At 41.0% G+C, this 144179-nt stretch overlaps 4 protein-coding genes, 1 non-coding gene and 1 pseudogene across 5 annotated transcripts; 2 read left to right on the top strand and 4 right to left on the bottom strand.

The window, feature by feature from the left end:
* Positions 1 to 7194: 7194 nt before the first annotated feature.
* Positions 7195 to 72659, bottom strand: Sec23a (SEC23 homolog A, COPII coat complex component). The gene is made up of 20 exons (XM_051146544.1): positions 72482 to 72659; positions 68598 to 68843; positions 66299 to 66356; positions 65690 to 65776; positions 62165 to 62401; positions 57990 to 58069; positions 56914 to 57058; positions 49909 to 50067; positions 48851 to 48966; positions 47038 to 47161; positions 37466 to 37546; positions 36504 to 36593; positions 34070 to 34176; positions 27827 to 27980; positions 24112 to 24189; positions 22360 to 22521; positions 19517 to 19603; positions 18060 to 18215; positions 17203 to 17268; positions 7195 to 7380 (listed from the first exon to the last, which is right to left on the bottom strand). Exons 2-20 carry the CDS (start codon positions 68816 to 68818, stop codon positions 7291 to 7293), a joined length of 2298 nt encoding a protein of 765 aa, XP_051002501.1. The 5' UTR covers positions 68819 to 68843; positions 72482 to 72659; the 3' UTR covers positions 7195 to 7290.
* A 1456-nt stretch (positions 72660 to 74115) lies between these two features.
* On the top strand, positions 74116 to 90373 carry Gemin2 (gem nuclear organelle associated protein 2). Its single transcript, XM_051146678.1, has 10 exons — positions 74116 to 74340; positions 74697 to 74781; positions 77189 to 77278; positions 77472 to 77531; positions 81118 to 81231; positions 82877 to 82921; positions 84264 to 84332; positions 86700 to 86810; positions 88644 to 88702; positions 89907 to 90373. Exons 1-10 carry the CDS (start codon positions 74204 to 74206, stop codon positions 89944 to 89946), a joined length of 810 nt encoding a protein of 269 aa, XP_051002635.1. The 5' UTR covers positions 74116 to 74203; the 3' UTR covers positions 89947 to 90373.
* LOC127197878 (U6 spliceosomal RNA) lies at positions 75959 to 76065 on the bottom strand. Its single transcript, XR_007831804.1, has one exon. It is a non-coding gene; the product is annotated as a U6 spliceosomal RNA (small nuclear RNA).
* A 10375-nt stretch (positions 90374 to 100748) lies between the features above and the next one.
* Positions 100749 to 101075, bottom strand: LOC127189623 (U6 snRNA-associated Sm-like protein LSm7; annotated as a pseudogene).
* Positions 101076 to 104217: 3142 nt separating this feature from the next.
* Trappc6b (trafficking protein particle complex subunit 6B) lies at positions 104218 to 120178 on the bottom strand. The gene is made up of 6 exons (XM_051146590.1): positions 119968 to 120178; positions 112419 to 112486; positions 110959 to 111076; positions 109259 to 109342; positions 105112 to 105205; positions 104218 to 104468 (listed from the first exon to the last, which is right to left on the bottom strand). Exons 1-6 carry the CDS (start codon positions 120046 to 120048, stop codon positions 104437 to 104439), a joined length of 477 nt encoding a protein of 158 aa, XP_051002547.1. The 5' UTR covers positions 120049 to 120178; the 3' UTR covers positions 104218 to 104436.
* Positions 120179 to 128059: 7881 nt separating this feature from the next.
* On the top strand, positions 128060 to 137197 carry Pnn (pinin, desmosome associated protein). The gene is made up of 9 exons (XM_051146556.1): positions 128060 to 128239; positions 128879 to 128950; positions 129525 to 129593; positions 129925 to 129997; positions 130099 to 130193; positions 130325 to 130400; positions 133516 to 133671; positions 133748 to 133886; positions 134767 to 137197. Exons 1-9 carry the CDS (start codon positions 128127 to 128129, stop codon positions 136155 to 136157), a joined length of 2184 nt encoding a protein of 727 aa, XP_051002513.1. The 5' UTR covers positions 128060 to 128126; the 3' UTR covers positions 136158 to 137197.
* The last annotated feature ends 6982 nt before the right edge of the window (positions 137198 to 144179 follow it).

Below are 144179 nucleotides of genomic sequence, written 5' to 3' on the forward strand. Positions count from 1 at the left end.
TGAAGCTATCAGTTCCATGTGTGTGGTCCCCAAATCTGAGTCTAAGGATTCCAAAATGCATTTTACCCCACTGTCTGTCTTCCCGTAACAGTCCTGACGCAGCCACACCACATTAGACTCCCTCAGGGTGGTCACTGATACCTCCTTGGTGCTGCTAAAACTGCAAACGCTCCACCAGCACAAATGACATTATTTTATCAGCACAAGCGAGCACGTGAGAGCACACCACACACACACACACACACACACACACACACACACACACACACACACACACACACACACACACACACACACACACACACACACACAGAGTTCCTGTGCACGTTCAATCAGAAGCAGCAGTGAGTTGGGTGTTGTTTCTGTTGAATTTTTACCTCTTCACAAATGTTTCCAAACATTTAACCTATCAGTATTTCATGAAGATTAATTTATAAATCTCTGGAGATTAAGCTAGTTTTAAATTGCCTTGAAGAAAGGGCTCTAAGCCAAGTGAAATGTGACTCCCTCCCTTTTGGAGGTTCTTAGTAGATGTGTCATTTTTGAGTGACATTTTTACTCATAAGTAATTTTTATTCATAATTAATCTCCAGATTTGTTATTCTTTTTAAAGATTTATTTCATGCATACGAGTGCTCTGTTTTCATGCACACCATAAGAGAAACTCGGATTCCATTACAGATGGTTATGAGCCACCATGTGGTTGCTGGGAACCGAACTCAGGATCTCTGGAAGAGCAGCCAGTGTTCTTAACCACTGACCCATCTCTCCAGCCCCAAATTTGGTTCTAATCCCTATGACAATTTATCTTACAATGTGTGTTTCCCAAAACAAGTTCAACGTAAGAACAGTGTATGGATATGTCCCCAAAGGGCAGCTGAATACAGATCAGAGAACAATTGTGGGTCTAGGGAGATGGCTCAGCAGGTAGGAATATTCACTGCTCTTGCAGAGGACGTAAGTTCAGTTCCCAGCACACACAGACCATCAGGCCCAGCTCTCATGCTTCCTTTTTACATTATGACTTACTATGCTTTCTTTGATTTTCCTACTTTCCCCTAACATCATACATTAACAGTTGGATAGTGATTGCTTCATCCTATATAATGCTTTATGTCACTTTGTATCACCAGTACAACCATAACAGCTTGCTTTCAGTTGACCAGATGTCGCCTTTTATTTGTTTACTTCCAAACATCTCATATTATTCTGCCTTGGTCATGACACTTTCAGAGAGAGCAAATAACAGATTAAAAACAGGCCATACTGACCATCTTGACAAGAGCAGTTTTTGTTACCTTTTGTTCCTGTTTTAACCATCTAATTTTTAAAATTCAACTCATTCTTCCTTTCTCTTTAAATTTTTATTTCTCTATCATCTCCTTCAACAACTAGCAATAGTTTGAGTATTGTGTTGGTTAGGAGAGGGTTGGCCAGTCCTGTGAGCAGTGGGTCTCTGACAGACTGATTCAAAACAGTTTTTCAAACTAGCCAACAGCTCAACTGGCTGCCCTACGTTCCTTAGTAGACAATATTAGAAAGTGCCAGGTGGCTTCATAGGACAGTCATCGCCCTTAGGAATGTGTTGGTTTTGTTAAAGAGATCTAAAGACTGTAAAATCCTGACCAGTGCTCACTTGAATATGCAATACTGGAATCCTACTCATAAGCTGCCCAACAGCTCTCAGCAACATGGTGTCTTGCTTAATTTGTATTAAACTGGAGGAGTTAAAAACCTTTGAAATTGACAAAGGTGTTCTTCAACAGTGAACAAGGTTAGAGTAAAATCTGTAGAAGATAGCCATGTTGCCATCAATTTTTTTTAATTTTTTTTTTATTAATTTATTCTTGTTACATCTCAATGGTTATCCCATCCCTTGTCTCCTCCCATTCTTCCCTCCCCCCCCCCTTTCCCATTATTCCCCTCCCCTATGACTGTTCCTGAGGGGATTACCTCCCCCTGTATATGCTCATAGGGTATCAAGTCTCTTCTTGGTAACCTGCTGTCCTTCCTCTGAGTGCCACCAGGTCTCCCCCTCCAGGGGACATGGTCAAATGTGAGGCACCAGAGTATGTGAGAAAGTCATATCCCACTCTCCACTCAACTGTGGAGAATGTTCTGATCGTTGGCTAGATCTGGGTAGGGGCTTAAAGTTTACCGCCTGTATTGTCCTTGGCTGGTGCCTTAGTTTGAGCGGGACCCCTGGGCCCAAATCTGCCTATCATAATGTTCTACTTGTAGGTTTCTAGGACCCTCTGGATCCTTCTACTTTGCTATTCTCCCATGCTTCTCTCATCTAGAGTCCCAATAGGATGTCTTCATGATATTGGCACGAAACTAAGCAAAGAGCAGCTATAATGCTATACTCACCACTGTGGCAGACCTAAAGTTACCTTTTGCATTTTCAAAAAAACACACTAAAGCCTGCTTTGGTTTTTTGTTTGTTTGTTTGTTTGTTTGTTTGTTTGCCACACTTTTCCTTTGCTATTCTTTCTTCATTTTGATTTTTTTCTTAAATCACATTAATCCCTATTTTCCTCTTCTGGTTTGGAAGGCGTATGTCCAGGTTTGGGTTTACCTTTGTTATCCTTCCCTTTTTGTATATATTTACATTAGCTTCTTTTCTCATTGCTGTGCCAGGACACAGTGGCTCACAACTGTAATCCTAGCACTTGGGAGGCAGAGTCAGAGGCAGGTAGGTCTCTGAGTTCAAGGCAAGCCTGCTCTACAAAGTGAGTCCAGGACAGCCAAGGCTACACAGAAAGGCCCTGTCTGAAAAAACAACAACAACAAACAAGCCAGGTGGTGGTGGTGCACACCTTTAATCCCAGCACTTGGGAGGCAGAAGCAGGCAATCAAAGTGAGTTTGAGGCCAGCCTGGTCTACAGAAAGAGTCCAGGACAGTCAAGGCTACAGAGAAACCTTGTCTCAAAAAATCAAAAAACAAACAACCCACATACACACATATGCACATATGGAGTTCTGTTGAACCATAGAAGTTTGAAATCTTGATATTTGTGGGGGAAAAAAAGTGTAGAACTGGAGATCATTATGTTAAACAAACCAAATAGAAAAAAATACATGCTCTCTTTCATATGTGAAAACTTAAGAGTTAGGTGTGGTAGAACATGCCTTTAACCCCAGCATTCAGGGAGCAGAGTATCACAAATCTCTGAGTTAAAGGCTAGCCTGGTCTACAGAGCAAGTTTCAGGACAGCCAGGGCTACATAGAAAACCCCTGTCTCAAAAAACAAGCAAACAAAAAAATGTAGAGTTAATCTAAAATGGAAGAAAACAATGATTATGGGAGGTTACTTGTTGCCAACACCAAAATATGGATGAAAGTTCTAGATTCTAGGCAACTACGGTTTAAAATAACCATCTATGAATTATTTTGTAATAACTAAATGATGGCAGCTCAAAAGTTAATAAGATGAGAAATGCTGATAACCCTGACAATTGCATGTTACATGCACATACTAAATCACACTGTGTACCTATGTATAACTATCTCTATTAAAAGGGTGTGTGTGTGTATGTATGTATGTATATACATACATATGTGACACTCAACTCCACACTAGTTTTTCAACTGTGTCTTTTGCACCATTTCCAAGGATAAGGGCTGGGGTATAATGTACATTATATAAGGTGACTAAGCTGAAATGTTTAGACCTTGTAGGTGCAAAGGGAAATTGCATAGTCCAACTTGTGTTTCAGAAACAGCATTGTTGGCCATCAAGATGTCTCAGTGAATAAAAGCACTTGATGCAAAGGCCAACAAGTTGCATTCAATCTCCACAACCAAAGTAAAAAGCTGGACGCAGTAGCACATATCTGCAACCACAGCGTCCCTACCAAGATGCTAAGTGGAGACAGGAAAATCACCTGGAGGCTCAAAGGCCAACTGTAGTGGAAGTTTGGGTTTCTTTAAAAACTCAGTTATGTAAGGAGGTGGTGGCTGCTCCAGGAACCCCAGGGCAAGTGATGCCTTGAAGGTCCATGTAGGTTTCTTTAAAATCTCGCTAATTTCTAGACTCAAGTCTTAGATCTACAGAGCCCACCAGAAACTGTCCACTGTTTGGAGGCACCTTCTCGGCCATCCTCCCCCCTTGGCCATTGATGTGACCTCTGACCAGCCCTGACATCCAAGTAGTTTTCTGGCATCGCATGACTGACCAGTCTGATCGTGGAACTTGGAGAGCTTGGGGCCAAAGGCAAGGCGAAGCAGGTGCATGGTAACATTTCCAGGAGGTTGGAGGGGTGCGGGGGCTCTGGCCATGCAGTTGTTATCTGTGCAGCCTGTTTGGAGAACTTATCCCTAATGGGGTGCTGTCAAAATGCTGGTTCCTTTCAGGCAAGCAGCAGGTAGCAAAGGATGTCACACCAGCTGCCCAGGTACCAAGCATCTCTTGTTCATCTACAATCAGCCCTTAACCTTCAAACAGCAGGTCTCCCGGCCCTGAAAATCTGTCATGGACACCTTTGACACTTGGGTAACTTTCAACAACTGATGACTAGTTTTACTCACCATTACCCCCAACATCTTTGGTCTCCAGTAAGGATGGTTGAAACACAACATACTGCTGCTGAGGACTCAAGGACCCAGTTCTGACTTGTGGGGGAGGGCACCTCCTCTGCAGAAATAAACTTGCTGCATAAACAATTTTTTAAAACCTCAGTTATGTAAACAAGTTTTTGTTTTAATCCCAAATGCGGAATAGGGAGATGCTTTTTTAAATGAATATTTTATTATAATTTATTTATATTACATCCCGATTGTTATCCCTTCCCTCTTATCTTTCCATTCCCACCCTCCTCTCCTCTCTTCTGCCTATTCCCCTTGGAGATGTTTTCAGTTTGCCTACAGCTGATAACTGCTTCATGCACCTCAAAGAGGGGTGTGATCTTTGCCAGCTGCAGTTAGTGGAATTCTGAGGACTCAGAGAGGGTATAAAATACCAGAGCCCAGAGAAAGAAGGATGCTTCCAGGGACACTCAGAGAGAGAGACAGAGACAGAGACAAAGAAACAGAACAAGAGATAGAGACACAGAAACATAGAGACAGAGAAAGAGAGACTTGGAGGAGAAGGTTGGAGAAGAAAGAAGGCTGCTGAATATTCTGATGACTGAGATTGGTACTGCCCCAAAGAACCTGACAATGCTACCTAGCCCGAAATAAGTTCTAACGAGACCTACATGCCCTGTCCCTTCTAACTTTTCTCTCCTACCTGGGGGTGGGGGGAGGAAGGGAGGTAGAGGCATTAAGAAACCCAAATGAAATAGATTTTAAAAGGGTGCTACAGCCAACTACCTGGAGTAGACGCATGGCAGAAACTAGAGAGACTGCCTGAAAGTACAAGGTGAAAATTGACTTTCAAGTCATCCTCAGACTCCTATAGGTACACCATGGCACTCATGCACCAGAATTCACATATATGTATCACACGTGTGTCACACACACACACACACACACACACACACACACACACACCACTTGCTTTCATATTAAAATAGCATAGTAGTCATTGAAGATCAGGAAGAAAGGATAGAGAGGAAGGTCATACAACAGGTACCAAAATATAACTGAACAAAGTTCCAGTGTTCTTTACCACTGCTGAGTGATGACAGTTTACAACAATTTATTGCATATTTTCATAAGGAATTTAAAAAGTCTGAAAGCTTCAAAAACAAAGAAATGCTGTTTAGAAGAAATGAAAATACTAATTAAGATAATCTGATCATTACTATACATTACCACATTGTACTCATAAATTTGTACAATTGTGTATCAATCAATCAAAATATTTAGACCCAGCATAGTGGTACACGTCTTTAATCCCAGCATTAGGGATACAGAGGCAGGCGGATCTCTGGGTTTGAGGCCAGCTTGGTCCACATAGTGAGTTCCAGGACAGCCAGAGTTAAATAGTAAGGCCTTGACTCAAAAATAAATAAATGAATAAAAATAAAGAGCTATAATTTTGTTTTAAGCTACCCAGGCTAGTAGATTTTAAAATAACTAAGAAAACAGAGAAAAGTATATTTTATTGGCATTTTGGCCCAGCACAGTTCAATTCAAATAAAACAAACAAAGCAATTTATTTAAACGGTTGAGTATAACAATTACAATTGTCTGTTTTGCCATCGTCTGATTGTGTTCATGCAAGTATACAGTCACCACTGTCCTGACTAGAAACTATCAGAGCACCACCTTGCATCTGCAACACTTGATACATAAATTTCATTGTCAAACTTATCTGCTTTAACAATGTAAACTTTTCTACAAGTAAACTTTAAAAGGTAAAGTGAATGATACTAATCACTAAATCAAATAGAACTATTTCCATATGACATAATTAAACATTGCATAATACTGTCTCAGTAAGAACCACAAAATAATAAATTTCACAAGGAAACAGAAACAAAAAGTGAAGTGGAAACTCCTAAAGTAGTGTTAAAATACTAAAGAATGCAATGGAAATTTTATCTAAGGGCAACAATAAAATGATCTAACAAAAACAAAATATGATTAATAGTTTTAACAGTCTTTTTACTGCAAATAATTCCTTTAATCACCGTGAATGTTTTACTTTTCCAGCTTCCTTTAAAAAATTACTCTAATTAGTGACATGAGTTGGGTACTGTGTGGGAATTTCACATTTAATGTCAGCTGTAGGGTTGTTACCGCACTCAAAACTTTTAGCGCTAAATAATTTTTGCAAATAACCAAAAACATTAAATTACCTTCATAAAAATTACTACTATAAAGTCAAATAATTCCTAAATAAATCACAAAAACAAATCCACTTTAACAAAGCATAGTATAGGGTATACATGTATGCTAAAAAACACTGAAAAATTACTTAACTAAAAAAGCAAACTATTCATATATATCAGCAAGACTGATTTGTTCTTTCTGGCTCCTATTAAATACTCCCTAAAAGGTCAGTGAGGATTCCCAGTGCCACTTTGGATCTGTCTGCAGTATACAAGTGGGATCTGCAATACAAAGCAAACCATTCTAACTCTTTAATCATAATTAAATCATACAGACTGAATTTATAAAACCAATTATAATACTGTACCAAACAAAACGAACTTGTTCTTGTTGCTCTCATTATATTTCAGCTTTATCTACAATCATCAACATTTTTCCATATGTCACCTCAAACCATACTGACACAAAATAGGTTTGGAGAAAGATCTCTGTTGTTTCTACAGATAAATGAAAAAAGCAAAAGAAACTGAAGTAGTAATCTTCCTTGAGTGTCTGATACATCTGGCATGTCAAGCAGCACTTGACACAGCAAGCTTCTTCAAATGATCCATAAACACTTGTAAACTGACATCGTCTGTGAGAATAGGTGCTCCGGACTCCTGGAGGAAGAGAAGGAGTCGTGATTAGAACACAGGTGGTAGTGAAAATGTGCATGCAGGTCTCTAAAACAGACAAGGAAACCATGTTAAGCAGAGTGATGGCTACTATACGGACCCTGCTTGCTGAGAGGAAAGCTCATGCAAATCCCTAGGATTAACAGGACTGTCTGTGGTACAGGGGCTGCTCCCAAAACATTAAACTTCTGCTGGAAAATAAACGAACTATCCCAGGATGAGGCAAGTACCCACAAAGACTAAGAGTGGCCTGACCTGGTGAGGACACAGGCAAGGAGGTGGCATCACTGCTGGTGGAAACTTGTGTAGCCACCATGGAAATCACTATAGATGCTCTTCAAAACCACTGCTTAATATTTTCGCTTATGTGTGCAACAATGAAAATATCAGAAGGTCATACAAACAAAGTAAAACCACAGCTGCCATGACCCAGCTGTCCCACTTCCGAGCACTTACCTAAGGGTCTAAGTCCTGCCACAGGGATGCGAGCACACTCACATTCATTGCTAACTATTCCCAATAGCTAGACTACAAACTAGCCAAGATTTCTATGAGCATATGAACAGATACAGAAAATGTGGAACACATGCACCGTGGAACACTTCAGATACAAAGAAATCATGGCACTTGCAGGAAAATGGATGGAACTTGGAATCACTAAGAAAAGTAGTAAGCCAGACTCAAAAAAAAAAAGAACACATTTTCTCTTATAGGCTGAACCTAGACTTGAGAGAGAGAGAGAGAGAGAGAGAGAGAGAGAGAGAGAGAGAGAGTGTGTATTTCCATTTTCAAAGAAGATGTATGTACGTCTTCACTGGTTCACACATACATAAAAATGTGTGAGGCAAGTCTAGGAAGGAGACTATGAGAGAGGAAGAAGTAATTTCAATGAGTGAGAGTACTGCAATGGGATACATCTGACATTAAAGCAGAAGGGGGCACTGCAGGGCTTGATCTGGGGCCTCTACATATTCAAATGTTAATTGCTTGTTCCCCAAGTTCCTTCCAAGCACATCCTCATGTATAAATAATGGTGTGGTGTAAAGTTTGCATCCCAAATTGTCCCTGACTGGCAAATAAAGAGCCCACACCTGGGCTTGGCAACAGAGAGGTAGTGGAGCTAGGATGTGGGCTTTTGAGGGTGTCGCAGAAGGACCAGGAGGAGAGGGAGGAGGAAGGAAGAAGGAGGAGCGGGTCACCATGGGTTAGCGTGAACTAGAAGCATATGGCCAGGAAGAGCATGCTCTGAGGTCTGCCACGATGGAGAAAAGCAGCCCAAACAGAAACATGTGCAGGTATTTGTGGGGATTTTGGATGGGATGTGTGGCTGGAAGATAACAAAGTAGCTTAGGGGGTTAAGATCTGCCCAGTGAAAATGTCCTTGTTTCCACCATGACAGAATTATGCCTAAAAATACGATGCAGGCAGATTCGACGGCCAAATTCTGTCAAGACAGGGTAAGCAAGTCCTCAATACTTTCTGCCTCACAAATATGTCTGTAAGTTATACTGGGCCAGAAGGCTGAAGAAGATGCTCCAATGTTATAGAGAGTGTTGGGTGACTGTTCAGGCAGCAAACTGACTGTTATTTTTTTCACTTTAGAAGCTGCTAACTTGTACTTTCTGTTTACTTAGTTTAGTTTCACAATTAAGCTTAGTTGTTTAGGGGTTAAGATGTTTTTAGGTCTAGATAGATGTTTTAAATTGACAGAAATGAGATATGATAGATATTGATTGACATTCTGACATTAGACTCACCAAGATAGGAAAATGTTTTCTTCAAGGTTGCCAAATACAAATAGCCAAAATACTATGAATGTAATATTAATATAATTCTTGATTGTTTCATAGTTCTTGCTGTATGTAGTTTATTTTATCTTATGTGTAATAATATAAATAACATGTAAAAAATATTATTAAAAAATAAAAAAGAAATATAAAAAAAAGATCTATCTGCCCAGTCATAGTGCTTTAGGGTTATTAAAAATCTGACAGGTGCCTGAGTCTTTTATTTTTATAATAGCATGTTAAATAATAACTGCTATATTAGTAATCATATTAGTCAATATAATTATTAATATTGTTTTTCTACAGGGTACTTAGGGCAATAAAAGGGAATGAGACATGAGAGACTGAAAAAGGCAGAAGAACAGGGAGACAAATTAGAATAAAGTATAATGAAGGCTGGAGGGATGGCACCAACTGTTCAGGCAGCTTACAACTTTTGCAGAGGACGTGAGTTAGATACCAAGGAAGGACCCTTACCAGGTAGCACACAATTGCCTGTAACTTCACCCCAGTGAATCTGTTGCCACCTTCTGGCCTTCACAAGCACTGCACAGATACATACAAACAAACACCTACATAGGTAATTAAAACTCAAATCCTGCCAGGTGTAGTGGCACATATCTTTATTTCCAGTACTCAAGAGGCAAAGGTAGGTCAATCTCTGTGAGTTCAAGGACAGTGTGGTCTATATAGAAAATTCTAAGACAGCCAGAGTTACACAGAGACTCTGTCTCCAAAAAAGGATATAAGTAAGATTAAATAAAAAAAATAAAAATTAAGTGGCAAATAAGAAGACACCATAAAGAAACCTATCACCGTGTATGCTAACTTAAACAACTAATAATAATTAAAAAGAAAAAATAGCAGCCGGGCGTAGTAGAGCATGTCTGTAATCCCAGCACTCAAGGAAGTAGAAGCAGCTGGATCTCTGAGTTCAAGGCTAATCTGGTCTACAACTGCATCCAGGACTGCCAAGGCTACACAGAAACCCTATCTTGAAAAAAATCTAAAAAAAAAAAAAGAAAAGAAGAAAGAAAGAGAGAAGAAAAGAAAACAGCTGGGCTTGCACAGGCGGGTCAGCAGTCAAGGGCACTTGCTGCTGTAGCAGAAGATCAGGTTGGGTTTCAGCACCCACATGGCAGGGGACAATCACACAAGTCCAGTACCAATTCCAGGGGATCCAACACCCTCTTCTTCTCTCATTGTCCTCCTGTTGTATATAAACTCATACACACACACACACACACACACACACACACACACACACACAATCATCATTATCATCATCTTTTTTTGTTACAAAAGCTTATTCTCTAGACTCTCTTTGCTCTGGCATTTTTAACAGAAATGCTGGCTAGAAGGAAGCAAACTCCTATCTTTTCTTCCTTCCTTTCCTTCTTTTTCCTTTCCTTTTCACTTCCTTTCATCTTTCCTTCTTTTCCCTCCCTCCCTCCCTCTCTGTCTGGCTCTACCCCTCCCCACCTCTCTCCATATAGATCAGGCTGGTCTCCAACTCACAGAGATTTTCCTACTTCTGCCTCTTAAGTGCTGGAATTAAAGGTGTACATACAGTGGCCAGCTTATGCTATTTTAAAATAGCATATGCTTATCAAATTTTCTAGTCATTTTAATTGATTTTGTAGGTTTTAAGTAATTAACAGGAGTGAAGGAAAATCTCTAATATCAATTTTAATAAAAGCTACATTCAGAAAACTCTTTGATAAGCCAATCAATTGGCAATAAAATTTTACTGTGTCCCTCGGAGACCACCAAATCTGTGTCTGTTTCTGCACCCACACAGTAACAAGACCTCCGTCTGCCCACCAGTGCTGCAAGCATAAATCGGATGGAGTATTAAGCACGCTTAGGAAGCACATTTCACTATTACATGTTTGGGATATCATTATTGTGAACACTCAAACATTTTTTCTCATTCTACACTCATCATTTTCTCAGTCGAGCACAGATAACACCACCAACAACCTAGTATCTCTTGCTTATAGTCTTTCCTGTAACTAGACTTTTTTTTTCCATTTTACTTAGTTTCCTTTCCACCTCAACACATCCAATCCCAGACCTGTATCTCCTATGTATGAAAGAGAAAGGGCTTTTTCCTTCTGGGATGTTGGCTGAGTAGGAAAGTCAGCTGGGTGCTTTCTCTGCTTCTCTGAGCAAGCAGGTTTTCACCCCAGCGTCAGGCTGCTGAGTCTTTATTGGCAAAACTGAATGTTTGGGATTTTGTTTAAAAACAACAGAAGCCTGTTTGTTTTCTTCTAATGAGAGACAGAAAAGGAATGGCCCTAGATGGGAAGGAACTGGGAGGAGCAGAGGGAGAGAAAACCACAGACAGGATATATTGTGTGAGAAAAAAAAATCTACTTTCAATAAAAGAAACAAAAATAAAATATATCCAGGAGCTCAGCAGACAAAGGTGTTTGCCATGCAAGCCTGGAGACCTGAGTTCAGTCCCTTGCATACACATAAAGATGAAACTAGAGAGCTAACTTCAATGTTGTCCTCTGACCTCTACATGTGTACTGTGGCACGTGTGCACATACGCATACATACAGTGCATACATTCTAATAATCATAAATAAAATTTTAAAACTAAAACAAAATACACCCAGAATGAGACAGCTAGGCTCAAGCTTTACAACACTTAGGATATAAAGCACTGCATAAAAGTGCTGCAGTGATGCCCTCTTCAGGCCATTCCATGGATAATACTTATCACGGGAATTGTGTTTCTGTGAGTACTTGTGTGAGTATGTTTGTGTGTGTTTGTATGTGGGTGCATGCATGTGTACATGTGTGTATTCCTTTTTTTCATTATTACAAGCCATCAATATAAGTTATTTTTCTTCCCACAAGTTTGCCTTACAAGCCAGAATCTTGTTTCTATACTTTGATTATTCATCAGTCTTTCCCTTTTTTCAGAAGTATAGACACCATCTAAAACATTTCGCATATCCTTACTTCTAACTTGCTATTGGCTAAATCAAAGCAGCTGAATTTGAAACAAATGCACCTCATTCCCATCAAGAATTAGTCCATCTTTCTGTAACTGAGATACTAGACAAATAACACATGTCCTCCTATGAACTGTGAATACATTATTACCTATGACATTTCTAATTTCAGTAAGAGTCCCATTCTCCTGGGTACTGACGCTGATGAAAACGTGAGCACATGAAGAGCTCATCCTGTGCTGGAATGCACCCCTTCACAGTGATGTTGATGTTTACCGGAATGCTGATATCTAAATGCTGAGAGTGGCCTTCATCCTCACACCACATGAGGCACAAAAGATTTTTCCCTTTTTCCTCCTTTGTGTGTGTGTGTGTGTTGTTGTTGTTGTTGTTATTGTTGTTGTTGTTTGAGGCAGGAACATGTACCCCAGGCTATCCACCAACATTAAGGCTGACCTTGAATTCCTTACATTCCTGCCTCAACCTTCTAATGGCTGGGGTTACAGGGCTGTGCTATTATACACAGCTATCACTGGGTTCTTCATTTCTAGCAAAAGAAAAAATCTAAGAGATCAGATTCCATTCATTTTTAGCAAAATATTCAGTTAGTTAATTCCCAAATTAGAATCATTACATTAACCCAAGTTCTGAATCTAGAGTTAGACTGGCCTGCGTTAAACACAGGGCCCTGGGCCAGCAAGAAGACTCACTGAACAAAAGTGCCTACATCAAGCTTTATGCTCTGAGTTCAGTCCCTAGGACCCACATGGTGGAAGGCGAGAACAGACTCCCAAGTTGTTCTCTGACCTCCACACACACTCATGCCTGCCCACAAAATAAATAAGTAAAATGTAGTTTTATGTTTCGTAGGCTAACCTATCTAGCCTCAATTTTCTCTTCTAAAAAGGATGGTTAATAATATAGACCTCATGTGAATATTAACAATTAAGTGAAAGTGCATAAAAATAGTATCACTGTAAGAAGGGCAGGCAAAAAAGCTCAGTGGGTGTCTTCGTTATGATTTTATTGCGATGAAGAGACAGTATGATCAAGGCAAGTCTTATAAAGGAAAATATTTAACTGGGACTGGCATATAGTTTCAGAGATTTGGTCCATTATCACTATGGCGGGAAGCATGGCAGCATGCAGGCAGACATGGTGCTAGAGGAGCTGAGAGTTTTACATCTTGGTCTGCAAGCAGGAGACTGTATCACACAAGTCTGACTTGAGCATATATGAGACCTCAAAGCCACCGTCACAGTAACACATTTCCTCCAACAAGTCCACACCTACTCCAACAAGGCCACAGCTCCTAATAGTGTCATTCCTTATGAGTCAAACATTCAAACACATGAGTCTATGGGGCCATTCCTCTTCAAACCACCACAGTGGGTAAAGGTATTTTCCCCAAGGCTGACTTCCATTCCTGGGACCCATAGCTGGAAGGAGAGAACCAACTCTGGCAAGCTGTCCTCTGACTTCACATTCACTTTGCACAGTGGCGCAAACCCACATTAAATAAATGCCTTTTTAAAAAATTCACATGTCAAGAAAGACCATAGGGGCATATGTGGTGGCACACAACTGTAGTCCCAGCACCAGGGAGGCAGAGTGGATCTCCGTGAGTTCAAGGCTAGCCTGGTCTACAAGAGTCCAGGACAGCCAGGGCTAGACAGAGAAACCCTATCTCGAAAAAACAAAACAAAAACAAGAAGAAGCAGAGGGAGGAAAGTTGGGGCTGGGGAGTGTGTGACACAGGTGGGAGTGAGGGCCACAGAGCACAACTCTTGTGAGTTGGCTCTCTACTACCATTTGGCAGAATCTGGAGATTGAACTCAGGTTGTCAGACTGTTCCAAGAGGCCCTTAGGGGCTCTTGATATTCAATCCATCACAAATACTATTTCTATAAGCATATTTTTATTTTATGTGTATGACTGTGTGCGCATGTATATATGTGCACTACATGCATGAAGTGACCACAGAGTCTAGAAGAGGGGGCATTAAATCCCTTGGAACTGGAGGTGCAAATGATTGTGAAGCCATGTAGGTTGCTGGGAATCACACCCTAGTCCTCTACAAGAGGACTAAGCTTAGTCATTCTTACTGGCTTAGCCATTTCTCCAGCCCCAAGGTACTATTATTTTAAAGTCTCTTTTCACCTCCCTTTCTCCATGCTAGTTATTACTTACTTCTTTGAACTAGTTATTGATGTTATTTTCCTAAGCTCTTAGTTTTGTTTTCTTGTTGTTGTTGGGTTGTTTGTTTGTTTTGCTTAACTATATCTAAGTTCCCCTTCCTTTGGAATCCAACACTAAAACGAAAATTCAGTTCTCAAAACTAAGTATGGTAGAATGGCTGGTTGGTGATATATTCTACATCTACAGCTACATTTCTTAGCATTACATTTGGCTTCTTGTTCCCCAGAAAAATGGACAAGGGTGAAGGATGACACTGATGGTGTATTGCATGCTTAGTCATGAGTTCTGTCATATACAGCCATGTCTCTTCCACATTCCTAAGATTAAGCTCCTTTCCTTACTATAAATATCTCCCTACCTTTCATGACTTTTCAACCTTGGATTTGATATGTCTATATCAGAAAGCCTAAAACAACAACAAAAACCTCCCTAATTGCACACCACCTCCATAGATATACCATACTCAAGGATAATACAACAATCCTGTCACACAGCCATTTCACGGATTCAGTGAAATGGCAGCAGCTTTGTGGGGTGATAAGGGCGTTCCCAAAGTGAATGAAACAAAACTACAGAGGGAAACATGCTCAGTGTGGTCAAAGCAGAATGAGAAACCTAATTTAGCTAAATGGTCCAAATGCTAGCTAACCACAAAGGAGATATCTGAATAGAGCAGTAAGAACTCTCAGTAACAATATGGAGAATAATTGATACTATATGTAATTTAACCAAGAGTGTTGATTTTGGAGCTGACATTCAGGCCACTAAGTTAGAAGACTAATCTGAGTCTGAAAATTGAGATAGCTGAAGTCTTAAGATCAGTTAGCAAGGAATTCCACCAGTATGTGACAGTAGCAAGAGGGCCTGGCTTTGGTCAATGGCATGGATGAGGGGGAATGGTAAAAGAAATAGACAAAACAGATGTGAGTAATCAGAGATGGGAAGGAGAAATTGTAAATGACTAGCTTTGAGCCTTGGAATGAAGAGACTAGTTCTGTCTGTGAAATGTCTATAGGAAGTTCAATTCTATAGCTCACTTTGAAGCCAAAACAAAGGTGACATCTGAAGCCATAGAATAGATGCAGTCACCCAAAGAAGCCATGGGCAAGTTTTAGCATGGTTCTATAAAGATGTGCTAAAGATCAAAGACGAAAGAGATGTGCTCGTGTGATTTTTAAAGTTTTGGAAGGAAGGGAGACGGTGTTTGGTAGGGCTTACAGGAGAGGGCTCACTAGAGCAGTTGCTGCAGGGAGAGGCTCTGAGCACCAGGCACTGGCACCTAGGCTATGGCCCGGAGTTCTTCTCTGAACAGTTATTGGTTATTGATCTTCCCATCCCATGCCCAAAGCTAAGCAATGGGCACCACTCTACAACATCAATATCAAAAGTAGTACTTTCCTTCCATTTTTCCGCTTACTGGCAAAAGTTCTCTCGGCGATGTTGGCTTGGCTCAAGCCCCCAACTTATCTTGCTCCTCAATCAATAATTTTTAAAATAGTTGGGAAGGAAATACAATAAGCAGCCACACATGGCACACTTAAATTCACTGGCTAACACTGAGCCATGCTAGCTTTATGTTTCTTGTTTTTCCTTTTTCTTCTTTCTGCTGAATCATTTCTGCAAGTGTGAAGATGCCAAGACATTTTGCCAGTATGTGTATCCAGGTGTATCTTCTAAAATTAATGGCAAACTCCACATAACCCCAACACTAAACTCCCACTCAAGGTACTGTACTAGCTATCTAACTGTCTATGCTCAAATTTCACAAGACACCCCACTCATGTTTGTTATAGCTATGCCATCTAATCCAGGATGCAGTCAGGATTCATCTGTGCCTGCTGCTGGCCTGGCCTGGCGTAAAGTCATTTCCTGCAACTTCCACTGAAGTCCATAAAATCTACTTTTGAAGTACCTCCTGACTCTCTTCTCTATGTCATCTTGCCTTCACGCCCTTCATTTGCCTTACCTCAGTTAACAGAGCTTGAACCTGCACATGTCTAAGATTCAAATTTGCTCCTCTGTCCAACAGCATTCAGCAAGCCCCAAGTAAAGACAACTGCTCAGTCTTCACCCAGGCATTCCAGTTTTCAGTCCTACAGCTCATCTCTATGTACACATCCTGTCATCTCAGCCTGTACTTTCGACCTGGAATTCCCTGCTCATGCCATCTCCACCTAGAGAAATAAAAGCTTTCCTTTAGCTGAGCAGTCCTTTCACTGAGCTTCTTTCTCCTCATACACTCTCTCCTGTCCCACCATGCACTACTTCCTTTTCCACCCCTCCAATCCTTTACAGATCTCTGCAGTCACCCTCAGCATATTCTGTCTTGTACATCACTGATGTAGCTTATCTCTAGTATTAGACCACAAGTTCTCCAAAGGTGTGGGAGACTGACATCACACCCTGAAGTGCCAGCACAGAGGCCATGCAGACTGAATATTCCATAAATGTTGACAACTTACAACCATCAAGAGGTAGGACTTAAACCAATTTGAATATACTGATAGTGATTTCCAGCTTCTTGCCTCTCCTTAACTACAATTCCTGGGCTCTCCTGGACTCCTGTGACCTTTTATAGCTTACAGCCTGACATTACACTTGAATCATCACATGCCTAGCTCATACACTTTATTGCTCCTTGCCTCAAGTGTATTAGTGCTAAACTGGGAATCTGAAGAGATTCTATGTGACTGTTTTTATTTTCCAAGGTAGTACCAATTACTAATTATATTTTCTACTCTTCCCTTATACTTTCCCACAGAAATCATCATTAAATATACAGGAAAAATGTAGCTTTTACTAAACTAAGAACAAAAAAAGAAATGATTTCCAATACTGCTATTCACACTTACCTGCCCCCAGGCATACATGTTATTATGAGTCTGTGAAGGGTTGACTTTCGAAAGGAGGAAACGTGCCTTAAAAGCAAAAACAAATAAATAAATAAATGTATAGACAAATAATTGTACTGACCAAAAAAAGACTTAGCAAGATAGGCTACATACAATATACCATCTAATACCAACTTAAGTGACTATATTGGTAAACTAGTGAAAATGTAACACTTACAAAGATTACATTTTAAAATGTCATAGTATAAGCAATGTACTCTTTCAACATTACATATTTGTAACATTCATAGAAAACCACTGAATCCCAAACTCAGCATATAAAAGTTGTGTGTATAGGACTAGACAGATGGCTCCAGCTGCTTTTGCAGAGTATCTGGGTTGGATCCCAGCACACATGGTGGCTCACACTCCCTCTCCTGACTTTTTTTAGCACAGCATGAATGTGGTATACAGACATAAATGCAGGCAAAACACTCAAACGCGTGAAATAAAAATGTTTACAAATTTTTAAAATTATAAACACAAAACTTACTTTAAAATGAGTGTGAAAATAGTTTTTACCAACTAGTCTGAAACAGCAGAAGTCTTTGCTAACCTAGAGCTGGCACACTGTCTGGCGGCATCCTGGAGGTTACAAGAGCTATGATGGAAGCAGAACTAGAAAAGACTGGTTGTTTAGGCAACTAGGCAATAGCGTATGCTTTGTTCTCAAAGCACTGCAAAAAGCAAGTACCATTGCCTTCCCCTCCTGCCTCCTTCCCTTGCCCTTGGCTTTGGTGGCAAACTGCCCATGTTATAATCAGACACAAGCAGGGGTCTCACTGTAGCCCCACACACAGCACAGGGAAGCTCCTCACCTGGCTGCCACCGTGCTCAGTGTCAATATATCTCGGCATTGGAAATCTGGAATGAAGAATCTCTTGCGCATCATCTACTGGGGCTTGCAGAAGGTGCCGGAAATTTTCATATTCTGGCATGTCTTGGTATCCGGACTTCCGCCACTGTGCTATAGTCTAATTTTAAAAAGAATTCAAGGAATTTATGTTAAACTTCTTTGTGATCTAAAATTCTTGAGTAGACTTTTCTTCAAAAGACGTTATCTCAAAAAAAATAAAAAATAAAAAATAAAAACAAAACAAACAAACAAACAAAAAAAAGACGTTATCTCCAGAAAAGAAGACAAAATAAGAAAATACTCCCACTTACTCAACTTTTAAAATAACAAGTATTTATTTCCATAGAGAAAATATAAGTAAAAAATATATATTATTAAATACAAAATAAGCATATTTCTTCTCCAGTAAAAACAAGCCAGGCATGGTGGCGCACGCCTTTAATCCCAGCACTCGGGAGGCAGAGGCAGGCGGATCGCTGTGAGTTCAAGGCCAGTCTGGTCTACAAAGTGAGTCCAGGACAGCCAAGGCTACACAGAGAAACCCTATCTCAAAAAAACAAAATAAATAAATAAATAAAAACAAAACTAGGTACATTAAATACGTCTGTAGTCTCAGCTGCTCAGAAAGCTGAGGTGGGGGTGACTTAAAAGCCAATGTATACTACAAGTAAGCCCCAATTGATTAAAAAATGAATGAGGGAAGGAAGGAAGGAGGAGGGAAGAAGAAGTCCAATATAAAAACAAGTTTAAAGAAAGTAAAGCCAGGCCGAGTGTGACGGTCATGCCTGTGATCACAGCACTGAAGAAGCTGAGGCAAGAGGATCACACAAGCCTGAGGCCAGCCTGGCCAACCTGCCAAGCCCCAGACCAAGCAGGGCTACAAAGAAAGACCCTGCTTCAAAAACTAAAACAAAAGAACATGGCTCAGAGGTTAAACACATTGGCTGCACTTCCAAAGGTCCTGAGTTCAATTCCCAGCAACCACATGGTGGCTCACAACCATCTATAAAGAGATCTGGTGGCCTCTTCTGGCATGCGAGTGTACATATAATGTAGGCAAAACACTGCATACCTAAATAAATAAATCTTTAAAAAATAAATAAATAAACAAACAAACAAAAGCAATTTTACTCAAAAACTTAAGTAATAACTTTGAACATGAAAAATAGGATTTTCTATTTGTAATATTTTAGTACTCAAAAATGTTTGGATTTTGAAGTAAGTTGAATTTTTAGTTTTTAGACTAGACAACCAAGTATTTTATAAAATATATTTTATAAAAATTGTACTAAAACTACATTTTATAAAAATATAAATCAAAACTTTTCATAGACTAAATATGAGCCACCTATTAGACAGGGAAAACTTTACCCAGAATGAAAATATTTCACATACATAGATTTAAATCTATCATCTTACCTCACCGTGATATATCAAAATCTGGAAAAATGTGTCCATGAGAAGAATACGGTCTGCAAGAATGCTGCTGCTGTCTAGAAGAACTGGCTGAAATGAAGCAATAACAGGATATGGTTGTCACCTGCACTTTCTAAACTTTTGTTTTAAATTTGCTAGGAGGTATTATATATCATAGCACTACCTAACAAAGCATGCTTTTGTAGCTCCTACTCCACTTCATCTTATTTCTTAAAATTTTAAATTTACAAAATATTTCCTGACATTGCAAACTCTCAATGTATTTTAATTTTCTAAGGACTCTGTAACAATGACATAATTTTAAAAAGTCAATGTACCAGGCATGACAGTACACAACTGTAATCCCAGCACTGGGGAGGCAGACGCAGGTGAGTCTGTGAGTTCCAGGCCAGCCTGGGCTACACAGCACGTTCCAGGACAGCCAAGGCTATCTACAGAGACTATCTCAAAAAAAAAGTTTTAAAGATTTAAGGAGAAATCAAAGATGGCTCCTAAGCCTGATGACAGTCATACTGAGGGAGAGATAAATAAAAGGCCTGGGATATAAGAAATTTGAGGTATTTGAGAAAACAGCTCTGAATATGAAATGAAGCGCCTTGAACTGATTATCAGTTTGAGTAACACATGCATGAAGATGACAACCAAAGCTATGGGGTTAGCCCCATCATTTAGAAAAACTGAAGAGAAGGAAAGCCAAGCCTGAGCACTTGCCAATGGAGAGGCTTATGCCTGTAATCTCAGCTTGGAAGGCCGAGGCAGGAAATTCATTGAGTTTCAGACTAGCCGGGGCTACAGAGTAAGATCCTGTCTCAAACAAACAAATGAGAGTTCAAGACCAGCCTGGTCTACAAAGTAAGTCCAGGACAGTCAAGGCTATCATAGAGAAACCCTGTGTCAAAAAACCAAAACAAACAAACAAACAAACAAAAGACTAACCTGTTAATTTTTGTTTAAGGACCTAAGACTTAGAAGTCTAAAAGAGGAAACCAGGAAAATGACACTAAAAAGTTCTTTGTGGGCAGAAAGAAAACTGGGAAGGAATAATAGGTACCAGAAACCCAGAGCAAAAGGTTTTGAAGGAAAAATCCCTCTCCAGAGAAATGCTGTTGAGAGTTTGCTGAAGGATGCTGTCCAACATGGGTGATGTTGAAAGTATATTGTAACATAATGTCAAGGAAAAAAACTGCCTCATATAAGTTGAAAAGAGACTGTGAGGTCAAACGTATAGAGAGAGAAAGAGGTAACATGGTGGTTAACAGTACTCGCTGTTCCTCCAGAGGCCGAGTTCAGTTGCCAGAATTCACACCAAGCAGCTCACAACTCCAGGTAATTCTGGCTGCAGGGGACAAAACAGCCTCCCCATCCTCCATGACCAGCCACGCACATATGCATATACTGACACACATACATACACAATATATAAAAATAAAAATATTTTTTTAAGTATGGGGCTGAAGAAATGGCACAGCAGCTACATGGTGACTGTGTCTAACTCTAGCTCCAGGGGATCTAGAACCCTCTTCTAGCCTCTCAGACACCAGACACCAAGCATGCACATGGTGCACAGAAATAAATGTAGGCACACAAAAACTTCAAACTTTTTAAAAACTTAGGTATGGATAACAAATAAGTTTGAGTTCAATTGTGTCAGGAAACAGAGAAATTAAGTGATAATCAGAGAAAATAAAGGAAACAGTATTCTTAATGATTTTCTTTTAAAGATGAGCACTATTAAAAGTTACTATGTTGATGAGAATGGCACAAATAGGAGGGAAAAACTGGAGAGAATGAGAACTAACTCTAAAAGCAAAGCCTTCGGCAAATGCAGTTACAGAGTGGCTGGGACTGGACAAAGACAGGGGCTCAAAATGAAGGACTCCCGTTCTTTCTACGCTATTCTACAACTCTCAGGTGTCTACAACTTATATGTGCTACTCAGAAGTCACAAAGCTATTATAAAATTTACTTTCCAGATCGAAGGAACTAAACGTCCAACAAATTACTTCTTGAAAAGAATACAGTAGCAGGCCAGGCATGGTGGCAAATGCTTTCAATCCCAGTACTCAGGAGGCAGGAACAGGAGGGTCTCTGGGAGTCTGAGGCCAGCCTGATCGACACAGTGAGTTCCAAGACAGCCAGGGCTACACAGAGAAATCTCATCTCAAAAAGACAACAACCAAAAGTATCAAACGGCAGCATCATTTCATCTACTATTTTAAAAGACCTGAGGTAAAACCGATCAATAGCTCTCTCTCTCTCTCATAAACATCCAGTTAAACAGACCTTTTCTAAAGTACTATTTCCAAATACAGCCATTATATAGTTTTAAATAGTAAAATGGACAACTTTATTTGATAACAGGTCAAAGTGTGTTAAACAGTTTTCCAAAATAGCCCAGAGGGTGGCTTTATCAATTGTATCTCTGTTTTCAAAGAACCAAAGGAAAATGAGATATGTAAAATCAAGAGACTTAATTTTGACAGACTGTCCTGTCAGACCCTGAGCTATAAAGTTAGCCATCTCCCCCAGAACCATGATCATTTCCAAGCCCTGCTAAAGACAAAGGCAAAACATAAACCTTGGTAGCTTTATCAAGCAAACACTAAACACAATCACCCAAGAGTATCTTCTATGAATTTCTGTATCATTCTAATGGTTTTGTATTATTTAATGATATAACCTACCACACCACCTACTTCGTAGGGAAGTATTTGAGAGAGTAACTTAACAAATTCCAACTGTTTCAAAACAACAGTTGCTTTCCCTTTCTCAGTGCCACATATCACAGTAACCAGGCAATCCGCCCTTGTTCCTTGCCCGCTTACCTCCGGGGGCCCACTGAAAGAATAGGCATACAGAATGGGCTGAATCATGATGAGAGACTGAGTCAGATCCTGGCGCATGAAATGGTGACGGTAATATGAACTCTCATCAGGACTGTTGTTAAAAACTTGCAAGAAGGGAGATCTTCTTAAATGAAACATAAACTACAAGATAAAACAGGTGAGATAGCTTTTACTGATTTTAATATGGCAAGAGCAGTTCTCTAACAACAAAACATGTGCTGACATTATTCTGTCATGCTAGCAACATGAAAACATAGGTTCTGTTGAAAGTACACTAAAGTAGGACTACAGAGATGACTCAGCAGTTAAGTGAATTTACTTATGGACCCAGAGTTAAGGGGTTTTCAGTTACCAGAACCCGCCTTGGGGTTCACAATTCCCTGTAACTTAATTTCAGGATATCAGAAGCCCTGGCCTCTGTAGGCACTTGTACACACATGGTTAACATAAACTTATACAGGTATACACACAGACATAGAAAATAAAAAAAATAAATAGGTAGTCATTCTTTAAGAGAATATTCTAAAGTATTTTTATATCGCAAGAAAGTCTATCATGCTTTCATGAGCTCCGTCTGGGCTGGTGAGGCTGCTCTGCAGTTACGCGAGCTTGCCAGGCAAGCGTGAGGCCTGGCTGCTCCAATAACAAGCTGCACAGGGAGGCCAAGGCAGGCCTCGGCTGCAGACCACGGCTCAAAAGAAAACAAAAATGGGCCAACGGGCCAGGCAGTGATGCCGCACACCTTTAACCCAGCTCTCAGGAGGCAGAGGCAGGGGGATCTCTGGGAGTTTTAGGCCAGCATTGTCAACAGAGTGAGTTTCAGGACAGCCAGGGCTCTGTTTCACAGAGAAACCCTATATTTTAAAAAAAATTAAAATAGAAAAAAATTAAAAAGAAGAAAGAAATTAAAGTTTCAGGACAAAGTTTTTAGAGGCAAAAACGAATTTCACTGAAGTACTAAAGGTACAAGTGAATAATCCCCGCACTTGGGAAGACTAAGGCAAGAGAGTGACAAGTTCAAAACTAACCCTGACTACATAACAAGACCCTGTCTCAAAGACTGGAGAAAAACAAAACAAAACAAACAAAAAAGAAAAACATCAGACTGACAGACAGACAAACACAGAGATGGTAAAGGTGCTGTGAGGCAAGTTAAGCTCACATATCTTACCTAGTAGAGGATAAAATTGTCCGTAGGTGATAATAATATATCATTATCTCATCGGGAAAAATGCTTCACGCAGTTTATTATCATTGTAATTAGAGTCTCTTACCTCAGATGGCAAGCTATTGGGGGTAGCCTTGCTTGCACCCACAGTTAAGTCTTCAAGCACCATAAATAATAACTATTTGTAAGGCCCATACAGGGATAATATATTTTTTCATTGACCACAAGCATAAAATTCACTTCTGAGTTATCCCAAAATTTACCTAACTAAGAGAATAATCCAATAAAATATGTTCATATGTGATTATTAAAAGACAAACAACAACCCAGGCATCGTGGTGCATACCTTTAATCCCTCCTAGCACTCAGGAGGCAGAGGCAGGCAGATCACTGTGAGTTTGAGGCCAGCCTGGTCTACAAAGCAGTCCAGGACAGCCAAGGCTATATAGAGATACCCTACCTTTAAAAACCAAAGAAAAGAAAAACCAAGACAAACAACAAAAAAGATCAAACTCAGTGCTGTTGGTAAAAAGAGAAAAGAACATGTTCTTTGACCTACTTACCTGTGGATAAAGGGAAAATGTTTCTGAAAATCGGAAGGAATTCGGATCATCTTTGTGATACTCTCCAAATTTCTGACACTAAATAAAATAAAACATTATCAATTTGTTTCTGTTATAATAATTCTGCCCATAAATAATTTATTAATAAAAAGTTGCTACTTTTTAGGAGACAAATTTTCAACCTAAGGTAAAGTTGAAATACTGTGAATTGACTTAGCAATAGTGATTACAATTTTAAAAAAAATTTAAGTATTTGAAAAGATACTGTAGTATCTAGCCAAGGACAGAAAGATGCACCATCAACACACCATAGCAGCTATAAAAATAAGCTGCTGGCACAAAGTTTGCTATACTGAAAATACCAAAAAAAAAACAAAAAACAAAACAAAACAAAAACAAAATGTCTAGCAAAGAAAAAGATTTACAGAAGCAGAAACTAGAATAAGATGCAGTTATGTGCACAGACAACAGAGAAGCAAGCCATGTTTGAGAACACGGCAAGAACCATCCAGCTGCCTCGCACAATACAAGCTCTTACTACAACGGTCCAGAACCTTAGCCACCATCCTCACTTTGTTAAGCAAAAAGTCTCTGCCCCACAGACCCATGTGCTGGAGGCTTGGTCATCAGCTCAAATCACCAATGGTATTTTGATCCCTGGGGCATGCCTTGAAAAAAAAAAACTGTAGAATCAGCCTCTCTTTCTCACTGCAGCATTACCTCAGGCCTAAAGCAACAAGCCAAGGATCATAAACCAAAAACTCTAATAAAACAATGATCCAAAATAAACCCCATGTTGTAATGAAGGAAATGTGACTAATATTTACATAATGCTATTCTCAGTTTTACACATCATACTAAGGCCCAAAAAACAGCCAACAGATGTTTCACAAAAAGTAGAATAGTGTTTTGATTCTATCAGCTTTTCTCCCAAATTGCCTCCATTAGTCGCCTCTTAATGTGACTCCACCAATAACCTGTCCTCTGGCTCAGCTGCTGTGTGCATGCTGTGAGCTGTTCGGTGTGTGGCTAACAGATGGCTATCCATGGTGAGGAAACTGTAATGTTCTGCCTACTGCAATTGTCTCATTTCATTATTCACCAGGCCCTTATGAATTTTATTAGCGTTTCTCTTTTTAAAATATATCAGACAGCTAGAGCAGTTTGTGAAGTTGATATGTGAGACAGAAGAGAAGGCTAACCTTGCTAAGAACGCTAAAAAACTACAATCATGAATCTTTTGTGCAGCAAAGGACAAAGAAAAACATCTTTCTTTTTTCAATAGAACGTGCTCAGGGTGTTTTATACATGTTGATAGACTAAGCATACTATAAAATTTTAGTGTCATACATGACAGGCTATGACTGCAAAGGCTCCAGCAAGATGGAACAAGCACTTTACCTCAACTCACAGTCACTGCACACTTGAGCGTTAGAACCTCTAAACAATAGAGCACTATTAAGACTGTCATTTTTTATGAAAGGATCAGGAAGCAAGCTATTCCATAGCACAACTTATTATCCACAAAAGGAAAGCTCACATGGTTGATAATATCCCAGAATTTTACACCAACATGTAAAATTACAGTTAGTAAAATCTAGGTCAAAAATGCAACCTAGGAAACAGAAATATTCCTATTTTAGAGCACAGTGCTAGAGTCAGCATGTTACCTGAATAAGACCTTCAGTATGATCACCAACACAAGAAAGATTTTCAGAAAGTCCCATTTAAAATAGAGCACTGAAATGCTGGTGGCACACGCCTGTAATCCCAGCACTTCAGGGAGGCAGAGGCAGGCAGATCTCTGTGAGCTCAAGGCCAGCCTGGTCTATAAAGTAAGTCCAGAACAGCCAAGGCTACACAGAGAAACCCTGTCTCAAAAAACCAAAAAACAAAATAAAATAAAATAGAGCATTGAGTCAAAGCATTGACCACATGCCACAGGATACTAAGAGGTCTGTCTAATAAACTGAAAATAATTTATCTGGGTCAGAAGTTCAGGATTGTATATCAGTCTTCTATTGATAGCAATAGTCAAGAAAACTTTTTGGCTACAAAAAGATTATTCTGTTGTTTTAAGGTAGCTCAGGTAAGATACTCAAATATTTATCCCACTCTAGAATCAAATCTAGGAGCTATGCCAGCATTTGTATTGACAGTGTCCATCAGTGGTGGCCTATAATGAGGTTAAAGCTCATTTTAAAAGACCGATTTAGCCAGGCGTGGTGGCGCACGCATTTAATCCCAGCACTCTAGAGGCAGAGGCATGCGGATCGCTGTGAGTTCGCAGCCAGCATAGTCTACAAAGCGAGTCCAAAACAGCCAAGATAACAGAGAAACCCTGTCTCAGGGAGAAAAAAATAGAAAGATTTAACATCACAACTCTGCTTTCTTCACAAAGAGGTGTTGGGAGAAAGGGGGTGCTCTAAAAAGGGAGAAATCTAGACAGTACTACAAAAGTAGCTAACTCTAAATAAACAAGTTAGTTTACTGATGACCCCTGACAGATAAGTTAGAGACACCTCTCTAGCATTTGGTAGCTTAACAGAGAATTCTCAACAAGGTATTTAAGTTGAAGAGTGAATGAAAAAGTACAAGACAGAGTTTACAAAGTAAAAATAAAATGTTACAAACTATTTAAGAGTAGGGGCTGGAGAGATGGTTCAGTGGTTAAGAGCACTGGCTGCTGTTCCATAGGACCCAGAGTCCAATTCCTGGCACCTACATGGTGGCTGGCAACAATCTGTAACTCCATTTACAGGGCATCTGATGTTCTCTTGATGTGATAGCAATTGTCTCTCATCAAAGAAAGATGATAGAAAATGTTGAAATGAATGATGAATCATTGGTAACTTACTCTCTAACACTGAAATTAAAAGAAAAACAAAGCCCTTTCCACAGGAGTGTTTATGCAGTGAAATCAATCAAAAGAAAATTTTTAGGGCTGGAGAGACAGCTCAAAGGTTAAGAGCACTGACTGCTCCCTCGAGAGGTCCTGGATTCAATTCCCAGCAACCACTTGGTGGCTCACAACCATCTATAATGTGATCTGATGCCCTCTTCTGGCCTGCAGGTGTACATGCAGCCAGAGTACCATATACATGATAAAAATAAACATTTTTTTAAAACAGAAAATTTTTTAAAAACTAAATATCAAAAAGGAAGAAAACCATTCCATCATGGTGTAGGTGAAAAAATAAATACAAAGGAAAACCAAAATAAATAAGCAAGTGTCTATAAATAAAAAGAATTTAAAAAAAAACTGTTTAAGACTGATTATAATCCTAGCATTCGAGAATACATATAAGGCCAGTTTGGGCTACATCTTACATTCCACTGAAATTAAAACAGAAAATAAGTGCCAGAGTGAAAACTAAACACACAGACACACAAAGCAGTAATATCAAGTTCCAGACCAGCCAATGCTATCTAGAGACCCTGTCTCAAAACAAAAGCAAAACTCCTAGAATTATAATATAAAATTAATTTCCACACTAAACTTCATACTAGCCAAAATATTAGGTTGCATATTTGCCATTCACTTTCAAGAAAGGGGGCATCTAATTTACTAGAAGGGAGTGGAATGCTGCTATTTATTGCTAGCTTGGAACTCGGAATGAGTTCTTCATAGAGCTCTCCCCACCTACTGTAAGTTCTTTAAAGGATATTTACTACAAGCCAACAGCTAACAAGGCACACAACGTCTGCTTCTTACCAGTCGAATGAGTTGTCTGTCCAACCATCTAAGCACATCTGGCCCTTCCTCTGTTTCTGCTCTGTAGATTGCCAGCCGGGCCATGAGAATGGCAGCTGCCTCCTGGTCAAATGATGCAGCAATGTTTTGGATTTGAGTTTGGGCATCTGCCCAGCTAAAGAAATAAGAAAGCACAGAAATACAGCTGAATTATATAATACCACAGTTGGCTACCACACAGAGCTATACTTAGAGAATATAGAACACATCTCGGTATTTCAAAAGTCTAATACTACACAGACTAATCAGCATTAGTAAAATATCACAAAATAGCTGCTGATTACATTGATTTGCCTAAAATCAAAACCAAACCAAATATTTTCTAAAATAACTCTAAAGGAAAATCTCCAAACATTCTTTAAGAAAACAAGATCTTTATGAGTAAAAATAATAGTATATAGGTCGACAGGATGGCTCAGCAGGTAGACACACTAACACAATGACCTATAACATGGGTTCAAGTACCAGATCCCACAATGTGGCAGAAGAAAACAGACTCCTAAGGGTTGTCCTCAGCCCTCCATGTACATGCAGTGACCACCACATGTGCACACAGAGATAAACAAATCAAGGTCTTTTTAATAAAACAGAAAGTGTAAATGATATAGAAATAAAATGTGAATGTGTGTATGATAGAGAAATCTTTTTTTTTTTTTTTTTTGGTTTTTCGAGACAGGGTTTCTCTGTGTAGCCTTGGCCATCCTGGACTCACTTTGTAGACCAGGCTGGCCTCGAACTCACAGCGATCCGCCTGCCTCTGCCTCCTGTAGAGAAATCTTTATGGTGACATCATTCCCAAGAACTCAGGAGTTCACACATACACACACACTACAGATAAATAAAAAATACCATACTCATGAGTAGTAACATAGATATACTAATTTCTATCAGCCTTTATCTTACTGTATAATTCTATGCTGAATTTTAATGAGTTCAAATTTTTTAAAACAAAAAACAAAAATACAAAAATAAAGGTTTTTATTCTCCACCATAGTATCATCTATTATACTGAAACACAAAACATCAACACTTTATTCTGTTAATCTTTAGATCAATCATCAATGATAAAAACTATATAAATAAAGCTTTGTATTTTTCTCCCTGTTAATACACTGACCTAGACAGATCAACAGTTAAGTGAGAGACTTCAGCATAGGCTCATAAGCCTGTAATCTCAATACTTGGGAGTTGGAGACAGAAAGATCAGGAATTCAAAGCTAGACTCAGATCTACAGAAAATTTAAGGCCAGCCTAGACTACATGAGGTCCTTTCTCTAAGAAACAAGAAGTCAAGCAGAATCATGGAAAGCAGTAGGTTTAAGGTTCTAAGTTCCTCAAAAAAAACTAAACTAGAACTTCTGGGGCTGGAGAGATGGTTCCACAGTTAAGAGCACTGGCTGCTCTTCTGAAGGACCTGTGCTCAGTCCCCAGTACTGACATGGAGAGGCTCACAGTTGCCTATAATTCCAGCTCCTCTGTGATGCCCTCTTCCTACCTCCACAAGTACCTGTACTCACAGGCACACATCCCCACAGACACACAAGCACACATAATTCAGAAATAAAAGTATATTTAAAAACCTTTCATATGATCTACCTATACCACTCTCAAAGAGTCAAAGCCAGCTTCCAAGGAGAGATACCTACACATCTATGGTTATTATGTGTTCTCAATACCCAAGTTACATAATCAACTTAGGCATCCATTAATGAATGGATGGACAAAGAAAATGCCATGCTGAGTATGGTGGTGAAGGTCTACAAGCCCAGGACAAAGCCAGCTTATTGATACATGCCTTTTTTTTTTTTTTTTTTTTTTGGCTTTTCGAGACAGGGTTTCTCTGTGCTGTCCTCGACTCACTTTGTAGACCAGGCTGGCCTCGAACTTAGCGATATGCCTGTCTCTGCTTCCCAAGTGCTGGGATTAAATGCGTGTGCCACCACACCCAGCTCATGTCATTAATCTTTAACTTATCTTACATAGTGAATCCCAGTAAAGTCAGAGCCACATAAAGAAAAAAAAAAAAAAAAAAAAAAAAAAAAAACCTCAGAGGGAGAATCATGCAAATTCCAGACTAGTCTGAGCTACATAGGAAATGGGAAAAAAGGAGGGAGAGAATCTTAGATCTTAGATATATCAGGAAATAGACTGAACTGGAGAGCCATCATGATAACCAAAATAAGTCAATCTCATAAAGACAAGCATCATATTTCCTTCCACACATGGAATTTAGAGGGGTGAGAAATGACACAGTGAAAGCAGGGCTATCACAGATGTAAATGGGGTAGGAAAAGGGAGGACAAGAAAGGAAACAGGAAGAAGGACATGGCCAAAGTCCATTTTAGGTCATAGTTCTGGAAACAAAGAGCATATGCTAATGAACTGGCTAAAGCTTAGTGGATAAAGTGTTTCTATGTAACCATAAGAATCTGAGTCCCACCAGGCCCAGGCAGTGGTGGTACAGGCCTTTAATCCCAGCACTCAGAAAACAGAAGCAGACAGATCTGCATTCAAGGCCAGCCTGGTCTACACAGAGAAACCCTTCTTGAAAAACAAGAAAGAAAGAGAAGAGAGAGAGAGAGAGAGAGAGAGAGAGAGAGAGAGAGAGAGAGAGAGAGAGAGAGAAAGAAAGAAAGAAAGAAAGAAAGAAAAAGAAGGAGCTGAGTCCCAGTGCCCAGCACCCATGTAAAAAGCAATGTTGCAGTGGCGTGCCGGTAACCTACAGCTGGGAACGCAGACAAGCAGACAGATGACAGGAGCCTGATGGCCACCAGCCTTAGAGCGAACAGTGAGCTCCAGCTTCAGTAAGAGACTTTCTGTCTTAAGCACTATGATGGTGAGAGAAAATGAAACTTGATGCTGACCCCAAGCTTCCACATGACTACACATGGATGAGTGTACCCATGACACACACATATGTACATACAGGAAAAAAAGTTTTAAAAAAGAGTTAAAATGAGAATTTCAGTCTGGGGAGAGTGATTATTATTATGAATAATACAGAACTGTGTAGACCTAGCTGACCTGGAACTCAAAGAAAACAGATCCACCTGTCTCTGCTTCCCAAGTAAGGTCACATGTTTTATAAACTTAATCCAGTAAAACTTTTTCTGGGTACAATCAGTATAAGTTTTTATTTGCAATGTTTCAAAGATATAATTTTTGGGTTTTTTTTTTTAATACTTCTGCTGATCCTACTTGCAAATACTCTCACCCTAAGCAAGATGTGTACTTCTTGTGTATGAGTTATATGCCTGTGCATGATCATGTGGATGGAGTACATGCCCATGGAGGCCAGAAGACAGCCCCAGATGCCATCCTCAAGAACCCATGCATCTCCTTTGAGCCAGTATCTGTTTGTTCACAAACTAGGCTAGACTGTCTAGCTAGCAAGCCATAGGGATACACCTGTCTGTGCTTCCCCCATCCTAGGATTACAAATACAGGACCACTGCTAGCATTGTTACATGGGTTCTGGTGATCCAACTCATACACGGGCAAGGATTGTATCCACTGACCTATCCCCTAGTCTATACATTACATGTTACTTTACATGTAATTTATTTTATAGTGATATATTTAATTTTCCACATTTTTAAATTTTATTTTATTTGTGTATATCTGCATGAGTGCAAGTTTGTATGTATGTATATATGTATTATGTATGTATACATGAGTACAGAGGTCTGCAGTGGCCAGAACTGGGTGTTAGGTCCCCTGGAGCTGGAGTTCTATGTGGCTGTGAGCCATCCAACCCGAGTACTAGTAACCAAACACTAGCCCTCTGCAAAAGCAGCAGGAACTCTTAAATGCTGAGTCATGACTCCAGCCTTGTGGTGGTATGAATAAGTAGGACCCCCATAGGCTCATACATTTGAGTGCTTGGTCATCAGGGAGGTTCACTACTAGAGAGGTATTAGGAAGTGTGGCCTTGGTGAAAGAGATGGGACTTTGTTGGGAAAAGTATGTCACTGGAGGTGGACTCTGGGATTTCAAATGCCCAAGAGAACCCCAGTGACTTTCACTTCCTGTTGACTGTGGGTCTGGATGTAGAACGCTCAGCTACTTTTCCAGGAGCACGGCTGCCTACTTGCTGCCATGTTCCCAGCATGTCTGCCTATGCCCTGCCATGCTGACAGTAGACTAAGATTCTGAAACTCTAAGTCAGTTCCAATTAAATGTCTTCCTTTACAAGAGATGCCACTGTCATGGTGTTTTGTCACAGCAATAGAACACTGACTAAGACAATCCCCTTCCTCTACTTTTAATTTTCTTTCATTCAATAATTTAAAACTGTTTCTCAGATAGTAAATGAGAATAAATTATCTCAGTCTACTGAAATATTAGTTAAGAAACAGAAAAAAAAATGGTAAATGAGGGCATTACTGTAGAAGCTATTTTAATTTTAACATTTAGTATTTATAATAGTGTTTATAGCTTAATATTTAAATTTTAATTTCTAAAATAAACTCCAAGAATAATAAAGCTGTTTAAATCATGACTTTCCACCTTAGAGAGGTATGCGAGTTAGCTGCTTTAAGCTGAACTACAAAAGTACCATTCTCCTGAAAATAAAATAGTTCAATAATGGAACAATGTTAACAAGTAACCTCATGTGTATTTCTGTGTATGCTGGATGTTTTATGTCGACAAACATAATAAAAAATAATAAGATAAGATAAAAGTAATAAATAATAAGAACTTGTGGCTGGAGAAATGGCTCAATCGTTAAGAGTACGGACTGTTCTTCGAGAGGACCAAGGTCCAATTCCCAGTGCCCACATGGCAGCTCACAGCTGTATGTAACTCCTGTTCCTGAGGATCCAACACTCTAACACAGACATACATGCAGTCAAAATACCAATGTACAAAAAGTAAAAATAAATTATTTTTAAAAATAAGAACTTGTGCTTTAAGTGGCCTTTTAAAATTTTTGTTTTCATAGCAACTCAGCATTCACTCCAAAGGATTGGAAGAAAAACCACAACTGACCCTTCAACACAGTTTGCAGAATAGTCTACAGCACACCATCACAGTGGACCAAGCCCCTAACAGCACCCAGTCCACAAAGCAGAAGCTGCATGATGATATGATAAATGAATTAAAGCATTAATAACACATGGAAAATTATAGTTATGGACTGAAAAGAAATGTCATTAATCATAGCAATGTCATTAAGTATATATCACATATTTAATATAAGTGTATACATGTGTAAAAGTATGTGTACATACATACGTGTATATACTAGTGACTACTAAATATGATGTTTGAGTCCTCCAATGGGGATAAGGTAAATAAAATTTGTTTATTTATTTTTGTTGTTGCTATTAATTTTTATTTAGCAGTGCATATCTGTGAACATGTCTGTGTAGTATACGTGTGGGTGGGTGCCTGCAGAGGTCAGAAAAGGGCAATAGATTCCCTGAGGCCAGAGCTATAGACAATTGTTAGCTACATGGGTGCTGGAAGCTGAAGTCAGGTCTTCTGTAACAGCAAGTGCTCTTACCTACTGATCCATCCCTCCAGCCTTTTGTTTGTTTTCTTGAGACAGTTTCATGTATGCCAGGCTGACCTCAAACTCCCTGAGAATGATCTAGATAGTATGATCTTCCTAACCCACCTCCCAAGTGCTGGGACTACAAGTATATGCCCTCTTACCTGGTCATAATAAATACATTTTTAAGTGTGTGACTCAGGAGTACTTTTATGCGCATTCATCGTTACACATTTGCACATATGAATATGGAGGCCAGAAACAACCTCAGGTGTCTTCTTCAGATGCCACGCACCATGGTTTTTGTGACAGGATTTCTCACTGGTCTGGAGCTCACCAAATAGCCTAGGCTAACTAGAGAGTGAATGCAGGATTCTTCTGTCTCCATCCCCCAGAGCTGGGATTACACATGGGTTCCACCACATCCAGCTTTCTGCACCCATGAGTTCTGGGGATCAATCTCAGCCCCATGCTTGCAAGGCAAGCATTTTGCCAACTGGTAACCCTTAGGAGTACTTTTTTAAAACAGCTACTATACTCATTACTGACTATCATATAAAATAAGCTAAGTTTAAAAGAAATGCCCTTAATTACAAATGTTTATTTTCTAGTCATGTTACTCAAAACAGAAACCGAGCTTGAAAGTATGACCTAAAATAGATTTGATATATAAACTACATCTCTAATAAAAACAAAAAAAAACTTACTTCCTAGCAATTGTGGTCACTCGGATGCGTCTCTGCCCACTTGAGTGCTGATACTGGGTCACAAACTGGACTGCACCTCGTCCTCCTTGAGGAATTGGAGCATTATGCTGCATAAAACAAAGAAGTAAGAACTAAGCAAAATCTACTATGGTAATGTCACAGTATCAAAAATTACATATTCTCTAGCACTAAGAAAATCATTCTAGAGCAAGGAAAAATCTCAGGGGATAGAGAGATGGCTCAGCAGTTAAGAGCACTGGCTGCTCTTCCAGAGGACTCAGGTTCAGTTTCCAGTACCCACACGGTAGCTCACAACCTTCAACCATCTAATGCTCTCTTCTGACCTCTGCAGGCACGAGGAACACGTGTGGTGCATATGCACACATGCAAGCAAAACATTCATACACATAAAACAAATATGAAAATAAAATAAAGAAAAGCCCAGTGTCAGATGCCTTCACTACAGAGCCCAGTAAATATTTAAAGAACCATCAGAACCAGTCCATGAACGAGGCTGTGTCAGGAAATTTCTGAAACCTTATGAGAAAACTCCAAGTAAACAAGAGTGTTGTAATCTGTTCCTATACCATATGAATTATTCTTAAAATGTGTGTTCGTGCCCCTCCCAGGTAAGCAGATAGGAGTGAATTCACTTTAGATTATTCATTACAGCTGGCTAGTATTTATATGCCTCTATGGAGAAACATGTTTTGCTATAAGCAGCTTGTCCTTGTGACTGACACTTTACTTGGGTGACTCTTCTTAACCTCAGACTATAAATTATCTGATGTTCTGAATAAAGTTGGTTATTGCCTCCATTTTAGGCCCCTGCCCTCTCAGGTTCACACTGCCAAGTAGAGTGACAACAAAGAACTAATACTAATCTTTTCATTTTGGGATTCTTCCTATGGGTTGACTCAACATATGCAAATGAATAAATGATAAGATAATACCATAACACTAAAATGAAAACAAAAGGCATATGATGTCACCTAAATACAGAAAAGGCATTTGATAAATTCAGCACTCCTTAATGATAAGAATGCTGAACGCATTAGGAATAGAAGGAATCTACCTCAATCTAACAAAGGCATGCATCACACCAAGTGGGAAAAACTGAAAGCTTTTAACATCTAGAACCAAATAAGAATTCCCATTTCAACCATTTTCACCAAATATTGCACTACCAAAAGTCCTAGCCACAAATTCAGGCAAGAGAAAAAGAAGCAGACCAGGCATGGTAAATTAAAGGCATGGTAGCCTTTAATCCCGGCATTCAGGAGACAGAGGCAGGTGGGTCTCTGTAAATTCAAGGCCAGCCTGGTCTACAAAGAGAATTCCAGGACAGCCAGGGCTACACAGAGAAACCCTGAATTAAAGAAAAAGGAGAGAGTAAAAGAAGCATCAAAATTGAAACAGAGAAAGTCAAACTGTTACTCCAAACAGCAATGCCTGTCTCTCATATAGAAATCTCTACACATTCAACCACTAACCTTATTTTTAAAGTCAGGGAGGGAGGAGCTGGACAGAAGATGACAATTAAAACTGAACACTGCTCTTTCAGAGGACTCAGGGTTGACTCCCAGAACCCACACTAGATGGCTCACAACCACCTGTAACTTTAGCTCCAAACTACACATAATTTTAAAATAATTATTTAAAAAACAAAAAACAAAAAACAGGCATGATGGCACACACCTGTAACCTAGCATTTAAGAGATTCAGAGCCAACACCACCTGCATAGGCCTAGCTACCGTATGACTCTGTCTAGTTAAAAAAGAAAAAGAAAAACAATAACACTGGTAACACCTATACCAAATTCTCTGAAATGGAAATCAAGGGCTAGGCATGTAGAGCTCAGTGGTGCAACATCTGCCTAGCAAGAGTAAAGACTTGGGTTCAAAAACTGCTGACAAAGAAAAGGAGTGGGAGACAATCTGGTTCACAATAGCAAGAAAACAAAGCAAAGCAAAGCAAAACAAAAAAACAAAAAAAAAACTATAAAAATTCCAAATAAAGATGAAAGAAATTAAACAAAGATATAAACAAATGGAAAGATATCTTTGTTCATGGAGAGGGGAAAAAATCAGTTAAAATGTCCACAGTATCCAATGCAATCTATAGATTCACTGCCAATCTATCAAAATAACCAATGGACATGGCTCACAAAACGAGAAAATACATCCTGCAATTCATCCCAGAGATTCAATGTCTAAGTTAAGTATTTGTATACCTTCCAGTATTAAAATGCAAATAGTCAGCCAGGCATGGTGGTGTATACCTTTAATCCTAGGAGGCAGGGACATGCAGATCTCTGTGAGTTCAAGGCCAACCTCATCTACATAGTGAGTTCCAGACAGCCAGAGCTACATACCCTGTTTCAAAATACAGAAACAAAAACAAAAACATCTTGTTTTAAATGTACAGTCATACCTGATTAACAACTTCAAAATATATGGCTAAGGTTGTAGTGGGGCTGAGTCCGCATATCTTCCACTGACAAGTGCCACCAGTTCCAATCTCCTGAAGAAATAAAAAAACAGGGTGCTTAAAAACTAAAGAACATTATTTATTAATGTATAAGAAGAAAACCAGAGATAAGCCTCCAGTAAGAAAAAATACACAGCTTTCAGATGTATTCAATAAATGTTAAATAGCTTAAATTTTTTAACACCATATCACAAACACATAATTAAATAAAATTAAGCAATTTTACATGGTGAGACATTAAGATTATCAAAGGGTTTGCTAAGTCAACTGAAAGGATACAAGGTCCTTTGAAGCATTATTTATGAAGGATCAACCAGCAACATTACCCTTCCTATCTGTGTAAGGGATCCTATGTACATGCATATATGAACAGGCCCTCCACATCAGAACTACATGCCTTCCAAATGTGAGAGCATTTAGACACAGGTCTTTACTACATAAATTGCATATAAATTGATTCCGTAGCTTTGTCATTTTTGGAAGCTGATTATCTATTTTGTGCTGTCTTATCATACTTTCTGTAACTATATGACTGTAATTTTGGAACACATAGTCTCTCACAGGCAGAGAAAAAAAAGGAGTTGAAACTTAAATCTCTTAGGCTTGGTTGTTCTGTTGCTAATTCTGGTGACAAAAACCACTTGGAATTAATTTTGACTTTCAGAAACCTAAATATTTCCAAATCATGATAATTTATGATTTTAAAAGCACAGTAAGACAAAGAATAGCTTATCCATATAAAATAGAGCATTGGTGACAATGTATGTGAAAAGAACAAGTACATATGGAAGTGACCAGTGGAAAGTCAACTACAATTTAAAAGAAAACTTAGAGGCTTCTGTGACGGGCCTGTCTTTGTGCTAACCTATAAATTAACTGTATATTTTAAAATAAACATTACTTACATTTTCCGACACGCAGGGTCCTTTAGAGTTAAGAGACACACAGGGTCCAATAGCTCCTGAAATCTTTATTTCCCTTGAGGTCTGCAAATAAGAACATGATACATTTGGTTCCCTCAAAGATAAAATCAGAGCTGGCAAGATGGCTGTGAGGACAGAGGTATTTGCCACCAAGCTTGACCACCTGAGTTTGAGTCCCAGGAACTATATGGGAGGAGGAAAGAACTTACTCTTCTGAGTTGTCCTCAGACCTCCATATGAGCATTATAGTACCTACATATGGGCACACACACACAAATATAACAAAAATTTTAGCTAAATTCGGTGTTTAAAGTGTTAAATTAGTTAAATGTTTTAAAATATAAGACATGAGGAGATCCAAGATGGCAGCGAGCAGGGTGGACCGTGTTTAGAAGCTCCAGTAAACAATTCAGGGAATTGCACAGATTTCTGAACCAGGAACACCGAAGTCCCCACACCACGGCAGCAGGAGTGCTCCACGGTTCGAAGGGACCAGGGAGCAGAGGACCTACGTGCTCCTGCACACTGGAGGAGCGCGGATTTTATCGGATTGGAGTGGCAGAGGCGGCAGCAGCAGCAACAGCGTCAGCAGCAGCAGCGGCTGAGGTTTGCAGCTCGGAGCCCTCCAGCAGAGGCAATTGGTGTGGTGGCCAGTGGAAGTTGCTGCGGGAGAGGGGACTCTGGGCAGGATTTGGGTTCGCGTGGTGCCTTGAGACCCAAACTGGACTTGGCGGACAGTTCAGCCCCTGAGTCCCAAGTTCAGCTCAGTGCGCAGTGCCATGGAGATGTTAGCTCAGCTCAGCGAGCAGTTTTGCCTGAGACATTAGCTCAGCTCAGTGTACAGTTCTGCTGCTCTGACTCAGGCTGAAGTCAGCACGCAGATTCGGCCCAGAGTCCCTAGCTGGACTTGCCGGGCAGATTGGGCCCAGAGACTCTAGCTGAGCTTTGCGCACAGGCTTGGCGGCCCTGAGACTCTGACTGGATTCTCCACACAATTTAGGCCCGGAGTCCTGGGCTGAATTCAGCGTACAGTGTAGGTCCAGAGTCCCTGGTTGATCTCGGTGCACAATTCCGCCCTGGAGACTCGGGCGGAGCTCGGCATGCAGTTTGGGGCCAGAGTCACAAACTGGGGTTGGTGGACAGGTTGGGACCAGAGACTCTAATTGAGCTTTTGGCACAGTCCCGGCTCTAAGACTCTGGTTGGACACAGTGCGCAGTTTGAATCCAGAATTCCTGGCTGAGCTTGGGGGACAGTTCGGACCCTGAGTCTCTAGCTGACCATAGCACGCACTTTGGGCCAGAAGCCCCTAGCTGAGCTTGGTGCACAGTCCCAGGCCAAAAATTCTGGCTGGACTCTGCGTGCATTTTGGTGCCAGAGTCCCTAGGGGAGCTCAGTGCACGAATTGGGCCCAGAGTCCCTAGCTGAGCTCAGCAGACATTTCGGGCCCTGAGAATCTAGCTGAGCTCAGCGCATGGTTTGGGCCCAGTGTCCCTGCGTGGACTTGGCAGGGGACCCAGAAGGCTGTGGATACTTTGGCCTGACCCAACGCTCATTCAGAGACTAAGAACGATTGCAGGACCCACAGTACAGGGGAGCTGAGGATCACTGGCTGTGAGAGACCAAGACGACAAGGCTAGCCTTCCAGCCATCCACACCAGTGAAGCATCAGAGCTTCCAGCCTACAGAAATCGTGAGAAAACAAGTGAATCTATCATCAGACTCCCTCCACCCAACTCGGGAAGCTACCCAACAAAAAGAGAGATGGCAAGATGTCTAAAGGACAGCATAAAAGCATACACAAAAAAACCCAAAACAACATGGCATCCCTAGTTTCAAGCTATTCCAAAGAAAACAACCCAGAGAACTCAAACACAACGGAAATGACCTCAAATCCTTAGTAATGAGGATGATAATGGAGGAAACAAATAAAATTCGTAATCAAATGCAGGAAGATGCAGACAAACAGGTGAGAGACATAAAAGAAGCACATAGAGGGGAACTGGAAAAATTGCAGGAAAATGCAAACAACCAGATGAAAGAAATAAATAAAACGGTTCAAGCTCTGAAGATCTATAAAGAGGCAATGGAAGAGACTCAGGAATATACAAACAATCAGATGAAAGAAATCAAACAATCAGTTCAAGATCTGAAGATGAAAATGGATTCAATGATAAACACACAGACAGAAGAAAAACAAGAACGTGAGACCTCAGAGAAGAAGGCGAGCAACACAGAGGTGAGCTTTTCTAACAGAATCCAAAAGATGGAAGAATGAATCTCAGGTCTAGAAGATACAATCACAGATCTAGAAGCAACCATTAAAGAAAATGCCAAATCTGGAAAACTCCTGACACAAAACATCCAAGAAATCAAGGATACCATGAAAAAAAGAAATCTGAGGATAATAGGCATTGAAGAAAGAGAAGATATCAGACTCCAAGGCTCAGAAACTATTCTCAACAAATTCATAGAAGAAAATTTCCCCAATCTAAAGAAAAAGATGCCTATAAGAACACCAAATAGAATTGACCAGAAAAGAAAAACTGCCTGTCATATAATAATCAAAACAAAAACATAGAGAATAAAGAAAAAATATTAAAAGCGGCAAGGGAAAAGGGCCAAATAACATTTAATGGTAAACCTATCAGAATTACACCTGACTTCTCAGCAGAGACCATAAAAGCCAGAAGGGCCTGGACAGAGATCCTGCAAACCCTAAGAGACCACAGATGCCAGGCCAGACTACTTTACCCAGCAAAACTATCAATAACCATTGATGGAGAAAACAAAATATTCCATGACAAAAACAAATTCAAACAGTACCTATCCACAAATCCAGCTTTACAGAAGGTACTAGAAGGAAAACTCCATCCCAAAGTGTCAACCTATATCCAAAACTACTCAGGAAATAGATAACTATACCATGGCAAAAACACAACTACACAAACGCTCGACTGGAACCAACATCAAAATTAAGACTCTTAACAGTCACTGGTCATTAATATCTCTCAACGTCAATGGTCTCAATTCTCCAATAAAAAGACACAGACTAACTGAATGGGTACATAACCAAGATCCAACATTCTTCTGCATTCAAGAAACACATCTCACCCATAACGATAGGCATTACCTCAGGGTAAAACATTGAAAAAAATATTCCAGGCAAATGGTCACAAGAAACAAGCAGGTGTAGCCATTTTAGTATCGAACAAAACAGATTTTCAACCAAAATTAATCAAAAGGGATGAGGAAGGACACTTCATACTCATCAAAGGTAAAGTCAACCAAGATGACATCATAATTCTGAACATCTATGCTCCCGATACAAGGGCACCCACATTTGTAAAAGATCTCCTAAAAAAGCTTAAACCACACATCGATCCCCACACAATAATAGTGGGAGACTTCAACACCCCACTCTCACTGAAAGATAAGTCATTGAAACAGAAACTAAGCCGAGAAATAACATCATTAACCAATGCCATGGGTCAAATGGATCTATCAAGTATCTATAGAACCTTTCACCCAAACAAGAAAGAATATACCTTCTTCTCTGCACCCCATGGAACCTTCTCCAAAATTGATCACATCTAAGGTCACAAAGCAGGCCTCAACAGATACAAGAGGATTGAAATAATACCTTGTATCCTATCAGATCACCATGGTCTTAGGCTGCAATTCAACAACAACAGAAATAACAGAAAGCCTACATGCATGTGGAAACTAAACAACTCTCTGCTAAATGACACCTGGGTCAAGGAAGAAATAAAGAAAGAAATCAAGGAGTTTCTGAAATTCAATGAAAATGAAGGAACAACATACCCAAATTTGTGGGACACATTGAAAGCAGTGCTAAGAGGAAAAATCATAGCACTAAGTGCCTTTAAAAAGAAATTGGAAACATCACACATAAGCATCTTAACAACACAACTGGAAGCCCTAGAAAAAAAGAAGCAGAAACACCCAAAAGGAGTAGACGTCTGGAAATAATCAAACTCAGGGCTGAAATTAACAAATTAGAAACTAAGAAAACAGTCCAAAGAATCAACAAAACCAAGAGCTGGTTCTTTGAGAAAATCAACAAGATAGACAGACCGTTAGCCAAACTAACTAAAAGGCAGAGAGGCAGTATTGAAATCAACAAAATCAGAAATGAAAAGGGAGACATAACAACAGACATTGAAGAAATACAAAGAATCATAAGATCCTACTTTGAAGGCATATATGCCACAAAATTTGAAAATCTAAGGGAAATGGACGATTTTCTTGATCAATTTCACTTGCCAAAGTTGAGTAAAGAACAGATAAGCTACATAGGCCCATTTCCCCTACAGAAATAGAAGCAATCATTGATAGTCTCCCAACCAAAAAAGGCCCAGGGCCAGATGGTTTCAGGTCAGAATTCTACCAGACCTTCAAGAGCGAGCTAATACCGATACTCTTCAAGCTACTCCAAAAGATAGAAATGGATGGAACATTACCAAATTCATTCTATGAGGCCATAGTCACATTGATACCTAAACCTCACAAAGACTCAACAAAGAGAATTTCAGACCAATTTCTCTTATGAACATCGATGCAAAAATACTAAATAAAATACTTGCAAAACGAATACAAGAACACATCAAAGATATCATTCATCATGACCAAGTAGGCTTCATTCCAGGCATGCAGGGATGGTTTAATATATGGAAATCCATCAATGTAATCCACCATATAAACAAAATGAAAATAAAAAACCACATGATCATCTCTTTAGATGCAGAGAAAGCATTTGATAAAATCCAACACCCATTCATGTTTAAAGTTTTAGAGAGATCGGGGATACAAGGCACTTTCCTCAACATAATAAAGGCTATATACAGCAAGCCAATAGCCAAAATCAAAGTAAATGGTGAGATACTCAAGGAAATTCCTCTAAAATCAGGAACAAGGCAAGGCTGCCCACTCTCTCCATACCTCTTCAATATAGTACTCGAAGCTCTAGCCAAAGCAATAAGACAACAAAAGGAGATCAAGGGTATCCAAATGGGAAAGGAGGAAGTCAAATTATCCCTATTTGCAGATGATATGATAGTGTACATAAGTGACCCTCAAAATTCCACCGGAGAACTCCTACAGCTGATAAACACCTTCAGCAAATTGGCTGGATACAAAATTAACACAAAAAAGTCTGTAGCCTTCCTATACACAAATGACAAGCTTGCAGAGGAAGCAATTAGGAAAACCACACCCTTCACATTAGCCACAAGCAATATAAAATAACGAAGCAAGTGAAGGACTTGTTTGAAAAAAATTTCAAAACTCTGAAGAAAGAGATTGAGGATGACATGAGAAGATGGAATGACCTTCCTTGCTCATGGATTGGGAGAATTAACATAGTAAAAATGGCCATCCTACCAAAAGCAATCTACAGATTCAATGCAATCCCTATCAAAATACCTACACAATTTTTTAAAGACATTGAAAGTTCAATTCTCAACTTCGTTTGGAAAAACAGAAAACTCAGAATAGCTAAAACAATCTTGTACAATAAAAGATCCTCCGGAGGAATCTCCATACCTGATCTCAAACTGTACTATAAAGCAATAGTAATTAAAACAGCATGGTACTGACACAGTAACAGGCTGGTTGATCAGTGGAATCGAATCGAAGACCCAGATATGAATCCACACACATATGGTCATTTGATCTTTGACAAAGAAGCTAAATCCATTCAATGGAAAAAGGATAGCATCTTCAACAAATGGTGTTAGTCTAACTGGAGGTCTATGTGTAAAAAATGCAACTGGACCCATATTTGTCACCTTGCACAAAACTCAAATCCAAGTGGATCAAAGACCTCAACATAAAACCAGAGACACTAAATCAGTTAGAAGAAAAAGTGGGGAAGAGCCTGGAACATATTGGCACAGGAGACAACTTCCTGAACAGAACACCAACAGCCCAGGCCTTAATGTCAACAATTAATAAATGGGACCTCATGAGGCTGAGAAGCTTCTGTAAGGCAGGAGACACTGTTAAGAGAACAAAGCGACAGCCTGCAAACTGGGAAAAGATCTTCACCAACCCTACATCTGACAAACGTCTAATATCCAAAATATAAAAAGAACTCAAGAAATTAAACACCACCAAACCAAATAACCCAATTGAGAAATGGGGCTTGGAACTAAACAAAAAATTCTCTACAGAGGAATATCAAATGGCTGAGAAACACTTAAAGAAATGCTCAACCTCCTTAGTCATCAGGGAAATACAAATCAAAACAACTCTGAGATTCCATCTTACACCCATCAGAATGGTTAAGATCAAAAACTCAAGCGACACCACATGCTGGCGAGGATGTGGGGAGAGAGGAACACTCCTTCATTGCTGGTGGGAATGCAAACTAGTACAGCCACTTTGGAAATCTATCCGGTGCTATCTCAGAAAACTGGGAATAGGGCTTCCTCAAGACTCAGCTATTCCACTCCTTGGAATATACCCAGAAGATGCTCCAGCACACAACAAGAACATTTGCTCAACCATGTTCATAGCAGCCTTATTCATAATAGCCAGATCATGGAAACAGCCTAAGTGTCCCTCAGTAGAAGAATGGATAAAGAAACTGTAGCACATATACACTATGGAATACTACTCAGCTATTAAAAACAAGGAATTCCCGAAATTTGTGGATAAATGGATTGAGCTAGAAATGATCATAATGAGTAAGTTAACCCAGAAGCAGAAAGACTCAAATGGTATATACTCACTTATATCTGCATACTAGCCCAAGGGGCATGTCCCACAAAAGCCTTCACTTACCAGGAAACTGGGACAGAGGGGAGAACATCCTATTGGGACTCTAGATGAGAGAAGCATGGGAGAATAGCAAAGTAGAAGGATCCAGAGGGTCCTAGAAACCTACAAGTAGAACATTATGATAGGCAGATTTGGGTCCAGGGGTCCCGCTCAAACTAAGGCACCAGCCAAGGACAATACAGGCGGTAAACTTTAAACCCCTACCCAGATCTAGCCAATGGGCAGAACATTCTCCACAGTTGAGTGAAGAGTGGGGTAGGACTTTCACACGAACTCTGGTGCCTCATATTTGACCATGTCCCCTGGAAGGGGAGGCCTGGTGGCACTCAGAGGAAGGATAGCAGGATACCAAGAAGAGACTTGATACCCTATAAGCATATACAGGGGGAAGAAATCCCCCTGGGGAACAGTCATAGGGGAGGGGAATAAGGGGAAAATGGGAGGGAGGGAAGAATCGGAGGATACAAGGGATGGGATAAACATTGAGATGTAACAAGAATAAATTAATAAAAATTTTTTAAAAATATTAAAAATAAATAAAATAAAATATAAGACGTTCGTCCATATTTAAGATTCAAAAGTACATTAAGGGCCAAGTGTGGTGGGAGACACCTTTAGTTCCAGCATCTTGAGCCAAAAGCAGGCAGATCTATGTCAGGTTGAGGCCAGTCTAGTCTACATAGCAAGTTTCAGGACAGCCAGGGCTACATAGAAAAATCCTATCTCAAAAACAAGGCAATGAAAATATGCTAAGATTGGAGTTGGAGAGATGACTCAGCAGTTAAGAGCACTGTCTGCTCTTCCAGAGATCCTGAGTTCAATTCCCAGCACCCATATGGTGGCTCACAACCATTCATGTGATCTGATGCCCTCTTCTGGTACGCAGGTATACATGCAAATAGAGCACTCAATATACATGAAATAAATAAATAATTCTTTTAAAAAAAGAAAAAATATGCTAACATTAAAAATAATTAACCATTAAGCTCTTACTTAACTCTCATCTCCTATTTCCACCAGGAATAGGAGGTCTCTGTTGGAGAATCTGACCCTGATTTCAAAGTCACGCCATGCCCAAATTCAAAAACTGCATGCATCAAAACCCTAAGCTTAATCTATTGTTTCTCCACAGAATTCTGTCTTCAAGACTGATCTCTCTTTCTTTTAAGTCATTTTTTTTATGTGTGGGAGTGTTTTGTTTGCATAGATAATCTATACACCAAATACGTACCTAGTGCCCATGGAGGTATGAACAGGGCATCAGATGACTGTAAACTAACATTTCAGGCAGTTATGAGCTATTTAAGCTCAAATTTAAGCTATCATATTGTCTTGCAACTAGAAAATTAGAAAAGGGTGGTTGGTAGTTCAGTGACAGAGCACAAACTTAGCACTGAAAAGGCCCTTAGGTTCAGTTCACAGCACTAAAAATAAAAAATAAAAAAGCTACTTTGCTAGACATTGTGGCATATGCTATGAATTTTAATACTAGGAGGCAGAGTCAGGTGCATCTCTATGAATTTGAGGCCAACCTGGCATACATAGCAAGTTCCAAGCCAGCCAGATTACACAGTGAAATGTGGTTCTTCCTTAACCTACAAATGACAAATATATGTATCTCCAATCTATAAGCATCTCACATAATTAATACTATGATTCTTTTATTTCAACACAAGCCATCCACTCTCAGAAGGCATTCTTCTCGAGCATTTCATATCACTGCTCACCTCCCTCCTCACACTGGACTCCAATAAAATTCATTTTCCTTTTATCTTTCTGGGGGGAAAAAAAAAACTATAAGCAGCGCTCCCGTGGGATAAAAGGTGTCCTGGATATACTCACTTTTCTCTCTCTCTTTTATTTTTTTCTTTTTCTTCTTTTTCTTTTTGTTTTGTTTCAAGACAGGATTTCTCTGTGTAGCCCTGGCTATCCTGGAACTCACCTTGTAGACCAAGCAGGCCCAGAACTCAGAAAACCACCCTCCCCTGCCACCCGAGCACTGGGATTAAAAGCATGAGCCACCATGCCAGCTCTCCATTCCCTTCTACAGTTACTACAGCACTGTTTTCTTTTCTTTTTTTGGATTTTTGAGACAGGGTTTCTCTGTGTAACAACCTGGGCTGTCCTGGACTCTCTTTGTAGACCAGGCTGGCCTCGAACTCACAAAGATCTGCCTCCGAGTGCTGGGACTATAGTCGTACGCCATCACTGCCCGGCTTATCTTTGTTTTCTACTGGTACTTCACTCAACCATATACATTAGTTCACTCTCTCTCAAAGCAAAGTTACCCTATAACAAGACCTTAGAAATCTATTCACATCTCTACAATTTCCTACCATCATGCTGGCTACACAGTAAGCATTCAATAAAATGTCAGAAAGAAATATTTAATGAAAATTCACAATCAATGGTTTTGGAATATACATGTAATTCGCACAAAGCCTTCCAAGTATTTTGAGTCAAAATCTGAAATTTATGATGTAATTGTAAAACCAACACTAACCACAAAACTAAAAAATAATTTCCTCTAATTAGATAATTTCCACCATTATATAAATCTAACATATGATGGGCATGCTGGTGCGTGCCTTTAATCTTAGACTCATGTGCATTTAATGACAACACCTCTTTCTAGGAAACAAAAATCTCTAACTCAAGGTTCCAAAATAAGCACAATGTTTAAATCATATCTGAATTTGGCTAAGGTACTCACTTGATAAATATATCATACATGTCACATCTGGATTCTTACCTTTATTTCTAATGTGCCACCAAAGCCCATTTTAAACTGTCCATGTACATCTTTGGTGAAGACTCTTTGAAAAGTTTGCTTGAATAAGGAAGTGTTGAAAGAATCACCCATCACCATGTACCCTCTGCACAGAAAAAGGCAAACACAACATATGCAGCACAATTAACTGGGCTAGTGTGATACTAGAAAAAAATAATTACTTAGACTATGAACAAATAGTAAAGACATTCCACAAATCAAATGTTCTTAATGTTATTTCTGTTAATAACTGTAGTATACATATTCACTTTGTGCGTATGGGTGTGCACACGGCACACTGCTCATGTGAAGGTGTAAGAACAACCTTCAGATATCAGTTATCTCCTTCCACCATGTGGGCCACACATCAACTCGGGGCATGCCATCAGAGCTGTCAGTGACCCACTGAGCTGTCTACCCAGCCCACATTTTCTCCTTTCATACACATCCTCTAAGTTTATTCACACTATAATATACTTGATAATTCTTTACAGACTGCTCCTTTCCAAAGTAAGTACCTGCCACAGTTGTCTATACTACTTCTCAAAGTGTGGTCCTAACAAGAAACCCAAGTTATATGTACAAGTTAAGACCTAAGAAGCTCTTGTCCATATCAGCTGCTTCCAAGTCTCACTTTCTGTTGTCTTTCTAACTCACTCTAGGTGACCTTTCATTGTTTTTAGTAAGGTTTTCAATGACTTTTCCAATGCTGAATTGCTTAATCTCTACCCTGCATTATTTCGTATCTGCAATGTTTGGCACAACTGACCATGGCCTTTACCTGCTATTCTACCTTCCCTACTGAGCCCCTAGTTGTTTACATTGCCATAGTATTTATCTAGTGAATGAAGCTGAACCTCTACTTCACTTTTATTCAGCAATTAAAAGAAATACTCTCACTGTGAGTTCAAGGCCAGCCTGGTCTACAAAGTGAGTACAGGACAGCTAAGGCTCAAAAAAACAAAAAGAGAAAGAAAGACTCATGCAGCATCCTAAATGTACATAAACTTAAAAGCAAGCTGAATAAAAGAAGTCCAGGGGGGCTGGAAAGATGGCTCAATGGTAAGCGCATTTGTTTCTCTTGCAGAGGACCCCAGTTCAGTTCCAAGCACCCACAAAGTGGCTCAAAGACATCTGTATTTCCAGTTCCAAGGGATCCAACTCGCTGCTCTAACCTCCTTGGATACCAGGCATGCGCATAGTGCATGTAAGCACTATATGCATGTAGGCAAATCATTCATACATATAAACACTTTTTAAAAGAAATCAATGACAAAACTATTACTCCACTTATTTGAATCAACCAGAAGTGGCAAGTAGTAATGCTGGGCAGGGGGATGGGGTGTGAAAAGAGAGAGGAATGGAGATTGACAGGAAACAGGCAGAGTCTCTCCACGGTCAGGCAAGCGTTCTAAAGTCAATCACAATAATGGTCACATAACTTGTGAACATACTAAGACCTTATCACATATTTAAATGGATAAATTTCATGGTATGCTATCTTAATACACTACTAAAACAATTAAGTAACTTTTTCTTTTTTTATTTTATTAATTCATTCATATTACATCTCAATAGTTATAAATTAACTTTTTCAAATAAACTTTTTCAAAATAACTTGTGCCTTTATAATCCTGCTTTTCAGAAAAAAAATGTAACAAGCTCTCCAAAGAAGACACAGCAAAGCTGTCAGCAAATGTTGCCATAAAGCTGTAAGACAGAGTTTTACATCTCCTAAGCTGTCGGTGTTGCCTCGTATTTGGAAGCAGTCATTCTTAGACATGCACATACATACCCAGTGAGGTTAGGGCAGCACTTCATCTCCAGCAGACCTGTCTGGTCTAATGCACATGCGTAGATATCAATAACATGCCCAGTCGTAGCAGCTCGATTAGCCAACGCTTCAAAATGCTACAAAAGATTTTAATTAAATCAAATATATAACCTAACCATCCTATAAATCTTTTTAGCATTAACAAATCAAAATAATGTAAAAAAAAATTCATCAAATTTACATATGAGCTAGTCTCATTTAATTTCCGATAGTGTTATAAAACTGAAAAAATGACTTCTAGAAATCTGACTTCCACCAGACATGACCAGCATCTAGAGTCCCAGCAGGAGGACAATGGCTTGCACTATAAAGAAAGATTGTCTATAAACTAAATAGGTAAATAAATAAAGTCTGATACTGTAACATTCTTTGATTTAAAAGCCATTACTTTAAGATGTGTCCCTAAGTGAAGTAAAACTAGTTGTATACAAAACATTCTCTTCAAAATAAACATAAGGGAACAAAACAGAACTCTTTGTCCTAGCTAAATCCACAGTCAAGTAACAAACACATCTGAAAAGAAAAAATAAAATAAAACCAAAGATAAAAATAAAAAATTTTTTCACAGCTTTAAAAATAAAATAAAATTTCCAAGCTCAAAAAGAAACTAATTAGTAGACAAAAAGCACTCAGTGTCAAAAATTATGACATGAATTACTCCTAAAAATATTAACAGCGACTACCAAAAACTATCAAACAGTACAGCAAAATTAAACTGAAATCCTGAGCTAAAAAATACTAATGACAGCAAGGGCATCAACAAGCAAAAACAATACTAAGATTCAAGAATTATCATCAGATACTTTCACAAAACACTCCCCAAAAATGTGACGTTACACAAATAGAAAACAATTCATAGCTGGGCAGTGGTAATGCACACCTTTAATCCCAGTTTAAGGCCAGCCTGGTCTACAACGCTAGTCCAGGACAGCTAGCCAGGGCTACACAGAGAAACCCTGTCTTGAAAAAACAAAAAAACAGAAAACAACTCACAAGAAAACATGAACTTTAAAAATTACCTTAGTCCCCTTTTTAACATATTTGGCATTGTCCTTTTCAATGTCATGCCAGGATCTTATAGGTGTCTTTAACTCATCTCCAACCACCATGCCAGGCCCCTGGGTAGCAGGGCCACCAATGAACATCATGATCCGAGCACCAGTGTTGGGGAAAGTACACTATTGGAGAAAAGGAACTCATTGAAAAGTGTAAAGGATAACAAGAAGCCAGTATGCACATTTCTGATATTGCATTTTAATGTGCTGTTCCTAGAAAGCAACATGTACTTGATAAGAAGGAATTAAATGCTAAAAACAAGACATTTGGGCAGATTCCTTTTTAAATCCTAAACAGTACTGCTTTAAAGCAATCTTTAAACTTACACTCTATAAACAAGGTTACATTTCCTGCTTTATAGTGGAAGAGCAGGTAACAGAAAAGTCTTCTGAGTTTTATCCTAGTTTTCTGTATTTCAAATTTTTAATATGGCAGGGAATTGGGGAGCATCACAGTTGCTAGAATGCTTGTCTCGTATTCACAAAGCCTCGGAACCACATAAAACCAGACCTGTTCTTCATGCCTGTAATCCCAGCACTTGGGAAGTGGCAGAAGTTCAAAGTCAACTTTGGCTTCATGGCAAGTTTGAGCACAGCCTTGGCTATGAGAACCTGTGTTTAAGAATAAAATAAGTAGTACAGCTTGAGATCTGGGATGGAGACTCCTCCAGAAGATCTTTTATTGTTTTAAGATTGTTATAGCTAATCTGGTTTTTTGGTTTCTCCATATGAAGTTGAGAATTGATCTCTCAGGGTTGGTAAAGAATTGTGTAGGTATTTTGATGGGAATTGCATTGAATCTGTAGATTGCTTTTGGTAAGACAGCCATTTTTACTATGTAAACAAATCCTCAACAGTTCCTCCCTCACAAATATGTCTGTCAGATAGATATATTGGGCCAGAAGACTGAAGATGATGCTCCAATGTTATAGAAAGTTTTGGGTGACTGCTCAGTCAGCAAACTGTCTCTGTCATCTTCTCATTTGAGAAACTTCTAACCTGTACTCCCTGTATACTCAGGTAATTAATTTTATTCCTTCTCAAGTCTCTGATGGGGTTGAAGACCAGATAGTTTAGTTTTACAATTAAGCTTAGTTGTTTAGGCGTTAAGGTCTCGATAGATGTTTTAAGTTGATAATGAAAAGATATGATAGATATTGATTTACATTCAGAATTTTAGACAAACCAAGATAAGAAAGATGTTTTCTTCAAGGCTGCCAAATACAAATAGCCAAAACACTATGAATGGAATATTAATATAATTCCCGATTGTTTCTGGTTCTTCTTGCTGTAGGTACTTTATTGTATATATGTGTAATAATATAAATGTATATATAAAAATTTTTTAATATTTTAAAAAATAAAATAAGTATAAAACATAATAAGCATTATTTTTATTTCTAGTTGAAGCTGATGGGTTGAATACTCCAATCTACTTTCCATTCATCACATGATACCTGTGAAATAGGAAAAGGGTAACCCTTTAAAAAGAGGGAAACAAAGCTATAAGCAAAGTTCAAAGGGAAGCACTCTTCCAGCAATCTCAAGGCCCAGAGTGAACTCCAGTACCACACACAACTGAGGACAAGCCAGAGAAACAGGGCCATCTAAAGTAACACTAAAGGGGTCCTTGACCTCCGAGACAGGAAGGGTGCTCTGACATCAAGCAGGAAGAGCACAATGACAAGGGCAGTGTCTTTCCCTCTACATGCCATTCGCAAGGTGCTTCACTCTATACTTAGTATTATGTGAGGACTTAAAAACAGCACTGTCTTAATGCTATGAGAAGTGGCTCATATGTAATTCCAGCACTTTAAAGGCTGAGGCAGGAGGATTGTTAGTTCAAAGCCAACCAGGCCTACATGACTTTAGGCCAACCTGGGCTACAGAGACCCTATCTCAAAAAAAAAAAAAAAAAAAACCAACAAAACAAATTATACTTTCAAATTATAAATAATATAAATTTTGGCAATTAAAAAAATCTATGCCAAGAGTAATGAGATCACACTTGAAATCCCAGCACCTGGGAGATTAAAAAAATAAAAAGCACTGAGAAAAAAAATTCTGCCTTTGTTTTTTATTTGTATGCAACCTTACATTCTGTTTCAAAGTCTTTACAAAGTGTACCTATACCTTTGGAGCTCTACTTAACCCCACTCTTCCCAGCACAGTGAGCAGGCACCTACAGCCAGTGGATCCTTAGGAAAGGAATCAGGAGGCAGGGGTTATGGAGACTGCAGACATGATGAAAACACTCTCAGGTGTGAGTATAAATCGGTAGGGCCAAGGTGCTGGGAATGCCTTATTTGCATGAAGAGGAATTCCAGGTGCCTGCTGGACACGACCTTATAGGATGAAGTTTAACCTGTAACCTGGCCATCAGGCTATATGACCACCTCAAGAGTAACAGAGGGGGTCATAAGGCTACGTAGGCAAGGACAGGAAGGGCCAGGGCAAGGAGGGCTCAGTCTATTCCTGCCAGTCTCAGGACAAGAGTTTTAGGATTTGGACGTGACCAAACCTTACTCTTGCTCCAGGCCAGTTCTCCCATTGCATGGCTCCTTGACTCCAAATAGCTGTAACTTTCTTAAAATTAGTTTAATAAACAAAAATATTCCCAGCACTTTGGAGGCAGAAGCAGCTGGATTTGTATGCGTTCATGAACAACCAGAGCTACATAGAGAGACCCTGTCTTAATTGTTTTTTCCTTCTGCTTATCTAAAGTAATGTCATGTAAAGACAAATTAACAATGAAGAACAAGAACACTTGCATAAGAGTAGAAAATAAGTAACCCATACTTCAAATTTCTTACTGAACAAATTATAAAAGCATTAAACTGCTGTGGTCTGTCTCTTACATTCACTGAAAACCTTCACATAAAGCAGGGACAACTGGGAGGTAAAGTAAGTGGAAAAAAAAAGAAGGAAGCTAGCATACCGGCCCAGAACTACCAAATTCAAATGAAAGCTCACTGAAGGGCAGTAAGAGACTCAAAATGAAATAAAGAAGTTGCAATGGAAAACAAGCAATGAAGATTCAATTTGTATGTAACTGGAGCTCAGAAAACGTACATACAAGTAACATTATATAGACTGAGCAGGATGTATTTAGAAATATAGATATGTGTGTAAAGATACATATATATATATATATAAACAACTAATGAAAAATAAGGCCACGAATTTAAAAGAGAGCAAAGTTTAGAGGAATAGTTTAGAGGAAGGAAAGGTAAGGAGAAAATTATGTGATTAATTAAATTAAAATGAAACTTTAGAAAGGTGAAGGGAAGAGGTGATATAGTGGCATGTGCCTATAATCCCGACCGCTGAGGAAGACGAGGCAAGTACAGTGTATGTCTCCTTGCCTGAGCAACAGAGCAAAATTATTTGAAAAAGGAAAAGCAAAAAGAGGGGCTGGAGAAATGCCTCAGCAGTTAAGAGCACTGGCTGCCTTTGCAGAAGACCTGGATTCAATTCCCAACACCCACGTGGCAGCTCACAACTGCCTACAACTCTAGTTCCAGAGTATCTGCACCCTCTTCTGTCCTCCAAGGGCTGCTGCATGACATGGTACACATGGACTCTCTCCATGCTTCCCTCCCTCTTACTGTCCCCCCTTACACACGCGCATGCGTGCGTGCACACACACACACACACACACACACACACAAAATTAAATAAGAAAAAAAAAAGACATCCTCCTCCAGGATCTAGCCAGGTAAGTGTACTGAGCCTAGCTAGGTAAGTGTGGTTCTCACCCTTCTTCAAGGAAACTTCTCCTTGCAACAGAGACCATTATATAAAACCATAGCCAGGCAAAATGCTGAGTGTTATAGAGTCCAGTCCCAACTGACTTGTCTACAACACAACTCCTGCACCTAAGACTCAGGGTTCACTGTGGAGGAAGGAGCAGAAAGACCTTACAAGCCAAAGGATCTGCTGTGAGATTGTGTCTCCTAGAAATATCAGAGAAGCTACACCATGTCTCATCAACACAGCTGACTAAACACGTCCTGAACAAGCATGACAGCAACAGACATGCTGACAGGGAAAGGGGAAAGCCCATAAGGCCTCAACCACACACAAAGAACTACAGGCAGCTAAGGAATGTTGACAGTGAGAAAAACAGTCTAACCCAGGAAGAGCATGCTAATTGGTTCTCCAATAACCCATGTTCAGCTCTGAAAACATATACATACACACACACACACACACACACACACACAAAGGGTTGACTTTGGAAGAAAACTAGGGGATATATGAGAGGTTTTGGAAGGGGTAGAGGGGAAAATGATGTAATTATACTATAATTTTTTAAATATTTATTTTTATGTATATGAGTGAGTGCTCTATCTGCATATACACCTGCATGCCAGAACAGGGCATCAGATCACTTTATAGATTGTTGTGAGCCACCATGTGGTTTCTGGGAATTGAACTTAGGACCTCTGGAAGAGCAGTCAGTGTCTTAACCACTGAGCCATCACTCAGAAAAATATATTATGCCAGGCGGTGGTGGTGCATGCCTTTAATCCCAGAACTCAGGAGGCAAAGGCAGATGGATCTGAGTTTGAGGACAGCCTGGTCTACATAGTCCAGGATAGCCAGAGCTACACACTGAGAAACCCTGTCTCAAAATACCAAAAAAAAAAAGGAAAATATATTACAATAGATACCAATGTAATTCATGAAGTCTTTAGGACCTCTTAGAAACCTCTATTCTACAAAACTGGGAGATCTAAAAGAAATGGATGAATTTCTAGATGTATATGATGTATTACAATTAAGTCAAGATGAAATACAGTAAACCGTTTGTGATGGTTTCAATTAGAAATGGCCCCACGGGCTCAGGCATTTGAAAACTTGCTCTGCAGCTGGTATGCTGTTTGAGGAAGCTATGTGGAGGTGCAGCCTTGCTGGAAAAATGTATCTTTGGAAGCTCATACTTGGTCCCACTACCAGTTCACTCTCTGCTTGTGACTGAATATATGATCTCTGTTTCCTGCTCTGGCTGCCTGCTGCCATTCCTCCCAGCCTCTATGGACTCTCCCTCTGGAGTAATAGGACAAAATAAACTTTTCTATTTAAAAAAATAAATAAAAGAGCCAGACATGGTAACTGTGCTGGCTAGTTTTATGTCAACTTGACACAAGCTAAAGTTATCAGAGAGAAGGGAGCCTCAACTAAGAATTGCCTCTGTAAGATCTAGCTGTAGGAAAGCTTGTAGGAAAATTTCTTAATTAGTGGTTAATGAGGAAGGGTCTGGTCCATTGTGGCTGGGGCCACCCCTGGGCTGGTGGTCCTGGTTTCTGTAGCAGGCTGAGCAAGCCATGAGAAACAAGCCTCCATGGACTCTGCATCAGCTCCTGCCTCCAGGTTCCTGCCCTGCTTGGGTTCCTGCCCTCACTGCTTTTGATGATGAACTGTTATATGGACTATGAGTGAAATAAACCCTTACTTCCCAAGTTGCATTTAGTCATGGTGTTTCATTAACTAGACCAATTAGTCTGCTCTTCCTGGGGAAAGACTATTTTTTCCCACTCTCAGCATTCCTTAGTTGGGGGGGGGGGGGGGGGGTGGGGGATGGGAAAGAGAGGGAGGGAATAATAAGTATAATTCAAAAAAGCATTATAGGAAAAAAGAAAAAAACAAACAAAAACACATTGACCTACCAGGTTCTAGAATAAATTAGCTACTACAATCGTCCTACTAATAGATTTCAAGAATAAAGAAAGACTACAAGTTGAACACCAACAACCAGTGATTCAATCACCCCTCTATTGTGAAGCTTCCATAAACAATCAGGGGCTGTGGAGGCAATGGAGAAATGACTCAGTGACAACAGCATTTGCTGTTCTTGCAGAAGATCCAAGCTTGGCTCGCAGCATCCACACGGCAAGCAGTTCACGACCATCTGTAACTCTAGCTCCAGAGGAACCAATGCTTTCTTCTGACCCCCATGGGCAACCAGGTATGCATGTGATGCACAGACATGCATGCAGGCAAAACACTCACATGTACAAAATAAAAACAGATAAATCTTTTAAAAAATCAGGAGCTGGAGAGATGGCTTACTAGAAAAATAAAGTTTGATTTCCAGCATATCCATGAGGTGGCTCACAGACACCCCTAACACCAGCTCTGGCCCTGGCCTCTGAGGGCACCTGTACTGGCATGCACACACACAGACATAATTTAAAATAGTAAGAATAAATCCCTTTTTAAAAATCATATTAAGTGGATTTGGGAGTTTCTGGATAGCTGAACCCATGCTGCTTCCTAGAGTGTAGTGTGTAGAGAGGATATGCCCTGTCTCATACCTCAACTATGTACATTGCTTCTATCAGGGTCTGGCTACCGTAACTCTCTTTGTAAGTGATACATAAGTAAAGGCTTTCCCTAAGGTCCCTGAGCCAGCCACTATAGCAAATTAATCAGACCTGAAGAAATACCCAACTCGCAGATGGACATACAGGTGACAGTCTACTACTTGTGCTGTTGTCTGAAGTGAACAGCGGGTCCGTGGAACTCAGCCCTGAACCTGTGAGAACTAATGCTATTTCTAGGAAGTAGTGTCAAAATTGAATTGATAGGCCATACAGCTAGTTTCTGCTACAGAGTCACCTGAAGTGTGGATCTTTAAAAGCAAAAGTACTGTACACTGATTAGATTACTGAGAGAAGACCTACGCATGTTGGTGCACTGCAAGAGCCCTACACGGAGAAGTCTAAAGAGAACTGTAGTCAGTTCAAGCTCAGCACTAACTGAACTAAGCAGGAAAACAGAAGAAAGGGGTGACAACGATGAAGGTGGATCGAGGAAGAAGAAAAAGATAAAAAGAAACAAAGACAGAAAAATAAAAGAACACTCATAGCAACCATCACCAAGGTGATTTGCTCACATCTTTCCTATTCTGCACACAAACACCCAGACTCTTACATTTCAAAATTAAATTGTCATCATTACTACCTCAAGTAGTCCTACAGCTATAGAGAGTGCCACTCCTGAGGAGCGCAAGGGTCTCTTTCCTTGTGGTACAGGCCATGGGTCTCGCTGAAGTTCTCCCAGAAGATCTGTAAGATTCATGTCTATTTTCTGTACTGGCTGTAAAAATCTGCAAAACAACAGTAAGAAAAAAGCCATTTACAACTGTGATATTTTAAAAGTTAAAAAAAAGAAAAAAGAAAAATATCTGATACACAGCAAACCAACAGCTCACAGTTTTCTATGTGCAGCAGAATGCACTGAGTACGTCTTTGAAAACAGATCGCTACTGGTGATGTAGCTCAGTCAGTAGAGGTCTAAGCTAGCAGGTATGAGACCCTAGGCTGGATCCCCAACAACACACACAAATATGCTCTAGGGGGCACAGAGAAGAGAGGAGACAAGAAGAGGAAGGAGACAGGAATGAGTCAGGCATGGTGGTACATGCCTGTAATCCCAGCACTAAAAAGGAGGAGCAAGAGACCCAAGTCATTACCAGCTGTATACTGAGTCTAAGTCCTACCTGGCTACATAAGACTATGTCCCCAGACAAAAAGGGGCTGCTATTATTAGGCCACGTGTTACAATCTGTTTATCACTCTCAATAATATTGCTGCGCTGCTACCAGCTATCAATTTATTTTCAAGTTCTAATATTACCAAAATAATTAGAAGATACATCAATCAACTTAATTTTAGTAATAGCACCTCTGGTTAAAAGGTTAAAGAAAAAGCTACCAGTAAAGACAAAGTTGAAAGCTTTTGAAGCCTGATTTTTGCATAGTTGCCCTCAAACCACATAAAGACTTTATGAACTTAGAAATGAAAACATATCAAAATTAAACTCCTAACATCATAATAAAAGATGAATCATTTCAGAAAAAAAGAAAGCGCCTCAAAAAGCTATAGTTTGTTTTTAATAACTATATACTACTGTGATCTACTTATATCCCTAACAACACTAAATATTACAGTATCGCCTAATGCCTTTGTTCAAGAAGAGGGCATGATCTGTTTCAAGTGCCTGCTTGAATTATAGAATTTGTTTGCTATATTAATTACCTATTGGAAGGAGGTGGCTGCTGTACCTGAGGACCACGTGTGGCTTGAGTAACAGGTACTTTAGCGAGTCCCAGCATTTCCTGTAAAGAGATGATGTCAGTGACATCAGTTTATTTACTTCTACAATATTTATCAACTTCTTAATGTTGCCGGTGCTACAAATTAGAAATACAAAATAAGCATAAGGTCTCTTTCCCCAGAAGGCAAACAATCTAGCTGTGGAGACTGGACTCCCTCAGTAGCAATTCACCAGAAGAGAGCAGAGTACTAGGTACAATGGAGTGAAAAGGATGTTAACTTAGAACTACTTCTTATTGAATGCAGTCAAAACACATTAACGATCAACTGAAATGTCTTTCTTCTTAGCTTAAATGCATTCATCACTTTCAGCAACTGTTATCTTAAATACCTACTTTATAGCAAGAATATAGTGGTTTAAAAAATATTTTCTGCTCTCATGGTAGTTAAAATCCAGAAGAAAGAAATAAAATTATCTAATAAAGTAGTGTAAAACCATAAGAAGAAAGGCATGAAGTTATATAATAAAGCAGCATAAACTTGTAACTGCAGCATAACAAAGAAGCACACACAGGACCAGAGATGGCTCAGCAGTTAAGAGCCTTGCAACTTTTGCAGAAGAACAGGGATTAATCCAGCACCTGTGTTGCCACCCAAGCACTTACAACCCCAGTTCTAGGGAATGCAACACTCTCTTCTGCCTCTGCAAACACCTGTGCTCATATACATACGAACACTCACAGACACACACACTTTTTTAAATAAAAAATATTAAAAAAAAAAAAACAGTACATAGCTGGGTGTAGTGGCCCACGCCTTGAATCCCAGCACTTGGAAGGAAGAGGCAGGCAAATTGCTGTGAGTTTGTGGCCAGCCTGGTCTGCAAAGTGAGTCCAGGACAGCCAAGGCTACACAGTGAAACCCTGTCTCGAAAAACAAAATAATAATAACAAATATAATAATAATAATAACAACAACAAAAAGCAGTGCATAGAATCACATTGGAAATATATATTCATGATTTTCAAGCTAAATGCCTTACCAAACTACCAGTTTTGTTTTTAGTTTCATACATGTGCATAATCCTTCACTAGACATAAAAATGTTACTTTACTCCAATTTTCTTAATCTAGAAACGCTTAGTCACAAAGTATGATAGCAAAAGTATTTAACAACCAGGAAGTCTACATATCTGACTGACCTGGTCCTGCAGCATTCCTGTACTGTCATCAGAGGCAACAACTTCTCACTATGCACCAAATCCTCAGCTAAACTCTTCAGAAACACTATTCCCACAAAACATAATAATGAAAATTACTAGGCACACTGCTGCATGGACTACTCAGAAGGCTGAGACAAGAGAACTAAAGGTTCAAAGCCAACCTGGGATATATAAAAAGACACTATTTCAAAAAGGGGAAAGAGACGCCTGGGCAGGTAAAGGTGCTTGCTGTCAAACATGACAACCTAAGCTCAGTTCCCAGGGATTGGATGCCACATGGAGAAGAGAAGCAAGTCCCACAAGCTGTCCTTTGATCTCAACTTGTGCATAGTAGCATATACACACAGGAGTTGGACAGACAGACAAAAAATTTAAAAATGTAATTTTTTAAAGGTGGGAGAAAAAAACACAAAGACAATAATAAAATTTGTCCGAGGTTACATAACTGGTAAATAACATAGGATTTTAATCCAGACTTTACTATAAAACCTTCTAAGGGTTTATACTATATTGAATATGATCATAAAGAAAAATCCTAAAAAAGAAAAATCCCTGATTAACCAGCTAGAAGACTTTAAAATGGGATCCGCAGACTGTGCAGAAAGGCCAGATTCTTTTTAGCCAGCTGCACACAGAAAGAAGATAAAAATGTTTTATGAAAAGAATACTTTTCTTGTATTGACTATCATTTGCCTGTTCTTGACACCACATTTGCTGGTTTTTTGAGACAGGGTTTCTCTGTGTATCCTTGGCTGTCCTGGACTCACTTTGTAGACCAGCCTGGCCTTGAACTCACAATGATTCACCTGCTTCTGCCTTCCAAGTTCTGGGATTAAAGGCATGCGCCACCACCACCAGGCTGTCACTTCAAATTTTAAAGATACAATTAAAAGTAGATAGTCTTGGGCTGTAGTCAGTAGAGTGTTTGCCTCAAAAGCAAGAAGAACTGGTTCAATCCAGTCTGGGTGTGAATGTACCACAGTTTCTTTATCCATTCTTCTGTTGAGGGATATCTGGGTTATTTCCAGATTCTGGCTATTACGAATAAAGCTGCTATGAACATAGTTGAGCAAAAATGTCCTGGTTGTATGGTAGAGCACCTTTAGGGTATATGCCAAGGAGTGAAATAGCTGGGTCTTGAGTTAGCCCTATTCCCAATTTTCTGAAAAAGCGCCAGATGGATTTCCAAAGTGGTTGCACAAGTTTGCATTCCCACCAGGATTGGAGAACTGTTCCCCTTTCTCCACATCCTCACCAGCATGTACTATCACTTGAGTTTTTTATCTTAGACCCTCTGATGGATGTAAGATGGAATCTAAGAGTCATTTTGATTTGCATTTTCCTGATGACTAAGGATGTTCAGCATTAAGTGTTTCTCAGCCATTCTGTTGAGAATTCTCTGTTTAGATCTGTACCCCATTTTTCAAATGAATTATTTGGTTTGGTGGTGTTTAATTTCTTGAGTTCTTTATATAATTTGGATATTAGCCTTTTGTTGGATGTAGGGAAGTACATTTACACCATGGAATACTACTCAGCTACTGAAAACAAGGAAATATTGAAATTTGCAGGCAAATGGATGGAACTAGAAATGATCATCCTGAGTGAGGTAACCCAGACCCTGAAAGACATGCATGGTATATATAAGTGGATATTAGCCCAACATAGATGTCCTCTGAGAGACTCCACCCAGCAGGGAATCAGGGCAGATATTGGGACTCACTGCTGGAGACTGAGTGGAGCACTGAGTGTGGTATAGAACAATGGGGGGATAGAAGGACCCAGAGAGTTCAGGAGCCCCACAAGGAGACCATCAAGGCTGGTGGATCTGGACCCAGAGGACTCTGCACAAACTGATGCACCAACCAAAGACAATGCGTGCAGTACACCTAGACACCCTGTTCAGATCCAGCCAATGGACAGCACATTCTCCACGGCTGTGGGAGAGCAGAGACCGCCTCTGACATGAACTCTGGGGCCTCGGATTTGACCACTTCCCCTTCATGGGGAGGCCTGGCAGCACACAGAGGAAGAGGAAGCAGGCTATCTGGATGAGACCTGATAGGCTGTGGTTATATGGTGGGGGAGGAGGTCCTCTTCTGTCAGAGGTCTAGCGGAGGGGACTAGGGCAGAAGAGGGAGGGAGGCTGGGAACAGGAAGATACAAGCAAGGGGGATAACATTCAGAATTTAATCTGAATAAATTATAATAAATTAAAATTTTTTTTAAGTCTGGGTGTAGGCTGGGTGTGGTGGCGCATCCCTTTAATCCCAGCACTGGGGAGGCAGAGGCGGGCAGATCTCTGTGAGTTTGAGGCCAGTTTGGTCTACAAAGTGAGTCCAAGACAGCCAGGACTATAAGAGAAACCCTGTCTCAAAAACAAACAAACAAACAAACAAAATCTTGGTGTAGTGGTACAAACCTCTAATCCACTACTCGAGTGGTAGAGGCTGGTGGGTGGATGCCTGAGGCTTGAAGCGGCCAGCCTAGCCTAATCATCAGGCTCCAGGCCAGTAAGAGAATCTGTCTCAAAAAATAAACAAAAGAAAAAACTAGAGGGTACCTAATGAATAACAATGCCTCAGGTTGTCCTAAGGCCTCCACATGCACTTGCACACACAGTCACTATCTAAACAACGTACACAGTGAAACCAAGTAAGTACATAGAATGAAACTCTAATAAAGCCACCACAGAAATGAAACAGGTTATATGTGGGGTCATGGAGAGATATCCAAGGCACACTATAAAAAGTAGAAAGTCTTCAATTTGTACAACAGATAAATTGTACAAGAAACAAAACTGATGACAACACTAAAGTTAGAGCCTTGCCATAATGCAATTATAATAAAATTGATTCATCATATTTTTTTTAAAAATACATGCATCTAGAAAGTACTAATATATATAGTACAGAACACTCCTGTTCTTCCTCACCTGCAGCTGTTTGGCAGACAGATCCTTTGTTCCTCTGAAGACATAGCTTTTTGAAATGCCTTCACATCCAAGCTCATGGACCTGCACCATTCTCCCAAAAGTAATCAGTCCAACCAAAGCTGTAGGTGGCAAAAGACTCAGTGACATCTGCATGGATTCCTTCAGAGCTTGTAAATCTTCATCTTCTATGCAAGTGTCAACCACATAGAGAAAGATCAAAGGCATCTGGGGGCCGCGCTTTAAAAAGAAAATGCAGAAAGGAAAGCATTTAAAAAGGTAATAACATTTTAGCACAATATTCAAGACACTCAATCAGGAACTAATTAAAAATGGAAACTTACTATCAATGTGTATATACAATAAAAATTTAAAGATTTATTATGCATACAATGTGTTGCCTCCATGTGTACCTGCCCACTAGAAGAGGGCACCAGATCTCATTATAGATGGTTGTGAGCCACCATGTGGTTGCTGAGAATTGAACTCAGGACCTCTGGAAGAACAGCACTCCCAGTGTGCTTAACCTCTGAGCCATCTCTCCAGACCATATAATGGAATTCTAATAAAGCCATATAGAAATGAAGCACGTTATATGTGTGATCCTGGAAAGAGATCCAACACACAGCACTGAGTGAAAATTTAAGTTTAAAGAGCTTACGAGGCATCTCAGCAGTAAAAGCACTGTGGCACAAGCCTGCTGACCTGAGCTCATTCCCAAGACCCACACTTCTGAAAATTGCAAACACACACTATGGCATCCAAACACCCACATACACAAACACATACACACACACACACACACACACACACACACACACACACACACACACACAAATAATAACATTTTTTTAAATGTACACCTGCATGCCAGAAGAGGGCACCAGATCATATTGTGGATGGTTGTGAGCCACCATGTGGTTGCTGGGAATTGAACTCATGACCTCTGGAAAAGCAGTCAGTGCCCTTAACCGCTGAGCCATCTCTCCAGCCCACAAATAATAACATTTAAATTTAAAATTTTGTGAAGGACAATGCCTAATGGTAGTGGATAGTCAGTGGCATTGCATAGCACCAGCTCTTGAGGTAGGGAGCAGTCCTTAAAGAAGACCATTGGAGCACACAGAGAGAATGGCACACAGGCATTTGTTTACCATGGCTGTGTTTACAGGTCTGTCCCCCCACCCCCACTGCGCAGACACAGGGCACAGCTGCCACCACATTCCAAAATGGTCCTTTCTTTCCAGCCATTTTAAATGTGCTTTGTGACAGTCTAAATGAGACTTGAGGATTTATAATCATAGATATTATAATGACAGGTAACAAAATTAACCATAGTGAGCATAGATGGAAACTGAAATTTCCTTATAAAATAAAATCATATGTTGCTATTGTCATGTCTCTCACCCGAAAAAAAAAATTTTTGTGAAGGAGAGCCAGGCATGGTGGTGCACGCCTGTATTTCCAGCACTCTGGGAGGCAGAAACAGGTAGATCACTGTGAGTCCAAGGACAGCCTAGTGTACAAAACAAATCCAGGACAGCCAAAGCTTCACAGAGAAACCCTGTCTCGGGGGGAAAAATTGTGAAGGAAAATTAAAATTAGAAACACATATATAGCTGGGTATGGTGATACACACTTTTAATGCCAAAACTCGAAAGGCAATCAGGAAGATCAACATAAATTCCAAGGCCAGCATGGATTCACAGCAAGACCCTGCCTCAAAAACCAAAATATATACCTACATATGTATAAATATATACGTATGCATATATGTGTATATATTTAGCTTGGTATGGTAACACACACCTTAAATCCTAGCACTTGAGAGGTCAGAGTCAGGCAGATCTCTGTGAGTTCCAGGCCAGCCAGGGCTATCCAGCAAGATCCTGTCCCGAAACATACACACACACACACATACACACACGTGCGCACGCACAGAGAGAGAGAATAGACTTTGGTTTTCCATTTAGTTACATGTGGTTTAACTTCTTTATTACTTTTCAAACTGAGTGTGCTAACACACACCTGTGACCCCAGCATTGAGGAGACAGAGGCAGGAAGACCAAGAAGGGTTGAAGGTCATTTTCATCTACATAGGAAACTTGAGGTCAGCCTGACACACATGAGCCTCTAACAACAACAACAATAATAATGTTATTACTATTTTTAAGTATTTTTCAAATAATATTTAGCAATTACAAAGTTTCAGGCCAAGTATGGCCTTTAGTCTTTAGCCTTTAGTCTCAGTTACTCAGGGTGGGATCACTTAGAATGATAATTTCAAGATATAACTGGTTTAATAACAAAGTGGGGTACTAGATAAAAAGTAATCCACATAATATATTATCTTAAAATCATAAACCATGTGCTGAGTTTTCGGTCAAAGCTGTATAAAATAAGTTAATTAGCATTCTATTAACAAGACTGTATTTCTGTAGGTATAGTCATTTTTTTATTATTCTTTGGTTTGTTTGGGTTTTTCACTTTTAACTATGTATGCGTGCGTGTGTGTGTGTGTGTGTGTGTGTGTGTGTGTGTGTAAGCATAAATGCAGATGCCCTCAAGTCCAGAAAGAGCATCCGATGCACTGGAGCTGCAAATACAGACAGTTTTTAACAAGATGACACAAGCGCTGGGAACTGAACTCAAGTCCTCTGCAAAAGCAGCAAGTACTCTTAACCACTGAGCCAGCCTACCAATTATATTTAAATAATTTTTTAACTAAAAAATAATAATGAGATGTTTATAAAATAGTTATCTAAGACTGGGAAGACTGTTCTGAAAATCAAAAACTAGCCAGGTTTGACAAATTAGTGACTAATTCAAGTAAACCATAATTCTGCACCTATACCACATTCAGATATTTTATATTGGCCAGGCATAATGGCACACACCTTTAATCCCAGCACTCACAAAGGCAGTGTGCTCTACACAGAAAACTGCAAGGCTTCAGAGACAGACACTGTCTCAAATATATATTCATATTTTTAAAATTTCTACATTTCTTAAATGTTTGTTGTTTTGAAACAGAGTCTCATAAGGCCCAGGTGAGCCTTGAACTTACAGACCAAGGTGACCTTGCTCTCCTGTTCCTCTGCTCCCACAACCTAACATGCCCATTCTCCACAATTAAATCTAAAAGCACCTATGTAAAGCTGTTCACACAGGGAAGATAAATTATTTTCCCAAAGCAAGGACATGTTCATTCATAAATTCAGGGACACATCAGCAGACTTTAGCACTTTATTGACTAAGTATATGACAAGAGAACTCCCAATTATAAAATAAAGTTTGTACTCTTTTGCTTACTGATCAAGTCGCACCATCCTACCCAGGATCTGATCAGTCATCAAATAATTCCAGTCAGAAATTACTTTCATCAAGTTGACTTAGACAGTTCTTACCTTTGAAATGCTCAGTTCAATTTGCAGTCATGCCCTTAAAGTGATTTAACTTCCATAATTATTGTGACAAGAGCCCTTGTCTACTTATAGCTTTCTTAAATACCTACTCTTCCGCTCTTACCAGAACTACATATTCAATGCTTGAAAACTGGGGTAAAAGCTCGGCCGGCTGGTTCAATTCAGATATCCCAGCATACGTAGGTGGAAACTACAAACAGAAAAATGAAATACATTACCAAATTATTTGCCAGAAACAGAAATACAGTCTTAAACTCAAAATTATTTCCTTATTATTTAAATTTTTTGACTGGCGGGAGGTGGGGTGAGGAAGCTGGTTTGGCTTAGTTTTGGTTTTTGTTTTTTGAGACAGGGTCTTTCTATGCAGCCATGGCTGTCCTGGAGCTCACTATGTAGACCAGTCTAGTCTCATTTCCTTAAGAACGTATCTTCAGGCTGGTGAGATGACTCAGTGGATAAGGGCACTTGCTTCTAACCCTGACTACCTGCAGAGGATCCCTGTGGCCCATAGATTATAAGGAGAGAAGCAAATCTCTCATGTTGTCCCTGACTTCCATATGCTCACCACAGCATATGCACACCCACCAACATGCAACCAACAAATGTAATGAAAAGAAAAATGTTTTGATATAATTATTCTATCCTTTTTTCAATAAGCATTTCTCTGTATGACAAGCACTACTACATTAACGTCTGTAAGAGTTGTTCTTACCTGATTCCTTTGGTAACAAAAGTTGCAAGCCCAGAGTTTTGCTCGATAATCTACTTGACTGTTATAAGAAAAGACAGTTAGTTAGGCAATGTTTCAATTCACTTTTACAAAGTTCTTAATTTAAATAAAATTAATTTCTTTTTTTAAATATTTATTTATTATGTATATAGTGTATACAGTATATAGATGATTGCAAGCCACCATGTGGTTACTGGGAATTGAACTGAGGACCTTTAGAAGAACAGACAGGGCTCTTAACCTCTGAGCCATCTCTACAGCCCAAATAAAACCAATTTCACTCAAAAGCATGGATGGATTAAAATTGATGATCAAAGTGATTTGGGTTTTATTGGGGGCATGAGGGGTTGAACCCAGAACCTCATACATTAGGCAAACATTTACCACTAACTAAATTGTACCCTGAGAATGGGTTGGGTTTTTTGAGGGGTACAAGATCTTATTAAAATGTCTAGGCTCACAGCCACTCACATCCTTAGAATTATAGGTCTTTACTACCACACCCAGCTGCAAATACTATTTAAATGGCAATAATAAAAATTAAAGGCCCAGCAAGATGGCTCACTGGGTCAAAGTGCTTTCCAAGAAAGCCTACCAACCTAGGGTCAATAGGAGACAAGACAGCCTACCAACCTAGGGTCAATAGGAGACAAGAAAGCCTACCAACCTAGGGTCAATAGGAGACAGCCAGCTCCCAAGCTTGTTCTCTGGCCTCTACACACACAGCACCACACATCAACGCACACATACTACTTTTTTTTTTTTAATTAAACAGATAAAGAAAACAAAGAGATATTTCTGGAGAATGTGTTTGGAACAGCTCCTTTAGGGCAGAGCCTTCTTGGCTAGGCACAGTGGTACACATTTGTAATCCCAATACTCCAGAGACCGAAGCAGGGGAACTTGAGCAAGTTTGAGGCTAGTCTGTCCACACAGCACGTTCCAGGCCAGCCAGGGCTACACAGAGAAACTGCTTCAAAAAGCATGAATCTCAACAACAAAGATAATGGCAAATGAAAACAAAGGAGAGCCTGCAAAACTTAAAGAGCAGCCTGAAGGAGAAGCCGCCAGGGACAACTGGAGGCCGAGGGATGCATGGGGAATGAACAATATTAGGAAAGTTCCAGGCTGGAAGTAAAGTTGCTATGCTCCAGGCTCAGAATGAGAAAAGATGGTAGGCGTTACATCTATCAGAAGGACAGACTAAGCTAGGCACTAGCAAGCACCAAGTAAAAGACAAAGAATCCATAATGCTCTGGGAGTAGAACTGACTACATCTGCTAGCAGATTAGACTGGAGAAGAGGTAGAAAAAAGACAAGTTTTAAAAATGTTTTCTGAGATTTTGCCTTAGAAATAATAGCGCCAGCTGGGCATGGTGGCACATACCTTTAATCCCAGCACCCACGGAGGCAGAGGCAAGAGGATTGCTATAAATTCGAGGCCAGCCTAGTCTACAAAGCAAGTCCACGACAGCCAACACTACACAGAGAAACATGTCTCGGGGAGAAAAAAAAGAATTCATAGCACCTTTTGACTGAGTAGTGGTGGCACACACCTTTAATCCCAGCACTCGGAAGGCAAAGGCAGGTGAATCTCTGAGTTTGAGGCCAGCTAGGTCTACAGAGTAAGTTCCATGCTAGCCAAGGGCTACACAGAGAAACCATGTCTTAAAATATATATGTATGTATGTATGTGTGTGTATGTATATGTGTGTATATCTATGTATACATAGATATATATGCACCTTTGAATATTATACCAACTCAATTAGGACTTTTCCAAGTTATAAGGTAGGTTCATACATAGCCAATACCATTGGTCAGGACCTTCAATAGATATACTAGTTTTCACAATGACATTTATATCTGGTCTTTCACATTACCAGTTCACTATAGAGTACTCAAATTTAAGTTCTTTGGATTTCTTTGCCTAAACTCTAAACAGAAAAGAAAAAAAGAAAGAAAGAAAATGGAATTCTTATATAAATAAACAAGAAACAATTGATTTTCCTTTTCTTTTTGTTGAGATGATCTCATGTAGCCCAAGATGACTTTGAACTTGCTATGTCGCTGCAGATAATGGTGAACTTCTGATTCCCCTGCCTCCACTTTCTAAGTGCTGAGATCACAGGTGTGTGCTGGCCTATGGGAAGCTGGGGACTGGACCCAGGGGCCCTGTGTGTGGTGGGTAAGCACTCTATCAATAGGGCTAGACCTCCAGCACACAAATCCCAGTTCTGAACGGTATACCATATAAGTTTTTTCCATGCATTTTAATTACCATAAAGGATTCAAAACTGCGCGGCAAGTCGTCCTACTGCACAGGACAGGCTCATACTGAATGGGCGGTAAGTCAGGTCTCTCCTTCAGAGGCGTAAACAGGGCTGCCACTGGAACAACCATTCTTGTAGCTTCCAGACGACTAGAGGGCCAAACATTCCAACTGAAGCGGACCCCATCTCGTTCTTCATTTTGTTGGATAAATTCCAAATAGGTTGTCATTGTAGCGCTTGATTCTTATTTCTGTCTGAAACATAAATGAAAAGATATTTAAAAATCCAAAAGCCTCAGAAGAAATTCAAAGTAAGTATGTTTTCCCACCTTTGGCTCAGTAGATAGAAGAGCGCTGGCTGTTGGGTTCAGTTTCTAGTGCCTACATGGCAGCTTACAACCACACTGTATCACTCCAGAATCTAGCATGCTCTAACACCTGAGGGCAACAGGCACACAAGTGGTGCACACCTGAGGGTAACAGGCACACAAGTGGTGCATACCTGAGGGTAACAGGCACACATGGGCGCACAGACATCCACTCACCAAACACCCACACACATAACACAAAGTATTTTTCAATTAAGTTTTAAAAAATAGAAAATCGAGCCAGGCAGTGGTAGTGCACACCTTTCCCAGCACTCGGGAGGCAGAGGCAGGAGGATGGCTGTGAGTTTGAGGCCAGCCTGGTCTACAAAGTGAGTCCAGAACAGCCAAGGCTACACAGAGAAACCCTGTCTCGAGGGGGGAAAAAAAGAAAATCAGGGACCTATAAGTTGATATTAAAGTTGCTAAGAAAGATGGTAGGAAAAGAACCTGATTTTAAATGAATGGGATTTGTGGCCTTATTTTAAAAAGACTCCAGAAACCCTGCTGTCCTTTCTGCCATGTGAGAATAAACGACAGAGTGCCACATGTGCACCAGCAAGCAGCCCTTCACCAGGCACCCAATATAGCATCTTGAGCTGGGATTTCTGCCAAAACTGAGAAACGAGTTTCTAGTCAGTAAAGATGCATGTAAGACCAAGTTAGGTAGAGTTGTAGATACTGTCGTATCTAGGATTAACTCAGTGAGCCATCCCACACTGACGGCTTGAATGGCTTTCCATGTGTTGCTGGGCTGTTTGCTAAGCTCTGCCCTTGGGAAGAGAAGTACCAAGCCCATCTGTTATAACGAGCAGAGAAAGGCATGGTGGTAAATGCTTATAAGCCCAGCACTAGGGGAGGCAGAGACAGGAGGATCGCTGTTACCTGGGTTACAGGTTGACAGAAACCCTGTCTCAAAGGAACAAAACTAAAAATAACGTGAGAGGAGAAAGGGAGCAGAGGTCATAAGACAATCATAAAGCATCTTTTGCTTCCCCTCCCCCTACTCTGTTAGAATGCAGACTTCATAAACTATCTTTTTTTTTCTTTTGGGAATATAAAATAAACATGTTTTTCTTTGGATCCTCAATAATGTTTACAAGTGTAAGGAGATCCTGAGAACCGCTGCCTTCATTCTCACTCAATGAGAAAGATTAAAAGACACACATAAGCAAGTCAGGTTTAGGTTGTGGACTAGACTCTTTTTTTTTTAAGCATGTTATATCTAGAACCCCTCTTTAAATGATTTATTTACCTTATTTTGTGTGTATCGGTTGTTTTGCCTGCATGTATGCCTGTGTGAGGGTATCAGATTCCCTGGAACTGGAGTTACAGACAGTTATGAACTGCCACGTGGGTGCACCTGAGTGACATTTGAGGACAATTTCCCTCTTCCTCAGTTTTTTTCTCTCAACCTCTCTGCTCTAAACCATATTCACTCACTGAGATCCACTGTATTTCTTAGCATTCTCACATTGCAGCAATCTTTTGAAGCAAGCTGCACCTGGTCTTACTTTGTCCAGCTACATGGTCATGTACCACACTTCCTTATCTCACTTTCAAAAGCACTAACAGCTCAAATAAAATCACAAATCCCAGCTCAAAAGTCCTTTCACAAGCTTAATGTAATGACATTATTTGGCAAGCACCCTATTACCTAATATTAACATTAGCCTAGAATATAAAACCAGGCAGGCATGTTGGCGCACGCCTTTAATCCTAGTACTCGGAAGCAGAGGCAGGTGGATCTCGTGTCAGTTCCAGGCCAGCCACAGTCACACACACACACACAGACACACACGCACATGCACGCACGCACGTACACACACACGCGCGCGCGCGCGCACACACACACACACACACACACACACATATATATCCTGGAATATTGTTAGAATGCAGATTTAAGAAACCCATCGTATTAAAAAGTGATGTTAAGACACAAAAGGCCATTCTAAAGAAATGTCCATTGTTTTCCATAATTTGTAACTATGGGAACTATTTAAATACTTTCTCCTGATAAAATCAAAGCATCCTGTCACTTTAATGTAGCACAGCAAAAATTTTCCCACACTATCTTGAAAGGCTTTCCCTCGGAAGTGCTTTTCTCTATCCCAATTTTAAACTCCTTATGCATTCCTACTTGAAAAATATACAAACTTTAAATAAATTTAAGTTCCTTACTTATTTGTTACCATTGTACCTCTCTACTCTTCAGTTGTAAATTTTCTTTTATATATATTTTTATTTCATTTTTGTATACAGTTGTTTTGCCTGAATGCATGTCCATACACAATGTGTGTGCAGTGCCTGTGGAAGCCAGAAGAGGGGGGCATGGACCCTCTAGAGATGGAGTTACAGATGATTTTAAGCCAGTAGAGAGCCTGTGTGTGTGTGTGTGTGTGTGTGTGTGTGTGTGTGTGTGATAGATGGTTATAAGCCAGTAGTGAGCCACTATATGTGTGTTAAAAATGGTTGTAAGCCAGTAGTAATCCACTGTGTGTGTGCGCACATGAGTGTGTAAGCCAGTAGTAATCCACTGTGTGTGTGCGCACATGAGTGTGTAAGCCAGTAGTAATCCACTGTGTGTGTGCGCACATGAGTGTGTATGTGCATTCATCTCCAAGAGCAACCAGTGCTCTTAACTTCTGAGCCATCTTCCCAGCCCCAGTTTTAAATGTTTCAATGAAATAGACTGAGAAACAAATGTTATGCTCTTGGGCAATAAACTTCTCTGGCCTTCCATTTTCACATCAGTTACATGAGAAATTTCAGGCAATAATACTATAAGTCTATAAAACAATTGAAAACGATGGAATTTTGGCGATACTAGAAAGAAGGATGATTTAATATTCATTTATATGTAAATTTCTTTAATCGTGGCTTGGGCTGGGATCGTGTTAAAACCTGACCGAAGTTTAGGTGTGAAGATGAATTAAACATCTGCACTCAGTCCACCTATGGATTTCCTACTCTTAGTTACCTTCCTTTCCCACAAACAGTAAATAGAGGTGTAAGACAGAATGAATGCCAGAGTGCATGCTATTGCTCAGTCCTAAAAACTAATCATTAGTAATCGAGGCCGAAGGTATTTTTCATCTTAACCTTTATAAGGCCCAAGGCCAAATTACGGGTGATGCAGTCACCTGGGTTCAAAGTCTAGGGCACTCCTGAGCAGTCAAGAAACCAACCGAAGGGCCCCAGGGCTCCGGGGCCCAGGGCAGGGATGGGAATGCGTGTCATTCGGTAGGTAGGGGTGGGTGCAGGGCCAGAGGCTCAGAGCTCCGTTCTCCACCCCGCTCCCACCCTTCCACCTAATCCAGGAGGGCTGGAGACGAGGGCGCTCCCGCCGACACCGGCGCTGGGCCACAGCCTCCGGCGAGCCACGACGATCAGGCGAGGGCACAGCGAGGACAGAGCCAACACCGTCCTAAGACGCTGGGCCCGCTGCCCGCCTCCCAGCGCCAACTTCACACCCGGGTGGTGGAGTTGAGAAGGCGGCCGCGACACCAGCCCTTACCCCAGTACCTTCCTGGGAGCTCCACGCCGGACGCAGCCTCCGCCTTGCAAAGTCAAGCCCCTTCTGCAGCCCTGGAGCAGCCGTGGCACCGCAATCAGGGGCGGCCCCGCCCCGCCCCCGGCCTCCGGGAGGGCCTCGGCCTGGACAACAAGGCTGGTGCCGCCTCTGCCACGTCAAAGGGGAGGAGGAGAGGAGGTGCGAACACCGGAGGGGCGGGGCGAGCTCGCGTCAGAAGGCGGGGACAGCCCCGGAAGAGGCGGGGCGCGCAGGAGGTAATGGGCGTGGTGAGTGGCGGAAGGAATGAAACAGGAGTAATAAAGAGGGTGGGTCGAGCGAGGGAGAAGTCCCGCCCCAGGCAGAGGTAGAGGGCGGAGGCAACTCCGGAAGGGGCGGGGAGAGCAGGAGGCAATGGGCGGGCTGGTGGCAGAAGGGATTTAACCGGGATAAAAAAAGGTGGAACATGGAGGAAAGGGACTGCTGCGAAGCGACAGGGGTCAGGAGTTAAGGCTTCGTACTAAGGTTAAAATACCCGACCGGGACATTGTTAGCAACCAGAAGAAAAAAAATTTATGTTAACCACCAGATGGAGCTTCTGCGTCTACCGTTTGTTTGAATGATCGTTTTTCTGTTTTCTAGTATATGTAAAAAAACTTTTGAAGGTTTTTTTTTTTTTCTGACAGACTTTATCCGTGTGTTCAAGTGAAGAAAGTCAACAAAGCACTGGCCAACAAAATGTGAAGTATCCACTAGCAATAGATACTTGGATTCTTCTAATTTTGAGTTTTCGTCAGTGTGTCAAGAGCCGAGGAAAAGGCTCAGGCAGTAAACTAGCTTGCGGACGAACTCACAAGGTGACAGGGGAGAACCGACTCCCAGAAGCCGTACTCTGACCTCCTCCGCACCTGCTATGACAAGCACGCAACCAAACACAAGTGAACGCAAAATAGTAATTTTAAATCGTTTAAGTATCTCGCTAAACTGCTGGTGGCAGCTCATGCCTGCAATCCCAATAGTCAACGTTTAAAAAATAAGGCAGCCCAGCTTAAGTTACATTGCAAACCTAGACCCTTATGGGCTACAGAAGAAACCGCTCAAAAACCTAGAAATTATCCAGCTGTGATAATACTCAGAAGCTAAAGTCGGAGGATTTGAGGGCAACTTGAGCAACGAAAAGGGTTCCAGAATAGCCTCAACTACATACTATAATGCTATCCGGAAAGGGTAAAATAATAATTTCTCCATCCATCCACTCTTCCTGTCATTTTTGTTCCGCGCGAAACCAGAAAGAGACCACCCTCTTCAGAGTGTTGTAAGATTTAGATGAATGGAGAGTGTATTTGCCAGTGGTTGAAGACTTTAGAACTCTAAAAACGGTCGTTACAGCAATATTGTTCATTAATTTAAAAAACATTAAAGATTATAAAGTTCACCCTCAGTCCCTGCCCCCTACCAAGCTTTAAAAGATTAAATGGAATTAGGTAATTTAAAAAAAAAAAAAAAAAAAAAAAAAGAGTAGAAACGTTTTAGGAACCACTTCTGCCAGGAATTAAACTCGCGCTCTTCATTCCACCACCGGAGCCATAAGCTTGATGCAACCAGCAGGTTTGCTGCGGTGCGGCTCCGCCCCCTTGAAGCCCGTGGCCAGTCCGCGCCGCCCGAGGTCACTTAGGCGCCTGCGCCGTGCCTTCCGGGGACGCCGGCGCTCGTAGGGATTGGCGGGGTTTTATACCATGGCGTGGGTTCCCGCCGAGTCTGCGGTAGAAGAGTTGATGCCACGGTTGTTACCTGTGGAGCCCTGTGACCTGACGGAAGGGTTCGACCCGTCGGTTCCCCCCAGGACGCCTCAGGAATACCTGAGGAGGGTGCAGTGAGTGGCTTTGGCCTGTGCGAGCGGTGTGCTTGTCTGTGGTGCCCCTGGGTATAGCCCCGATGCCGCGCTTGACCCTCTGTGTGCTAGAGTTTGGGTTCCTATCGGGAGGTCCGGGAAGTTTAAGATCCCTTTATTTCATTACACCGTACCGTTGGCAAGTTTCTTTGAATTGGATTGCACGTCAAGACGTGTGCTCTTAAATTTCTTGTTATTCATCCAGATACCAGGCGTTTAGTTCTTTAATTGGGAGTCTGACTTTTGTTTCCCATTTTATAATGAAGTAAAATGCGTCTACTGTACAAAACGCGGGCAAGCGCAGAAGTAAATTTCATACATGTGTTATTTACTTGTAGGATCGAAGCGGCGCAGTGTCCAGATGTTGTGGTAGCCCAAATTGACCCAAAGAAGTTGAAAAGGAAGCAAAGTGTGAATGTTTCTGTGAGTTTTACCAACCAACCTGGACTGTTCTAAACACACACACACGTAAAGCTTTCCCTCTCATAACAAGAATATCAGTTATGGAGGCTAACTCAGAAGCATTTTGATTTGGAGGCCAGCCTGGAAACAGTGAATGCCAGGCCAACCAGCAACGAGACCCTCTGAAAAATGTGTGTGTGTCATTTAAAAGATCCCTCCCCCCCCCCAAAAAAGTACTTCAATTCCTTACTAATGCTGACCTTTATAAATACCTAAAGAAAATTTTTCTAGCTATACTTTTATAGTTAATATCAAACTGGTACATGGTGCACTTCCTCAATTTGACCTGATGATATCTTCTCAGAATGGAAACACAAATGTCTTAGCACTTCTCCATCCTTTCTGTGCACACTCTGGTCTTCATTCATTTGCTTATCCGGCACACTTTTTATTAAGTATTTAGGTTGTGCTGGACAGGAAAAATAAAACAGAAGGTTCTAGAGAAAAGGTCCCTACAGACCAGACATGTTGGTAAGCGCTCTTGTAATCCTAGTGCTTACAGGTAGAGACAGTGGTCGGGAAACCCAGATCATTTCTCAACTACGAAAAAGGTTCCAGGCTAGCCTGGAATATATAAGACTCAAAAAGAAGAGAGAGAAAGCTCACTATGCTTGTGCAGTATCAGTCTCCTGAAAGACACCAAAGATAAACAAATAATCAGCCAATAAATAAAAACTACAGAGCTGGAGAGATGGCTCGTCACTAGCTGCTCCTCCAGAGTATTTAGGTTCAATGCCCAGCACCCACACAGCAGCTCATAGCCATCTCTAGCTCTAGTTCCAATGGATCTGATGCCCTCTTTTCACTTCCTCAGGTACCAGACATGATACATAGACAGACATGCAGACAAAACACTCACACACATACAATAAACAAAACTTTTCAGTTATCCAGTTGTGGTAGTACATGGCTTTAATATCAACACCAGTGAGGCAGAGGCTGGCAGATTTAAGTTCAAGGCTAGCAAAGTCTACATAGTGATTTATAAGACAGCCAAGGCCACACCAGGAAGCTCTATCTCAGAAAAGAAAAGAGGGCGCGGAAATCTCCTAAGGAAAGTCGTATTTAACCTGAGGTCAAGTTTTTGTTTATTAGTTTAATATTTTTTGAGTGCATTAAGAATATGTATTATTCAAATAGAAATATAGAACACTTCACAAATTTGTGTGTCATCCTTGTGCAGGGGCCATGCTAATCTTCGCTATAAAGTTCCAATTTTAGTATATGTGCTGCCAAACCGAGCCCTTAATAATATTTTTATGTTTGAAGTAATTCCTTTAATGTTTATAATTCAGACACTTTAATTGAGGCACTATACAGTTTTATATGACTTCACAAGTTTTTACTTGGTGGCACATAGTTTCATGTATACTTGTTTTTTGTTTGTTTGTTTTTAAATCTACCCCACTGAGTTTTATTAGAAGGCAGTACTGATCATTTGTTAACTGTGTCTGTTTTGGAAAATAAAAGTAAGGCTAGGCATATAGAGTATTTGACCACATTGTTTGAGAACCCTGGGGTTACAATGCCATCACCATGCCTATCCCCACCCCCAAAAAAGGTAAAATAAAACAAGTAGACCGTTTCAAGTCAAGTGTCTTTAAGTTATTGGGTACGTTTTGACTGTCCTAAAAGTCTCTATTTAGGGTATATCTTTTTTGTTTCTCTTCACTATTATAGAAAATAAAATTGGGCTGGAGAGATGGCTCAGAGGCTAAGAGCACTGGCTGCTCTTGCAGAGGACTGAGTTCAATTCCCAGTAACCACATAATGGCTCACACCATCTATAATGTGATTTGGTGCCCTCTTCTGGCCTTCTGCCTCACATACAGGTTGAATACTCTATAAATAATAAATAAATAAATCTTTTTAAAACAAAAAAAGAAAGGAAAAGAAAATTAAGTTATATCCTTCAGCTGGGTGGTGGCACACACCTTTAATTTCAGCCAGCACTGGGGAAGCAGTGGCAGCTATATCTCTTGAGTTTGATGCCAGCCTGCTTTACTGATTAAATTCCAGACAGCCAAGGCTAAACAGACGCCTTGTCTCAAAGGAAAAAAAAAGTATCCTTCAGGTTCGTAGCATTTAGATTTCATAGAAAGCTTCGCCCATGATTATTAAGTCCATACTTTTCTTAATAAAATGACAAAGGGTTTCTTTTATTAACTATTCCATAGATTGTAAAGAAAACTGCCTGCCTTTCTGCTCTAACAAAGGAGATATATAGATATATGTAGATAGATATAAATTAAAATCTTATTCACTGAAATGTGTTTACTCCTCATCTTCGGTTTACTCTTATTCTGCAGGGACATAAGATTCTAGTCACAACACTAACACTGACTAACATTTGTGGACTGATTTCCAGCTTTCAGGATGCCAGCCTGCCCCTGAAGGTTATTCCCCAACACTTCAGTGGCAGCAGCAACAAGTGGCACGTTTTTCAACTGTTCGACAGGCAAGTGTCCCTTTTAATCAAATTAACCTCCTTCAGATGTATGTTTGTTCTTCGACTGTAATTGGAAAAAATATAAATACACAAGTATTTATGAATCAGTTACTAAATTATTCTACTCATTAGACATATTAGTATGTATTTTCTAAAATTGGGGATGTTTTCATCTGACGACTATTAATTTTTCTTCCTTTAGAGTGTGAACAAGCATAGAAATCACTGGAAATCACAGCAGTTGGATAGTAATGTGACAATGGTATGTAAGTTCCTTGTCCATGTATACGCCTGTGCAAAATAATCCATATTCTAGTCTTTAAAGAATTAATTGCTTAGTTCATATTATTTTTATTTTCCTTCATATACATCCTTCATGTAAGTATATCAGTTTGTTACAAGTAGTAGCCTGAACCAGTTTATGTCCTCTTGGGGTTTTGTTTGGTTTTGTTTTTAAGGTATCGCTATAGTACCCCAGCTGCTATGAAACTCATTATGCAAACCAGGGTAGCCTCAGACACAGAGATCTGCCTGTTTCTACCTCTGGAGTGCTGGGATTAAAGGCATGCACCACCAAGCCTGGCCTGTGACTGTTTTAATTCACTTTTTCTTGAGAGATTTAGGGTATGTGAAAGTTGTCAGGTTCAAAATAGAATATTAATGTTGTATCAATTCTAACAAAATAATTAAGTAAGGCTGAGAAGTTAGGACGTGTTTTGTTTTTTTTTTAATTTATTCATATTACATCTCAGTTGTTAGCCCATCCCTTGCTTCCTCCCATTCCTCCCTTCCTCCCATTTTCACCTTACTCCCATCCCCTATGACTGTGACTGAGGGAGACCTCCTCCCCCTGTATATGCTCATAGGGTATCAAGTCTCTTCTTGGTAGCCTGCTATCCTTCCTCTGAGTGCCACCAGGCCTCCCCATCCAGAGTTCGTGTGAAAGTCAGACCCCACTCTCTACTCACCAGTAGAGAATGTTCTGTCCATTGGCTAGATAGGGTAGGGGTTTGACGTTTACTGCACGTATTGTCCTTGGCTGCTGCCATGGATTATTGCCTTATAATAGCCATAAAAGACTGTTAAACTACAATCTTACCACTACCACCTTACACAGCAGCACTTCTAAGTCAAGAGTAGTGGACTCTCCTCTAATCCTGGCACTCTGGAGGCTGAAGCAGGAGGATCATGAATTTGAGGCCAGCATGAGCCACATGGTAAAGGTCATCCTAGGGGCTAGAGAGATGGCTCAACTGTTAAGAGCACTGACTGTTCTTCTAGTGGTCATGAGTTCAATCCTCAGCAACCACATGGTGACTCACAACCATCTCTAATGTGATCTGATGCTCTCTTCTGGCCTGCAGGTGTGCATGCAGATAGAACGCTGTATACATAATAATAAATAAATCTTTAAAAAAAAAAAGGACAGTCTAGGCTATAGGTTAATCTTGTCTCCAAAAGACAAGCAAAGCCATAGAAGGGGGTGGGGGCTGATAGCTTACTTTTTTTCCTCTGTGTAGTCCTGGCTAATCTGGAACTTGTTCTATAGACCATGCTGGCCTTGAATTCAGAGATTCAGCTGCCTCTGCTTCCCTAGTTCTGGGATTAAACGCAGGTACATAGAGACCCCACCCAACAAAAATACTTCTACAAGGACATCTGCCCAGCTGTTATCTGTTCACCCCAGACTGACCTTTTCAAAATGTTTGGTTTGGTCAGTGTCTTTAAGTACTCTTATAGTTTCCTAGAGTGTATGTATTTTGTGTAATCTCTGTGGGGTGGTTTGGTTTGGTTTGGTTTGGTTGTCCTTGCAGTGCTAGAGATTGGGCTCAGGGCCTCACACATGCTATGTAGTTCTTACCCCTGGTCCTTGAGACTTTTGGTTTAGCTTGGTTTTGGTTTTTTTTGTGTAATAAGCCCTGGCTAGCCTCGAACTCACAAGATATCCACCTGCCTCTGGCTCCCGAGTGCTGGGATTAAAGGATTAAAGGTGTTCTTCACCACACCTGGTGGCCCTTGGTTACTTTTGGTTTTTTGAGACAGGGTTTCCCTGTGTGGCTTTGGTTGTCCTGGACTCACTTTGTAGACCAGGCTGGACAGTGATCCACCTGCCTCTGCCTCCCGAGTGCTGGGATTATAGGCATGCACCACCATGCCCAGCTTGGCCCTTGGTTTCTTAAAACAAGATATACTAGGTAGCTCATCCTAGCCTTAAATTTGAAATTCTCAAGCCTCTACCTCCTGAGTGCTGGTATTGAAAGCTTTGAATGTAGCCATGTGAGCATCTCTCTGTGTTTTTCATTTAGGTTGACAAAAGGCGATTATGTATAAAAGCAACTTTTATTCTCTTGGCTCAGTTTTTGTCTGGGAGGCTTACTGCCTCCTTCTGCTAACCCAGGCCTAGTCCTGGAAGCCTCTAGCCTTCGTACAATCTAACCGAGGCCTAGAATGTTTTCAGCCTCTGAGACTTACTGCTTAATAAAGTCACCCTTACTTGTTCTTTCTGAGCTCTGGGCTGCATGGTCCAACTCAGCTGTTCAGGCTCAAACTCTTCTCCCAGCTGATTTATTTAATCTGGCTTTTCTCTCGGCCTGGAACTGCTCTGCTTGGCCTCAGACTAACTCAGCAGTCTGCTCTAATCTTCTCACTTCCTCTCATTTTCTTGCTCGTTCCAGTCTCACCTGAGTTCTCGCTCTGCAACCCATCTCTCTATTCCTGTCCTGGTATAAACTGCCTCTTAAGTAGCTTCCCTTTCCTCTCTATTTGTGAGAGTTGGGCGTATTGTATTCTGTTATGTCTTCTCTAATTTGTCACCTTTTTCTGACACTCAATTAGACATCACCTTCAAACATGGGTGCTTCCACAAACTAACTTTACCTTTGTTTGGGATTAAAGGCATGTATCATCACGCCTGGACCTATGCTTTTCTTTACTTGATACTTGCTCTATTGCAGGCTGGCCTTGAACTCAGATCTGTTTGCCTCTCTCCTGGGTGATTGTATCCCAGGTGGCTCACACACGCCTAAAAGGACTTTGGATGTGATCTCTTGCCAGAACAGCCTTGTTCTGAGTTAACATTCCTCTATAATTGTGTACCTTCTACAGGCTTTTAAGGATTCTTCTAGATTATTGCTATTTTTAGAATATAAGTACATTTTCAGTATCTAAAAACACTAAAAGGGGGCTTATTGGTATTTCTTGATGAGATTAACCGTGTCATACAGGGAACATACTGCCTGCTTCACAGGTCATTGCCTGCAAGCCTGGTGACCTGAGTTTGACCTTCATGACCCACATAGTGGAAGGAGAGAGCTGACTGCTTCAGCTTGTTCTCTGATGTGTACACACACAGCTGAATAATGGAAATGGTTTCTGATTTTGGAAAAGAGGCCAAGAAGTTGGATTAGGGTCCACTCTTACAGTTTTAGAGGTCATGTCTCCAAAGGCAGTCACAGCCTACAGTTCTGGTAGTTAGGGTCCCTGTATAGGAATTTGGAGTGCATACACAATAATGTTCTTAACTACCATGTCTTTGTGTTGAGGTAGTCAGGATGTAGGGAACCTTCACTTTTTTTAAAGAAAATAATCCAAAGCCGGGTGTGGTGGCAACATGCCTTTAATCTCAGCACTCAGGGAGGCAGAGGCAGGCCGATCTCTGAGTTGAGGCCAGCCTAGTATACAAAGCAAGTCCAGGACTATAGGAGAAACCCTGTCTCAAAAAACAAAAAAGAAAGAAAAGGGGGGCAAAAGCCAAAATTTGTACTTGTTTACTTCTTGGATTTGAAGTACCCTTCAGTGACATCTTTAAACATAAATAAATAGAAATGAGTTCATTTTCTTTCTTTCAGCCAAAATCTGAAGATGAAGAAGGCTGGAAAAAATTTTGTCTGGGTGAAAGGTTGTGTGCTGAAGGGACTATTGGACCATCTGCAAATGAAAGTCCTGGGATTGATTATGTACAAGTAGGTGATGATAGAGACAAACACAGAAGTGTCGCGTTGATTAGTATATTCGGTTTATCCTTCACAGCTTCCGCCACATCCAGACCAAATTCTTCAGACTTGTTTTTTTTACACCTCGTATCTAAGGGTCACTTGCTCTTTTTTCATTGGTTGTTAAAAACAAAGTTGAATCCCAGCTCTTGGGAGGTGGGGGCAGGTGGATCTCTGAGTTTGAAGATAGCCTGGTCTAAGCAGAAAACCCTGTCTCAAAAAAAGAAAAGAAGAAAAGAAAAAGAAAAAACAAACCCTCCAGTATGACCCAAGACAGTATGTGGCTGGCAAAGATTAATACTGTCTGATTGTATGTAGAAAATACTTACTTACCAGCCTCTCTCTTAGTTCGTGGGCTGTTTAAATTTAGAAAGTGTCAGTCCAATTTCTAAAATAATTTACTAGGCTCGTTTCTCTTGTGTATGTTAATTATATAATAATTTTATGAGTTAAAAGATATTCTATTATTGAATTTTTATTTGTTTTATTTTGGGACAGGCTGGCCTTGACATCGCCTTCATCATGCCTGAATCATTTGTGTAGCTAGGACTGCAAGTATATGTTGTCCTGTCTACCTAGGATTCGGGGCTTGCTGTGTTTCGTTTGATTTGATTTGGGTTTTTGTGAAGCAGAGTTGGAAATTAACACAGATAGTTTAATACAAATTCAAAGCACAAAGGCTAGTGGAGAAAGAAGCACTCAGACATACACACTCTAGAGTGTAGGTGTGACCGGCTCAAGAGTTGCTGAGGTTTTGGTGGTTTTGTTTGTTTTTAATGGTTGGGTATAGATTAAATATTAAGTTGAAAATAGTAGGAAACAATAATTAGAAAACTCTTGGTTTTGTTCTGTGTTTTGTTGGCTTATTGTTTCTTTCAGATGGGGGATGGGGGAACTCGCTGTGTATCCCTGGCTGGCCTGGACCCAGGATGTCCTCAAACCCACAGAGATTGTCCTGCCTCTGTCTCCTGAGTGCGGGAGTAAAGGTGTATAGCAGCATACCTGGACCAATTAGGATTTTTTTTTTCTTTTCTATTTATTTATTTTTATGTACCAGCATGCTAGAAGAGGGCATCAAATTCCAGTATAGATGATTGTGAGCCACCATGAGGTGGCTGGAAATTGAACTCAGAACCTCTGGAAGAACAGGCAATGCTCTTTATCTGTTGAGCCATCTCTTCAGCTCCCAGGAATTTTTTTAAAGTTTATTTATTTTATGTATATGAATGCTTTTATCTGCATGTATACATACATGCAGACAAGGCCATCATGTCCCATTATAGATGGTTGTGAGCCACCATGTGGTTGTTGGGAATTGAACTCAGGACCTCTGGAAGAGCAGCCAGTGCTCTTAACCTCTGAGCCATCTCTCCAGTCACTTTTTCTTTTCTTGTGTGTTTGTTTGTTTTTCCTTTCCCCTGCAGTCCTGAGATTTAAGCCCAGTGTCTTTCACACACTCACCAAATGCTCTATCACAGAGTTAGACCCCAGCCCTTGGAATATCCTCTTGTTTAGCAAGAAATGTACCAGTTTGAAGTACCAGAAATAAATGACAACAACAAGCCGTACTTGTGTTATCATTTAGTCAGTCTCAGTCTCTCTTCTTTTCTTTCAGATTGGTTTTCCTCCCTTGCTTAGTATTGTAAGCAGAATGAATCAGGTAAATGTCATCTTATAATACATGCAGTCTTTTGCTTGCAGTGTATATGAAAGGGTGTGAATCTATTTACTCACTGTGTCCAGTGTGCAGGGCCTTGTCCTAGGCCCTGCAGTGAATAGGATTACCTCTCCGTGTGGGAAATTAATGTTAATGACTGTATTTTAAGCTGAAGAATGTCATCAAGGAGAAGGACTCGATGACAGGTGGAGCTTGTGTTCCTGACATGGTGCTAACATACTCATTGCATTCATTTCAGTTATAAGTATTAAGTCTGCGTCCAAAATTTAATACTTAAGGCAAGACACTAATTGTAAAGGGCCCACCTCAGCATAGTCCATGAAGATTGAAATAAATAATTTATTGGACCAAAAGGGAAAAACGAATGGGATTTCATTCTTCAGTCTTTTAGAAATAGAGACTTTTTATTGTCAAGCAAATAAAGCCACTCAGCACATGTCTTTAATTCCAGTGCTCAAGCAGCAGAGGCAGGTGGGTCTGTGCGAGTTTGGAGTCATCCTGCTCTACGTATCAAGCTCCAGGACAGCAGGGATCTGTAGAGAGAGCCTGTCTCAGGAAGGAAAGAAGCTGGTCATTATAGCTAGTCTATTACAGTACTCAGTTAACATTTAAGTAAGAAATATTCTCAAGTATTGATAATTTCATCTGTATAGCTTTAAAACATCCTTTTCTAGCTAAGTTTGTTTCTCTTTAGATTTGGTTTTCAACTTAATTTGAGTTGGTAAGTAAACTGAAGGTTCTTTTTGTGGGAGTATTTGAAATTTTTCTTTAGTTACAAACTAGTTTTTAAGCCTGAGATTTAAAGCCTAAGTTGATACTTGAAAGTATAAAAAATATTTCCCTTAAAAGACTTTCTAGCCAGGCATATGATCTCATGCTTATGAGTGATAGAACTCAGGGCAGAGGCAAGAGGATGGCCACAAGTTCAAGTCCACCCTATTCCACAGTGTGAATCCAGGCTGGCCAGAGCTACAGAGTGAAACCCTGTGTCAAGAAAGGGAGGCAGAGGCAGGCAGATCGTTGTGAGTTGGAGGCCAGCCTGGTCTACAAAGTGAGTCCAGAATAGCCAAGGCTACACAGAGACACCCTGTCTACAAAAACCAAAAAAAGAAAAAAAGAAACAAAACAAAAAGCCAGTTGCTAGGTGTGAGCCATCTAATGAAATTACTCATTAAGCACAGCCATTTTAGCCCTCAGAGCTGCTTCTAACCACAATTAGTAGAACTCATGTTGAACTTGTTAGTCTTTTATCTCTAATGTCATTGTTTCTTCTCTCTCTCTCTCTCTCTCTCTCTCTCTCTCTCTCTCTCTCTCTCTCTTTTAGGCAACAGTTACTAGTGTCTTGGAATATCTGAGTAATTGGTTTGGAGAAAGAGATTTTACTCCAGAATTGGTAGTATTGCATCTTTTTCTTTTCTTTATGCAGGCAAAGCTATGTTTACTTATATGAAGTTGACTGCACTTTTTATGCTTATATATGTGTATGCCTATATCCAAATCTTGTTTATAAATACCTGATACCAGAAGATAAATCACTATATTTTCCTTATTGTGAAGTCATAGAGATTGGGAGCACAGTGGCACTCACTTATAAACTGCAGTACTTGGGAGGCCAGTTTAGGGGTTGAGGAGCAGCATCAGCTCCGCAGGGACATGTAGGTCATCCTAGGCTACAGAGTAAGGCCTTGTCTCAAAAGTACAAAACAAAGTTTGAACAATAGTAGAAAGCACTACATTGCATGCATTATTCTATGGCCATTTTATACAATTCTTCATTAGCTCTTTAAGAGTTTGTGAGCTGCCAGCCCCATTCTGCATGTAATAAAGTTAAAGCACAAGTGGGGTTAGACTTTACAATCACACAGTCCTTTAAAGGTAGAACTCACACGTTAACACTAGATCTGCACTTGAGCCTTTTTCATCTTATAAGCCTTTTTTTTTTTTTTTAATGAAGTAGAGTTGGACTTTAATAAAGATATTTTAATACAAAGTTTAAGCACAAGGATTAAAGCTGGATGTGGTGGCATATGCCTTTAATCCCAGCACTCAGGAGGCAGAGGCAGGCGGATCACTGTGAGTTCGAGGCCAGCCTGGTCTACAGAGTGAGTCCAGGGCAGCCAAGGCAACACAGAGAAACCCTGTCTTGAAAAAAAAAAAAGAAAGAAAGAAAGAAAGAAAAGAAAAGCACAGGGACTAAGAGGGGAAAACTCTAAAGAAAATTAAGGCACACCAGGAACCTGGGTGTGATCTTCTCCGAGTCACTCTTTTAAATCTTCAGTGAGGCATAGTAGCACATACCTATATCTTACTATTTATTGGGTAGGCAGAGGCAGGCAGATCACGTGAGTTCAAGGCCAGCCTGGACTACAGAGAAGGCCCTGTCTCAATAAAAAACAATGTGTAACAATATATTTTTCATGAGATAATATACATTAAAATCACTACTACTGATTTCTAGGGTCAGACCTGTCTTTCACATAGTTTTAATCATTCTATGTATTATAATAGCCTGAATATCAGACATTTCAAAAATCTAAAATTTTATCTGGATGACAAGAGTAAAGATATTTTTTTCTGTTTCCTTAATGTTGTCAATGTTTTTCTATGTAAACTGTTATTACCTTTGGTTATTATCAAAATATCATTTCAAGAATATAGCTACATGAGTCCAAAGCATTGTGGCTTTTTTTTTTTTTTTTTTTTTTTTTTTTTTTTTAAGGAAAGGGGTGTTCATTTGGGCTCACAGCGTTAGGGTCCTGGTTCCCAGGCTGCCTGGCTCTGAGATGGGAGCAGTGAAGCACAATTGCCAATGTCGAGAGCGTTGAGCAGAGAAGGCCTGACTGCTATTTTGTTGTCTATGAAGAGCACCAGTTTTATATACATCTTAAGATTTTGTTTTAAGTAGTCCTGAGGATTGGGCCTCAGCCTTATACATGCTAGCCAAGTGCTTTACAGTGAGCTGTACCCTCAGCCCCCATTGTACTGTTCATTTTGAGACAGTCTCATAACGTTGGTCAGGCTGGCCTTGAACTTAATCCTCCTGTCTCAACCTCCCAAGTTCCTAGCATTGTAGGCCCATCAAACCTAGCAGTTAAGAGTTTTGTTTATGCCCTTGATACACCTTTACTCACAGTACTCACAGAGACAAACATCTCTGAGCTGGAGGCCAGCCAGAGATACATAATTTTGCCTTGCCCCAAAAAACAAAAAGACCTTTGCCTATAATTGAGAACCTTTGGACAAGGCATGCTGTGTACCCCCTTAATCTTGCCATTCATGAGGAAGAAACAAGTAGATTTCTGTGTGTTCCAGGCCAGCAAGGGCTACAATGAGACCTTGTCTCAAAACAGAGGGGTGGGGAGTGGGGCTCAACTGTAGTGCAAATATCAGAAATGAGTTCGCAAGCCAGGGCGTGGTAGCGCACGCCTTTATTCCCAGCACTGGGGGGGCAGAGGCAGGCAGATCACTGTGAGTTCAAGGCCAACTTGGGCTACAAAGCAAGTCCAGGACAGCCAAGGCTACACAGAGAAACCTGTCTCGAAAACCAAAAAAGAAATGAATTCGCAGGGAATCAGGAACTATTTTGAAGTATCTGGTAGCCTAGGTCTGTGGTGAGGAGAGACAACTAGCATTTGCCTCTCCAGCATCCCTTGATTCATTCATAACATGTAAGCAGGTGACAGCCCTGGGCATTTAGAAAAATAAGTTAAATGGGTGTGTCATTATTTGTCTACTTATTACTTCTTAAATCTTTACTTAGGGAAGATGGTTTTATGCTTTGTTGGCTTGTCTTGAAAAGCCTTTATTACCTGAGGCTCACTCACTAATTCGACAGCTTGCCAGAAGATGCTCTGAAGTGAGGCTCCTGGTGGTGAGTTACACTGTACTATTTCAGATTCTAACTCTACTCTATTGATGGTGGAAAGAAGCTTCCAGTGATATGTGAAATTAGAAAAATGTGGAATGTGTTATTAGTTGGGATTAAAGAGGCCACAGAAACAAAAAAGTCTCAAGTATAGTACATTAAATAACATAAAACCAGATATGGTGACACATGACTGTAATCCCAGCTCTTACGAGGTAGAAAAGAGAATATTACAGTTCAAGTCCAGCCTTGGCTGTATAAAAGACCCTCTCGAAAGAAGGTGGAGGGAGGCCAGGCATGGTGGCATGTGCCTTAATTCCAGCAATTTGAAGGCAGAGGCATCTCTGTAAGGCTAGCCACAGCTACATAGTAAGTCCCTATCTCAAAAATAATAATAATAAAATAGGGAGAGGTAGATCAATGAAGTTTTTTTCCCTCTGGTAAAGGAAGCCTGAAGTTCCAGACAAGGTGTAACATGACTAGATCCCAGTCATTGGTTCTGTGGTGCTGCTGTTATGAGCATGAGCGAGTGGGCTGGATCAGGACCTCGGGTTGGCTGGGTAAGCCCTCTGTCCAGCCTGCACAGATACTGATTTTAGTTCAGTTTGGGGAGCACAAAGTCCAAGCTCAAAGGCCCCATTTGTTCTACCTGCCAAGCACAGCATAGAGCAGTAGGAAGGATCACCTAGTGGGGTATGTCAAGAGCAGTCCCTGCCTGGAGTTCAAGAGGGGAGTGTCGCACTCCTTTATGTGGCCTTGTGTTGTAGAACCCATAAAACTAAAACCCTTGTGAACAGCAAAAATTATCAGTCCTTCTGAACAGCATCTTTCTTTAAATAATGATCTTGGGCTGATGACGTGAATTTAATCCCCTGTGAAGTAACACACATACTACTAAATAGAAATGTAACTTATAAATAAGAGCTCGTAACTAGGGCAGAAGCCTGCTGATTACAGTGCTCACCTGGCAGGCACGAATCCCAGGGTTCTAAACACAACATATTTCAAGTGTGGCAGCCCAAGTCTGTCAGCACTGGGGAGGCAGAGGCAGGAGCATCAAGGACAGCCTGGGGACTGCATAGGAATTTTGAGGCCCGGCCGGGCTATGTGAAACCTTGCCTCAGAATAAAACTAGGAGCCTCTTATAAGTAACTAATAAGTGCTGGTAGCAAGAGTCCCCCAAATTGGTTACCCAACACCAAGTGGTCAGCCCTGGAATCATGTGCATACAAGTAACAGTATATGAACTAAGGAGATTATATGTTTGGGGGCAGTGGGAGCAGGGTGTAAAACAACAATTAAAGAAAAAGAGGACATGAATTTGAGAGAGGGCTAGATCGGATTACATGGAAAGGATTGGAGGGAAGACATTCAGAGACATGGAAAATAAAGTATATTTTAATTTTATAAAGAAAAGATGGACTGTGTGTGGTGGCACATGCCTCTCACCCCAGCACTCAGGAGGCCAAGCAGGCAGATCTCTGTTAGATCAGTCCAGTCTACATAGGGAGTTACAGGCCACCAGAGTAAAAAGTGAAACCTTGTCTCCTACTTAAATAAGTAAATGTCCAGTGTTTTCAGGGAATACCTGAGGTTTTGTGTGTGTGTGTGTGTATGTCTGCTCATTTTGGGGATAAGGCTCAAACTTACAGAGATCCACCTGCCTCTGTCTTTCAGTCTCTGGTATCTAAGACATGAGTCAAAACACCAGCATCTTGATGGGCTATTCCGATGTGATGATGACTGTCATCTAATAAAAGTTTCACATTTTTCATCTTAAAAGGAAATTTATTATGAAAACTGTGTAGAGGAAGAGACTGCTCTTTTTCTGTTTTTCAGGGCAGTAAAGACGATGAAAGAGTTCCTGCTTTAAATTTGCTCATCTGCTTAGTTAGCAGGTAAATTAGGAAACCTGACTTCCTGCTTGCTTGTTATCAGTAAAAAGTAGAACATGTTTAATGCTTTGTTTATCCTCAGTAGCTGTATATTTTTATCTAGTGTTTGTACATGCCATGCAATGGGTCTACCAACTGAGCTGTATCACCATTCTTTGTATCAGGATTCCACCTGAGTTTATTTGAAACTATATTCTAAACCTAAACAAAAGGAAGGCTGCTTTTCTTTTAGGTCTCTTCCTGGATGTGGTTTTGTTCATTGATAGTGATTTGTTATTGGTTTGGTTTTGTTTGTTTGCTTGATTGTCTTGTTTTTGCTAGCACCATTCTAAAGCTGCATAATATGCTTAACTAAATACCCTGAAGTCATTCTTCCCTCCCCCAAACAAGATAGCTTTTGAGGGGTCCTGCTCAAACTATGGCACCAGCCAAGGACAATACCTGCAGTAAACTTCGAATCCCTACCCAGATGTACCCAGTGGACAGGACATTCTCCACTGTTGAGTAGAGAGTGGGGACTGACTTTCACACGAATTCTGGTGCCCCAGTTTAACCACGTCCCCTGGATGGGGAGGCCTGGTGGCACTCAGAGGAAGGATAGCAGACTACCAAGAAGAGACTTGATGAGACCCTATGAGCATATACAGGGGGAGGAGGTCCCCCTCAGTCACAGTCATAGGGGAGAGGAGTAAGGGGGAAATGGGAGGGAGGGAGGAATGAGAGGATACAAGGGATGGGATAACAATTGAGATGTAATATGAATAAATTAATAAAATATATTTTTAAAAAGATACCCGAAAAAAAAGAAAATACACACATACTGATCTATAATAACTATACTGTTTATTGTATTTAATTTTACTAGGTACTTTATACTAAGCATTTTTCTTGGTGTGTCACAGTCAGAACTCTTTTATGCCTATACCATCAGCTTTAAAGATGAGGAAACTGTGGTAGAAAGATGTAACTTTCCTACTTTTTGAGCATCAAGAAGTGTATGGTAGAGATGAGGTCCAAACCTAGGCAGCTTTACTGAAGAACTCAGTGCCCCTCCCCCCCCCCTTTTTTTTTAATTGAATGGGTGGTTTCCCATGGGTAGATGTGCTGCACTTTATTGTCTTTATTGAGTTGTGCTCTCTTCCTGCTACAGGCAGTGCTGTACTTGATTTGTATGCGTACACTGAATTCCCAATTCCCTTTTTTCTAGGTATTTTGACCAGCGGGATTTAGCTGATGAGCCATCTTGATGGAGCTTATCTCCTGGGCATGGGAGATAGTTCTGTGAAGGCAGCCTAAGTCTGAGAAAGCATAATGCCAACCTGAGGACAGAGTGCATCTCTTACTTCTTCAGCGTCATCTGAAGAGCTTCATCTTAATCTGCAGCTCATGTTGATATTTAAAATATAGACTTGATTGGTTTGAGTGTCTGAAATATCTGCAGAAAAGCCCAATAGTAGCTGATGAACAGTTGGAATACTTTTCTTCAGTTGTGTGCATTGAAAACAGATCAAGTGTGACTTATTACTTAAGCAGCTTGCATAAAAACTGATAAAGTTTTATATAGGTCCCTGGTGCTGTTTCATTGTTTGTTTACATACATATTTTTGTTGAAATGTATTTGGCTACTCAAATTTCATTTGACTCTTGAACAAAATAAAAAATGTGGATTTCCTTAGATTTCATACAGATGAAATGGCAGATCTGTTCATAGTCAACAAAACTAATCAGATGTTCGTGTTTAAACTCATTAGTTTTAGTTTAATTACTGTCAAAGCTACTTCTAGCAAATAATTTTCAGTGATGCCCTAGCAAGCTGTACATGGTGGCATGCACTTGTCATCCAAGCATTCGCTGGTTCTAGGCCAGTGTGAGATACATAAGAAGACTCTACCTCAAAAAAACAAGGGACTGGAGATGGAGTAGCAGTTAAGAGCACTTCCTGCTGTTGCAGAGGGCTTGGGTTCAGTTCCCAGCACCTGCATAACAACTGACAACCATCTGAGACGTCAGTTCCAGAGCATCTGACACCCTCTGCTGGCCTGCAGGTTGCATACATAAAGGCAAAACACCTCTGTACGTTAAAAATAAGCAAATCTTCAAATTAACGTCTAAAAACAAGAACATGTACCACAAGTGGCCTTAAAGCCTCACATTGTTTTGCTGATTTGTTTGGGAGAGGAGGATGTACTGGGATCTGATGAAGCAATATAGATGAAGTGCCAGTTACTGTGTGCTTTTGTTTCTTTCACTGTCCACAGCTAGTAGCTGAACGTAAAGTCATATATGCTACTCACAGTAAAATCCCTGAGTGGGAAACATTTAAAAAGCAGTTTTGCTTATGCTGTGGATAAGAAGTATAAGAATACTTAATGCAGTTCCATCTCTGCTACCCAAGTAAAGGATTTTTATTGTTGCTCAGATAAGATGTTACTCCCTGGCCTGGCCTGGAACTCCCTCTGTAGCCCAAGCTAGCCTCAAACTCATGTGAATCCATGCCTCAGTTCCCAAATACTGTAATAGTCTGTGAGCTACCATACCTAGGGTAGCCAGATGATTCAGGGTAGGCAGGCCTCATTCACTGAGCTGGACAGGAAGGAGGAAGCTTAGCTGGGGGCAGGTCGAGTGCAGGGCAAGGTGTTGGTCAGCAGTGAGTGCGCAGGTAAAGAACACAGCTTTGGAGAACTAGTTTGATTTATTGTGGGTGGTAGGGGAAAGGTATTAATGCCCCTGGGGAGGTGGCCAGGGTCTTTGGGGCAAGATTTATGTGGCCGTGGTTTGACTTACTGGTGTTGGATGGTGCTTCACCTGCATATTCAAATGCTAGGGAGATGAGGAGGAAACACTTTCTTTGGGTTGGTTTGGTTTTTGGAGACAGGGTTTCTCTGTGTAGCCTTGGCTGTCCTGGACTCACTTTGTAGACCAGAGTGGCCTCGATTTTACAGAGATCCACCTGCCTCTGTCTCCCAGAGTGCTAGGATTACAGGCATGTGCTACAGCGCCTAGCCAGGGAACACCTTATAAAGTCAAACAGTAAAGGCTGATAACTGTAATGGTAATAAATTCTTGATGGAGGAGGAGCCAGCTTTGAGGCACCAGGTTGGGACAGAGGAGGTAGCCAACTCCTGCAGTCTTCATGTTTTGAGGTATGGAGCATGGGGAGGGGGCACTGAAGCTTCCTCAACCTTTCCTCTGTAACCCTGGGCCATTCTGGTCCCACAGATTGTGAACAGAATTGAGAAACCATTTCTATAATGATTTGATTTGCAGCCACCATACCTAGCTAGAGGATTATGAACAGAAGTGAGAGACCATTTATTTATGTTTTAATTTGGTGTAAGGATATTTTAAACACAGTTGGTTTCCTCAGGACTCTAGAACTGTCCCCACCCTTCACCTATCTCCCAGCTTCCCAGCTTGTCGAGGTGATTAGTAACCCACTGTAGTAGTTTGTGGTGAGTGGTGCATGCCTGCAATCCCAGCACTTGGAGAGGTAGAGGCAGGTGTATCTCTGAGTTTGAGGCCAGCCTGGTCTACAAAGCATATCCAGGACAGCCAAGGCTAGACAGGGAAACTCTATGTCAAAAAACCAAAAGAAAAAAAAAAAGGCCATAGGAATGCTTAGGGAGAAGCATCAGGATGTGTTGGAGTGAGTGTGGCCTTGCTGGAGGATGGATGTGTGTCACTAGAGGTGGGCTTTGAGGTTCCTCTCTTCCTGCTGCCTGTGAATTCAGATGTAGAACTCTGAGCTCCCTCACTAGCACCATGTGTACCTGTATGCGCTCATGCTCCTTCCCACCCTGATGAGAATGTACCAAATGTCTTTAGTAAGAAACTGTAAGCCAGCCCCAATTAAATGCTTACCTTTATATGGTGCCGTGATCATAGTGTGTCATCGCAGCAATAGAACACTGACTGAGACACTCAGGAAATATAAAGACTAAGTGTTAAGTGCTTTGGAGAACACTCTACAATTTACTTGTAACTTTCATACCTAGAGCATTGATATATTAAATATCTATATGTATACTTATATACTGCAGTATTCTGTAACACTTGTCCGTGTGTGTGTGTGTGTGTGTGTGTGTGTGTGTGTGTGTGTGTGTGTCTTGTCTGTCTGTACATATGTATGGAGGTCAGAGAACAACTTATAGAAGTTGATTCTCTCTTTCCACCAGGTAAGTCCCAAGGATTAGATCCCAAGGCTTGGTGAAGTGCATTAACCTGTATGGTATGAATAAGAGTAGCCTCCAAGAGCTCCTATGATTGAGTACTTGGTCCCCAGTTGGTGGAACTGTTTGAGAAGGGCTAGGATGTGGCCTTGTTGGGGGAAAGGTGTCACTGCCTGGGGGCAGGCTTTGAGGTTTCAAAGGCATTCTCAGTTTGTTCTCTGCCTCCTGCTTGTAAGATATAAGCATTCAGTGGCTGCTTCAGTCACCTGTTACTATGCCTTCACTCCACCATCACAAACTCTAACTCTCTGAAAGCATAACACCAATAGAATGCTCTCTTTTTTTTCTTTTCTTTCCTTATTTTTTTCTTTTGTTGTTGTTGTTGTTGTTGTTATTGTTGAGACAGGGTTTCTCTGTGTAGCCTTGGCTATCCTAGACTCACTTTGTAGACTAGGCTGGCCTCGAACTCAGAGCAATCTTCCTGCCTCTACCTCCCGAGTGCTGGGATTAAAGGCATTCACCACCACGTCCGGCGAATGCTCTCTTTTATAAATTGCTGTGGTTGTTGTTTTGTCACAATAGGAAAAACTAAGATACACCATAAGCCATCTCTCCAGCCCTGCATTGTTACAATAGCAGTTTACATGTGTCCATTCAATCCATTTCATCTTCTTTTTAAAAATCTGCACAGTTTCTTTGTATAATCATTTAATCGACTGCCACCAAACAAATACTTAAGCAACTAGTGAATACCCGTGTACATACTTTTTATATCCTTACTTTCTTAGCTTAGCTTTGTAAAAAGATAAAATAAAAAAAAAAAAAAAAGAAGAGTGAACTGCTGAGTTCGAGCACAGCATATATGTCCTTATGACTGCAGATATTCACTTATCCCTATGATATGCATCATAAATATGTCCCTTCTTCAAGCATTTTCATGAAACTTTCTATCATCAAACATAATTTTTTCCAGTGTGTGTGTGTGTGTGTGTGGATGTTTTGGCTTTTGAAGAAAGGATTTCCCTCTGTGCCTTTAGCTAGTACAACTAATCTCTTGTCAACTTGACACACAAATGCATCACTGTTAAGCCACAACCTTTCCTTTCTCGTATTCAAAATCAATATCATGGGTTGGAGAGACAGCTCAGTGGTTAAGAGAACTGTCTGCTCTTCCAGAGGTCCTGGGTTCAATTCCCAGCAACCACATGGTAGCTCACAACCACCTATAATGTAACCTAATGCCCTCTTCTGGCATGCAGGTGTACATGCAGATACACAAAATTAATAATTTTTTTTTAAAAAAGCAACAGTATCACCTAGGTGATCTGGGTGATCTTATACTACCAAGTTTGGCTGCCAGTGTGAGGTACAATGTTGGCCACCTCAGGAACATAGCTTCTGTGTGCTCACTGATGAAACACTTTCCAGTTTCACTTCACTAATGCTGGTCTCTTCCTAATCACTGCTAATTTCTCAGCTTTAGCTAACCAGCATCAAGTATTCCAGCAAAGCAAAAGGTTTCACTTTAGAAGTCGGGCGTGGTGGCACAAGCCTTTAATCTCAGCACTCAGGAGGCAGAGGCAAGTGGATCACTCTGAGTTTAAGGCCAGCCTGATCTATAAAGTGAGTCTAGGATAGCCAAGGCTACACGGTTCCTTCTGGAACTTCACAAGCAAGGTCTCCATCATTTAAATTTATCTCAAAATGCTTATCTTCCAAGCACTCACAAAACAGTTCGCCAAGCACTGAGTTTTCAATTCTATCCCCAGAGTTCCTAAGTCCTTCTACAACTGTCACTGAGTGTCTCAGTTGGGTACAGGTCCCTGGGAACGGGAGTTCTCGAAGTGTTGGTGGACAAAGATAGGCAAGTGACAAACAGAGTCAAACACAGGGAGTTTGATCTGAGTGTATTTTGTAGGCAAGCAGGCTAGATTTTTATACATATTTTTTGAAATGAGTGTTTTTGTGGTTACGTTTTTTTCATTCAAGGAAGTCAGTGAAGCAATCAGACATACACAGTTCAAAATACAGGATGCAAAGTAATAATGTTGTTGTTATTCTTGAGTCATCATTCTTAAGTCATTAGCTTGGTATCAGTATGCATGTGCCCTCTTTATTAAAGGTCAATGTTCTCTCATGCCAAACATCTGTGTGTCAAGACAGTTTTTCTTTTTTTTTTTTCTTTTTTTCTTAAATCTGAGCATCACTATCTAGAGCTTTTTTAAACACTTTATTTGTCTGTCATAATATAAGTTATTAACTGATGATTAATTCTTAGCCATGTTTCCTTTAACAAGTGGAGCAGAACTTGGTGGTAAACTCTGGGCCTGAATGGCCCTTGGATGCAGTCCCAAATTAGGGCATTTCATAGCAATATAGTTATGTTTGAAAAGTTCTGATATGAGAGTAGGTTAGGAGAAAAAACAAAGACAGAATATTCCAACACAATGAGTAAAAAAGGCTGCAATCAGTTACTCCTGGCAGGAACATCAGACCCATTCCAGGAGGCTCTCCCTGGGCAGGGGTTGTCGCCTTGGGTTGTACAGTAACATTTCTCACACAGACTCCACTGGAGGGGTCGTGACACACAACCCTCCCAAATATGTCATTGCCAGGACTGTCACCGCAATACCCCACTCCTGGTACCAATTTCTGTCTTAGTTAAGGCTACCATTGCTTTGGTGAAACACCATGACCAAAAGCAACTTGAGGAGGAAAAGATTAATTAACTTATGCTTCCATATGACATCACAGTTCATCATCAAAGGAAATCAGAGGAGGAGCTCAAGTAGAGCAGAAACCTGCAGGCAGAAGCTGATGCAGAGGCCATGGAGGAGTGCTGCTTACTGGCTTGCTCAGAGCCCTTTCTTATTGAACCCAGAGCCACCAGTTCAGGGGTGTCCCACCCATGATCACTAATTAAGCAAATGCGTTACAGGCTTCTCTGTTTACAGCCCATTCTTAGGTAACATTTTCCCACTTGAGGTCTCCTCCTTTCTGGTGCCTATAGTTTGTGTCAGGATGACATAAAACTAGCCAGCAAGATATGTAGCCAATGTTGGCCTCAAACTTTTAGCATCTTCACACTTCTGCATCCTGAATGCTGGGATTAAAGGCATGCGACACCACACCGAGCTTCAAAACCCGCATTTTTTATGTTTTGTTTTTAATCTTTTGAGACAGTATCTCATGTGTATCACAGGCTGGCCTCAAACTTATGCAGCTGAGAATGACTTTCAATTCTTGGTCCTCCTGTGTGCTGGAATCCAGGCCTCCATGCCTGGATTGTCTTAGGGTTTGTTGTTTTTTATTCTAATTATGTATTCCAGGCAGATTAACGATCTTCCTGCCTTGCCTCCACCTCCTGAATGCTAGGATTACAGGTGTGTAACAATAGCTACGTATAAGGTTCCAGGCTGAGGCTAAGCACTGTGTGGCAGGACCATCCTCCAGCACATGAAACTATGAGGACTAAGTTACGGTAGAGACCAAAGGATGCTGGAGATGCCAGGACCATAGGACATCAACTGAGAAAAGCTGCAAGGATGGAGTGGAGCTGGCCCGGGAGAAGTTAGAATATGTTGCAGGTATCAGAGCTGGAGAAGCAAGGCTATCCAAGCTCTTTGGAGCATCCATGGTTCCCCAGGCACTTAACATGGAGGTAGAGGATGTGATGTTTGCCCTGCTGGATTCTGGTCTTCCTTTGTTCTCATTTCTCCTGGTTTTTGTCACTATCCCTCCCTTTTGGAATAGGAATATTTACACTGTGCTATGTTACACATATGTTGTTATGCCTAGTTCACTAGATCCTCAAAGACCATCACGAGTCTGAAGCCGTATGCAAAAGCAAGGGGCCTTTATTTCTGCAAAAGTTCAGCATACTGGGATTAGACAAAATGGCGATCCCAAGGTGAGCTCGCAGGCTCTTTTTTAAAAGCATTCAGGGGATTTCTAAGGGAGGGGTTGGTTACCTTTAATATGATTGGAGCATTCAAACTGAAAAAACATTGGCAGATTGGAAAGATGTGGGCAACTTTAGTCAGTGGTCAGTCATGAGTTATCATAAGATAAGAGTTTTCTAGACCAGCAGTAAACTAACCTTGAGAAGCCTTAACTTCCTCAGGCTAGGTGGCTAGGCTGATTGGCTGCCCATTAGCTATGGTATTCCCAGTAATTTCTGAAGAATGGAGGCTCAGGCCTGCTCCAAGCTAACTAGAAACGGCCTGTCATAAAGTCAGCTAGACTTATTTTAACTAGGCCTCTTTAATGTAACTAGTGTTTTATAGAGGTTCATAAGAGATTGCCTTGAATCTCAGAAGATTAGCTTTGACCTTTGGAACAATTATGAGACCACTAAAATTTTGGGCGTTTTGTAGAAATGGATTAAGTACATTTTGTATTATCAGATGAAAATGAGACTTTAAGGTTATCATCCTAAAACTTGTCAAATTTTATTATTTAAAGTAATGTGTCAGGTTGTCACGTTGACTGGACATTTTGATGATTAACCTTCATTGTCAGCCAGGCAGGGGTGGCGCTCACCTGTAATCCCAGTGCTTGGAGGCAGAGGCAGATGGATCTCCACGACTTCAGCCTGGTCTACAAAGCGAGTTCCAGGACAGCCAGGGCGGCACAGAGAACCCCTGTCTCAAAAACAAAACAAAACAAAAGAAAACAACAACAACAACAAAAAACAAACCAAAAAAACTGCAAAACAGCAACAGCAAAACAAACAAGCAACTTCACTAGCGATGTGGCTGGGATCTTAATAGAAATAGTGACTGGCTTATTTATTTAGCATACATTTGCAAAATTCATCCAAGCTGAAGTTCAACTGTGTGTGTGTGTGTGTGTGTGTGTGTGTGTGTGTGTGTGTGTGTGTACAAACCGAACAAGCTGGTTTCAAATCCCACATCAACTACAGTTAGTCTCTGCTACGTATAGGTGGACAGACTTGAACTCTTGATCCTCCTGTCTCTACCTCCCAAGCTCTGGAATGATATGCACCATCATGTCCAGTTTTGGTGGTTCTGGGGTCAAACCTGACCCTAATGCATACTATGCAAATACTCTACCAACCCTGCTATATCTACATCCCAGGATTTTCTTTCTTAAAAGCTGATTAGTATTTCGTACCTATATGCTGTATTTTCCCTATGCCCTCATTTTTATGGCTCTTGCTATTGTGAGAAATGTAGTGAACATGGCAGTGATCACTTGGGGGGGGGGGCTTCATTTCCATTGTTTTGGATAAATGCCATTTATCCTAGCAGCAGGGGAGTTATTGTAAAAGATTCCCCCAGAGTGTCCAGAGGTGGCTAGCAGGACGTCAATGAAGTCCTGAACCACTGCAAATGCACCTATTAGGTGAACTTGCATACAGAAGGGCTGCATTATACTCAAGGGAAATACGAAGGTGATCCACCTTTTACACCTGCATATGCTCATAGGGTATCAAGTCTCTTCTTGGTAGCCTGCTATCCTTCCTCTGAGTGCCACCAGGCCTCCCCATCCAGGACATGTGGTCAAATATGGGGCACCAGAGTTTGTGTGAAAGTCATACCCCACTCTCCACTCAATTGTGGAGAATGTCCTGTCCATTGGCTTGTTTGAAACAATTTACACGAGACTTTTCTGCTGCACAAGTCTCAGTGACCTTTAGATGTCTACATAACCTAGGCAAAAGAGGAAGCACTTTCCCAGTGGTCTAGCAAAAGACTACTGTCACTGATGCTAAAAATGCAAGGCTTTCATTGGTACAAACACAAACCACCATGGCCATGAATTAGTATGAAAGACACAAGGCAGTAAATGAGCCCAACACAGCTTCCACGGCTATGACTGGTCCAAACACGCCTTTCTCTGGCTAGATAGGTTAGGCTGGCTCACTTACTACATCAATTGGAGACTCCTGCCTGCCTCCTCTAGTACTTGCAATATTGGGATCAAGAAAATGTTTCTCTTGGGTGGTCACTTCTGACCTATTTTCTGTAGTGCAGGCTGAGCAGACCTCCCTAAGAAGGAAAGAAGCAGGGGTTGCGGGTGTAGTTCAGTTGGCAGAATCTTTGGCTAACATGAGCAAAGGGTTTAATCCAGCATCATGTAACTCTGGGCTTGGTGGTCCATGCTTTTAACCCCAGCCCTTGGGGGTAGGATGGTCAGAAATTGAAGGCTCCCCAACTACATCAACTACACAGTAAGTCTGAGGTCAGCTTGGGCTATGTGAGACTCTTTCTCAAAAAGAAAAAGAAAAAAAGAACAGCAGAGTGAGGGAGTCATGGAGAGCGTTGATTACCAATTAAATAAGATCTGGAGTCTTCCCTGAAAAAGGCCTCCCGGCACACTGTGGAAAACTAACCAGATTAAGGTTAGTCTGTGAGAAGGTCTGTGATGGTTTGACTGATGTGGAAAGATTCAACAGTGGACAGGACTCATCCCCGCTTGCGGATTCTAGGCTCTGTGAGATGGAGTGAGTTCAGCTCTCTGCTTCCTGACTGTGGATACAATTCTACCACCTGCTTCAAGCTCCTGCCTCCTTGACTTCCCAGGCCTGAGACCCTGGGTTATAAGCCAAACAAAGCCTCCCTCTCTTAAAGTGCTTTTGTCAAGTGAAGAGGTGAGTCTAAAAAAGGAGTAGAGAGAGCCAGAAGAGAGACACTGCAGGCCTTGATCACCAGAATTGGAGTAACTAAGGTCATGGTGTGAGAACCTGGGCCACACATGCTAACATATTTATAATTCACAGGCTAAGAAGTCTTGACTTCTAGGCTTGCACAAGAGACTTCACACTCGCAGCTCTTAAGGAAGGGCTAGGACTCCTGTTACCTAGGCCTACCTGTAAGCTGTGACGCCAGCAGCAGCCAATGACTGAGGAAGCCCACCTCTCACAACTCCATGGCAGAAAACAGCCGGACTGAAAACAGCTAGGGCTGCATAGACATTAGGAATATAAATGACCAAATAAATAGGAAAACATGCTCACCACTGGAATACTCAACATTACATAGGAAAATGCAAACAAACAAATAAAATGCAAATATTACTTCATAGTACTTAGGATGACCTCTGTGTGTTTGTGTGTGTGTGTGTGTGTGTTTGTGTGTGTGTGTGTGTAAGGTCTTTAACAAAGAGTCAAAGTCTCTGAGGCCTGCACTGCGCTGTTAACACTCTGCAGATAACTGAACCCCACTTTTTGCCACCACCAAAAACTTCTTGTGTGCCAGGTACGGTGGCACACGCCTTTAATCCCAGCATTCAGGAGGCAGAGGCAGCCAAATCTCTGAGTTTGAGGCCAGCCCGGTCTACAAAGTTCCAGGACAGCCTGGGCTACAAAGAGAAACCCTGACTCAAAAAACCAAAACCAAACTCATCTATTCAAAATATGCATCTGAGTACAGCAAAAGGACCTATGCCAGCTGCTTAGTGAAAATGAAAATAATGCTTGTAAAAATAAAAACAATGATGCTTGTAATTTTCCCCTTTTTATTTTCCATAGCAGCTGGTTATACTAAGTTACATGCTAACAGTACACAAGGGATCAAGCAAACTAGTAAGTTTACATTGTCAGCAACATTTGTTTCACACCCACCCACCCACCCACACACACACACACACACACACACAAACACTCACTCACACATGGATCAATTAAACCACATTGCCATCCTAAGCAATGTAAAGTAATATTTTATGGTTTTGTTTGTATTTTCTTTTTTTCTTTTTCTTTTTTTTTTTTTTTTTTTTGGATGCTCAAGCGGGCAATTTTATTTAAAAAAACAAACAGAACAGAACAAAAGAAAACCAAAAAGACCAAAACACCAAACGGAAGTTCACTGCGGGAGGGAGGCCCCTGGTCCCGGCCCCTCCGCCGGCCGCCGCCGCTAAGTATCCTGCTGCTGCACGAAGGGGTTGGGGATGGCCTCCATGCCGTCCTGCGGGCAGATGAGCACCACGGAGGTGCCTCGGCACACCACAAGCCCCAGCTGCCGCGTGTCCTCTGTCAGCTTTTACTGGTCGTCGGGGTCTCGCATGTACTCAATGGTCCGATCCAGCACCAGGTTGAGCAGTGGGTCAAAGCCTTTCAGGATGCCGCTGGCTTCCCGGCCACCCTGGAATTTCACTGGGATGGTCTTATCAATGTACTTAGACAGGTCCAAGATGCTTTCTTTCTTCTTTTTCTCTTTGTCTGCCATCTTGCCGCCGCCGGCCGCTCTCTGTTTGTATTTTCTTATGCAATGTTGAGCATTTGTACTTTTTTTTTTCTTTCTTATTTATTTATTTATTTAGAGACAGGTTTCTCTGTGGTCTCAGCTGTCCTGGATTTGCTCTGTAGACTAGGCTGGCCTCAAACTCACAGAGATCCACCTGCCTCTGCCTCTTGAGTGCTGGAATTAAAGGTGTGCACCACTATGCCCGGCCTGTACTCCTTCTTTGGAGAAATGTTATATAGTCATGGTCATTTTCAATCAGGCTAGTTTCTGCTACTGAGTTGTAGAAGCTTTTCTTTCCAAATTTGTTTTTTTTTTTTTTTTTTAATGTGCATTGGTGTTTTGCTGCACTGGTGTCTGTGTGAGGTCGTCAGATCGCTTGGAACTGGAGTTACAGACAGGTGTGAACTGCCATGGGGGTGCTGAGAATTGAACCCAGGTCCTCTGGAAGAGTAACCAGTGCTCTTAACAACATCTCTCCAGTCCTATAGGAGCTCTTTTTAAGAAAAAGAAATATTTTTGATGAATATATATCATTTATTTTGATCATATTCATCTCACGTTCCTCTCCTCTCCTCCGCTGCTCTCCAGGACCCTTCTCAACACCACCCGTTGACTTATATTGAGTTAGGGCTGTTTCCACACACATGGACACAGAGCAACTTACCAGTGGCCACAGCCTATGAGTAGTAGAAGCTCTTTATGTATCATTAGATATTAGCAATATTTTCCATCCATCTATTCAGCTGCGCACCTACTTATCTCCAAGGCCTTGGCCATGCAGCTTCTCCAGGAGATGTAGCTCTGTTTATCTTTTACTCCTGTGCCTGTGCTTAGAATGTGATAGCCAAGAATTATCGCCATGACCAATTTTATGCTTTTCTTATTCTCTTCTAGGAATCTTCAGGGTAATTTTGTTGTTTTGTTTAAAAAATGTAGCCCAAGCTTAATGGGACCTTTTTCTTCTTCTTTCTTTCCTTTTTCTTTTTTTTTTCTTTTCGAGACACGGTTTCTTTGTGTGGCCCTGGCTGTTCTGCAACCCACTCTGTAGACCAAGCTGGCTTCAAACTCACAGAGATCTGCCTCCAGAGCCCAGAGTTCTGAGATTAAAGGCTAACCAACCACTACCACCACCACCACCATCAGGCTAAGGGAACTCTTTTTTTTTTTTTTTTTAAGATTTATTTATTTATTATGTATACAATATTCTGTCTGCAGGGCAGAAGAGGGCACCAGATCTCATTATAGATGGTTAGGAGCCACCATGTGGTTGCTGGGAATTGAACTCAGGACCTTTGGAAGAGCAGACAGTGCTCTTAACCTCTGAGCCATCTCTCCAGCCCGGGAACTCTTATGTAGCTGGGTATGATCCTGAATTTCTAATTCCCCTGCCTCCATGTCCTGAGTGCTGGGATTGTGTGTACACAGCCACCATGGCATTTATACATTCCTGCTGACAGAATTTAGAGCTTCATGAATACTAGAGACGTGTCCTATCAAGTGAATCCCATTGTAAGACCAGTTTTTCGGTTTTTATGTTTAAGTCTTTGGTGCATCTTAGGTGACTGCTATGTACAGTATTAATGTAACAATCTAATTTCACTCCTTTGCATTTAGATATCATTTTCCTAGCATTTGTAGAAGAGATGTGCTGATTGGGTTTTTTGTCAACTTACCGTAAGCTAGAGTAATGTAAGAAGAGTGAACTTCAGCTGAGAAAATGCCTCTTTAAGATTGGTTTGTAAGGAAGTCTGTGGGGTGTTTTCTTGATTAATGACTAATGTGAGTGGGTCCAACCCACTGTGTGCAACCCTCGGGCAGGGGATTCTGGGATGTGTAAGAAAGCAGGCTAAGCAAGCCATGAGAAGCAAGGCAGTCAACATCACTCCTCTGTGGCTTCTGTTAGCTCCTGCCTTCAGGGTCCTGACTTGACTTCCCTCAGTGGACCATAGCTCGAGATATTTAAGCCAGATAAACCCTTTCCTGCCCAAGCTGTTCTTGCTCTTAATTTTTATCACAGCAATGGAAACCTAACCAATATAGATGTTTAGCTTGTTTGCTACTTTTCTTTACCATTTGTCTACTTCTGTTTTGGAAAAGCCTTTACCTAAAGGTCATAAAAATAACCTTATATTTTCTGTAGTATTTTATTTTTATATGTAAACCTTTTAAGTTTGCCATAAGTTCAAGAAAAAGGATATTCAATTTTCCCTTGACTAACTTAACTTACACATTTCTACTAAAAGAAGAGTTTCCTTTTGGCTACAATTAACAAAACACACAATGAAAAAGAAATGAACGAACAGTTCTCAAAAAAAAAAAAAAAAAAAATGAAGTACAAACCCGGGGTATGGTGGCACACGCCTTTAATCCCAGCACTCAGGAGGTAGAAGCAGGCAGATCCCTGTGAGTTCGAGGCCAGCCTGGTCTACAAAGTGAGTCCAGACAGCCAAGGTTACACAGAGAAACCCTGTCTTGGAAAAAAAAAAAATTACCTCCCAGCCCACCTAATATTCTTCGGTGCTAGAGTTACCAATTCACATTTAACCTAATCTACATTTCACTTTGATTAAATCAACAGAGGTTTCAAGGACTAAAATCTATTAAAATAAAATTAAACTTTCAAGCAATTTAGACAGTAACATATGTATTTATATATACACATATATACAATGTATAAATGAAATCCTTATATAAGCATACAAATTCTCTAGAAAATAAATTATAAGCAATACAATAAAAATTAAGCTTAATTTAGCATAGTGGTTTTTTTTTTTTTAAATAACTAAAACAGATTTATACTTTAACAAATTTTGGGCATTTGAACACAAACTATTCTGACTGATGCACATTTTTTTATACAGCAATTCAACACACCCTGAGTTTCACTTCTCAATCTATGGTTCAATCACACTAAGGAAATAAAGATGTTTAAAATACAGAGCCTTGCCGGGCGTGGTGGCGCATGCCTTTAATCCCAGCACTCGGGAGGCAGAGGCAGGCGGATCGCTGTAGGTTCAAAGCCAGCCTGGACTACAAAGTGAGTCCAGGACAGTCATGGCTACACAGAGAAACCCTGTCTCGAAAAAAAAAAAAAAAAAAAAAAAAAAAAAAAAAAAAAAAAAAAAAAAAAATACAGAGCCTTGCATCTTGGTGTTTGAAATCACATGGTCCACTGAAATCACTTTGAACAGTTCAGTTAGCTTATGTCGTGGTAGAAGGACATTTATCTGCTTTCACTTGGTCTGTGTGACTCTGGTGAGATGCCATCTTTGCTCGGGCACAGACATCCAGCGACGAGGTGAAACCAGGCCTTGCAGAGCTCCGTGCAGGAGCAGTCTCTCCTGGGCTCCACTGCTCTCTACAGCTTCTGTATCATCACCTGAAATTTGCCTGAACAAGACAACAGAACAGTTAGCCTTTGGCTCTCCAGCATCAGGAGAACAGCATTCTCGTCTCCATTCAAGAGCTAGTTTCCCTCAAGGAACTTGCTAGGTCAAAGGTCTTTTCACAGTCCTTCAGATATTCCATAAAGGTTGTTCCACTGCATAATTATCTGGTTGATGAAGAGGTGACTTTCCTATATCCTGGGTCTGTCTCTCTGTCTCTGTCTCCTTTCTCTCTCCCTCTCCCTCTTTTTCACTCTTTCTCTTTCTCTCTGTTATGAGACAAGGTCTCATTATGTAGCCCTGGCTTGAAGCTCACTATGTAGACAGACCAGGCAAGCTTTGAACTCACAGATGGGCTGCCTCTGCTTCCTGAGTGCTGGATTGAAGGAGTGAGCCACCGTGCCTGGTGATTCTGAGTATCTCATTACTAATTTATCAGTGGACAGAAAAGTAATACAGTGAAATTCAACTAAACTTTATTCTTGATTAGGAGCCTGAATGAAAAGATAATACATATTACCAAAATAAATATGAAATAAATGAGTCTGAAGTGAAAGTTTCAGCATTTTTAGTTTCCTCTAAGTTTAAAAGAGAAAAGACCTGGAAAATGACTTAAAATATATGTAAGATAAATAAGTTAAACTTACAGGCAGGCATTGAAGATACTTCAGCTGTTACAATACTTTTTATTCCCAAATTTGACAAGCCACCTCTGATTAAGCCACATGTAAATGCTAGATACTAAAAAGGAAAAAAAAAAAAACAGTAAGGATTTACTAAAACAATAAAATTACTGATAAAAATGGAGTTGATTTGAGCTATGGTTTCAATAAAGCAATGCTGTATTTAAAAGGAAAATTGAAAAAGAAGAAGGCAAGGAGTGAGAGCAGAAAGAAAAGGCAAGGGAAACAAAACAGGAGCTGTGAAGCTTGCCTGTAATCCCAGCACTCGGGAGGCAGGAGGGTCTCTGTGAGTTCAGGGCCAGACTGGTCTCCACAGTGAGTTTTAAGCAGCCAGAGATAGTGAAACCCTGTCTCAAAAAACCAAAAGGGGAGCCGGGTGTGGTGGCGCACACCTTTAATCCCAGGACTCAGGAGGCAGAGGCAGGTGGATCGCTGTGAGTTCAAGACCAACCTGGTCTATAAAGTAAGTCCAGGACAACCAAGGCTTCACATAAAAACCCTGTCTCAAAAAACTGAGAAGGGCCGGAGAGATGGCTCAGAGGTTAAGAGAACTGGCTGTTCTTCCAAAGGTCCTGAGTTCATTTCCCAGCACACACACAACCATCTATAATGAGATCTGGTGCCTTCTGGCAGGCAGGCTCAATACTATATAAATAATAAATAAATAAATCTCTTTTTTATAAAACTGAGGAGAAGAAAAAACAAAAGCAAAAATAAACCAAAAAACAGTAGGGGCACTATGGGAAAAGGTAATGTGGTACACCCCTGTACTATCAATTACTCAGGCTAAAGCAGGAGGATCAGTTCTTGAGGTAAGAACTGGAGACCAACCTAAGCAATATATAAGGAGTCCCCACAGCACAGAACCTCTATTAAAAAGAAAGGAATAGCACAGGTCTTGTGAAAGAACTGTTAGAGTTAAACCTAATTATAAGGAAAGCACATGAACAAATGACTTAAGCCTGACCAGAAGAAGACTCTAAATCTAGTGTAATAAAAAAAAGCAGAGAAATAGGTTAGTTTAGTTCAAGAAACAACAGAGATGGCTTATAACTGTTCTCTACGCTGTGTACAGGGGTATAACCCGACCCTTGGAGTATAACACTTAACTAGTTCTTTTTCTAGTCACTTTGGACTCCTAAATTTCTTGCCTAGTTTTTCAGTCCTCCTATCGATGCTGCTGACTAATCAAAGATCCCTCTGCTTCCTTTTTCACCTTTTGAGACAGGGTCTCCTGTAGGTCAGGCAGGCCTCAAACTTACTACGTCCTCCTGGCACTGGGATTACAAGCATGTGCTGCCATATCCAGCTTCCTACAACCAAACATCTCATCTTGTTTAAGACTTACAGCCTAGCTAAGAAGGTGGTGTTTGCCTGTAATCCTAGCACTTGAGAGACTCAAGCAAGAAAATCACTACAAGTTGGAAACTAGCCTGGACTATATGGTAAATGCTCTTAACTGCTGAGCAATCAATCCAGTCCCCTAGCAAAAAATCTTTTTTTTTTTTTTTTTTTTCCCCAAATGTTTCAGAACAGGGTTTCTCTATGTAGTCTTGGCTGTCCTGGACTAACTTTGTAGGCCAGGCTGGCCTTGAACTCACAGGGATCCACCTGCCTCTACCTCCCTAGTGCTGGGATTAAAGGTGTGAGCCATCATGTCCATGCCCTAGCACAAATCTTTAATTTATTCTTCAAAACTGAAGAAACTAAGATGCCCAAAAGTTAAGTGAGAACTAAAAATAGTAGAATGTGATTAATAAAAAGAAAAATAGCTGGGCGTAGTGACATATGCCTTTAATCCCAGCACTTGGAAGGCAGAGGCAGAGGCAGGTGGATTGCTGTGAGTTCAAGGCCAGCGTGCTCTACAAAGTGAGTCCAGGACAGCTAAGGCTAACACAGAGAGACTATGTCTTGGAGGAAAAAAAGAAAGAAAGAAAGAAAAAGAAAAAGAATGAGCCAGTTTGGTAGTGCATGCCTTTAATCCCAGCGCTCAGGGAAGCAGAGGCAGATGGCTCACTATGAGTTAGAATCCAGCTACACAGAGAAACACTATCTCAAACAAAACAAAATAAAACAAAACCAACAACAATAAAAGCAAACAAACAAACAAAAAAGAAAAATAATGAAATGTATTTTAACCATAAAAACATCCTAACTACATTGTATTTCCAAGAAATGTCAGATATGGTAGGGAAAGAGGGCAATATAATACATATGACATGAAGGCAGAGGGTAGGCTATTAGCCAGGCATGTGGTGGCACACACCTTCAATTCAGGAGCCAGAGGCTGGTGGATTGCTGTGAGTTTGAGGCCAGCCTGGTCTATAAAGCAAGTTCTAGGACTGCTAGGGCAACACAGAGAAACCAACAAGAAACAAACAAACAAAACAAGAAGTAGTAGAAGGTCAGTACATGGGACATAGCAGACAAGTGGGGAAAGGCAGTGGATGAGGAGCACCAATGAGACCAAAGTGTACATGAACAGAGAATCATGAAACCTATTACTTTGTATGGTAATTTCTTAAAAATCAATAAGAAATTGAGGTATGAACAAGTATTTACAGTATTTATAGATGAACAGCAAATTATACTTGTCCAGATATTTTAATGATTTAGAAGGAACACTTATATTAAAATTAGCTATTCTGCCAGGCCTGGTGACACAGGCCTTTAATTCCAGCACTCAGGAGGCAGAGGCAAAAGATCTCTTTAACTTCCAGGCCTGGTGCACACAGCAAATTCAGACTAGCCAGGCTACATAGTAAGACCCTGCCTCCCCTCCAAAGGAAACCCGCCCTTTTTGGGGGGCGGGGTGTTGAGACAAGGTTTCTCTGTGAAGCCTCAGCTGTCCTAGACTTGCTTTGTAGACTAGGCTGGCCTTGAACTCACAGCAATCTGCCTGCCTCTGCCTCCCAAGTCCTGGGAGCCACCATGCCTGGCTCTATTCATTTTCTTTAGTCCATCTGTTTATTCATTGATGCCTTTGTGAGATTAAAGGTAAAACCCATACAAAGCCTAGAAACAAAGATATACTTACTGTAAAACAAACTCTTAAAACAAATGACAATTATATTTTTTAAGCATTTTAGGCTACCAAAGGAGCTGATACATTGTAAGATAACTAATTCTGCACAGCTGTGCCTGTGTGTCTGAGTGTCTTTACTGAGATAAACACATCATATTAAAGAGCCTGTAGTAAGTCTACACTTAATGGCACTTAGAAGTAGTCTTTCTCTAACTGGTCTCTACCACCCTACTCAGGTACACAGAGCTGATAGACAACATGCCTCCTATTGTATAGAAAACAACTTAAACAAAAACTGTAAATGAGATTACTATTTAATGAAACAGTGTAATAAAAGGCATTTTTAATTGGGTTTTTAACATGAGGGTTACTGAAAAAGCAGTGGCCGAAGAGTTGGCTAAATGGTTAAGTGCAGTTGTTATTTTTTTTTTTTTTTTTTTTGAGACACAGTCTCTCTGTGTTAGCCTTGGCTGATCTGCACTCACTTTGTAGACCAGGCTGGCCTCGAATTCACAGAGATCCACCTGCCTCTGCCTCCTGAGTGCTGGGATTAAAGGAGTGTGCCACCATGCCCAGCTGCAGTTGTTATTCTTGCAAAGGACCTGAATTAGATTCTCAGCACCCACATGGAAACACCCTCCCTCACACATCAGGCACACATATGATGCACAACGTGTAAGGAAGCACAATATTTGTATATACAAAATAATAAAACAAAAAGACTAGAAAAAAAAAAAGAAAGAGATCTAAAGAGAAATTTAAAAAGAAAAGAGGATTACTTAAGAACATGGGCATGGCCGGGCATGGTAGCACATGCCTTTAATCCCAGCACTTGAGAGGCAGAGGCAGGTGGATTGCTGTGAGTTCGAGGCCAGCCTGGTCTACAAAGCGAGTCCAGGACAGCAAAGGGTACAAAGAGAAACCCTGTCTCGAAAACCAAAACCAAAACAAAACAAAGAATATGGGTATAGGCTTCTCAATGAGATGCTGAAATTACTATGTTTAATTTGAACCTGTTGTAATTGACTTTAGTTTTCCCTGTAATTCTATTTGTTTTCCAGTACAAAACCAAATTCCATTGAATACCTTTGATGCATGTTCTAAATACTGTTTTCCTGCAGACAGCTGAGTGAGTAGCCGAAATTTGTTGTCCTGAAGTACATATATGCCCTGTTTCAAAAATAGAAAAACAGTGTCAAAGTCAGTGTATTCTGTAGTTCTTAAAATTACCTTACCCTAGGCAGGTGTAGTTTCCCATTTCTATGATTCCATCACAAAGTCAGCAGCCTGGGTTACAGCTCTGTCTGTCTGTCTGTCTGTCTGTCTGTCTGTCTGTCTGTCTTATGAATGGATGGATGAATGGATGAGTGGGCAGATGAATAACCAGAACAGAAACCAACCACTGCACACTCAAGCAAATTCTTTTTTAAGATTCGCTTTTTAAAAATTGTTTGTGTCTGTGGGTCTATATATGGGAATGTGCACATCAGTGTAGCTGCTCACTGAGATGAGAAAAGGTGTCAAATTCCCTGGAGCTGGAATTCTGGGCAACTGTGGTGAGCGCCTGACATATGCTACATTCTAAAGATTTCTCCTTCAGTTCTGAGAGTTTTATTGGGAAATACGGTTTAGAAAAGAAGCCCCATCTTAACTTTTCGGTTCAGTGGAATGAAGCGCTGTGTCCAGGAACCCTTCAGCAGTGCTAAAATGGATCCTGTTTTGTCCCCCTCTATTCATAGGCCCAGTCACGGCACAAACTTGTAGTCAATGAGTTATTCAGGCCTAAACCACAGACTCACCTCTTTCCTAGCAGTTTTCACTGAATCCCTGCCATGAATGACCTTCCTGCCAACTTGAGTGCAGAAAGTCCCTCAAATAGTATCTGGCTATAAGAACACCACTACAAATCACGTGTCTCTTTGTCCAACGCCAGAAGGTTAGTTTATTTTTAATTTTGTGTTTACATGTATGTGTGTGTACATGCACATGGATTCCCTAAGAAGCCAGACACATTGAATCCTGGAGTTGGAATTCCAGGAGGCTGTAAGACACCTGTGGTTGGTGCTGGGATCCAAACTCAGGTCCTCTAGAAGACCAACACATGCACTTCACCACGGAGCCATCTTTCTAGCCCCCATATGCTTCGTTTTAAATTCTAACACAGCTTTGTATAATTAGCAGAGAAACAACTATAGTTACTAATAACTGTTGCTTTCTCCTTATTCGCTTATTCTTTACCATACCAGAGAAAAAGATAGACTTATCAATAACATTTTAAAAAAACATGAAGTTTATAAAAACACAAAAAAGTTCTAGAGGGCTGGAGAGAGAGATGGCTTAGCTAATAAGTCCACTTGCTGCCCTTGCAAAGACCTGGGTTCACTGCCTAGCATGCATACTGAGGCTCACAATCTTTTGTAACTCCAGATGCAAGGATTTGACAGCCTGTTCTGGCCACTGAATGCACAATGTGTTTTTATGTATGTAGGTATACACATAAAAATGAATCCTCAAAATAACTTAATTTAAATAAATCAATGAAGAGCCAACAAGGATAGCTCAGATGTAAAAGCACTGTGCACCAGCCTCACAATCTGAATTGTGGTAGGAGAAGCAACTCCCAAAAGCTGTCCTCTACCATCACTGCACCACGCAAGCCTCTGTATTCACTAATCACACACAGTAATAGGTAAGTGTCACTGGCACAAAGGACATTCACATTAAGTGACTTTTAAAAAAATAGGTCTTAGAAACAACAACAACAACAAAAAAATTTATCTAAATACCTGATGATTTGTCCTTAGATTGTCAATTTGTTTCTTGAATACTGTAGTCCAAAAGTCTTTACATATGAACTTCATGATGTCTAATTCGTCTTTGAATCTTGCAGTATCTTTCGTAAACCTAAGAAGACCAACTAGAAGTAATACAACATATTTGTCCAAAGAAAACAAAGGGGAACTATGTTTCTTACTCTTCCAAGAGGGGCAAATTATTAACTAATTTCTAAATGCTACTAGCCCTAAACATTTATTGATAGTCATACAGTGATAAACGCCAAGCAAAGTAAATCTCAACTGAGTGTATTTACATTCTGTTAAATAATTATGGAGTTCAAGAGCCTATCAGATACTAGCCATCCTTCCAGTTAACAATTGAATAACAACAGCAACAAAAACCCAGCTAAGCATGGTTTGTGCCTATAATCCAAACACTTTGAACACTGAGGCAAGAGGTCCACAGGTTTGAGGCCAACAAAAAAGATACAAAAAAGAAGTAACGCAGCCAGGAGCGGGTGGTGCACATCTTTAATCCCAGCATTCAGCGACAGAGGTAGGCAGATCTCTTGAGTTTGAGGCCAGCCTGGTTTATAGAGTACGTTCCAGGACAGCCAGGGCTATACAGTGAAACCCTGTCTTAAAACGCCAATAAAAAAAAATCGATCTAATAGCCGGGCGTGGTGGTGCACGCCTGTAATCCCAGCACTTGGGAGGCAGAGGCAGGCAGATCGCTGTGAATTCGAGGTCAGCCTGGTCTACAAAGTGAGTCCAGGACAGCCAAGACTACACAGAGAGACCTTGTCTCGAAAAACCAAAACCAAAACCAAACCAAAACAAAACAAAAAAAACGCGATCCATAAATAGACCTTAAGGCATTTCTATGCCAATGCAGTTAAATAAAATTCCATTCAGATTTTTAAAACCTACTAAGCCACAAGCAGAAAATGAAATGAGAATGTAAATTAGGTATCTGAACTTATTAATATTTGCATAAGAAAAAATCATTTATGTAAAATAGGTCTTCCTCACTTATAAAAACACACTTGAAATGGGGCACAGTCAAGAATGGTTATAACCCCCGTACTCAGAGGGCTGACAGGAGGAAGAGTTACATCTGCAGCCAGTCTGGGTTACAGAGCAAGGCCATGTCCATAAACAAAAACAGTAAGACTTAAATAACAGAATTAAACGAGCTTCAGGTCTAATGAGATTTTTTTTTTGTTCTGAGATGGAACCCAGGGCCTCATGAAGCTAAACAATGCTCTATGACATACCAGCAGCCCCTTAAAAGCAATTTTCAATCTATCAACTAGAACAGAAAAGAAATAAAAATTGGAAATTAGGCTGGGCAAAAAAAAAAAAAAAAAAAAAAAAAAGGAAATCAAACTCAAACTCTGTCCGGTTTGGAATGGCCCCTCTGTGGTTAGAACCGACCTGAAGAACATTTTCAAACCCACCCCGCTCACCTTTCTATCAGTCCTTGTCCCACTCGAAACCCCATGGTTTCCAGCTTAGTAATACACCGTCCATTTTCCTATTAAAAAACGTAACAAAAAACAGTTTTGAATACTCTTAGAATTATAAGATGTCTGTACTTTAAAACAGCAGAATATAAATCAGAGGCCAGCAAGATGGCACAGCAGGTAAAGGTACTGGCTACCAAGCCTGATGACGTCATCCACAGGACCCATGCTGGGAGGAGAGAAATAACTCAGGAGGTTGTTCTCCAACCTTACGTGTGCACTATGACATGCACACTCAGGCACACAACTAAATAAATACACTTTAAAACTCAGTACCTTTTCTATATTCCACTTGTAAAAAAAGAAAAAAAAAAAAAGATCGGGGGTGAGGGGACACAAAGAATTCACAATAACTTAAAAGTTAAATAAACTAGCAAAAGGTAGAAAACTCCCACAAGAAAAATGTAACAATTTTTTGCTTTCTTTCTTTCTTTCCTTCTTTCTCTCTTTCTTTCTTTCTTTTTGGTTTTTTGAGACAGGGTTTCTCTGTGTAGCCTTGGCTGTCCTGGACTCACTTTGTAGACCAGGCTGGCCTCAAACTCACAGAGATTTGGCCTGCCTCTGCCACTCCAAGTGCTGGGATTTACAGGCATGCACCACCACCACCCCAGCTAATTTAACAACTTTTTATTTAAAATTTTATTATATGTATTTATCTGTAGGGGTGGGGTGGGCACACCATGGCACACAGGTGGAAATAAGAGGGTATTACTCCAGTTTTTGCATCATATGAGTCCTAGAGATTCAACAATTCCGCTCAGGTCTCAGGCTCTGCAGTAGGTCCCCTTGTAAGTAAGCAACTTAACAGCCCTAAATTTGTCTTAGATGTGCCCGCGCACACACACAATACACATGTGAGAGTCAGGGGACAAATTGTGTGAGTGGATTTGCTCCTTCCACCATGTGAGTCCCAGGAGTCAAACTAAGATTCTGAGACTTAGCAGCAAGCACCTTTATCAGTGGAGTCTTCTTGCTAGTATATATGGTGACAATTTTGAAATGCTAAAAAATAAATTCAAGGTAAGTGGTGGCACATACTTTTAATCCCAGCACTCAGGAGGCAGAGGCAGGTGGATCGATGTGAGTTCAAGGCCAGCCTGGTCTACAAAGCGAGTCTAGAACAGCCAAGGCTACATAGAGAAACCCTGTCTCAAACAAAACAAAACAAAACAAATAAAAGAGAGCTAGAGAGCTGGCTCAGCAGCTAAAGGCGCTGCCTGCTCTTCCAGAGGACCTGGGTTAAACTGTCAGCCCTCCATGATGGCCACAACCACATGTAGCTGCAGTTCTAGGGGATCTGATGGCCTTTTCTGGCCTCCTCAGGACGAGGCATGTGCATGGTGCACATACATGCAGGAAAACAAAAAAACTCATACACAGAAAATAATGAATGAAAATGTTAAGTAGATTGTTGAAGGCTGGTCTGATGTCTTTTGATGCTAATTACTGCTTGCTGTCTCTGCCCCACCTGTACCTTGCCTAAGACCCTAACCTATTTGACCAATAAAAGGCCATCACACCTGGGCAGGGCAAATGGGATGGGCGTGGCTAAGGTTCCTGGGCTGGAGGAAAGTGGGAGAATCTTGGAAGGAGAGAGACTGGAGAGGAAAGGAAAGGAAGAAGGCTGCATCATGGGTTAGCTGGAGGAGAAGCATAAGGCCAGTGTGGATGGAGAATCTGGCCCAGATGAAGAACCTTAGTGAGTATTTGGGATTCCGGGTGGGAAGTGGCTTGACAGAAGTTATTTAGAACCAGATGGCATAGGATTGAGGCAGGTATCCCATACCTGCCCCACTATGGGAAGTAGTTTAGAAGATTGGTATCTGCCCTGCCTCAGGCTAACTAAGACTATTTTAAAACATAACAAATGTCTGTGTCTTGATTGATTGCTAGTGGGTTACAAAATACTGTTGTAATAATTATTATAGGCCTGATAATAAATATTATGAGGCCACACTGGTAATTTAACCCCAACAGCATGTTTTAAAAATGGGGCAGGCACCCGCCGCTGCCTCTATCATGTAGCACTGTGGAGCTTTTTTTTTTTTAAATATATTTTATTAATGTATTCATATTACATTTCAATTGTTATACCATCCCTTGTATCCTCCCATTCCTCCCTCCCTCCCATTTTCCCCTTACTCCCCTCCCCTATGACTGTTCCTGAGGGGGACCTCCTCCCCCTGTATATGCTCAGAGGGTATCAAGTCTCTTCTTGTTAGCCTGCTATCCTTCCTCTGAGTGCCACCAGGCCTCCCTGGGTCTCCTCATCCAGGGGACATGGTCAAATATGAGGCACCAGAGTTTGTGTGAAAGTCAGTCCCCACTCTCCACTCAACAGTGGAGAATGTCCTGTCCATTGGCTAGATCTGGGTAGGGGTTCGAAGTTTACTGCATGTATTGTCCTTGGCTGGTGCCATAGTTTGAGCAGGACCCTTGGGCCCAGATCCGCCCATCATAATGTTCTTCTTGTAGGTTTCTAGGACCCTCTGGATCCTTCTGTTTCCCCATTCTCGCACTGTGGAGCTTATGGCAGATGGCAGGCCCCTATTCTGAGTTACCAGAAGCTTATCTTTTACTTTTATCTATCTATTTCTTAGATACTGGTCAAAAGTAAGCAGGCTTTCCACAGGACTCTGGCCTTTTCACTAGTTTTCTGAAGCCCCCTCTCCTTTTGTTATGTAACCGTCTACTTCCACTACAAACAGCACTGGTTTTTTCCTCTCTTCTACATTTCCCTTTTCCTGGCAGCAGCTAACACTGACAGATGCCTGTTATGGTGCTTTTCTCTTAACAGCTAATAGAGCTACCCCTAAGCTTAAAACACTAGCAGGGAACTATGATAGATTACCTCTGGCTGTTTTTTCCAGAGAACTGGGGTCCAATTCCCAGCACCCACATGGCAGCTCACAACCATCTGTAACTTCAGTTCTACGGGTTCAAATGCCCTCTTCTGGACTCCTCAGGCACCGTAGATATGACATACAAGCGAACATCCATATACATAAACATTATTTAATTAAAAGAAAAGAAAAAAGTCAATAAGATGGCTAACTAGGAAAAGATGCTTGACTAGCCTTGGCTCTTCTGGACTTGCTTTGCAGACCAGGCTGGCCTCAAACTCACAGTGATCAGCCTGCCTCTGCCTCCCGAGTGCTGCGATAAAAGGCATGTGCCACCACGCCTGGACCAAGACTAAAACCTGAGCTGATTCCTGGAGGACATAGTAGAGAACTGACTCTAGCAACTGACTCTCCTCTCACCTCACATGCACACAGTGGCATACCTCATCTTTCTGGCCTGCTCAGGGACCAGAAATAAAATCACTTTACACAGACAATACCCATACATGTGAAATAAAATAAAAATATTTTTAAAGGAAAGGCTTATTGGGGCGTAACATTTTTTTAAATAAGAAAAACAAGCTCACAGATTTACTTTCAACTAATAACGACCACCAAAACAGTACATGGAAGTGTTTTAGACTATGCTCTCAATAGCCTTTAAGAAACACTACCCTGAAGCCGGGAGTGGTGGCGCACGCCTATAATCCCAGAACTCAGGAGGCAGAGGCAGGTGGATCGCTGTGAGTTCGAGGCCAGCCTGGTCTACAAAGTGGGTCCAGGACAGCCAAGGTTACACAGAGAGACCCTGTCTCGAAAAACCAAAAAAAAAAAAAAAAAAAAGACAACAACAACAAAACAAACAAACAAAAACAAAAAACACACTACCCTGTGGGGTTGGAGAGATGGCTCAGTGGTTAAGAGCACCACCTGCTCTTCCAGAGGTCCTGAGTTCAATTCCCAGCAACCACATGGTGGTTCACAACCATCCATAATGTGATCTGATGCCTTCTTCGGCAGATAAAGCACTGATATACAATAAATAAAACAAATAAATCTTAAAACAAACAAACAAACAAAAAACACTACCCTGCAGTGAGAATGCCGAAAATTTGGTTTCTTTAAAAAGCACAGAATTATAAGGATGTGCTTTCATTTTAATCCCACATGTGGGGCTGCGGGGCTGCTTTAGACTGTCTGCAGCAGCTGGCTATGATTTGTCTTGTGTTCTAGCAGAGGCTTGGTTTTCCCAGCTGCATAGTTTCTGAAAGTCTGGGAACTTCTCAGAGGGTACATACATGCTAGGGCCCCAAGAGGCAGGGTTGCTGGGTTTTGGTCTTTCAGGGAAGTTGGTGGCAGCTTGTTAGCAGTCATGCTCAAAGAAGAAATAAGAAAAAAGAAATTAGATTCAGTGATTTCTACCACCGCTACCACCCGTACCCCTCCCAATCCCCTTCTTTCACTCCTATCTAATGAGAGGGCTGTAAGAGGGATGGGGGGCAGGGCGTACAAAGAGTGGGAAAAAGAAGAACCCACAAAGGTCACTTAAAGTATCCCCTTCTCAGGCACTGGACTCCTTGACCATCTCTGTTGAAAACACTTTGTGGCCGAGTGACACTGTCTCCTGTTAATATCCCCAGACCCCGCTGCTTTCCTGACTCTGGAAGTCTCTGCACTCATCAAAGGCGACAGCAGCGCTCCATCTGCACTTCACTCGCTCACATAGCCAAGGCTGAATCTGGGCTCTATTTTGCAGGTAGCTGAAGATGAAAGTGAAGAAGATGGCTGCACCATCACCTGTGGCACCCTCTGGCCCGGGAACATCAAATTTCCAAGTCACAGAGACCACTGGAGTGGAAAAGCCACCTCAGAAAGTAACTTTATTATTATTTTTAATCCGAAATTGCATTGTGGTGCAAGCCTTTAATCCCAGCAGTCCCGAAGCAGGCAGATCTCTGAGAATTCAAGGCCAGCCTGGCCTATATAAGGAGTTCAAGCCAGCCAGGATTACATAGTGACCTCAACTCTATGTTCAGTTTCCTCCCAATTATAAATACACTGTGGCAGGAAAACAATTCAAAACTTTTGGGGATCTTTAAAAATATTTATAAGGCTCTGTTGTGAGTAGATCAGCTATGTTTGTATTATTTTAGGGTAACCCACAGAGAGTGAACAAAACATGAGAAGATTAAGAAAAAGAGTGAGACTTCATGATAAAAGATAAAGTAATGCATTACTAATTGTTTTGAGTTGGGGGAGACTAATGTAAGGCCAGCTTCAGGCAAATAACAAACACTGATGATAATATAGTAAACATTTTTGTAATCCTGATGGGGGGAATTTATTGTAGATGGGTCTAATGAGAAATAGAATTAGAGCAGGCCTCAGAGATGCTAGACAATTACAAGCACTGACTGCTTTTCCAGAGGACCTGAGTCCAACTCCCAGCACCCACATGGCAGCTCCCAAGTGTCTATACCTCCAGTTCCCAGGAATATGAAGCCCTCATCTGGTCTCTGTGAGCATTAGGCATGCATGGGTTGTACAGATATACATGCAGGTAAAACACTCACACACATAAAATAAACTTAAAACTTTTGATGGCCAGGTGTGATGTCACATACTTTTAATCCCAGCCTTTGGGAGGCAGAGTTCGAGGCTACCCTGGTCTACATTGAAGCTGCAGAGCTGCGAGTAAGACCCTGTCTCAAAGGGAGAAAAAGCCTCATTTTCAATCTTCTTCCTAACAGTATTTTGAAATGTGTCATGCCCATCTTTCTTATAGTTTACAATCTGACAGCACCTTTTCTTAAAATTAAACCTGCTTGTATATGATTCAATAGCCTCCATCTCTCTTCTCTTTATCCCTTTTCTCATTAACAGCACCCCCATCCAACCCACATGCTTAATCTACAAGGGACCATTTCAACCTCCCAACAGAGCCTACATCCCTACCTTTTACATCTCTTCTCTGCTCTCACTGTCCCTGTCTTAATTCAGACCTGGCTCATCTCCTGCAATAATACATCTTCTCTCTACAACAATGTCTGTCTAGCCCAGGTACTAAGCTATCTTCATAACAAGAGAATGGACCACACTATTCCCTCATTTTCAGTCTTTGGCTGAGAAAGATGGGAGGCAGAGGCAAATCTCTGTTGTGAGTTTGAACCAGATTAAACCAGATTGGTCTACATAGCAAGTTCCAGGCCAGGCAGAGCTACACAGTAAGACCCTATATCAAAAACAAAGTTAGCATTCTTTCATAATTCCATGACTTTAACTAGGATGCTCTCCTTCCCTAACTTCTAGCCCTCTTTGTTAATAGGATTAGAGAAGAAGCTCCGGCCAGGCACACCTTTACTCTCAGCACTTGGGAGGCAGACCTATTGGATCTCTGTGAGTTCCAGTCTAGCCTGTCAACATGTTGAGTTCCAGGCAAACCATAGCTAAAGATTGAGACCCTGTCTTTAAAATAAAATAAAATTTAAAAAGGGTGGGGGGGGGGTGTGTGGTGTTGCACACCTTTAATCCCAGCATTCGAGTGGCAGAGGCAGGTGGATTGCTGTGAGTTCGAGGCCAACCTGGTCTACAAAGGGAGTCCAGGACAGTCAAAGCTACACAGAGAAACCCTGTCTCAAAACAAAAAGGGGGGGGGGGCCGGTAGGGTGGAATCTGAACTGACCAGGACTTCAGACTGTCTCATTTCTAAATATCAACAAAACATTGATTATATGCCTTATTACCTCCCAACACTTTAGCTATTAAATGCTATTCCTTAAGTGTGTGAGGGAAGGGTTTAATCTTGTTTACCTAGAGGATCCAGCCCCGCTAGGAATGCTTACTAAATGTTTTTTCTAAAAGCATCACAAGGGAGTAAGAACTTCCACATTTGATGTAACCTCCAGAAGGATGGGGCCACTGTGTCAGTCACTATTAACATCAAACTCCTAAAACCAGCTGACACAATGAATACTAAATCCTTTAAATAGTCGAGTGGTGGTGGTAACCGCCTTTAATCCCAGCACTGGGGAGGTAGAGGCAGGCAGATCTCTGTGAGTTCGAGGCCAGCCTGGTCTACAAAGCGAATTCCAGGGCAACCTGGAATACACACAGAGAAACCCTGTCTCGGAAAAAGAATTTTTTTTAAAAATAATCAAGTCGCTTCATAACTATTGCTTTAAAATCTTGCCGTTTTATATGCTTTAACTCCAAGGCTCATCAGGCTTTGGCCCTGGACTTGTATGGAGTGGTATCCTGAATCAAGAGATGAGAAAGGTGGGAGAGGAGTCTCGCTGGGACAGTCTGTCGTGGGCCTCTAGAAGTGCTGGGAACAGCAGGAAAATTAAGCAGGAATGACAAAATCAGCTCTGCAGTTCGTCTCTGGGTTAAATCTTAGTAAGGTCAATTATAAAATTCTGTGGCATGCACTCAAAGGAACATACGGACACGAACACACCGAACAGACCACAAAGCAGAAATGAATGTAAGATTAAATCTCGGAGGAGACAGCTGACACACAGATTATATACTTTGGGGTGACTCGAGGTGGACCAGTTCGCTCTAACCTACTGGGCGTCAATGGCTCTGGGGCCGGAAAGGAACAAGAGCAATTGTCACCGCAGGACCTCAGGGTGCGTGGCCACACTCACCACTTCCCCTTGCTCGGCGGACTTGTATACTCCGGACACCATCTCGTTATGGAGAAGCAAAAACAACGCCTCGTCCGCCATTTCCCGCCGATCCCTCCAGCGCCGAGTCGGCTTCCAATTAGTGCGGGACTCGCGGCTCCCGTTAGCCCGCGCCGGTGGCCCGCGCCGCACCCGGTGCGCAGCGGCCTACCCGGGTGCTAAGGCCGCGGAAGGCCGCTGTGGACCGCGCCCCTCCCCAAGGGCCGCCGCCACTGGGTCCACGAGACCCTATGACAGCTCCACACCCTACCAAGATTGTATCGCCGGGCATGGGGCGTGAGCAACTTCCGGTTTGGGGAGAGAAACTTCCGGTGTTTGCCGGGCTTGATGGGCTGGTGCTTAACGGAGCTGCAGCTTGCAGGTTCTCCAGTACGTAGATCGGAGAAAGGCTTTTCCTCTAGGATGAGGCAGAGTGTAGGGGCATAGGACTGGACTGTAAAGACCCAAGGGTCTGCTTTGGAAGTCGGGCGTGCTGATTCATGCCTGTAATCCTAGCACACCAGGGGCTGAGATATGAGTTGGAGACCAGCACAAACTACAGAAGATCTCTTGTCAATTTTTTTTTCTTTTCTTTTTTTTTTTTCTTTTTTTTTTTTGCCGGGAGGTGGTGACACAGGCCTTTAGTCCCAGCCCCTGGGAACAGAGGCAAGTGGATCCTTGAGTTCGAAGCCAGCCTTGTCAACAGAGCGAGTTCCAGGGCCACACAGAGAGAACGCTATCTCGAAAAAACAAACAAACAAAAACATTAAGGCAGTATTGTAAAGCTGGGGGGAAAAATCTGCTTCTGCCGTATCAGTGCTAATTATAAAAATTTAGGGCCTGGGGAGATGGCTCAGTGGTTAAGAACTCAAATTTGATTCCCAGCATCCACATTGTGTACCTCAAGATTGCCTGTGGCTCCTGCTCCAAGGAGGACCTTTATGCTATAGCCACCTGTGTCCTTGAGCACGCGGTACACACACACACACACACACACACACACACACTGCTAAAATATTTCTTAAGTAATCTTTTTTCTTTAACATGAAAAAGTACAGCCAGGCGTGGTGGCGCAGGCCTTTATTCCGCCCGCCTCCTCGCCCCTCCACCCCACTCGAGATCACTCCCAGCAGGTGGATCGCTGTTGAGTTCGAGGTCAGTCTGGCCTACAAAGAGAGTCCAGGACAGCCAAGGGTACACAGAGAAACCCTATCTAAAAAAAACAAAACCAAACAAACAAACAGAAACCCAAAAAAACAAAAAAACAGGAAAAAAAAAAAAAAAAGAAAGAAAGAAAAGAAAAAGTATAAATGATTACTGGGTGTAATGGCACACCTGTAAACTTAACACTCTGAAGATAGAGGCAGGAGGAACAGGACCTGTCAAGCCCAGCTTCATAGTTTATGACACATTTGAGTGTTTTGAGCTGTGAGACCCTGTCTACCAAGCAAGAAGAATAAATGAATTTGGGGTACCAGAAGAGTGACTCTATGTAACTCAATCTAACCTCAAACTTTGGGCTCCTCCAGCCTGTAAGTGCTGGAGTTAAAGGCTTGCACCTGCACACCTGCTTCTAAACTCTCCTTAGACTGCGGATATTAGATACAGTGAATTAAATGTAGAATAAAAAACAAACAAACAAATAAAAAAACCTAAAAGCCATCTTAGCTTAGAAGAGTTTTGGGAGTTGGATTCAAGGGACAAGTAGGGGTGTTGTAAGAACAAAATTCCACAAAAACAGACTTACATGGGAAAATGTAATCAAAGGTCTAATAGTGCTAAAGACACCAGGTGGTGCTGCCACATGGGAGGCAGAGGCAGCTAGATCTCTGAGTTCCAGGTCAGCCTGGTCAGTGGAACTAGTTCCATGACAGCCATGGCTACACAGAAAAACCCTGTCTCAAAAAAGCAAGTTGGGGGGGGGGGGCAGTGCTAAAGATTTTATAGGGGTCACTGAAATGACATTCATAAGGATCTATGCTAGAACAATTCTTACAGGTAAAAATATGCATGCTTAATCATATTAAACTTTTTAAGATTCTTTAAAATTTTTACAGCCAGGAGTGGTGGCACACATCTTTAATCCTAGCAGAGCCAGGCAGATCTCTGTGAGTTCGAGGCCAGCCTGGTCTACAAAAAGAGTTCCAGGACAGCCGTGGATACACAGAGAAACTCTGTCTAAAAAAATAAAACAAAAGAAATTTACTTGATTTTGCTTGATACAGGGTCACATGTTGCCATGGCTGGTCCTGAGTTCCTCGACTTCCTGTCTCCTCCTCCTTAATCCTAGAATTACAGAGGTACACCACTGTACCTGACATTGATCTGTGTGGGGGTGTAGCCTCCTGCATGCTAAGCACATATGTTGCTGTTGCTAAGACTGATTAGTCTCGGTTTTGTTTTTGTTTGTTTGGGTGGATGGTTGGTTTTTGGTTTTTTGAGACAGGGTTTCTCTGTGTAGCCCTGGCTGTCCTGGACTCGCTTTGTAGACCAGGCTGGCCTCGAACTCACAGCGATCCATCTGCCTCTGTCTCTTGTTTTTGTTTTGGAGGTGCAGTCTCTTTAGCCAGCCTAAATTGGTCCTGGCTTCAGGCATTTCTTCCACACTGGGTTCCCTAGAACTATGAGCGACACTTCTCTGCCAGCCGAGTGGTTTTAATTGCTTTCTTGGTAATTCATGAAATAGGTTTTTCTTCCACTTATTGCATTGTATCACCTATTAATGTTAATTTTCTCAAATTGGTTGCAACAACCTGATATTACATCTTTTCACAGGCATTTCAGATGACTGGTCCGTACTGGATAGCTTCTAGAACTGCTTAGGGCACAAACCTCTGAATTTTTCTGTGGGTCTCTAGGTTGGGGCAATTGAGGTGGGTGGAGATCTACTCTAAATGGGGGTTACACCACTGTAAGGGCTGAGGTTCTAAATGGAATAGAGGAGAAAAGGTGAGCTGAGCATTAATTTCTCTCTGCTTCCTGACTGTGGCCGCAATGTGACCAGGCCTCTTAGGATCCTGTCAACACCTCTTCCCTCCCGTGATGGATTGTGCTTTCGAGCTGTGAGCCAAAATAACCCTTTCCTTCAGTTGTTCTTGACATGTGTCACTAACATTGAATCACCGATGCTGCCTCAGTAGAGGGATCAGCCTTACCTTATCTTCTGTCTAGTAAGCTTGTAGAAGTCCCACAGAAGAGATGCCCAGCCCTAGGCAATCTGAGTTATGACCTTACACCCTGTTTAGTACTATCACTAACCTGCTAAGCTCAGAGACCCTTCCCCTCTAAAGCAACCCTTTAATGTAGCTCCTCATGCTGTGGTGACCTCCAACCATGAAGTTATTTTTGTTGCTACCGTATAACTATAATTTTGCTATGGTTAAGAGTTGTAATACAGGCCAGGTGTGGTGGCGCACGCCTTTAATCCCAGTACTCAGGAGGCAGAGGCAGGTGGATTGCTGAGAGTTTAAGGCCAGCCTGCTCTACAAAGTGAGTCCAGGATAGTCAAGGCTACACAGAGAGACCCTGTCTTAAAAAACAAAAACAAAAACAAAAAAGAGTTTTTTCCCTGAAATCTGTCTAAGCACATCTCTCTGAGGATCATTGTCACTTCAACAACTGCACTGTAGGAATAAGGTTATTTTGTGGCTTCACTTCTGATTTCCTGTCTAAATATTGTGTAAACTCTGCTCCCCAATTGTCCCCCTAATATGTCAATAAAGCAGCTTACAGACAATCCATAAGCAGGGGAGAGAATAGGGCTGGACTTCCTGCCAGCCGGGGAGAAAGAGTTAGGGAAATAGGGGATTGAAGGGGGAAGAAGGAAGATCAGGAGAAAGGAGCTGGAGCCGAGGAAAACGATACAGTGCAAGTATTGCTAAGATGTTTGCTGGGAGTAAGACAAAATAACGTAGAGGGTTAAGAATAGACTTAAACTGCTCTGATTGTGTTGTAAGGCCTTATAAACAAATCTAAAAGAATCTCAATTATTTTGTGATAGCCAGGTAAAGGAATACGCTAAAAAAACAAACACTATTTTATAAAAATAACTTACCACTATATAGGTTTGCTTGCTTTTCTAATAAGTCACTCCTAATATTTAAATTCATTTATGTCATTCATCATATAAATCAAACCTAAAAGTTTCACCTGAAAGCCACACATGGTGCTATAGGCCTGTAATCACAGAACTTGGGAAGCAAAAGTAGAGACCTTTAGCAGTGAAGGGGCCAGATGCAAGGCACAGCTCCACTCTCGTCCAGAGTAGCCTGAGGGATTTTCCTAAGCTTTAAAAAAAATAAATTTTAATTATTTATTTTATGTGCATGGGTGTTTTACCTGCATGCACCATTTGTTTGTCTCCTGCCCATGGAAGTCAGAAGAGGTTATCAGATTCCTTAGAACTGGAGCTACTGATGGTTGTGAGCTGTCATGTGGGTGCTAGGAATCCCACCCAGTTCCTCTGGAAGAACAAACAATACTTTTTTTTTATTTTAGATTGAGTTTCTCTGTGTAGCCTTGTCTGTCTTGGACTCATTTTGTAGACCAGGCTGGCCTCAAATTCACAGAGATCTGCCTGCCTCTGCCTCCCAGAGTGCTGAGATTACAGGCATTCCCCAACGTGTGTTCAGCCAATAGTTTTAATCATTAGGCTATTTCTCCAATGCCATGAATTTATTTTATTCCTAATTTTGTGTGGGGTGTGTATGTGTGTGTGTATAAGCACACACATATGCACATGAGTGTAGATGTTAGCAAGGCCGAAACAGGGTGTAGGGCCCCCTAAGCTGGAGTTACAGATAGCTGTGAATCACCTGACTTGGTTGCTGGGAACCAGCCGTGCATCCTTTGCAAGAACAGCAACCAAAGCTGATCTTGGTGGCACGTGTCTGTTTGTAATTCCAGCACTCGGGAGGCAGAAGCAGGTGGATCACTGTGTGTTCGAGGCCAGCCTGGTTTACAAAGTGAGTCCAGGACAGCCAAGGCTACACAGAGAAACCCTGTCTCAAAAAAAAAAAAAAAAAAAAAAATGTCAAACAAAAAACAAAACAAAAAGAGCCGTTTCTCGAACCCTCAAGCGCTGGCATTACAGACATGCTCCACCAGGCCTAACACTAAGTAGAGTTCTAGCAAGATCATTAAATGAACAAGTACACTATGCTAGAAAAATGGACACATTTTGTATTTTTCCACAATGTTTATTTGGCTGATGAGATGACTGGGGGAAAGGCAAGGCACCTGCCACCATCTCCAGATTCCATATGGTGAAGAAGAAAACTGACTTTGGAAAATTGTTCTCTGACCTCCGCATGTGTTTATACATATACACTGAAAGTAAATTAAAAATGAATAAATATTCTTAAAAGTTAAATAATTTATAATGAGTTTACTAGCCACAATATTTTGTTGTCTGCATTTGCAAACAAAATAATTTTGCTTGATAGCTGGCCTTTGGTAAACACAAGTTCTTTTTTTTGGTTTTTCGAGACAGGGTTTCTCTGTGTAGCCTTGGCTGTCCTGAACTCACTTTGTAGACCAGGCTGGCCTCGAACTCACAGCGATCAGCCTGCCTCTGCCTCACGAGTGCTGGGATTAAAGGTATGTAACACCACACCTGGCTCAAACACAGTATTACAGTGTTATTACCTCTTAGGTCACATATTACACAACACACACACACACACACACACACACACACACACACACAGAGTCAGCAGATGTCCTAGGAGGAAAAAGCCATTTCTCCGCAGCTCACATCTCAGAAGGAAAACACCCTTCCTATTCCACTCAAGTCCCAGAAAGAAATAGCCTTTCCTAAAGGGTCTTAATTTTCCCATGTTCACTTTCTGTCAGTCTGGTTGCTTGCTCTGTCTCTTGACCTCGGGTTAACTTTATTCAATCCTGTCTACAGAAAGCTCTTAGATTAAAGGCGTGTGCTTTACAGTAGTGAGCCACAGTGCTAGTACTTGTTTACAGTAAACAGAAAGCTCTAAGATCAAAGACTGAGCCATACCATAATTAGAAACAGGTTTTTACAGTTCACACTCTCGGGGTTCACAATAAGATCAAATATCCTGTAACAGCTTATCTCATCGGTAACTCCAGTTCCAGTGATCCAGCTCTCACTTCTGGTCCCTGAGGGCATCATGCGTGTATGTAGTGCAAAGACATACATAAGGGCAAAACACCCATACACACAGAAGAATAATAAAGCTTAAATGATCCAGGCTTCAATTATATAAACAAACAACTCAGTGAAACCATGTTTACAATGAAATATTTTTCAGACTTTATTATAATTTACTTCTATCAACATAGTCACACTTTCCCCTCAAGCTCCTTAAAAGATCTTTCTTCTTTTTCGTTGGTTTTTGGAGGGAGCGAATATTTTGAGACAGGGTTTCACTGTGTAGGCCTGGCTGCCCTGGAACTCTCTCTCTCTGTAGACCAGGCTGGCCTCAAACTCATGGAGCTCCACCTGCCTCTGCCTCCCAAATGCTAAGATTAAAGGCAAGTATCACCGCCTGGCTTTTCTTTTCTTTTCTTTTCTTTCCTTTCCTTCCTTCCTTCCTTCCTTCCTTATTTCTTTCTTTCTTTTTGGTTTTGTTTGAGACGTGGTTTCTGTCTCTGTATAGCTCTTGCTGTCTTGATAGTCATTTTGTAGACGACAGGTGTTGTAACATTTCCTATTTGATAAGTTAGCGAAATTCTTCCTCCCCTGTCCAGTTATGAGCCTCCACACAAATAACGTACAGGTTAACACCAAATTACTGTTACTAAAAACAAAACAGAAACTCTCATTCCCTTTCAGGGAGCAATCCTCTAAGGATTTGACCTCTGTGTCTCTGTAACTTTTTCTAAACTACCACGTGTACCTGTATTTCAAGAACAAAAACAGTTCCTATATTGGCAGTGCATAGATGGCAAAGTGGAATCTGGAAAACACACACAGCAAAATATTGTCCAGTTCCCTAGACTCACTATTAAACCAGAAGGCTCTAGGCCAGGTGATGAGACAGCTTTGCTCAGAGTCAAGCAGCCTCAATTTCCTTATCATTAATAATTATCTTATCCAAATTTCTAGGTTTGTTTGTTTTTTGAGACAGAATTTCTGTGTGTAACCTTGGCTGTCCTGGACTCACTTTGTATACCAGGGACCTGGAACTCACAATGATCTGCATGCCTCTGCCTCCCGAATGCTGGGATTAAAGGCATATGCCACCACGCCCGGCTTTAATCCCTGTGCTTAAATTTTGTATTAAAATATCTTTATTAAAGTTCAACTCTACTTCATTTTTAAAAAATGGCTTATAAGACTAAAATGGCCCAAAAGCTGGGCGTGGTGGTGCATGCCTTTAATCCCAGCACTCGGGAGGCAGAGGCAGGGGATCACTGTGAGTTCGAGGCCAGCCTGGTCTACACAGCAAGTCCAGGCCAGCCAAGGCTAACACAGAGACCCTGTCTCGAAAAACCAAAAAGAAAAAAAAGAAAAAAAAAAAAAAAAAAAAAAAAAAAAAAAAAAAAAGGCATTCGCCACCACGCTCGGCTCAAATTTCTGGTTTTTAACGACTAAGGCATGCAAGGCGATTCTCAGTGTTCACAACAATTATTAGCTGTTAAGATAAAGACTCGTGCTGGCTCTTTGCTTTACGGAAGGCAGCCTATGCCTCCCTGCACTCTGGGCATGCGCAACAACCATAAATTGCAATGCCTTTCCCTAATTAAATCCCTCGGGGAAGGAAAGACGGAAGGCACAGTCGCTTCCGACCCGCGGATGTTTGTGTTTAAAAAAACTAGGAAGTGAGCGACACAGCAAGCTTAAGCGGCTCCCTTTACAGGCCCGGGGGCTTAGGTCTACCACACCGACTTAATCCCACCCCGCTCGGCGCAAGCGTCGGAACGCAGGCACCGCAGGTGGCGAGGGGGAGGGGCTAGTGACCTACCGGCTTCTCATTGGCCCGGAGTCACGGAGGCGCAAGATTCCTCCCCTTCCGGTCCATGGGTGGTTGAGGGGGGCGGGGCTAAACTAAAGGCTGCGATGATTGGCTGGGGCCGGTCGTCAGTCTTTTCGCGTCCAGCGGCGTGCGCGGCGGGGCACTCGCGGCCTGGAGAGCAGTGGAGAAGCCTGCTGCAGAGAGAAGATGGCGGTCGCCGTGAGAACTTTGCAAGAGCAGCTAGAAAAGGCCAAAGAGAGCCTCAAGAACGTGGATGAGAATATCCGCAAGCTCACCGGGCGGGACCCGAATGATGTGAGGTAAGAGAGGGGCGGAAGCCGTGAGGTTTGCGAGGCGCTCGGGTCGGAGCCAGAGGGCAACCAGCCGGTTGTGGGCTGGATGGATGGGGTCAAGGGGCCTTTTCCCCGAGTGGCGGCTGAACCCGCTTCTCGGTTAGGCGGGGAGACGCCATGCCTGCGCCCTCGGGCTCTGGGCGTGAGTGCTTGCGGAAGGAGAGCGAAGCTAACTGCGCGGCATGGCTTCCGCGCCGGTGGGAAGGCCGAGACCACGCTTCCCGCCCTTGGCGCTGCAGCCCCGGAACTGCGCTACAAAAGCCCCTCTCCAGCCCAGGGGCCCCCGTTCCTAGGCAAATACGGAGACCCTAGGGCGAAATGAATGGTCGCCTCTTTCCCTGCTGGCCTAGGTGCTGATCCAGCCTTATTAATGTGTAGCGGTCTCGAGATAAATAATATTTCCTGTATACCCGTAATACTGGTCTTGGGCAAACAAGGAAGAGTAATGTAACTCCTCGTTTCAAAAAAGTGGCTCTGAAACCATCAGTTGAGACTTATTTGTGGTCGTTATTCCTTAGGGTATACCACCATACTTGTGGAAGTATATGATGATGGCCTTGCATATGTCTACATAGGACTTTTGCACTGATTATGAATCTTTTATAGGCCCATCCAAGCCAGATTGCTGGCCCTTTCTGGTCCTGGTGGAGGTAGAGGACGTGGTAGTTTATTGCTAAGGTAAGATCTTTCATAGATGTTAACTAACGCTAAAATTTGTAAACTTGAAAGAGTTATCAATTTGAACCAAACATGATCGTCAAATGGTCTTCTATGTTTTTAATAAATGTATTGCAGAAGTAGAGGTTGGAGAATTTTGATTAGAACAGTTTCATATACACTTAATTGTGTTTTTAAGTACTGTAAAGGCCTTTTGACACCTGAGAATATAATTGGTGGTGGGGTGTTGTTCCCAGTAAGGAAAGGAGGCAACTTTTTCCTGTGGGTACTTGCTTAAGTTTACTTCACTTGGAATTTGTTTTGTTTGTTTGTTTGGTTGGTTTTTCGAGACAGAGTTTCTCTGTGTAGCCTTGGCTGTCCTGGACTAGCTTTGTGGACCAGGCTGGCCTCGAACTCACAGTGATCCACCTGCCTCTGCCTCCCGAGTGCTGGGATTAAAGGTGTGCGCCACCACCACCTGGCCTGGAAGTTTTTTGTTTTGTTTTTAATGAAATCAACCAAATTCTTTCACCGCCTGGAAATACCAACTTATCTAATGTTTCTCAAGCTTATGTTGGGTGTTTTTCAACTGCAGGCGTGGATTCTCAGATAGTGGAGGAGGACCCCCAGCCAAACAGAGAGACCTGGAAGGGGCAGTCAGTAGGTATGTGTTCAAAGGCTTTCTGAAGCATCAGCGTGTGCCTTGTTTTCTGGGACACTACAGGTATTTCTGTCTCATATTAAGATTTATTTCAACTGGGCTAGCCAGTATCTTTTTAAAAAACCAGTAAGATTGGAAGAAGTAATAACACTTTCTGTTTTGTACTTTGAAAAACACTGCGAAATGTTTGGGTGTGATAAGAGAGCAGAGTTTGGTTTTAGTTTTCACTGATGAGAAATGGTAAACTCAGAATGCGGCATGTCGAGATTCGTCCTAGGATACTTGTTTGCCTTTGATTCTGCATTGATCATTTAAGTTATTTTTCTGATGACAGGCTGGGTGGAGAGCGTCGGACAAGAAGAGAATCACGCCAGGAAAGTGATCCGGAAGACGATGATGTTAAAAAGGTATGGAAATTAAATACTAGAGAATAAGTACAATTCTGAGTGTGTTTTGAAGAGCGTGTTACCCAAGCGCAGGAAGTCACTGATACCCATTTCTCTTACAGCCAGCACTGCAGTCTTCAGTTGTAGCTACCTCCAAGGAGCGTACCCGTAGAGACCTTATCCAGGATCAAAACATGGATGAAAAGGGAAAGCAAAGGTATCTGCACAGCCTGTCAGATGACAGAGTATTAAGACAAGTTGCAGAGTCAAATGCTTATAGGATCTCTTAGAAAATACTGAGTTTGGTGTAGGTCATGCAAATGTTGATTTCCTATTTCTCTTTCTTAGGAACCGACGAATATTTGGCTTGTTGATGGGCACCCTTCAAAAATTTAAGCAAGAATCTACTGTTGCTACTGAACGGGTATTTGTACAATTTTATTTATTCATTTATTTTTGCCTCATATAATTATTACCAAAAAGGGGACTGTTTCTTTAAAATGGAAAAAAAAAAAAAAAAAAAGCGTGTGAGGTTCTCCTTGGCTCTCTGATGAGGGCTTTGGTGATGCTCTGAATGAGCTGGTGCTCACCATGTAGGCAAGGCGGCCTTGAGCTCTTCATTCTCTTGCCTTCGCCTTATAAGTGCTGGGATTAAAGGCCTGGGCCTCCGCTGCCCAGCCACCTTTGATTTTTTTTGAGATGGGGGTTTTACTGTGTGAACCAGGCTAGCCTCAGACTCTAGAGATCTGTCTGCCTCTGCTTCCTGTGTGCTGGATTCAAGATGTGGGCTACTGTACCTGGCTTGTTAATAGTTTTTTCCTTTAATTTATGTGTATGTGTGTTGCCCATATGTATGTCTGCTCCCTCTGTACAGTGCTGTGGCGGCCAGAAGAGTGTGTTAGAGTCCCCTGAGGCTAGAGTCACTGGGCTGTGAGCTGCTCTGTTAGTGCTGGGAATCAAACACAGGTCCTCTGGAAGAACATTAGGTGTTTTTTAACCAGTGAGCCATCTCTCTAAACTGTGGGGTTCTTTTTTTTTTTTTTTTTTTAAAGACATTGTCTTATGTAGCCCAAGCTACATAATGTATGTATGTAGGCACCTGTGTTCCATGTTGTCTTATAGAGATGAGAGAAACTTGAATGTGGCCCGAGAGGATTGGAATTCAGTTATATCTACTAATCCATTTCACCTGCCTCTGGCCTTGAACTCTTAATCCATTGATATCAGTGATAATGCTGAAATTACAGTCTGTAACACCTTTTCCAGTTTAAAAGCTCTTTAAAGATTTATAGTAAGGGTCTGGAAAGATGGCTCAGAGGTTAAGAGCACTGGCTCCTCTTCCAAAGGTCCTGAGTTCAATTCCCAGCAACCACATGGCGGCTCACAACCATTTATACTGAGATCTGGTGCCCTCTTCTGGAGTGTGGGCATGCATGCAGGTGAAACACTGTATATGTAATAAATAAATTATACACCAGGCATACACTTGGTACACATCTGTGCATGCAGGCAAAATACTAACACACATAAAATAAGAATAAATCTTTAAATATCTTGGGGGGAAAGTTCTTGTCTGGGGAAGAGTTGTTCAGTTGATAGAGTCCATGCTTGGAATGCTTAAGGCCCGATGTTCAATTCCCAGTACAGCCCTGCACCTCCCACTATTACCCCTAAAAAAGAAGAAATTTTCTTTAAAGACCACAGTAATATAAAGTAAAACCTAAGGAAACACTTAAAACCTTCAGAAATCGTTTTTATCTGGCTCTAAAAAATCATTTTGATATTCTTTGTATTGTTATAAAGAGCCTAAATCTGTAAATATTGAGAACATGGGTTCTGGACTATGTTATAACAGTCTCATTTTGTAGTCTTAGGCAAATCCTAATTACTTAGGTATTAAGATTTGTGGCTATTTTTTTATGTTTACATTTACTTACGTGGTAGGGACATGTCTATTTAGTGAGGTCAAAAAACAGCTTTTGGGACTTGAGTCTACCTCCAAAATGAATTTGGGGATGGAACTCAGGACATTGTTATTTGTTGGTATTCACTTTTACCCTTTAAACCCGCTCATTGGCTCTGGGTCTCAGATTTTTTTCTTCAAACAACAGGGTTGGGGTTTTGCAACTAATTTAAGGATTTGGTTCAGTTTTTGTTTTGTTTTGTTTTTCACTAGGGTCCCATGTAAGCCAGCCTGGACTTGACTACTATTTGTAGCTGAGATGACCTTGAGCAATTGGTCTTCCTGCCTCCCACTCACATACTAGAGATACAGATGTTAAGGGTTGTAATTGAGTCTTATTACATACCCAGAGAAGAAGGAAACATGGACACACATTTATTTGATAACCAGGGCTGACATGTTTATTAGATTTAAATTCTGGTCTCCTGATAGAACAGTATGTACTCCAAACTGCTGAGCTACCTCTCATGTGTATCTCATATTTGAAGAAAGGGTTTGATACAGAGAGGAAAATACAACGAATTACTTGTTAAGTTAGGACTTCTATAGGGTGTGGTGGTGAATGTATGTAATTTCAGGAGTGTTGTAGCTGAGGCTAACATGGACTACCTAGCAAGACTCTCAAAAGCTAGTTGTTGCTCATCAATAGTATTTAGGAGCTAGAGGCTGATGGAGCCTACTTGGTCTACATAGTCAGAGACCAGACTGAGCTACATGAGAGTCTGTTTTAAAAAAATACTGAACTTGCGTCACATCTTGTTATTTGGAAAGAATAAGATGTTGAAGGAGTTTTTTCTTCCCTTCCCCAACCTCCAAGAATAATGATTCATGAAGATTCATTAAATACTATTTTACAAATACCTAGGCCATATAGCTGGGTTCTTCTCTTATTAGCTCATAACTTAAAATAACTAGGTTTTACTAATTTAAATTCTGCCACGTGGCTGGTTACCTGGGCTTATTTACCGTGCGTTTGTCCTCTTTACAGCTTGCCAGCTAAATTTCCCCACGTCTGGCTCTATCCCAGAATCCTGCCTGCTCGGTGTTCTACCTCCCATTTCTTGCCTAAGCTATAGGCCACCAGATTCATTATTGATGGATCCATACAATACACAAGATATTTCTTTCACAGAAGATCCTCATATACCACTTTTGGTCAAATGCCTACCATGCAAACATGAGAGATCCCTAGAACCCATGAAACTAGAGAAGTAGTGGTGAGCACTTGCATTCCCAGTGCTGGTAGTAGGAGACAGATGATTCCTGGAGCCCAGCAAGTAGTGCCTTTATCCAGGGAACCCTCTTGCAGTCTTGGGTTGAGTTCTAAGTAAGTTTTTATGATGCAGTGGAATGCTGTGGCTAGTAACTTTAAAATGCAGCCAATCCTACATAAATACAAAGTTCAAATTCCTAATACCCGAAAGTTGCACAGTTAAAAGTGTATAAGTAAATTTGCTTAGTAAAATTTAACTTTCAAGTAATCAAGATATGTGATGCTTTTACTATAATTGAATTAAAACTAAATAAACTTTTGTTATCTTTCACTTATATACTAAAGCAGACTGTTTATTTTTAGCAAAAGAGACGCCAAGAAATTGAACAAAAACTTGAAGTTCAGGCTGAAGAAGAGAGAAAGCAGGTTGAAAACGAAAGGAGAGAACTCTTCGAAGAGAGACGTGCTAAACAGACAGAACTGCGGCTTCTGGAGCAGAAGGTTGAGCTTGCACAGCTGGTAAGCAGTGTTGTAAATCCTAAATTAGATAATCCTTCTTGTTTACAGAGCACTGATCTTTTTACCTTTTCCTTAGCAAGAAGAATGGAATGAGCATAATGCCAAGATAATTAAGTATATAAGAACCAAGACAAAGCCCCATTTGTTCTATATTCCTGGAAGAATGTGTCCAGCTACCCAAAAGCTAATAGAAGAGTCACAGAGAAAAATGAATGGTAAGTACAGAAGTCCTGGTAAAGCCGCACAATTATATTACCCATATTTTAGATTGTTTTCTAAAAGATTTATTTATTTGTTTTATGTATGAGTGCTCTATCTGCATGTATGCCTGCATACCAGCAGAGGACATCAAATCCCAGTATAGATGGTTGTGAGCCACCATGTGATTGCTGGGACTCAAACTCAGAACCTCTTCAAGAGCAGTCAGTGCTCCTAAATGTTGAGCCATCTCTCCAGGCCCCTAGAAAAAAAATTAATATTCCATTCTTGGGTTGTTGCTGTTTTTAGTGATATTCTGAAATTGATAATAGCATCAAGGTCCAGGAGACTTTTCTGCAGAATTGAGTTTAACCTGAAACTCATAGGTGGTGATTATATGTATAAAGACTATAAGATTACTTTGTGTTTTATAATCTTAGTAGACACAGATGAGCGCTAAGGAAATATGGCAGAATAAACATAAGTTCACATGAAGGTCTAGACACTGGTAGGCTGGTGATTGGGCATTTTGTTGTTCCTGGGAACAGAAAAGTTAACTATAATAGTGGTTCTGCTTCAAAGAGATTTTTTGCTAACCTTCATCTAGCATAAAGTTCAGTGGCAAAGGTGCCCCTACTTTTCCTCAGGTAGATGTCCCGGTTTATATGATTATAATTCCTTGGTATGTAGGTGACCTATGGATATTTGCATTAAGACCCTCTGTTCAGTTCCCAATACTACCTCCTTGCACATTGGGGCCCACCCCCCAAAGAAAAACAACCCAGAGGTACAAAAAGATGATTGGTGACAGTGACAATTTTTGTCCTGGTATAAAATTGATATTTTGAATTCTCTTAACTGTTGTGAATTTTATACATGTAAAATTTTATTGTTTAGCTTTATTTGAAGGTAGACGCATCGAATTTGCAGAACAAATAAATAAAATGGAGGCTAGGCCTAGAAGACAATCAATGAAGGAAAAAGAACATCATCAAGTGGTGCGTAATGAAGAACAGAAGGCGGAACAAGAAGAGGGTAAGGTGGCTCAGCGAGAGGAAGAGTTGGAGGAGACAGGTAATCAGCACAATGATGTAGAAATAGAGGAGGCAGGAGAGGAAGAGGAGAAAGAAGCAGGTGTAGTTCATAGTGATGTAGAGAAAGAACAGGAGGAGGAGGAACAAAAGCAGGAAATGGAGGCTAAGATGGAGGAGGAAACTGAGGTAAGAGAAAGTGAGAAGCAGCAGGATAGTCAGCCAGAAGAAGTTATGGATGTGTTAGAGATGGTTGAAAGTGTCAAAAATGTTATTGCTGAGCAGGAAGTAATGGAAACTAATCAAGTTGAAAGTATAGAACCTTCAGAAAACGAAACTAGCAAAGAACTGGAGCCAGAGATGGAATTTGATGTTGAGCCAGATAAAGAGTGTAAATCTCTTTCTCCTGGAAAAGAGAATATTAATTCTCTGGAAGTGGAAAAGGAGTCTGAGGAAAAGGAGGAAAAAGAAGATAAAGAACCTGAGCCCCAACCTGAGCCTATGTCTCAGCCTCAGCCCCCACCTCAGGCCCCACCCCAGGGCCAGCCCCATTCGCAGTCCCACTCGCAGTCCCAACATGTACTCCAGTCCCAGCCTCTCTCTCAGCCTGAGACATTGCCATTAGCTGTTTCGCAGCCTCCACCTCAGGTTGTTCAGGAGCAAGGGAATCTACTACCTGAGCAGAAGGATTTTCCTGTAGAGTCTATAAAACTCCCTGAGGTGCCTGTAGAGCCCGTCTTGACAGTACATTCAGAAAGCAAAAGCAAAAATAAGACTAGGAGCAGAAGCAGAGGTCGAGCAAGAAATAAGACAAGCAAGAGTAGAAGTCGCAGCAGCAGCAGCAGTAGTTCCAGTAGCAGCTCTACCAGTAGCAGCAGCGGGAGCAGCACCAGCAGTGGCAGTAGTAGTAGTCGAAGCAGTTCCAGCAGCAGCTCCAGCACAAGTGGGAGCAGCAGCAGAGACAGCAGCAGCAGCACTAGCAGTAGCAGTGAGAGTAGGAGTCGGAGTAGGGGCCGAGGACATAACCGAGATAGAAAGCACAGAAGGAGCATGGACCGGAAGCGAAGGGACACTTCAGGACTAGAAAGAAGTCACAAATCTTCAAAAGGTGGTAGTAGTAGAGATGCAAAAGGATCAAAGGATAAGAATTCCCGATCTGACAGAAAAAGGTCTATATCAGAGAGTAGTCGATCAGGCAAGAGATCTTCAAGAAGTGAAAGAGACCGAAAATCAGACAGGAAAGACAAAAGGCGCTAATGGAAGAAACCAGGCTTCCTTAGCCTATTCTTTGCAGCAGAAGATTTCTTGATGAGTAAAAGGATTACCTTGTAAGGAGGATGCTGCCTTAAGAATTGCATGTTGTAAAAATTCTTTTTGGAAAATACAGACTGTTTGTTTACCAGACATTCTTGTACTTTTTGCATAATTTTGTAAGAGTTATTTATCAAAATTATGTGAGGTTCCAAAATATGTAAAAATAATAATAATAAAAAAGATTAACATCCTTTGTCATCTTTTTTAAATACCCTATTACTCTTTAGTCAGAAGCTGTATATTTTAATAGGTAAATCTTTAAATTGTTCCTTTATGTTCTGTATCATACATTGCTTTTGTAGAAATAAATGTGCATCTTTCATTATTTTTGGGATGTCCTTGTTGGCACTTGTATAATAAATATCTTTATATCATTTTCAGTTTTTGTCACAAGATACTGAACATGATTAGGATGTTTTTGAAGGTTTCATCACTTTGATTTGCGTAAAAACAGTTGTTTTGAGTTACCAGGGGTTTTTTTTATAGCTTTAAAAACATTTAATTCCTAACTTACAGTTCTTAGTCTAAGCATTATTTTCCTGTTTTTCATTTAAACCAGTTCAGTTGGTAGATAACTTAAACAGTATGATTTGGTTGTCATTTGATGGTTATAGAACATCGTTCTCTTGTCCTCACAGCTGCTTGTGTGATAACAACATAGTGAATAAGCTGTTATAGTTATCACCTCCTGGGTGGTGGGGGGTAAAAGTATCTTCTAAACTTGGTTTTTGAATTTGTGGTCTGGTCTTTTCTGTTGGCTATAACTGAAACTTGCCAATCTGTGTTTTAAAGAATTTTCGTTTAAGGAAGTATTGTATGAAAGTTTACACAATGAAGGAAGTTCATCTAAACTTGAATATGTAAACAATATAACACACAAGTGTACCAAGTGATTATTAACTTTGTTGTTCTTAAATTTGTATGGACTTGCAGTATCTGTTGCCCATTACTGTATATGTGCAAATAAATGTGGCTTAGACTTGTGACTGTTTAAGAGTAGTACTTGTATTAACATTCTTGATGCATATGAGACCATTTAGAGGGCAGTGTTCTGCGTTGAGTTTATATTTTAACACTGTAGCTTTAGCTTGATTTTAAATATTCACTATGACATCTACAAGTAAATGGTTTGAGTGAAAAATGAACAAACATCTTCATTTAGTTTGTGTCCATACAACCCATGTGTTAAAGTAAATGTGAAAAGAATTCTCTTTTAAAATCCTCTTGGATCAAACAGATGTCAAACTACAGAACCACCTATATCCGTAAGCCTTTTCATACCAAGACAGGCTTAACCAACAATCTGTACTCTTGACAAAATGTTACAGCTTTGTGCTTTGCAAAGGAACAGATTGGTGGTGAAGGAATAACTAGATTTAAAATGGTTGAGGAGAAAGAAATAGCTTCCCCCTCCTCTGCTTTAAAGCACTCAGATTTATTAGGGAAAGTTGAGAATGGGGATTGGGGGGCATTCAAGGAAGGAGTACTGAATAACATTTTTAAAGTATGTTTGTGTAGGTTCAGGGCCCATGGAAGCCAGAAACCATGGATCCCCTGGACTGAGAGGACCAGAACTTAGGGTACTGGTTTGGGTGTAGTCGAATGCATGAATGACTGCCTGGAGAGTGCTAGACCCTGGGTACAGCCCATTGTGTCCTGCAAGTTTTGCTTCTGCCCTTCCGTCATTGACATTGAATCTAGGGCCTTGTATTGGCTGAGCATCTCTACTACACCTGTACCCTGAGGCCTTTTTTTTTCTCCAAGACAGGGTTTCACTGTGCAGCCTGCTTTGTAGATGAGGCTGGCCTTGAACTCATACAGCTCCTCCAGATCTGTCTCTTTTTTTCCAAGTTTTTTTCTTTTTTCAACTGGGAAATTAGAGCAATTTTCAAGTTTATGAAAAAGATAGTTGAGTTCGAGGTGAGCCTGGTGTACAAAGCAAGTCTAGGAGAGCCAAGGTTACACAGAAACCCTGTCTCCAAAAACAAAACAGAAGATAGTTGAGCATTTAAAACCAGTTAATGGGTAGTGGTCAAGGACTATAAGGGCTAAGGAGGAAGGAGTAATTTACAATTTCCACTTACGTTTTACTACTAGAGTATTAAGTACTAAAATTATAAGGGTATTCTATAACGTTGGCTGTCCTGGAACTAGCTTCGTAGACCAGGTTGGCATCTAAGTCAGATCCCGCTGCCTCTGCCTTCTGAGTGCTTGGATAACAGCCATGCACCACCATCAACCTGTTCAGTCTATAAATCCTTAGGGAAAAGGTGCTTGTGATCTCCTGACTTGGATTTTTTATCTTCTGCATTTATTGTGTGCGCACATTTAAATACTGTGAATTCAGGGCTAGTGAGATGATACAGCAATTAAAAGTGCTTACCACATAAATCTGTTTCTTTTTGTTTTGTTTTATTTTTTGGTTTTTTGAGACAGGGTTTCTCTGTGTAGCCTTGGCTGTCCTTGCTTTGGGCTTTGAATTTACAGCGATCCACCTGCCTCTGCCTCCCAAGTGCTGGGATTAAAAACAAGTATCTTAAATCTGGCGTGGTGGTGTACGACTTTAATCCCAGCACCTGGGAGGCAGAGGTAGGCATATCTTTATGAGTTCAAGACCAGCCTGGTCTACACAGCGAATCCAGGACAGCCTAAGCTACACAGAGAAACCGTATCTTGGGGAAAAAAAGGGCGGGGGGGGGGGGCTGGAGAGATGGCTGCGGTGGTTAAGAGCACTGACTGCTCTTCTGGAGATCCTGAGTTCAACTCCCAGCAACCACATGCTGGCTCACAACCATCTGTAATATGATCTGATGCCCTCTTCTGTTGTGCATAAAGACACTGTACTCATACATAAAATAAATAAACCTTCAATAAAAACCTTACCATTTAACTCTGGTTGGCCTAGAACTTAACAGAGATATGCTTATCTCTGCCTCCCAAGTACTAGGATAAAAGGTATATGCTACCACACCCAGCCTAAAAGAATTTTTTTTAAGCTCTAATTTCTGGATATTCTAGCTTTTTAAAAGATAAATAAATAAAGATTTATTTAGTACATACACAGTGTCATTATAGATGGTTATGAGCCACCATGTGGTTGCTGGGAATTGAACTCAGGACCTCTGGAAGAGCAGTCAGTGCTCTTAAACGCTGAGCCACTTCTCTAGCCTGATATTTTAACTTTTTGTGTATTTGCTTTTATTAGATGTTTTATTATTTATAATTTAAAGCACACACAATATGCATATTCAACATACATTTCTAAGAAAAATAGCGTGATACTATTTTTACAACATCCACTATGCCAAGCACATGAGCCTAAGAATGGCCCTCCTCCCCCTCCTCCCTCCGTTCACAATGCCTGGGATCAATCCCAGTGAACTCCTACCCGCCTCTCCAGCCCCATACATCTATTACCTTTAAAGCCTGGAGTTTTACACTGGGCCCTGTGTTGGAAGATAAGAGACTTTGAAACCCCTTTCCTGTTAGTAGACAATCCTAAACTCTAGGTGGGCAAATGCAGTCCATATAGAGGCTATACTTTTCAGTGTGCCTTTTAGCTGGGTGCGGCCATCATGGGAAGGTAGAAACGTGATTTAACACCCAGGTCCCTCTAAACTTATGAATGTAAATCTATCTCCATCATATCTCGTCATTATCAACTTAAAACATCTAACTAGACCTAAAAACATCTTAACCCTAAACAACTAAGCTTAATTGTATAACTAAACTATCTGGTCTTCGACCCCAACAGAGACTTGAGAAGGAATAAAATTAATTTCTGAGTAGACAGGAAGTGTAGGTACGCTGCTTCCACAATGAGAAAATGACAGGGGCAGCTTGCTGCCTGAACAGTCCCCTCCAAAACTATAACGTTGTAGCATCATCTTCAGCCTTCTGGCCTAGATTATCTGACAGACATATTTGTGAGGCAGAACTGTTGAGGACTTGCTTACCCTGTCTTGGCAGAGTTTGGCCATCGACTCTGCCTACATCCAAGCTTGCCCATTTTTAGGCAGTATTCTGTCTACGGCAGAAATGACATTTTGCCCAGTGGCGCGTTTGCCACATTTGAAGCCATCTCCATAAGGACATTCATTGATGCTCATCATCTTCTTTGAGGTGGGCTGGGTGTTGTCAGGAGTTAACCTGTCTTATTGTCAAAGAGTCTGCACCAAGATAGGAAAGATGTTCTCTCCAAGGCTGCCAAATACAAATAACCAAAACACTATGAATGTAACATTTATATAATCCCTGATTGTTTTGTGGTTCTTCTTGCTGTAGGTAGTTTATTGTATATATATGTAATAATATAAATATATGTAAAAAAGACAATAAATAAATGTGACTAATTAAAACAAAACAAAACACCCAGGTCTGTCCGTAGCCACACAGTCCCCCTCCTCCACTTTTCCTTTTTACCAACAGTATAGCATGTATTTGCTAGTAATAAGCATAGATCATGCAGAGAAAGCAGCTCAAAGCAATTGAGGAAACTGACCCATCCTAGTACCTTATACTGATTGCAGATGTGTCGTTCTTATTCAAGATAAAGTTATTTGAGTGTTTTATTTATTTTTTTTAACAAATGAGCCAATGTTCCATATAGCTTTACAGACTAGCTTGTTTTTTTAATTTTATTAATTTATTCAGATTACAACTCAATTGTTATCCCATCACTTGTATCCTCCCATTCCTCCCTCCTTCCCGCCTTCACCCTATTCCCCTCCCCCAGGTCTATGACCGAGGGGGACCTCCTCCCCCACTATATGATCATAGGCTATCATGTTTCATCTTGGTAGCCTGCTTATTCTTTCTTTGAGTGCCACCAGGCCTCCTCACCAAGGGGAGGTGGTCAAATATGGAGCACCAGAGTTCATGTCAAAGTCAGTCCTCGCTCTCCACATAACTGTGGAGAATGAACTGTCCATTGGGTAGATCAGAGTAGGGGTCAGACCAGCTTGTTTGCAATTGTTTGGTTATAACTAATACCGTTGCATGTATCATGGTCTAGTATAAAATATCTTTTTCAAAATATACCTAAATTTGATGAGTCTAGAGACAGTTGAGGCAAATTGGAAACTTACACAAATATATTTTCCTACCAAATGTAAAGGAAATTGATTTCTCCTCATATCCTTCCAACACTGGGGTTTGTTAACTTTAGTTTTTGAGATGTAGAAGACACTCATTAAAAAGATTTTACAGGGGCCTGGAGAGATCGGCTATAGAGTTAAAAGTAGTATATACTGCTCTTCAGAGAATCAAGTTTAATTCCCAGTACACATGTCAACACCATGGTTGACAGCTGCCTCTAACGCTGGGCTTTGTGTGCACCTGCACTCATGTGCACATGTCTGTACACATATTTACATACCATTTTAAAAAATAAACTTTTATTTATTTATTTATTTTTACGTAGGGCTTGGGGATGTCACTCTGTTGGTAGAGGGCTTGCCTAGTGTGTATAAGCACTGGGTTTGATCCCCATACTATGTAAAACTGGCCATGATTGTACACGTTTGTAATGCCAAAACACAGAATTAGAGGCAGAAGGGTCAGAAGTGCAGTTCAGGGTAGTTAGTACATCAACCATCATAAATATTTATTATTTATTTATGTAGGGAACATTTGAGCTCTTTTCTACTACCATTTGAAATACACAATTAGTTGTCCACCACAGTTGCTCTACTGTGCTATGTACAACCCTAGAGAGTTGTTTTTTTTTTTAAGTTTTTTGAGACATGGTTTCTCTGTGTTATCTTGGCTGTCCTGGACTCACTTTGTAGCACAGGCTGGCCTCAAACTCACAATGATCCTCCTGCCTCTGCCTCTCGAATGCTGGTACTACAGGCATGCACCACCTTGCACGGCGAGAGTGTTGTTTTTGTTTGGTTTTGTTGTTGTTTTGGGATGTGTGTGTGTGTGTGTGTGTGTGTGTGTGTGTGTTGAGGATAATATCTCACTGTGAATTCCAGGCTGGTGTGAAACACATTATGTTGACCAGGCTGGCTTTGAATTCACAGAGCTTAGCCTAGCTCTGTCTCCAGAATACTAGATTAAAAGCATGGACCACCATGCCCAGCTTGAGTTCATTTTCATATAAGGTAAGAAGTAGGGTCTAATTTCATTATTCTATATATAGATACCCACCATTCACAGTGGTATTGAAAACCTCTTTCCCTCAATGTGAGAGCTTAGTGCTTTTGTTAAAAATCAATTAGTTGGGCTGCCAAAACCACTCAGTGGATGAAAGCAATTGCCACACTTACCTGACAACCTGAGTTAGGTTGTCAGCCTAAAAACCTTCTGAACTCATGTCCTCATGTGAGGGAAACATACCAGAAGCTATAGTGTGCAGCTATAATCCCTGTGCTCCTACACTGAATTGGGACGAGGAGACAGAAGAATCACCAGAAAGGCTGAGGGCATCTCAGCGGATACAGCAAGAGAACCCCTCAACAACGTTGAAGGAGAAAACTGATGCCTAAAATTTGTCCTCTGACTTCTACACATGGCACAGGGACACCTACACTCACACATGAATCACACATACATGTTATACACACACACACACACACACACACACACACACTGCTTAAAGACCACATAGCTAGAGATGTGAATTTCTTTTAGAGTGTGTGTGTGTGTGTGTGTGTGTGTGTGTGTGTGTACAGTGCTCTGCATGCTAAGCAAGCCTTCCACAACTAAGCTAAACCCTTAGTCCAACATATTTAGCTTAGAAAAAAATCCTTATTTTTAATTATGTGTTCGAATGTGCTTAAGTACACGTGAATGAAAACACCCAAGGAGACCAGAGGTGTCAGATCCCTATGCAACTGGAAGTTATAGTTGATTATTAGTCACCTAACATGAGTACTGAGATTGAACTCCCATCCTCTGTGAGAGCAGTATGCATTCTTAACTGCTAAGCCACTTCTCCATCCCTTATATTTAGTTTTTTTTTTTTTTTAAGATTTGTTTATTTTATGGATACAGTGCTCTACCTGCATGCACACCGCAGGCCAGAAGAGGGCATCAGATCATGTTATAGGTGGTTGTGAGCCACCATGTGGTTTCTGGGAATTGAACTCAGGACCTCTGGAAGACCAGACAGTGCTCTTAGCCACTGAGTCATTTCTCCAGCCCCCCCCCCCCCCGCTCCTTATATTTAGTTTTAATGTAAACTTTAGAATAATTTGCCAAGAACCCAAAAGATGTATATTAAATTTATTAATTTTTGTTTTTCTAGACAGGATTTCTCTGTGTCATCCTGATTGTCCTGGAACTCACTCTATAGGCCAGCTGCCCTTGAACTCAGAGATACACCTGATTCTGCCTCCCAAGTGCTGGGATGAAAAGCATGTGCCATCACCTCCCCACTGTTAATTTTAGTTGTGCAAGCAACTTTAATTTTTTAAAAACTTTTAAATTTTGTTTGGCAATAATTAACATCTTTGGAATTTTAAACCAATTCAAACAGAAAGAGATTCTGTTCCTCATTTATCCTGTCACCTATAGTCCCCATGAAATCTTTGAAGATTTTCTTCATTCGGGTTGTGCAGTGTTAGTGAGTTCCCCAGAGAGTTTGCATGTGTTTGATCTTATGGATCAGATGTGGTGGTGCACACCTTTATTCCCAGCACTTGGGAAGCAGAGGCAGGCAGATCACTGTGAGTTCGAAGCCAGCCTGATGTACAAAACAAGTCCAGAACAGCCAGGGCTACACAGAGAAACACTGTCTCAAAAAAAAAAAAAAAGTATTTCTACTTTCATTGCATGCCTAATTTATTTCCTTATATGTAGACACAATGTAAGGGTCTTTCCAGAGTTTAGGAAGCTTCTTTCTGTTTTCCTCTTGTCCCTAGACTTCAGGTGTCTCCCTATATCAATCTCTACCTTATTTTTAAACTTTTATTTATTTAGCATGTGTGTTACAGAGCATGTGTGAAGGTCTGAGGACAA

This window comes from Acomys russatus, chromosome 1 (genome assembly GCF_903995435.1).
Source record: "Acomys russatus chromosome 1, mAcoRus1.1, whole genome shotgun sequence".
NCBI lineage: Eukaryota > Metazoa > Chordata > Mammalia > Rodentia > Muridae > Acomys > Acomys russatus.

Coding starts and splice junctions, on each gene's coding strand:
- Sec23a (XM_051146544.1), bottom strand. CDS start 68,818: ATGACAACCTATTTGGAATTTATCCAACAAAATGAAGAACGAGATGGG. Junction 58,070..62,164: donor TGTCTGCCAAACAGCTGCAG/GTGAGGAAGAAC, acceptor ATCTCTTTACAG/GAAATGCTGGGACTCGCTAA. Junction 34,177..36,503: donor ATTTTGAAGTTGTTAATCAG/GTATGACTGTAC, acceptor TGTTTTATGCAG/CATAATGCTCCAATTCCTCA.
- Gemin2 (XM_051146678.1), top strand. CDS start 74,204: ATGGCGTGGGTTCCCGCCGAGTCTGCGGTAGAAGAGTTGATGCCACGG. Junction 77,279..77,471: donor GTTTTTCAACTGTTCGACAG/GCAAGTGTCCCT, acceptor TTCTTCCTTTAG/AGTGTGAACAAGCATAGAAA. Junction 88,703..89,906: donor CTCATCTGCTTAGTTAGCAG/GTAAATTAGGAA, acceptor CCTTTTTTCTAG/GTATTTTGACCAGCGGGATT.
- Trappc6b (XM_051146590.1), bottom strand. CDS start 120,048: ATGGCGGACGAGGCGTTGTTTTTGCTTCTCCATAACGAGATGGTGTCC. Junction 109,343..110,958: donor ATCTAAGGACAAATCATCAG/GTATTTAGATAA, acceptor TTTTTGAAACAG/GGCATATATGTACTTCAGGA. Junction 105,206..109,258: donor ATTTAGAACATGCATCAAAG/GTATTCAATGGA, acceptor TTTCCTTTTTAG/TATCTAGCATTTACATGTGG.
- Pnn (XM_051146556.1), top strand. CDS start 128,127: ATGGCGGTCGCCGTGAGAACTTTGCAAGAGCAGCTAGAAAAGGCCAAA. Junction 128,951..129,524: donor CGTGGTAGTTTATTGCTAAG/GTAAGATCTTTC, acceptor TTTCAACTGCAG/GCGTGGATTCTCAGATAGTG. Junction 129,998..130,098: donor AAGACGATGATGTTAAAAAG/GTATGGAAATTA, acceptor TTTCTCTTACAG/CCAGCACTGCAGTCTTCAGT.